We start from the raw sequence: 144,179 nt of genomic DNA, 5'->3' as shown, positions 1-144,179 counted from the left end.
GACATGACCACATCTTCTGTGCCAGATGCAGGGTCTTTCCCAGAGTAGATCAGGAGTTGGCATACTATAGCTGGTAGACCAAATCTGGCCCACATGCTGGTTTTTTATGGCCCTGAAGATGAGTGTTTTTTTTTTGTTTTGTTTTGTTTTTTCATTTTTAAAGGATTGTAAAAAAAAAAAAAAAGGAGAAGTGGAAGGAAGAGGAGGAGCAGACAGGAAAAAGGATGAGGAGAAGAACAAGAGCAAGAAGAAGACACAGAGGCTATATGTGGCCCACAACATCTAAAATATTTACTATTTTGTCTTTAACAGGAAACGTTTGCTGACCCCTGGATTTAGCAAATGCATTCTTTTCTATCCAATTTGGAAAAAAAGGATCAGGAAGAGTTTACATTCATTTGGACAGACAACAGGAAACATTTACAGTTTTGTCCCAGGGCTATGTTAGGTCTCCTGCCTTCTGTCATAATCCAAGAGGGCTAGAACATCTGGCATTCCCCAGACCATCACACTGATCCATTCCATCAATGATATTGTGTTGATCAGGTCAGGTTGGCAGGCTAGAGGCCTTGGTGAACCACATGTACTTCTGAGGATGGGCGATATGCCATGTGAAGATTCGATGGCCAGCCATAGCCATAAAATGTTTAGGGGTTTAAATTGTCAGGGACATGCCAGGATATCCCCTAAAAAGTAGTCAAATTACTGCATCATGCTCCTCCTTCCATGAAAAAAAAGCATGTCTGCTGGGCCTCTTCAGGTTTTTGGAGGCAGCTTATTCCATACATAAGAAATTGTTCCAGCCTATGTGCCAGGGAACACAAAGCCTGAGAGTTTTGAGTGGGATTCAGAGTAGAGAATGGCTCTGCAGCAGGTGGTGGAAGCAGCCCCACTTGGACAATATAACCTGGCAGATCTATGGAGATGGAAGTCTCAAAGGTCAGAAAAGCTGCCATATGGCATTCATAGCAAGTTCCAGTGATAAAATCACAGCTCAGTCCCTGGGTTCTGAAGCAAGGCCGTAGTCATCTGAAGCAGAGACATTGAAAACAACTCCTGGCAGGCTACTGAGCCCGGGAAGAAATGAAACACCCGACCATAGCTCAGACACCAGGGTACCATGTTGCATGAAAAGCCTATCATGAGCCAAGTCCTGTCATGCCCAACAAATCATAAGGTCAAGCAGGCCCAGCAATAATCCAACAAAGATAAACATATCATCATAGAAATGCAAATTAAAACCACAATGAGATACCTCCGTATATCCACAAGCATGACCAGAATAAAAAATATTGAATATACCAAGTCTTAGCAAGGATGTAGAAAAACTGAAACCTTCATATATTGCTGGTGGGTATATATAGTATACAGCAATATATAGCATATAGTAAATGTTATAGTCACTCCATAAAATAGTTTAGCAATTTCATAAAAGTAAATATATATATACATATATACACCCCCATATGACCCATTTATCATTATGAAATGTTCCTCTTTATCTGTAGTGATATTCCTTGCCTGAAGTCTACTATGGCTGGTTTTTTTTTTTTTTAATTCTACTTACAGAAACTCCAAATACACCAAACATGGACTTCTCCTTCCCTCCATGATCCCGAAACTCTAATTTACTTTCTGTGTCTCTGGATTTTCTATCTCTAGACATCTCTTGTAGGTGACAGCATACAATATTTGCCCTTATGTTTCTTTCTTATTTCACTGAACATAATGTTTTCAAGGTTCTACCATGTCGCAGCATGTCCCAGAACTGCCTTCGTTTTTATGGCCAAAAAATATTCTGTTGTGTTTATGTACCACATTTGTTTACCCATTCATTTGCTGATGGACTCTTGTGTTGTTTCTACCTTTAGGGTATTGTGAATAATGCTGCTATAAACATTGGTGTACAAGTATTTGTTTGAGATCCTGTTTCACTTTCTTTGGGTATATACCAAGAAGTAGAATTTCCAGATCATATGGTAATTCTAGATTTAATGTTTAGAGGAACTGCCATATTCCTTTCCACAGTGGCTACACCCTTTTACATGGATGTGAAGTGGTATCTCGTTGCAGTTTTGATGTATTTCCCTAACTGCTAATGATGTTAAGCATCTATTTGTATACTTAATGGCCATTTGTGTATCTTCTTTAGAAATATACCTACTCAAGTGCTTTGCCCATTTTTTAATTGGGTTGTTTGTCTCTTTTTGTTGCACTGTAAAAGTTCTTTTTACATGCTGGATAGTAAGCCATTATCTAATATATGGCTTGCAATTATGATCTCCCATTCTGTAAATTGTGTTTTCACTTTCTTGATAATGCCCTTTGATACACAAAAGATTTTAACTTTGATGAAGTCCAATTTATCTTTTGCTTCTTTTTTTACTTGTGCTTTTGGTTTCATATATAAGAATCTACTACCAAATCCCAGGTTTTGAAGATTTTCCCTTACTTTATCTTCTAGGATTTTTATAGTTTTAGCTCTTATATTTAGGTCCTTGATCCATTTCTGGTTAATTTTTGTAGATGTGTGAGATAAGTGTCTAAATTCACTGACTATCCAGTTTTTCTAACATCATTTGTTGAAGAGACTATTCTTTCCCCATTGCATGTACTTAGCACCCTTGTTGAAAATCAATTGCCATAAGATGTATGTGTCTATTTCTATATTTTCAATCTGTTCCATTGTTCTATATGTCTATCTTTATGCAAATACCACACTATTTTGATTACTATAGCTTTTTAGTACAATTTGAAATCAGGGTTGTGAGTCCTCCAAATTTGTTTGCTTTTTAAACATTGTTTTGACCTATTTGGGGCCACTTGAAGGTCCATATGAATTTGAGGATTGGGTTTTCCATTACTGCAAAAGATGCTTCTGCAATTTTGATAGGGATTGCATTGAATTTGTAAAAAACTGTTCTGATTTGCTAATGCTGCCAAAATGCAAAACATCAGAAACAGATTGGCTTTTATAAAGGAGGGTTTCTTTAGTTACACAGTTACAGTCTTAAGGCCATAAAGGGCCCAAGATAACACACCAACAATTGGGTACCTTCACTGGAGGATGGGCAATGGCATTCAGAAAACCTCTGTTAGCTGAAGAAGGCACGTGGATGGCATCTGCTTGCTCCCAGGTTGTGTTTCAAAATGGCGTTCTCCAAAATGTCAGTGTCAGCTTCCAACAGCCATCTTCAAAATGTGTCTCTCAGCTTCAGCTACTCTCTCAGCTCCTGTGCAATCTTCAACGTGTCCTTCTTGGCTGTAGCAAGCTTGCTCCTTCTGTCTGCACTTCTATAGTGCTCTAGTAAACCAATCAAGGGCCATGCTGAATGGGCAGGGCCACACCTCCATAGAAACCATCCAACCAGAGTTATCACCCACAGTTGGCTGGGGTGCATCTCCATGGAAACAACCCAATCCAAACATTCCAACCTAATCAACACCAGTACATCTGCTCCCACAAGACTGCACCAAAGAATATGGATTTTTCTGGGGGGCACAATACATACAAACCGGCACACTTTGGATGATATCGATATCTTAACAAAAAGTTTTCCAATCCATGAATATGGGATGTCTTGCCATTTATTTAAATCTTCTTTAATTTCTTTACACAATGTTTGGCAGTTTTCAGTGTGCAAGTCTTTTACATCCTTGGTTAAATTTATTTCTAGGTATTTTATTTTTTTAGATCCTATAGTAAATGGAATTGTTTCCTTAACTTACTCTTGCTCATTGCTAGGGTATAGAAAAACAACTGAATTCTGTGTGTCAATCATGTATCCCACCACTTTGCTGAAATCATTTATTAGTTCTAGTAATTTTCTTGTGGATTCCTTTGGACTTTCTATATATATATATGATCATGCGTGAGGCTTGGCAATCATTTAGCTCAAAGCTCCCTGTTTACTCTGTGTATTACTTTGTGGAGCTCCACCCTATACCAGTTCATCAAAGCATTAAACAAAGACAAGGAAATCCCATGCAAATTTGGGATTTATTTTTATGCATAGTTACCTTCTCTCTGGAACCCAGCCCCTACAACTTCTAACTGCCTTGGCCTCTGTCTTCTCTGATCTCTGTCTCTGGAATTCAGAAAAATCACTGTGGTCTGCTTAGGATCAACACATCATAACCCCACAGCTCCATGATATGGAAAGTGACCCAGGCACAAAGCTGGAGTTATCATAGAGCTCACCTCATGTGTTTCCCTTCTCTTAAGAATCATAGTCCCGCATCACCTGTTATCTAATGTCTGAAAACAGATATTTTGTATACTTTGTCCAATTTCCTAATTGTTTATGGTGGGAGGAAATAAATCCAGTCCCTGTTTTTCCATTATGGTCAGAAGAGGAAGGCTATGAATGCATTTTGAAAAATTATAACCTCCATATATGATAGCAAAATTTCCCTATTCTTCTATTATACATCAGTTATAACCAACATTTACAATATAATGCACCATGAAGGACACGGAGATTAATAAGAAAGAGCCCTACTCTCAGTCCCCAGTCTCCTGGGAGAAATTTACCTGTACACTGCTGAGTAAGCAAAACATGTTAAGAATTATAATTGAAGAGTTAAAGCAGTTTAGTGAAGGCAGTGAGGAGTAATATGATTTGAGATGATCTCAAAGAGGAGGTGGCATGTGGTTTGGCCCTGAAAATGAGTATGATTTTGATAAGAGGGCAATTCAACAGGCTGTACAGTGTAACCAGTGTCCAGTGCACAATGGGAGGGTTCTGGAGGGAAGAGGAAGAACATACTGGGAGATGAGTCTGGAGACCTAAAGGTAAGTTCACCTCTTAAAGCCTTCAATAGCATTCCAAAGAACTTGAAAATGATAGTTCAGTCTAAAGAAGTCCATTGAATAATTTTTATCACAGAATAACAAGATCACACCTGGCTTGTAAAATTCTAAATCTGGAGGCAATGCAGAAGAAAGATTGAAGAGGAAACAGATTGTAGAAGATATAGTTACAACCTACTGCAGTAGTCTGAGTAGGTGAAAACAAGCCCAAGATGGATGAAAAATGTTAGTGGTAGTAGATATTGTAAAGAAAGTTAATAGATTTAAGAGAGTTATTGGACGTATCTCTAATTTGACAAAGCTTGGATTAAAAGGATTGCATGGAGTAGTGAGACTCAAAAAAGTGTTAAAGGACTTATGAAGTTAATGGCGGTGATGAGATTTCTAGCCCAATCTACTGGGAAAATGTTTGATATGATTTTTCCAGACTAGTTTGTCTTTTTTACATTACTAGCCTAACCATGCCTATTGTATATAAAGGATGTTAAGAATTTGGGTATTTGACCCTAAACCCTGATATTACCCACTGTGCACTTAAACTCTTCACTCCTTCCTCTTGGGGAGTTCAGCTACTCAACTGCTGTCTACCCTTGCATTCAAGCATTTAGTTTCTGTTAATCAATCTAATCTGCTCCCTCAGAGGCAGAAATGAGAAAGGACTCAAAATGGTACACTACAAAAGATTAAATAAATACAAAAGTAGTGATGGAAGGATTAAACAACAGAAATGGTATAAGACTTACGAAAAGCCAGCAACATGGCACAAGAAACTCCTACATTATCAGTAGTCACATTAAATGTAAATGTATAAAACTCTGCAGTAAAAAAGCACAGATTGGCAAAATGGATTTTTTTTTAAAGGATAAGCCAAATATATGTTGTTTACAAGAGAGTCACCTTAAATTCAAAGACAAAATGAGGTGACAAATGAAAGATAGGGGAAAAACGTTCCACGCATATAGTAAACAAAACAGAGCTTGAGTGGCTATACTAATACCAGATAAAATAGACTTTAAGTCATAAACACAAGGGACAAAAAAGGACACTATATACTGATAAAGGGGTAAATTCAACAAGAAGACATAACAATTATGAATATATATACACCTAATGGCAGAGCTCCAAAATATATGAAGCAAATATTGACAGATTTGAAGAGAGAAATAGATGGTTGTACATCAAGTAGGAGATCACAATAAACTACTTTCAGTAATGGATAGAGGGGGAAGTGGCAAGAAGGCAGCATAGAGAGGTGTGAAATTTAGTTAGTCCTCTAGAGCAACTAGTAAATAGCCAGGAACAACTAGTAAATATTCTGGAACAACTGTTGGGGGACAACCATGACAGTTCATATATCATACACCAGCCTGGAATGTGTGGAATGGCTGAGATCACAGCATAAAAGCTATAAGTAAAAACTGCAGAAATGGTGCCCCTCCCCCACCGGCATGGCAGGTGGAGCTGCAAAACTTCACTGTGGGAGAAACAAGCAGTCCCTTCTGGGAGCGAGGGAGTGTAGCTCAGCCAAGCTCCAACTGTAGTTTTAATTAACAAATGTAGAATGCTAAATACAAGCCACAAGCACAGATAAACCCTTAACAAGCAGCAAAGTAACCTGACATCACTCCCATTGGAGAGGAGGTAGGGCTGATGGAAAAAAATACAGAGGCTTTTGGAGACGGCTGAGCTTAGAATATGGGAAAATAGCTGTGTCCCAAGAAAAGGAGCATAGAGGACTAGGTATTATCTCTGGCTGACAGGCGAAACTGGGGGGCCAGGAACTGGCTCTGAAAAGGGGATTTCTCTCTTCCTCCTTTTTCCTCTCTCAATCTGAATGGCTCAATGGAGAAAGCCTCAGGCATTTTCAGTTCTCAGAGCGCTGACCCAGGCAGAGGTCAAGTTAACAGAGTCAGAGAGACAAAGGAGTAATTCAAGTGCAGAAGATAACTATGTATCTTCCCTAGGAGGAGGCAGGGGGAGTGGGGCCCAGCTCATGTGGCTGCCCTCCCTTCAGAACTCAGACCCCAGGGCCTGGGGGAAAACAATCAAACCAGAAACAACTTAAGGTTGGCTTCTGACACCCTCAGTCTCTGGCCAGGACAGAGTCTGCTGAGAATTAAAGGCATCACACCTCTTTACACCAGTGGGGAGCAACAGGATGACAGGTGCCACTGCTGGGCAGGTTAGGAAAAGCACAGCATCTGGAGGCCTCACAGGAAAGTCTGTCTATCTTCTAGGACACACCCTCAGGGAAACCTGATACTGAATATAGCCCCTTCCTGAGACCTGAGCCCATTCTGGTCTGAGAAAATCTGATTGGGGTAATCAAGGAAACCAGATGCCTAGACAACAGAAAACTACAAATCATACTAGGAAAAACAAAGATATGGCCCAGTGAAAGGAAGAAACTTACAGTTGAACTGAGATACAGGAATTGAAACAACTAACTTAAGATCTTCAAATAAATATGCTAAATCAATTCAAAAACCAATTCAAAGAGTTGAGGGAAGATATGGCAAAAGGGATGAAGGATTTAAAGAAGACATTGGGCAAACATAAGAAAGAACTTGAAAGTTTTAAAAAACAATTGGCAGAACCTATGGAAATGAAAGGCACAACACAAGAGATAAAAAATACAATGGAGACATTCAACAGCAGATCTCAAGAGGCAGAAGAAAACATTCACAAACAGAATAGTTCCAAATAGACCTATGCCAAGATACTTAATAATCAGATTATCAAACATCAAAGACAAAGAGAGAATCCTGAAAGCAGCAAGAGAAAAGTGATCCATTATATACAAGGGAAGCTCGATAAGACCATATGCAGATTTCTCAGTAGAAACCATGGAGGCAAGAAGGAAATGGGGTGATATATTTAAGACACTGAAAACAAAAAACCACCAACCAAGAATTTTGTATCCAGCAAAACTGTCCTTCAAATATGAGAGTTTAAAATATTCTCTGGAAAACAGGAATGAGAAGGTTTGTGAACAAGAGATCTGCTCCACAGGAAATACTAAAGGGAGTGCTACAGACAGATAGGAAAAGACAGGAGTGAGAGGTGTGGAACACAATTTTGAGTGATGGTAGCACAATAATGTAAGTACAAGAAACAAAGATGACTGTGAGTATGGTTGAAAGAGGAGGGTTAGGGGCATGTGGGACACCAGAAGGAAAGAAGGGAGATAGACACTGGACAGTATAACTTAGTGAAACCTAGAGCAGTCAATGATTGTGATAAAATGTACAAATATGTTTTTACATGAGGGAGAACAAATGAATGTCAGCCTTGCAAGGTGTTAAAAATGGGGTGGTATTGGAGGAAATATACAATCAATGCAAACTAAAGTCTATAGTTAACAGAAACATTGTACTATGTTTCCTTTAATGTAACAAAGGCAATATATCAAAGCTAAATGCCTGTAAGAGGGGGATATAAGGGAGGGGGATGGGATTCTTGGCATTGGTGATGTTGTCTGACTTTTATTGTACTTTATTTTAATTTTGTCTTTTCTTTTGTTGCTTTTTAGCTGTCATTCTTTTTTCTTTCTTTTTCTTTTTGTTCTGTCTTTCTACTTTTTTTTACTCTTCCTCTTTTTTTTGTGGAAGAAATGGAAATGTCCTTATATAGCTAGTGGTGGTGGTGGTGAATTCATAACTACCTGATTATACAGGGAGCCATTGATTGTGTACTTAGGATGGAATGTATGGTGCATGAATAAAACCATCCTAAAAAAAAAAAACGGGTTGATGGATGAACTTGAGGACATTAAGTTGAGTGAAATCAGTCAGACACAAAAGAACAAATATTGTATGATCTCACCGATATGAACTAATTATAATATGTAAACTCATAGACTTGAAGTATAGGTTACCAGGATATAGAATAAGGCTAAAGAATGTGGAGCGGTTGCTTATTATGAGCAGAATGTTTAACTAGGTTGAACTTAAGAGTTTGGAAATGGACAGAGGTGACAGTAGCACGTTATCGTGAGAATAACTACCAGTGCTGAATGGTGTGTGAATGTGGTAGAAAGGGGAAGTTTAGAGTCGTGTACGTCACCAGAAGGAAAGCTGGAGGTTAAAACTTGGGAATGTATAACACAGTGAATCTTGTGGTGGACAATGTCCACAATTAACTGTACAAATATTAGAAATGTCTTTCATGAACTAGAACAAATATATGACACTATTACTAGAAGTTAATAATAGAGGGGCATGTGCAGAAAAAATGTACCTATTGTAAACTACATACTACAGTTAGCAATATTTTAATAGCCTTTCATCAACAGTAACAAATGTACTATACCAATACTACAAGTCAAAAATGGAGGGGGGTGGTTAGGAGTATGGGAGGATTTGAGTTTTCTTTCTAATTTTTATTTCTTTTCTGGAGTAATGAAAATGATCTAAAATTGAAAAAAAAATTAATTGTGGTGATGAATGAACAACTATATAATGGTTCCGTGAACAATTCATTGTACACTTTGGATGATTGTATGGTATGTGAATAATCTCAATAAAATTGAATTTAAAAAATGATGGATAGAACATCTAGACATGAGATCAGTAAGGAAATGGAAGACTTGAATGATACTATAAGCCAAATATAGTTAACAAATCTATAGAACCCCTATAACAAACATATCACACTAATGCAAAATGTTAATAATAAAGAAAAGTGTAGGAGGGTTAGCATATGGAGACTCTGTACTTTTTGCATGATTTTTCTCTAAACTTACAAATGCTCTAATAATTTTTTTAATAAAAGGAGTGCTCTTCAAAATTAAGATCTGGCCAATGCCTACTCTCCCTCATCACCCCACCCACCACCCATCACCCACCGCCGCGGTCCCAGACTGTCCCAAGAGCTAACACACAAAATAAATTCTTTCTTCCCAAAATATCACATCTCCCGACAACCATAACTAGTTTTCTCAGAACTACTGCTGATTTTATTGACACCCAGTTGCTTTGCTCAACTTCTAGCTCAGCTGATATGATGACTTTCTTGTGATCATTAATACAGCCTTATTGTTTAAAAGAGAAAATTTTTAACAATACAGTACAGTTAACATCTGAATCTGTAGGATCTTTCCTTAGGAAATTTCAGTGTTACCAAATGGGGTCTGTAATTTTACACTCATGGGCAACTTGAACTTCCAAATACTACCTGCTTCCATTTTACATGGATTTATACAAGAAGAAATGAAGGGAAGGAGAGAAGAAAGGAGGAAGGGAGAGAAGAAGAGAGGGATAGAGAGGAACAGAGGGTGAGAGGGAGGGCGGGAGGGAGCCAAGAGGGACATTTATAGTGCATGAATTACAGTTGCCTTTGCTCCGTAAATTTATCAGAAAGAAAGTCAAGTTTCAGTTCTCTTTCCCTATCACCCCTAAAGCAATTTTGTCTAACTGGACAAAGAGGTTCTTAGGAGAAAGGAAGGCCTCCCTTTAAGCCAGGAAAGTTCTCTCTGGGTATTGGTACATTTCAGAATGGCAGCATCTTCTGAATCAGGAAGCTATTAAATGCAATGCACCATGGAGTGTAATTATAAAGCGACCCTCAGGAAATCATCCAGCAGCAAGTGGCAGAATATGGGGAAAGAAGTAGGAAGACATCCAGGACCTAGCGCCAGGCTTACCTGAGTGTATCTGGGAGATGGGTCACTTTAAAAGTTAACACTTATGTCCCGTTACAGAACCACACTTCTGGGAATGCACAATTTTTTTCAATTTTATTTATTAAATTGGTAAGTCAGGCTCCTGATATAAAAATCCAAAAGGGTTCTGGGGTAATGAAAATATTCTAAAATTGATCATGGTGATGAATACACGACTATGTGATGATACTGTGAGCCATTGATTGTATACTTCAGACGGATTGTATGGTGTGTGAATATATCTCAATAAAGTTGCATTAAAATAAAATCCAAAAGATTCAAAGGCAACAAAGTGAAAAATATATCTAATCCTGTCTCTGGCTCCCAGTCACCTCATTACTCCTCCAGAAGATTCCATTTATAAACTTCCAGGGATACTCTATACATCTGCAGGCAAATATGTGTACATGTGTGTGTATACATGTGTATATTATATGTGTAATATTTTTTAAATAGTAGCATGCTATACAAACTGTTCTGTACCTTGTTTGTTTTTTATTTTTCCATAACAACATATTTGGAAGCTCATTCCATATCCGTATATAAAGATCAACTTCATTTATTTAATGGCCGTGTAATGCTCCACTCTACACACGTGTGATATCTTGGTAGTTGGTTAAGCGGTTTCAACCTTGTACACGTGCCTCAATGAATGCCCTCACACATCTGATGTTTTATATTCTTGTGAGTGTATCTGTAGGATGAAGTCCTTAAGGTAGCAATGCCAGGCCAAAAGGCATGTGCATTTGAAATATATATCAATGTTTCCAAATCGGTCTCCAGGGGGATTTTACTGCCACTATCAAACCATAAGAGGCTCTATTTCCCACACCCTTCTCGGCAGATCATCGTGATGAATGCACAACTATGTGATGATACCATGAGCCAACTTTTTAATATATTCCAATTTAATATGTGAAAAATGATATCCAAGTGTTGTTTAATTTGCATTCTCTTATTAGGAGTAAGGTTGGACATCTGTTTATATGTTTAAGAGCCATTTCCACTTCTTTCACCATAAACTGTTGGTTCATATCTTCTGCCTATTTTTCTATTGGTCTTTTATTCAATTATAAGAGCTCTTCACATTTTAGCGAAAACAAAACTTAGTCTGTGATATGAGTTGCAGATGTTTTTTTCTCATTTGCTTGTCTTTTGATTTTGATTATGAAGGATTTTGCCTTGCAGAAATTTTGTATTTTCATTTATTTGAATATATCAACAATTTCTTCTCTGCTTCTGGGTTTTTGTCATAAATATTTTGAAAAGTCTTTCCCACTGAGAAATTTGTTAATTCTTCCCCAGCTTTTTCCAGAACTTTTATGAATTCATTGTTCAATTTTAAATATTTGCTCCATTGTGAATTTGTATTTGGTATAATGTTGCATCCCGACATCATTTGTTGAATCATCTATCTTTTCTCCACTGTTTGAAGCACTACCTTTTTCATATAATAAAAGCCAGTGATTATGGTTTTATTGATTCTATAATTATTGGAGGACCAGAACAACCATATTTATCTATGTTACATGGTACTAAAACATGTATGCTTACATATATTACATGTGTTAAAATATTTCCTTATTAAATCTAAATATGTAAACTATACTACAAATTATAATATCCTGTCTTGCCATTTCTTCACTTTACCAGGAACCTCAAATAAGAAACTGGTCCTGCCTTCTCTTGGCTACTTGCTACTTCGCAGCCCCACCTGTAGCTAGATTTCCCTAAATTCTCCGCCCCCTTCTCCACCCTCCAACTAGGATATAAGCAGCCAATTCAAGGAAGCCCACTATGGGGTGGGGGATTGAGAGAGGGAGAGGGACGGATGAGGGGACTTATTTTTGTTTGATTGATCGGCTGGTTGTGGTTTGATGCAGATATTCTGCTATTGGCTTTGGTGTTGGTTTCTGCTGTTTGTTCCATGAAGTTGAGGCTGTACCTGAAAGTCTTTAATGTTGCCCAACTCAGGGATCCCGATATCCCAAGATCACTGGATCCTGAGATCACCAGATCCTGAGATCACTGGGCCCTGAGATGCTTTCCACAAGAGATGTTTTGGGAGGGAGCTAGGATTATTTAAATTGGACCTAGCTCTCCTGATTATTAAATGAAAGAGAAAGGAATCATATAGGATTGCTTTTTTTCCCCCTTGAACCTGAAACAAGAATGGATGCAGATGAAAATACATTCAAATCACACTTAGAAGAACCCACAGAAAATGTTCTATGTAATGCCAAAAAGCAAAACAAGAAGGGTATTTGTATGTTTAATCAGCGTTCAGATAAACTATTTCCATTCCCCCATGGGGGCTGGGAGATGGGGGCCATGGGGGCAGAAGCTAACATAAAGATACTGGTGGGCAAAACCAGACAATGCCCTGACCTCCAAGAGTTTACAGTCTAGGGGATATTAGGACAGAGGCAAATAGAAGAAAGGTCTTTCATATCTCATAATATAATAGCCAGAAACAGCATTAAAGAGTATGCATCTGAATGTCCCTGTTTTTACAGAGGAGAAAAACGAAAACCATTCCAAAACATTTAGTAAGTGCTGAGTTCTAAGCAGTCTCCAGCTGAGTGCATTCTACGACGTGTTCCTTTAATCCTCACCCCATCCACATGCAGAAAGTTTCACTTGCCGGGTTCTCAATAAGTTATTCATGAGGGACTGAATGAAGGACTGAATGATGAACAGTTCTAACGCACTGTATTCTGTTGTTACAGGGGAGGTTCTCTCTGCAGGAATTCTCTCTCTCTCTCTTGATTTTTTATTGAAGTATAATTTTACATTAATAAAATGCATGTTTCTGAAGTGTTCAGTTCAATGAGGTTTTTTTCTTTATTGGAGAAGTCGTTGGATTATAGAGCAATCATGCAAAAAAATACCAGAGACCCATACACCACCACATGACCAACTCCTCACACTAGTGGGGAATATTTGTTATACCTGACAATGGCACATCTTTATAATTGTACTATTAATTAAGGTCTATGGTTTAACTTAGGGTTCACTGTTCATGTTGTACAGTCTCCAGGCGCTCTCTTGACAAGTCATCATTTCCCCCATGGAACCTGGTCCCCTTCTGGAGTTCCCTGTCACAGTGAACCCCCACTACTCATCCTCAGCCTTCCTTCTCTGGCACCCACCTAGAGAAGTCTTCACCAATACCTGATGGGTTTACCTCCTAAAAATCCCCTGACTCCCTTGACAGCCCTTTGTGTCCACCTTCTTTGCCCTCATCCCAATAGCTATTGTCTCCCACCTGGTGATGGCAGCTCAATTCTGGTCTCCCCTCAATCTGCCTTCCACAGGGCAGAAAGGGTGGCCTTGAAAAAAGACAAATCCCTCTTCATCTCCCTCTTCCTTTTCCTTTCCTTTCCGTTCTCAAACAATTCAAGCCCAAAGCAGCGCAGGCATCTGGGCCCAAGATCTAAGCAGTTGCCAAAAAAAGGTCCTCCAGGACTGCCACACATCCTAAGGCAGGTAGATAGGAACTGTGCCTGTTTGAATGTATTATGTCCCCCAGGAAAAGCCATATTCTTTGATGCAATCTTGCGGGGGCAGACGTGTTAGTGTTGATTAGATTGGAATCCTTTGAATGTTTCCAGGGAGTTGTGACCCACCCAACTGTAGGTGATAACTCTGATTAGATAATTTCCATGGAGGCATGGTTCCACCCATTGAATGTGGGTCTTGATTAGTTTACTGGAGCATAATATAAACTCAGACAGAAGGAGCAAGCTTGCTACAGCTAAGAGGGACACTCTGAAGAACACACAGGAGCTGAGAGAGGAGCTGCAGCTTACAGAGACATTTTGGAGACAGCCTTTGAAAGCAGACTTTTGCTCCAGAGAAGCTAAAAGAGGACAAATGCCCCAAGAGCAACATTTCAGAGAGTGCCACTGTGAAACATAACCTGGGAGCAAGCAGACGTCAGCCAAATGCCTTCCAAGCTAACAGAGGTTTTCTGGACACCAATGGCCATTCTTCAGTGAAGGCACCCCCTTACCTTGGACACTTTATGGCTTTAAGATTGTAACTTTGTAACCAAATAAACCCTGTTTTATAAAAGCCAATCCATTTCTGATGTTTTGCATCCCTGCAGCATTAGCAAATTGGGACAGGACCCAAACCCACCCTACTCTGATCTCTAACCCACTCGGACTAGGGGGTTAAACACCAAGAATGTCAGCAGTAATAGGACCTGCTGGCAAGGCTCTGGTGGGAGAAGAGACGGCAGAACACAGCAACAAAGCAAAGTCTCTCCAGATGCCTGTTTTTACAACCTCTTGGCTCCAGCTTTGTACATAGCGCCCCATCTTGTTTTTCACACCTCACCTCTTCCTATGGCACATTTTGCAGAAAGCCTCACATCACCTCTTAATTAATCAGCCAGTAGACAAAGCCCCACTTTCGGTAGCTACACCTGTTTCCTGCCTGGCCGGAAGCGCAGATATCAGAAAATTAGTGAGTTAACACTTACGGCCCATGGTTGGCCTTCTCCAGTTCTAGGTGAGGGCTAGTGACCAAGATGATAATGTATCTTCAACATTTTCAAAATTAAAGGGTTATCTGGAAGGATACCCAAAAAACTGATAGCAATGGCTGCCCCTGATGTGTGGAAGTGCTTGGCTGGGGGAGAGGACCGTGTGGAAAACTGTGTCAGTCTGGGTTTGCTCTGCAAGCAACAAAACCCACCTCTGGTTGCATTAAGCAGAAAGGAAGTTTATTAGAAGGATACTGGCTGATTTACAGACAGCCAAGCAGGCCAGAGAATCAGGCTTAGGGAACTAAGCAGCCAGGGACACCACCTCACACCAGTTTCACCTTCTGCAGAGACCGACTTTGCCTCAGCAGGAAGGGAGAATCCTCTAACACAGGAAGGGAGCCCAGAAGCTGCGTGGCCAAAAAGAATGACAAATGCCCACTACTGACAGTCACTTTCCACTGTCTATGCTTTTGTGCATGTACACCAGGGGTGTGTATTGCCTATTTAGAGCAGATTTTTCACATCAAGGGATTTAACTGTATACATTTATAGGATGCCCTTTCAACTATGTAAAAGTGGATTTACTGTATATTAGAGATTCTAAATTGTTGAGCAGAAACAGCAAAAGCCAAAAGCTCTATCTGATAGTGTGTAAATATATTCATCAATGTAAATAGGTTCATCAATTATTTTTGTTCCCCCACAGGAGAAGAGAGTACAGACTCTTCCTTTCTTTCTTCTCCTCATAACTCAACCCTATCTTCCCGTCACACATGTGGAGAATTTCATAATTCTAGCAATCTCCCAGCCAAAAACAAAACCAAAAAAAAAGATTCCTGGCACAAGATTTATCACTCCGCAAAAATCATAATGCAAATTACGTTTTAATGCCTGGCCTATTAATTTGAGCATGTGAGCACTATTTGCAGGACTGTCACAAAAAGATTTTTAGTCTTTATTCTTTTTTTTCTAAAATAGAGGGCAGCAGAGTGTGGTGAAGCAGGGGCTAATGTTGAGAGTGTAGACACCCAAATGGATTTCCAGTAGCATTGTCAGAACACTATTGTATGAAGGAATAGGTCAGTTAGCCTGTATTTTTCAGCTGATGCTTTGTACCACAGCATTCATGCAAAGCTATTAGAAATATACAAGCCAAATCAACCTATCAACAAATCTTTAACAGCCTAGAATGTACCCTCCACTGGGACTTCAATCTCTACTCTATCCAATCTATGACATCAAATGGAAAAAGGGAAATGTTCCAGGCCCACCATACCCCACGTTGGACTCCTCAAGAACAAGCAGTGTGCTGTGTTCATTGCCTGATGCAGGATTAGACAAGATGTTTCAAATGAAGAGAAACTGAAGAAATGAAGGGAAGATCCAGGGAGCTTACTTCATAAGCCTACAAGGCAATAATCAGTGATCTCTTCTTCAATACTCAGGCTGACAGCAGGTGCCAACCAGCCCAAGCCAAGCAGTGACCGCACTGAGTGGAACCAGGAAATTAGGGATTTCTCTCTTCCCAAAAGCATGTATTGACCACTACCATGCTCCAGACCCCATCCTGGACTCTGAGGGTACGAAGGAAAAGAGATGCCATACTTGCTCTTTAGTTGCTATGGTCTAAGAGGGGAGACAAACATGTCACCCTATAATTACAGTGCAGGATGAGAGGAGCAACAAAGGAGGGGAAAGCAGAGGACCGTGGGGGAAGGCGGAGCAGCTAATGTGGGCTCCACTCAGGAAGCTGGATGTCAAACAGGGACAGCCAACCTGCAGTAGAGTAAGAAATGGAGGGAAAGTACTCTCGAGTGGCCCGGAGGGGGCATGATGGTGAAGGGGAGCTGGCCAGGAAGGAGCCAGGATGAGGCCTCTAGATATTTGGAGAAAAAGAAGTAAACATTAAGGTGTGTGTGTTGGGGGCTGGGGTGGGGCAGCTAAAACCAATTTAACTTTCCTAGCCCTTCTCCCACCCCATGAGGACCCTAAAATGAGATTGGGTTGGTGGGTTTGTCGTTGAGGGAGAGAATCCAAACAGTGAGAGAAGGCTGAGGGTTGGAGAGATAGCACCTGGAGCAGGGTGGAGCACTCTTTGTGAAGATGAGGTGGGACCGTTACCCTCCTGCCTGAGGACAATCTGAATGACTGCTCTCCATCCCCACAGGGGGCACAGTCTGAACCCATCCTGCTAAAAAACATTGGGGCTGTGGAGGAAGGAAGTTGGAGTTTGGCTGTAGTCCAAGCCCTAGATTTTTTTTTTTTAATTCAGATTTTTAAAATGCAAAAATTAAAGAGCTTCAGATCCTCTTCTTGAATTTGGTTTCCTCGTTTGTAAAGCAAGAGGGGAGGTCGAGGAATCTGAAGTCTGTTCTGGTCCTAATTGTCTAAGGTTCTTTGACTTAGGATACAATCCAGGCACAGAGATATCTGGTAACTGACAAAATGTTAAAAGTTTAAATTGCCCAATAAAAGAACTTACCCAACACAAGGTCATGAAACCTCTTTGGATGTTCAACCAGTTTGCCTAGGGCTCCGTGCCAAGACTAATATGACTCAAAATGATCTAACAAATATTGATCGAAAGCCAGTCACAATGAGAGGCGTTGGCAACATACATCTAACTCTCCAAGGTCATGGGGACTGAGAGAGGCAGGAGAAAGGACAGATCCATCAAAATTCTAATTTAGCCAAAAAGCCAAAATCACTTCCTCCTACTTACGTGAACTGAGTCTCAACCAGTCAAAGTAACAAGTGAATTCCCCTCACTCAGGGTTACCCCAGTCTCTCCTATGGGAGCTGTGCCAGTTTGAATGTGTTGCGTCCCCCAAATGCCATTCTCTTTGTAGTTTTGTGGGGCAGAAGTTTTGGTGCTGGTTAGATTTGCTTGGAGTGTGCCCCACCCAGCTGTGGGTGATGATTTTGATGAGATGTTCCCATGGAGGCGTGGCCCTGCCCATTCGGGGTGGGCCTTGATCAGTGGAGCTATATAAATGAGCTGACTCAGAGAGAGGGAACGGAATGCAGCTGGAAGTGATGTTTTGAAGAGGAGCAAGCTTGCTAGAGAGGAACGTCCTGGGAGAAAGCCGTTTTGAGGCCGGAGCTTTGGAGCAGACGCCAGCTGCCTTCCCAGCCAACAGAGGTTTTCCGGACACCATTGGCCATCCTCCGGTGAAGGTACCCGATTGCTGAGGTGTTACCTTGGACGCTTTGTGGCCTTAAGACTGTAACTGTGTAATGAAATAAACCCCCGTTTTATAAAAGCCTATCCATCTCTGGTGTTTTGCATTCTGCAGCATTAGCAAACTAGAACAGGAGCTAATCAACCACAAATAAGCATGAGAAGAAAGAAGAGTAGAGGATCAGAATCCACAAACATGGATTTGCCATCCTGATTGGGAGAAGCTGGGACTACTCCCTTGAGGGATTCCCCAACTCAACAGGGACACAGGACATGTATTTGCCTTTCTTCTCTGAAGAGACCATCAAAGAGAGCAAAGGAACTACAAAAATGTCCTAGAGTTTGTCATCTGAGCTGCTTCCTTCATTAGGGCTATAATCAGCTGAACTGAAAAGGACAGACTATTTAAATAATTATCTTGCAATGCCCAGAAAATTGTGGAGATGGGAGAAATCTCAAATCTGAGCTCTTTCTTAAAGTAAAAATATGCCAAAACAAGGCAATGAGGAGGACTGGAAAATGGCTAAAGGGAAAGAAAGCTCTGGGATTTGTTTTATTGTTATAATTAATGGCCTGTCAGAGATAAACATCTTTAGAAGCCATCCCATTATCACAAATCTTTAAGCCATCAACAATATTAAAATGAAAAAGCAGAAATTAAATATTCTCTCTCAACACCATAAAACATGAAAGCTCCACAAATCCCCCGAAACACTTCCAACACACCCACCAGGGAAGGTAACCCTTCCTCAAGGAGAACCCAGAGCCCTCCTTTTTCAAGTGACAAAAGATCTAAGGTCTATTCTAGGAGCATGGGCCTATCAGGATAGCTTAGCAGAGTGATATTTTTTACCTATATGTTCTTTTGAAATTCTCTCTCTTTATTCATATCCTTCACCAACTGAGGAAGTCAGCCCTTTATCCTTCCTAAGTCCTCTCTCCTTCTTTCTCACAAAAGCTGGCAGTTGCTTCCAGGAACTGGCTCAGCACTTCCCACCATTCACCTGTGCCCCACAGCAAAGAACAGGACCTTTGGTCAAATGCTCAGAATATTTTCAGTCTCAGGCCAAACTGCCACCTGCCAACCATCATCATCTGTAACCCAAGGCAGAAGGCTTCATCTGCGTCAGGCAGTGGCAAGTGGGTGTTGGGAAGCTCTATGGACAAACTTTTTAGAGAATCAGAAACCAGGTCTGGGATTTGTTCAAGTGTGAATCTGGTGTTTAGACTTGAAAGAAACCACATTGTTAAAGGAACTTATAACAGAGGCACTGTGTTCTGGAGGGAAGAGGACTGGACTTGGGGTCTCTGGGCTCTAGCTCCATCTTTGCTGTGTGTCCTTAGACAAGCCACATAACTTCTCTGGACTTCTGTTTACTCACTGGTAGAAAGAAAGTATCAGATCAATCTCTAAGGTTCTGTATTAGTTAGGGTTCTCTAGGGACACAGAACCAACAAGAGATATCTGTAAATATACAATTTTATAAAAGTATCTCATGCAACTGTGGGGATGCATGAGTCCAAATTCCATACGGCAGGCAGCAAACTGGCAACTACAAAGAAGGTGTCTGATGAACTCCTCAGGAAATGCTTCACTGGCTAGCCAAAGAAGACGTGAAGGTTCTCTTTCTTTCTCCCTTTAAAGTCCTCAACTGATCGGATTAAATCCAGCTGATTGAATTCCCTCATTGTGGAAGACATGCCCTTTGTTGATATAATCAGTCACAGGTGCAAATAATTGACTGATGATTTAATAAACCAGCCTTCTGGTTTATTAACCATCCTCAAATGCCCTTGCAGTAACGGTTAGGCCAGTGCTTGCTTGACCAGACACCTGGACACCATCACCTGGCCAAATTGACACATGAACCTAACCATAACAGGTTCTTTCCAGCTCTAAAACTTTCAAGACTTCAGTTACTTCAGTTCATTCCGGTTAAGACTCCTAGAAAACACTCCTTAGTGCATGTAAGAACATGACCCTGGTAACAACAGCTATTCAAGTGTCACAGATTGGAAAACTATTTTCTGAATTAGTTTTATCACAGATAGTTGTCGTTCTTTTTGGCTGCTCTCCTGTGTTTGAGGAGTCTTCCCACATTAGGAAGCAGAACCCACTTCTCCCTGAAAAAGCTGAAAAGTTCAGCACCTCACTTTCCCAGGATTCCCTGGCATGGGGAGGGGGGGGGGCGCGGTGAGCGAGTGAGGGCACATGACCCAGCTCTGCCAATCAGACGTCCCGGAAAAGCAGGAAGTGCGCAAACCCGCTCAGACAACACGTGGAGGCGGGGCCGCCCCTGCATCCAGCTCCCAGAGGAGGCTACGAGCCAAGTTTCCTTGACGTCCTCTGTGCCAATCATCAGAGGTGCCCTGACACTAAGGGCAGGGCACCTCCACAGGACTAGTTCTGCAGCCTTATCTTGGGGGAATCCTCAGGGCTAGGCTCTTCTGGAGACTTCGAGAGCTACCCAAACCTTTCTCATAAATTTCCTTTCTGCTAAAATGAACCAGAGTAGGTTTCTGTTGCTTGCCCAGAACTGTTGCTGGCACACGGTATGTCCTCAATATTGTCAATGTTGAATAAATCCTAAATGGTGTGAGGTGTGCTACCTAAATCACACAAGTTTCCAAAACAATTCAATTGATAAACATAAATTTTGTGAATATCAAAAGAGCAATTATTAGCATTTAATGAACACATACCCTGTGCCAGTCCCAAGCAAAGCTCATTACTTGGTACCTCAGCACAAAAGCACCTCACGGCAAGCCTTCTGGGTATCCCGACTTTCACAGATGGGAAAACCGATGTTTGGAGACTTGCCCAAAGTACAGAGCTAGCAGATGGCACAGCTAGGATTTGAACTCTGGCAGTCTGAATCTAATATATATGAACAGAACTCTGGAACAACACTAAAAAGAAAATTTTCTAAAATGATACTTTGGACTCTAAACTAGAGAAGCATTTTAAGTTGGTCTTGTCCATTTGTCTGGAAGAGAATACATACCTTTTTTCCTAAAGGAAAAGAAATTGACAAGGAATCCTCTCCTTTTCTGGTAATAACCCAAAGGAAATTGATGTAAATAGCTAAATAATTTAAGACAACAGTGGTTCTAGCAATAGCAAGGCTGAGGGGTTAATTTATCTGAGAAATTATGTTGTTAGTTTGTCTTATAAAACCAAATTCATTTTTAAGAGTGTTAGTTAGCTACTACAAATTCTGAGACACTTTGTAGAGTTTCTATATGGCAAACGAGAACAGTTGGGAAAATAAATATGTGCAGTGAAAAGAGCTAAAATATCCTGTTCAAAAAAGAAACTTTAAGTATGAAAACTAAATATCAGAACAAATACCCATTTGCAAGTTTGGCCAAGATGTCACCCAGAATCAAAGAATCATTTTTGAAAAAAAAAAAAAAAAATGTTGGAAGATGCCCCTGGCAGAGGTGACAGTAACAAATTTTCAATTGGAGTTTCTAAAATGAGAATCAGCCAGGTCAGCTGGAAGCTGCCTTCCCAATCTCAGGTAGGAATCCTCTTTTGCAGGAATTACTGCTGAAACTGTATGTCCCTGCATGTTTATCCAGAATTATATCAAGTTCTGTTGACTCATCACCTCCACAGTGAGCTTGGAATTAAGCTGTAGAAGCGCTTTCCTGGCCTGTCTTGGATGGGATATGTCATTTCTCTGGGCCTTGGCTTTCTTGCTAGGTGCAGGAACTTGACACCTGAACTTGACAGCTGTCTCTAGAGGCTGGAGATGCTCCTGAAATCGTGGCCAGTTCTTACATCACTGTTCCCACAGACCTTCCTGCTAAGCTGCCATTTAGCAAATAGTTAATTTGCTTCCTTTCTTCTCCGCAATCCCTGAGCTTGGAAGTATTGCAAGGGAGCTGAGGCATCTAAGACACAGGCTTAGAGCTCCAGGTTCAAATGAGGCTCAGGAAACCATCTGGTCCAATCTACTAAAGTTGAATCTATATGTACCCCATGACTTGCCAATTCTATTGCAAGGTACATATCCAAGAGAAATGAGTTCATGTCTCTTCCGGAAGACGTGTTCCCAATTGGCAAAAACTGGACACAATCCCATGGGTGACAACAATATGATAAACTGTGACATAGTCATAGATTATTAAACAGCCATAAAAAGAACAAACCACTTTTATAGTCAACAATATGGATAGCCATAATATTGAGTAAAAGTAGCTAGACACCAACAGTACATACTGTATGATTCCATTGATGTGAAGTTCAAGAACAGGAAATACAAATCTGTGGTGAAAGAGGGCAGAACAGCAGTTTCTTCTGGGGCTGAGGGTGGCTATTCATTGGGAGGGACATAAAGGAACGTTCTGGGAGGCTGGAAATGTTCTAGGTCTTCGTCCTGCTGGTGATTGCATGAGCATAAACGTAGGTGAACATCCATGAGATTTGTGTATTTCTGTATGTATACTGTACCTTAATATGTTTTTAAGGTAGGGCAGGGGATGGTGAGGCTCAGGGCTTTAGTCTAAAAATGTGAGGAATGAGGGAGACTCCAGCCAGAGGTGCTTAGGTCAGAACCCTGGAGCCTCAGTGCTCGTCATTCAAGACAGCTCAGCATTCAGAGGCCATAACCGAATTGCTGAATACTGTTAAGCAAATACTAGTAATCACTACCATTTGTTAAGCACTCTCCATGTGCCAGTAGGCAAAGCATGTTACAAACACAACTTCACTTAAAGCTTCCAATATTATAAGGTAGTGTTCTACTTTGTTAATGCTGCTGGAATGCAAAACACCAGGAATGGATTGGCTTTTATAAAAGGGGGTTTATTTGGTTACAGAGTTACAGTCTTAAGGCCATAAAGTGTCCAAGGTAAGGCATCAACAATTGGGTACCTTCACTGGAGGATGGCAAATGGTGTTTGGAAAACCTCTGTTAGCTGGGAAGGCATGTGGCTGGCGTCTGCTCCAAAATTCTGGTTTCAAAATGGCTTTCTCCCAGAATGTTCCTCTCTAGGCTGCAGCTCCTCAAAAATGTCACTCTTAGTTGCTCTTGGGGTGTTTGTCCTCTCTTAGCTTCTCTGGAGCAAGAGTCTGCTTTCAACAGCTGTCTTCAAATTGTGTCTCATCTGCAGCTCCTCTCTCAGCATCTGTACATTCTTCAAAGTGTCCCTCTTGGCTATAGCAAGCTCTCTCCTTCTGTCTGAGCTTGTATAGTGCTCCAGTAAACTAATCAAGGCCCATGCTGAATGGGCAGGGCCACACCTCCATAGAAATTATCCAGTGAAAGACCTCACCCACAGTTGAGTGGTCACATCTCCACAGAAATGCTCAATCAAAAAATTACAATCTAATCAACACTTTGATTGCATCAAAGATAACGGCATTCTGGGGGACATAAACACATCCAAACTGGCACAGGTAGGTTCTCATCTCCATTTTACACAAGAATTAAATATGTGGCTCAAGGTCATGCTGCCAGTGTATGACAAAGTCAGGATTCTAAAATTGATCTGTCTAGGATGAAGGGATGGAGTGGTATCGAGAACAGGGAAAAAAATGGCTTTTCTGGGTTCCTTAGCCCAGGACATTTATATTTCTTGGGAAGAAATTAATCAAAACTTCAGAACAGTAACTCCTCACTAACCAACCAATCAATAAATTGAAGCAAGGGATATTTTATGAGAAAAAACCAAGTCCAGGTATAGAGTGGCTTCTGCTTTTGTCAGTCAGCACATTTCCTCCATTTCTGCTGGAACAGATCCCATGTCCTGGTCCCAGGGATGGAGAGAGACCCAGCAGGGGCCTAGCAAGGTCTCTTCCTTGGGAACATGGAGTTTGAGTGCTATCACATGGATGTGGTAGGGGCTATAGCTGAATCATTTCAGAGGGTCCAATGCTCCTATGTCTGTGGTCCCTGTCTTTCTGACACTTTTCCCTCTTTTTGTGAGCTGACCCACCATCTTTTCAACAAATCCAGTGTTATGAAGTTAGAAGCTGTTGGTTACAGTAAAGGGAGCCCAATTTGAATGAGCTTAAGTGAAAAGAGGAATTCCTTGGAAAGATCTGGGGTGTGTCTCAGACTCTAAAGATGGGGATGCAACCCCAGTAATGAAGCCACAGCCTGGAACACAGTATGGAACCTGGAGGCCCCTCTCTCCATCACTCACCTCTGTTTCTCCCTGTGCTTCAATCTTCCCCATTATCACAGACCAGCTTCCTCTGCTCCTCAATCCACATCGTGGGATGTGGCCACCACTTGTTCAAGGATTTACATATTTCAACGCAGCAGCCCCAATAAGAAACCCACTGTCCCAGCTTGGATTTAGTGACCTCAACCAAACAAATGTGGCAGGAGTCAGGGTCACATAGAAACATGGCAACTCCTACACATTCACATGGATGGACCAAAGGAAGAGGAAACTAGTGGAAAGGAATGGTGTGCAGCCAGTGGATGGGTATCCACCACTTCGCCTAACTTAGTGAACCAATCTTGGACAATGGGGAAAGCATCTACTTTGGAGTTCTGGGGACACTTAAGTACTGCTCCATCCATCACTTAACAGCTGTGGGATCTTGGATATCCTACTTCACTTTCCCGTGCCTCTGCTTCCTCATCTGAAAAGTTTGGATAGTCATACTGTGGTGGTTTGGAGCTATATGTACCCCAGAAAAGCATGTACTTAAATTTAATCCATTCCGGTAGGTGTGAACCCACTGTAAGTAGGACCTTTTGATGAGGCTACTTCAGTTACAGTGTGTCCTGCCTCATTCAAGATGCGTCTTAATCCTTTTCCTGGACCCCTTTATAAGAGAATGAAATTCAAACAAAGAGAGAGAAACTCATGGGAAGCAAGAAGCTGAACTCAGCAGAACCTAAAAGAGAAGGAAGAGATCAGCAGATGCCGCCGTGTGCCTTGCCGTGTGGCAGAAGAGCCAAGGACCGTTGGCAGCCAGTCTTTGGCAAGAAAGCATCGCCTTGATGACACCTTGATTTGGATATTCTCACACCTTCAAACTAAGCTAATAAATTCCCATTGCTTAAAGCTAACCCATTTCATGGTATCTGCTTTAAGCAGCTTAGGAAACTAAAACACATACCTAGCGATGTCATTGAGAGAATTAAGCAAAAAAAGCATATGTAAAGCACTTAGTGCATGGCCTGGCATTCAGTAAGTGCTGAGTCATTCTAATCTTATTTTGAACATCAATCACAAGAGGACCATGTGTGCTGGGATAATGAATTGCTTTGCTAAAGTGGAGGTTCTCCTATGCTGTGCAGCTTGCCAGCTTATGGAATTTCACTAGGGCATCTCATGCTTTCAAAAATGTGTTCTCTTAAAAGTTAGCTTAAAAAGTTAACAAATAAATACATACATGCATATACATATATATGTGTGTGTGTGTGTATATATATATATACACACACACACAAATGTAAGTTATCTTAGTGCATTTTGCAAACAAGAGGCCAAGAGGATAACTAGTCCCTTCCTATGAAGGTAAACTTTGTCCTTAGGATGTTAGGATTTGTTAAAAGCTGAGCAGTAACTGTGGACAATTATCAGTGATAAATTATAAATAAGAGAATCCTGAAGAAGCCAGAAAAACTTGTCAGACTATAGGAACTTTCCAGTTGTCAGGGAAGATGGGTGGGCAGTTCATCTTTTTTGTTTGTTTGTTTCTCCTCTCTTTTCAGAGAGCAAAGAGAAATTTTCTTGTTTCAGGATGTCCTAGGACTATCTTGAATACACATCTTTCTTGGACTGAGTGAACACCTTGAAAGCGTTGGCTTCACATGCAGTTATCCATATCAAGATGGTATTTTCAGAAAGCAAAGACAAGTATTGACTTTGAACCAGCATTGTCAGGGCTTTGAGAAGGCGTCTTATTAAAAGAAAAGCCAGTCTCTTGAAGTTTATCAATTTGACAAATCTTGGCTTTGGCTTCCCAGTACAGTCAATAGCTGCCCTTCTCTCTTACGTCAGCATCTGTGATAACTCCCATTCTCTGTGGCTGAATGAAGAAGGCCAGAGAAATTGCTCCATCTACAGCACTTGCTGGAAGTTAGTGCATGTGTGTCCATAATATTCAGATTTAGAGTAGCATTCTGTTTATAAATGTTTGTAAGAACAATCCAGGTATAACTAACTTGGTATATTGAAAAATTGTTCCTCAGGTAGACAAGGAATTTATCTGCAACCCAAAATTTTAGCCCACATTTTATGGTGTGGAAGGACTCAAGACTTTTTCTTTAAAGTAAATCATTTTAAATTGACAAAGGAGGGATTTCCTCTTTAGCATCATGAAACACAAAAAAGTGTGCTTACATGAGAATCACAGAAGCTTGCCCAACACTAGAGTCCCCTTTACTACCGACCTTCCTGCAAATGATTATCTGGCCTCGCTTCTTCAGTACTTTAGGTGAAGGGTATTATGGGCTGTCCTTGCTGCCATTTGCCTCTGTTTCAGTTTGCTAAAGCTGATGAAATGCAATATTCCGGAAATGAGTTGGCTTTTACAATGGGGATTTATTAACTTACAATTTACAGTTCTTAGGCCATGAAAATGTCCAACTCAAGGCATCAACAGGACGATATCTGGACTCTGAAGACAGGCTGCTGGCATCTGGGACACCTCTGTCACATGGGAAAGCACATGGCTGGAGTCTGCTGGTCCTTCTCTCCCAGGTTTTGTTGCTTCCAGGTTCTGGCTTCAGTGGCTTCCTCTCTCAGCTTCTCTGTAACTTTTTCTGTGATCTCTTAATTTCATCTCTCTAGCTTTTCTGGGCTTTTATCCTCTCACCAAGGACTCCAGTAAAGGATCAAGACCCACCTTGAATGGGCTGGGTCACATCTCAATTGAAATAACCTAAACAAAATGTCCCACCCACCATGGGTCTACACCCACAGGAATGGATTAACAGAACATGGCCTTTTCTGGGGTACATAACAGCTTCAAGCAACCACAACCTTGTTTCAGTTTCTACCTGCTGGAACTTATTATGCTTCTAAGGCAAAACACAACAAAGCTGCCATTCATAACAAAATACCCCTTCAAAGATATGATGATAGCCATCGTATCTGCCCTTGGTTTCTTTTACACAAAACTAAACGCTTGCAATACTGTCAACAGGATATGGTTTCCAGGCCTCCTAACATCTTGAATATTTTCCACTAATTTTTAAACATCTGTCTTGATGCTCCCATCGAGACCTGAAATGACTAATCCAGGACAAGCAATGGAGAGACTCTCCTGTCGTGTGATGTGGCCATCTGCTCCCAAGGTGGTGTTGGCTTTTTCAGAAACCACATCACACCACTGGCTACTGCTTTAAAAACAGCAGAAAATGAATTGCTTTCTCTCAGAGGTGGTAGTTCACTTGCAGAATTATACACTATTTCCATTTTTCTTCAAAGCTACACTTGCTTCTTATAAGTAGTCATGTTATCGGCCAGCACTGACCTTAGAGTGAATCGATTGTAAAGGAATTGACTGCTGGTGCAGGTCAGGAAATGGTTCTTTTGCTGGCAAGAAGAAAGGTCAATAGAGGGCTTTTATAGAAGTAAACTAAGGAAATGTCTTTCAAATTGGACATTTTCTTTGCGAAAGAGGGAAAATAAGCAATGATGAGGACAGCAATTTCCTACGCTGGAGGAAAAAATAATGAGCCATGAAAAGATGGCAAGTCACATAAAATTACATTTGTCGCATTAATTAGGTGACATGCTGTGCCAAAGACTGAATAAAATAAAAGGGAGGAAAAAGCATCCAATTTCTGGTACTAATCCCCCAATTTAAAGGAGGGGGACAACACAATCACCTGCTCACCCCAAGGATTTGCTTCAAGGAAAAATGCAGTTAGAGACATTGGTTTTGCAATCAACCTCTTGACAACATGAGGCATGTAGTCATGCAAAAGATTTATATTAGGAAGCATGTGCCTGGGAACAGGTCTCTAATTTTTTTTTTTTAATTCAAAACATTCATGTTCTTTTATTTTTCCTTGAACACATCTCAACTACAATGGATGAAACTGTACATAAAAAGGACAAGGACTATTCTTCAAAGGATAGCTGAAAAACCTGAGTGTGTGGCATGAAAACTAGAATGGCTTTTGCTACTTTTTGGTCAGATAGAATGTATTTTCCAATGATAATAACCTACTGGGCTGTGGGGTTGTTCCAGGAGAGAACACTTAGGCATGTATTTTCACCACAATCATAAAAGTAATTCCAAGCTAGCGTAACTTTATGTGAATTCCCTCATGTTGTTATTTGGAGAAATACATTTGCCCTCTTTCTCTCTCTCTCTCTCTCTCTCTCACACACACACACACACACACACACACACACACACACACAAAACCACTTTTTTTAATAATAAATTTTATTTCGAAATAAATTCAATCTTACAGGAACAGTTGTAAAAACAGTACAAACCCCATACATAGAACTCCATCATACCCCGACCCCCCTCCCCCAATACCCTGATCCACCACCTTTAAGATCCTGTCACACCACTGTCTCTTTCTTTCCCTCCTTACCTCCCTCCCTCCCTAACACTATCATCTATTGCTCTGTCTTCTGAACATATGAGAGCAAGCTGCACATATCTTTGAACAAACAATATAATTCACATATACCTTTCCCATGGATAAGAACATTCTTTTATACAATCTCATTAAATGCAGCTAAGAAGTTCAAGAAATTCAACATTGATACAAAGCCTACATTCTATATTTCCTTTTTTTTTCCTTATGTCCCATCTGTGTCCCTTTGAGCCTCCTCTCCTCCGACCTCAGATCCCATCCAGGATCATCCTTGGCATTTAATTGTCATCTATTTAGACTGTCTTTTTTTTTTTTTTTCAATTGTGGAAACATATATACAGCCTAAATCTTCCCATTCCACCCCCTCCCTAGCATTCCATTAGTGGGATTAATCACATTTAGAATGTTGCAATGCTATCACCTTCCAACCATCCATTTCTAGAAGTTTCCCTTCACCCCAAAACAAAACCCCTACTCTCATTTCTTAACTCCCCATTGCCCCTTCCCCCACTTCTTGGAACCCCTACTCTACTTTTCATCTCTTTGGTCATATTCTCTGATACTTTCTTTGTGTTTACCATGGGGCTTAAATTTAACATCTTAAATCTATAACAATCTTGTTTTTCTTTGATACCAACTTAACTTGAATAGGACACATAAACTATGTTCCTTTACTCCTTCATTCCCCCACCTTCATGTAGTTCTTGTCAAGAATTACATATTTTACACTGAGTCCAAAACCACTGATTTATCATTACAGTTTATGTATTTTAGATCCTGTAGGAAGTAAATAGTGGAGTTACAAATCAAAAATGCAGTAGTATTGGTATTTATATTTACCATGTGATCTTTACTGGAAATCTTTATTTCTTCATGTGGTTTCAGTCAATTGTTTAGTGTCCCTTCCTTTCAGCCTGCTTAGGACTGATCTACTGGTGATGAAGTCCCTCAGCTTTTGATTATCCGGGAATGTTTTCATCTACCCCTCATTTTTATCTTTCAGGTGTTTGTGATTTCTCCAAGTCTCTGATGGTTATTGACTTCTATTTGTATTCCATTGTGGTCAGAGAATGTGCTTTGAACAAATTCATTTTTTTATTTTTTATTTTATTGAGGCTTGTTTTTATGTCCCCGCGTACAGTCCATTCTGGAGAGAGATCCGTGATCACTAGTGAAGAACTTGTGTCCCAGTGACCTGGGATGTAATATTCTATATATGACTGTTAAAAGTCTCTATATCTCTCTTTCATTTCTTTGTTTCTCTGTCGGTAGGGCTCGCTTTAGTATCTGAAGTAGGGCAGGTCTTTTATTAGCAAACTCTCTCAGCATTTGTTTGTCTGTGAATAATTTAAGCTCTCCCTCAAATTTGAAGGAGAGTTTTGCTGGATGAAGTATTCTTGGTTGGAAATTTTCCTTTCTCAGAATTTTAAATATGTCATGCCACTGCCTTCTCACCTCCATGGTGGCTGCTGAGTAGTCATTACTTAGTCTTATGCTGTTTCCTTTGTATGTGGTGAATTGCTTTTCTCTTGCTGTTTTCAGAACTTGCTCCTTCTCTTCAGTATTTGACAGTCTGATCAGAATATGTCTTGGAATGGGTTTATTTGGATTTATTCTATTTGGAGTTCACTGGGCATTTATGCTTTGTGTATTTATATTGTGTAGAAGGTTTGGGAAGTTTTTCCCAACAATTTCTTTGAATACTCTTTCTAGACCTTTACCCTTCTCTTCCCCTTCTGGGACACCAATGAGTCTTAAAAGGGACACCAATGAGTCTTAAATTTGGACTTTTTATTTTATCTTTCACATCCCTGAGATCCATTTCAATTTTTTCAGTTTTTTCCCCATTCTTTCTTTTGTTCTTTCGTTTCCTGTTCTGTGCTCCTCAAGGAGGCTGAGTTGTTGTTCAGCTTCCTCTAATCTTGTATTATGAGTATCCAGAGTCTTTTTAATTTGGCCTACAGTTTCTTTAATTTCCATAAGATCTTCTATTTTTTTATTTACTCTTGCAATATCTTCTTTATGCTCTTCTAGGGTCTTCTTTATGTCTTTTATATTCTGTGCCATGCTCTTCTTCAAGTCTTTTATATCCCGTGCCATGCTCTCATTGTCTGTCTGTATTTCTTTGATTAATTCTGCCAGGAACTGTGTGTCTTTGGATCTTTTGATTTGAGTGTTTGGGTTCAGGTTCTCCATGTCATCTGGTTTTATCATATGCTTTAAGATTTTCTGTTGTTTTTGGCCTCTTGGCATTTGCTTTACTTGATCCTTAATTTGTTAGAATTGCAGCTTGGTGACATACACTTTCTGTAACTAACCAGCAGATGGCATCCGTGAGTCTCACCTTTGTTTCCCTGGACCCAAGACAATCAGCAGTGGGTGTGGGAAGGGGTATCCTCCACCCCAGACACCAAGGCGTTAGTCCAGACCGCTCCCGTCTTATCTGCAGCTGTTCCTGGGCTTCTTTTTAAAAAAAAAAAAAATGCCAACCCACCATTTCCCCACACCGCAGCGTGGCCGAGGGATTCAGCCGACTCACTCACTCATTCAGAATGCAGACTCCTGGTTTCGCCAAACGCACATTCCCTGTGGCTTTAGCAGAACTTGTCTGGCTGGTGCTACTCTGGAAGTGGTGTTCTGGGTCCTTTCTGGTTTTTTATCTAGTGTTTTCTATGGAGGTGTTTTTTTCTCTGTCTCACCTAGTCACCATCTTAGGTTCCTCTCCTCACAAAACCACTTCTTAAAGCACCCCAGGGAATATTTGAAGTTTGAGAAAAATGCTTGTACCCTGAGTGATTTCAGGAAGTGTGGCTGATGGAGTGCACCACTGGATATGGATACTAAGCATGGGATGGCTGCTCCATGTCTGCTCTGGGAATTCTTGGGCCACCCTTGCCATCACCATATTCTCTCTTTTTTTTTCTAATTTTTCCCTCCAAAATATCTCCATTCTACCATTTTTCCTGTGCTCCCAAGTGTCCTCTAGGACCAATCTTTCTAGCTGTGTGCCTGGAGCATACATAGCCCATTACATGAAATTCCTGTGCCCCTTGGAATCCAACCCCATAAAGCTAAACAAGAAGAATCCTGGTTACATCTCTGATGTGTGGATTCCAACCCCGGCTGCATAGTAGAATAATTCAAAAAGTTTTTGCCTCACCTTCAGAGATTCTAATTTAATCCTGGACCCTTGCATCAGCAATTCCTAAAAGCTTTTAAAGTGATTCTGATGTGCAAGCAAGGTTCAGAGTCTTTGTTCCAATGCCCCAAAATACCTGGAAGATACCACCAGTAACAGGCTCTCATTGCCACAGTTATATTCGTGGGGTAGAGGGAGGGAGATTTCTGGAGAAACACAGCTTCTAATGAGTCTCTGAATGTCCTTAGACATAAACGGAGTCAAGAATAAATATCTGATAAGAGGCGATAACGGAGTCAAGAATAAATATCTGATAAGAGGTGATTCTGAAGTTCACATGGAAAATTAAACACACAAGAACGGCTAAGAAAACACTAACAGGAAGAGCTGGAGGGGCTAGCCCAGCCTGATAGTAAAACATACTAAAAAGTCCCTAAAATTAAAACAGTGTGGTACTGGTGCATGAACAGACAAACAAGCAAAGAGATAGAATGGAAAATAGACCCAACTACATATAAAAGTCAAACCTGTGATGAAGTGGTATCTCAAATCACTGGGCAAAGACAGTCATTGTAATAAATGGTGTTGGGACAACCGGACAGCCATTTGGAAAACTATAAAATTAGATACATTCCTCAAACCAGAGAAAAAAATAAGCTTCAAATTGACCAGGGATCTAAGTATAAAAAATGAAGTGATGCAAGCATGAAAAGAAAACATAGTGAATGTCTCTTTAAGTTTGGAAAAGAAAAAGACTTTCCAATTATGACTCAAAATTCAAAGGCAAAAACTCGGCAGGTGAACTTACTGTCCTCCCCTCTACATAGGATCTGACTCCCAGAGGTGTAAATCTCCCTGACAACATGAGATGTGACTCCCGGGGATGAATCTGGACCTGACATTGTGGGATGGAGAACATCTTCCTGACCCAAAGGGGGATGCGAAATGAAACAAAAGTTTCAGTGGCTGAGAAATTCCAAATGGAGTTGAGAGGTCACTCTGGTGGGCACTCTTATGCACTATATAGATAACCCTTTTTAGGTTTTAATGTATTGGAATAGCTAGAAGTGAATACCTGAAACTATCAAACTGCAACCCAGTAGCCTTGACTCTTAAAGATGATTGTAAACAGTGTAGCTTACAAGGGGTAACAGCGTGATTGTGAAAACCTTGTGGCTCACACTCTTTATCCAGTGTATGGATGAATGTAGAAAAATGGGAGCAAAAAACTAAATGAAAGATAGGGTGGGAGGCGGGGATGTTTCAGGTGTTCTTCTTTACTTTGATTTTTTTTCTTATCTTCACTTTTTCTGGTACAAAGAAAATGTTCCAAAAATAGGTTGGGGTTATGAATGCTCAACTATATGATGGTACTGTGAACAACTGATTGTACACTTTGGATGACTGCATGGTATCTGAATTTATCTCAATAAAATTGAATTAAAAAAAATTCAAGGGCAATAAAAGAAAAGACTGAAAAACTTGACTACACTGGAGTCAACTTAAAGGGGCTCCTATCAGTCAAATCTGGGACAGTTTGAGCACCAAAATAATTAACAATGAATTATAAACCATTAGAAGATGGGAATTAATGAGACCAAGCAAAGGAGTAGAGGGCCTTGCTTGCAGGAGGATGCTGAGGCCTGGCTAGTAAACATGGGGGAGGTGAAAATATCATTTTTAAATCATCATGGTAAAGATAAGGAGAGAAGCATCAATGCATAAATCTAGGGGGAAATTTTAATGAGGAACAGGATATTTGCATAGTCTTAAAGGATCTCTCCAAAGACTGAATATTAGTTATGAGGACAAAAGAAAACAGTGATCATACAGTGGACCAATTGAGGAAAATTTGGAATGATCAAAATGAATCACTGATGAGGGCAGATGGATATTGTGTGCCTCCAGATGTGATACCCTAAGAAGGACGCGACATTGCCTGTATGGTATTGCAAACGAGAATGCAACATTTCAATCCAATCACAAGAAAAAGCTAGATAAACACAAAATGAAAAATGCTTTCTTTTTTTTAAGTGAGGAGGCTGTATGTGCAAAAATGTCAATGTCTGTATGTGCAAAAATGTCAATGTCACAAAAGACCAAAAAGAGGTGGAAATGTTACAGGTTCAGGAAGCTAAAGAGACATAACAACTAGATGCAATATCTGACTCTAGACGGGATCCTCATTAGAGGGGAAAATGCTATTAAAGACATTATTAGGTCAAAAAACAGAAATGGAATATAAATGGTAGATTAGAATGTTTTGTATCAATTTTCATTTATAAAGTTGACAAGCACTAAAGTTAGGTAAGAGAATATTCCTATTGTTAAGAAATACTCATTGAGGTATTTAGGGGTAAAGGGCCATATATATGCATCTTAAGTTCAAATGCTTCGGGAAAAAAAGAATTATGGAAAAGGAAAGAGAGACAGTAGAAGCTTAAGCAAAAGGGGTAAAGCCGTTAACAGTAAGCAAATCTAGGTCAAGAGTACTCCAGTGTTCTTTGTAGTGTTTTTAATTTAGCAACTTCTTGTATGTTTGAAATTATTCCCAAATAAAAAAGTTTTTTGTTTAAGTATTTTAATATTAATATTCCAGGACTCAAAAAGAGGGTTCAGCCTGGGAAATGCTCACCAATAATTCCTTTCAGCCGTCAGCTTGAAGATGTACAGTTTGGGGACCACTGGCACTTTCTCGTGGGTCATTTTACATCCATTCACCACCCACTGGCTTTATTTGCCACCATTAGACCAAGAAAATCTAAAGTGCCTTTAAAAGGCAAGGCTGAGGCTCAGAAGCAATGACAAACACCCCAGGTCCTACAACAAGTGACTACCAAAAAAAAAAATTAAATTGATTTAAAAAAAATTTTTTAATGAAGCTTTATAGGTGTGACTGGCAGAAGGGGCTGTCCTTTCGGTCCACTGGGGCTGAAGACCCACCAGAAGATCCTGTGAGCCTGGGGCCCTGCTGGTCGCCAAGAGGCTCAGAGACAAACAAGGTCACCTGCTTTTTCCTGCCTGCCTCCACCGCAATTTTCTTTTTCTAAACTAATTAGCATCGCTGCGTGTGGTATCCCGCGCACACCCCACGGGGCTCACCTCTCTCGAGATGCGCAGGCCACGCCCTGCCGCCCACCTGTGCCGAGCTGACCGCCTCCCGCCCCTTTCAGGACCTGGATGCAAAAACCTTCTCTGATCGCCACAGGTCGGCGAAGCGCCGCCCTCCTCTCTCCGCGCCCTCCCTTCTCCCCCGACGCCCTGAATATACCTTTGTCATTGTGGAAACTACAATCCAGTGAAAGTAGCGGCTGTTTCCCCATCTCAGTTCCCAAAGGGCAGAGATCTTGCCTTAGTCATCTTTGTATCCCCAGTTCCTCCTCAATGCCTTGCAATTCGCAAATGTGTTCAATTGAACTGAATTGCAGGTTGTAAGCCACCTAAAGTCCTGTGGTGGAAAGAAGAGTATAAAATAATCTGAAACCGGGAATGTGGTGGGTAGTAGGCAGCAGCTCTACCTCTCAGAAAAAGGAACAAGCCTGCCTGCAAATGCCCTTTTGCTGAATGTGAGGCATGAGAGGAGAAAATAAAAGGAATGTCAACCGATAATGAACTACCCGGTTTGACTTGTGGGAAATAAACGTCTGGTGCTGTCTTTCAGGGTGACTGAGATTTTCTTGTAAGAAAAAGGGGCTAATTATTGGGTGCTTAATTATAGCACTATCTTGTCTAGCAATGGAAAAAGTGGGATATTGCACTGTGTTGACCTAAGGTGGCATTAGTAACATTAAAGAATATTTTAAGCTCAAATCATATTCCACATAAGTTAATCACTACCCAGACACGTGTTCTTTGCTGATTAAAGGTATTAGCAGCAGTGAACTACTTGAGTTACTTTTAGCCAGAAACAGAAGAGATTTCTTATCCTTGCAAATTAAGGCATAAGATGTTCATTTTGATTTTGCCACCTCTAGGAGTTCACGTCTCATTCCTTCTCATGTGGCCTGGTTTTCTTCCTACTGCTCTGCAGTGTTAACAGCTTTTGGGGAATGTGATTAAAAAGCACCATCCCAGCATTACATTCCATATCTGTGTCCTTACCTGAGATGCCCTCCAGCTTTGCTGTACTTTACCAAGTAGCATACTTTCCTTGGCATGATTTTTTCTCACCACCTCCTGACTTGGGGGCATAAAACCTGTTAGAGCAACTTCCTCTAAATATGTTTCAATTTGATGTTTTACAGCATATGTTAATCACCGCACAACCTCTGTAGATTCAGAGGCTCTTAGTCGGCCAATGACAGAGAATGCTTTAGATCCAACATCACCAACCTCCCCAGCCTCGGCGGAAGAGAAGAGCAAAAGAAATATAAGGGGTGATGTCATCAACAGGGTGATGTGGGACGTCCCCTGGAAAAGTCTCCCATCAGAATAAACTAATAAAAGGACAAATCCCACTTGCTTGGAATGCTCAAGGATGATAGACACTGGAGAAGGACTCCATAAAGCTGAATCGAAGAAAAAGAAGACAAAGCACCAAAAACAGTCTGGACCCCTGCCCATCACTCGGGCCCATGCACTTGAGTACCGGGTCCCTCCTGCCACAGATGCAAACCACAGTGCCACTCACAGCAGCAAATAAGAACTGCATGTGTATCCAAGCACAGGGACACAAGTCTGCAGAGACCCCTGGGGTGGAACACAAGCCACTGATGAGCACCACATACAAAGGACCCCCAGGGGAAAAAAAAGAGAGACCATGGCAGAACTATTGGCAAGAGGTGCACACACACACTCAATCCAGTCTCTCCTTGCTAGACCACCTAAACATAAGATGGACCTTTCTAGATGAACCCCATTTGGATACTCAGGGTGAGATAACCTAACAGGGAGGAAACTGGAGGCAGAAAATCCACAAAGGAAAAAAGAGGGGAGAACTGAACTGCTAGAAGACAGGAAATAATGAAAGGGGAGCACTGAGTTAGGGAGAGAATTTAAACAAATCACAGGAGCTGCACAAAAATAGAACAAATCAAGATTCCCAGAGAAGAAGAGGAAAGGAAGCTTTCTCCTGGAAGTGAAACAATTGTACATAAAAGATGGAAACAATCCAAGTATCCATCAACTTATGAATGGATAAACAAAATGTGATATATACATACAATGGACATTCCATGCTCATGGACTGGAAGACTAAATATTGTTAAGATGTCAATTCTACCCAAAATGATTTACAGATTCAACACAATCCCAGTCAAAATTCCAACAGCCTTCTTGGCGGAAATGGAAAAGCCAATCATCAAATTCATATGAAAGGGTAAGTGCCCCCAAATAGTCAAAACTATTTTGAAAAAGAACAAAGTTGGAGGACTCACACATCTCAATTTCAAAACTTATTACAAAGTTATGGTAATCAAAACAGTGTGGTACCCACACAAGGACAGACATATAGACCAATGAAACCGAATTGAGAACTCAGAAATAAACCCTCACATCTATGGCCAATTGATTTTTGACAAGGGTACCAAGTGTACTCAATTGGGAAAGAATAGTCCCTTCAACAAATGGTGCTTGGAGAACTTGATAGTCATATGCAAAAGTATGAGGGAGGATCCTTATCTCTTACCATATATAAAAATTAACTCAAAATGGATCAAAGATCTTAATATGAGAACAAGGATCATAAACTCCTAAAAGAAAACATAGGGAAGCAACTTCAGGATCTTGTGTTAGCCAATGGTTCAGTAGACTTTACACCCAAAGCACAAGCAACAACAACAAAAAATAGATAAATGGAACCTCATCAAAATTAAAAACTTTTGTGCATCAAAGGACTTTATCACAAAAGTGAAAAGACAACCTATTCAATAGGAGAAAATATTTGGAAACCACATATCAGATAGGGGCTTAATATCTAGAATATATAAAGAATATCCTACAACTCAACAATCAAAAGATAGACAACCCAATTTAAAAGTGGGCAAAAGACTAGAATAGATATTTGTCCAAAGAAGATATACCAATGACTAAAAAGCACATGAAAAGATGCTCAACATCGTTAGCTATTAGGGAAATGCAAACCAAAACTATCATGAGATACCATTTGACACCCACCAAAATGGCTACTATTAAAAAACATACAGAAAATTACAAGTGTGGTAGAGGATGTGGAAAAATACAAACACTTATTCATTGCTAGAGGGAATATGAAATGGTGCAGCCGCTGTGGAAGATAGTTGGGCAGTTCCTCAGAAAGCTAAGTCTAGAATTACCATTTCACCCTGCAATCCCACTTACTAGGGCAATCCAACTACTCAGATCAAAAGAATTGAAAGTAGGGATATGAGCAGACATTTGCACACTGATGTTCATAGCGGCATTATTCACAATTTCCAAAAGATGGAAGCAACCCAAGTGTCCGTCAACTGATGATCCCTGTTCCAGTTTGCTAATGCTGCCATTTTGCAAAACACCAGAATGGATTGGCTTTTATAAAGGGGGTTTATTTGGTTACACAGTTACAGTCTTAAAGCCATAAAGTGTCCAAGGTAAGGCATCAACAATAGGGTACCTTCACTGAAGGATGGCCATTGGCATCCGGAAAAACTCTGTTAGCTGGGAAGGCAGGTGGCTGGCATCTGCTTGCTCGCAGGTTGCCTTTCAAAATGGTGTTCTCCAAAATGTTGCTCTTGGGGCATTTTGTCCTCTCTTAGCTGCAGCTCCTCTTCAAAATGTCACTATCAGTTGTTCTCCAAAATGTCACTCACAGCTGCTCTGAATTCCTTCTGTTTGTGAGCCCCTTTATAAGACTCCAGTAAACTAATCATGGCCCATGCTGAATGGATGGGGCCACACTTCCATGGAAATTATCTAATCAGAGTTATCACCTAGAATTGGGTGGGTCACATCTCCATGGAAACAACCTAATCCAAAGGTTCCAACTTAATCAACACTAATACATCTGCCTACACAAGATTGCATCAAAGAACATGGAGTTTTGGGGGACAAAATACATCCAAACTGACACAAACAGAGAAACAAAATGTGATTGTTCTGGTTTGCTAATGCTGCTATTACGCAAAATACCAGAAATGGATTGGCTTTTATAAAGGGGATTTATTTGGTTACAAAGTTAGTCTTAAGGCCATAAAGTGTTCAAGGTAGGGCATTAACAAGAGGGTACCTTCACTGAAGGATGGCCAGTGGCACCTGGAACATCTCTGTTGTCAGGGAAGGCACGTGGCTGGCATCTTCTTTCTTTGCTCCCAGGTTATGTTTCAAAATGGCATTCTCCAAAATGTCTCTTAGCTGCGGCACTGAGTTTCTGGGCCTGTGTAGCTCTTTTTAAGGTACTCTAGTAAACCAGTCAAGACCCACCCTGAATGGGCAGGGCCAAATCTCCATGGAAACATTAAATCAGCGTTATCACCTACATTTGGGTAGGGTCACATCTCCATGGAAACACTCAATCAGAGGATTCCAACCTAATCAACACTAATATGTCTGCCCCCACAAGATTGTGTTGAAGAACATGGAGTTTTGGGGGACATAATACATCCAAACCAGCACAGTAGTATATACCCACAATGGAATATTATTTAGCATTAAAAAGGAATGAAGTTTTGATTCATGAGACAACATGGATGAACCATGTAGACATCATATTGAGTGAAACAAGCCAGACACAAAAGGACAAATATTGTATGGTCTCATTGATGTGAAATAATTTGAATAAGCAAACTCATAGAGCCAGAATCTAGAGTCTAGTTTACCAGGGGCTGGGTTGGGGGTAGGAAATGGGAAGTTAATGCTTACATTGTACAGAGTTTCTATTTGGGTTGATTATAAAGTTTTGGTAATGGATGGTGGTGATGGTAGCACAATATTATGAACATAATTAACAGCACTGAAATAAATGTGAATGTGGATAAAAGAGTAAATTGTAGGTCATACATATGTTACTAGAATAAAATTTTTAACAAGACTGTACAACACAGTGAACCCTATTGTAAATGATGTTAATAGTAACTATAGTTAATAGTATAATTATACAAATGTTCTTTCATGAATTTTAACAAATGTACCTCACTAGTGTTAATAATAAGTTTGTATATGGGAATTCTACAATATGTATTTATGTATGACATTTCTGTAAACCTACAACTTCTCTTTTAAAAAAAAGTTAATTTAAAAAAGGGAAACATAGGGAATAGAGACGAAAGGGAATCAAATGGAATGGAAGAGAGAAGAGGAAGAGCTGAAATAAAGCAACAAGAATGGTAAGGAATAGTGGAGTGCTCCTGGCGACTGCCCCCCAGTTCTTCTCATAGAATGGGTACACCTCTAAACTGAGTTCAGAATTCTTGCAGCAACTACTGACAATGAGCAATTATTTTAAAGCCTAACATGGCTTCCATGTTAAAACCAGCAAGCTATGGAGGAGGTGTATGGTATTGCCGTATGAAAAACATGGCATTTACTTTCAGAAGAACCCTTGGTTAAGTCACTTAACCTCTTTTGCATCTCAGTGATCTCATCTGTTAAATGGGGAGAGTAGCACCTGCCATAAAGGAATGTCTTTGCACGTGAAAGAATTCTGGAAATAAACACACTGAGCAAGTGTTTTAGTTTGCTAATGCTGCCATTTTGCAAAACACCAGAGATGGATTGGCTTTTATAAAAGGGGGGCTATTTGGTTACACAGTTACAGTTTTAAGAACATAAAGTGTCCAAGGTAACACATCAGCAATCGGGTACCTTCACTGGAGGATGGCCAATGGTGTCCGGAAAACCTCTGTTAGCTGGGAAGGCACGTGGCTGGCATCTGCTCCAAAGTTCTGCTTTCAAAATGGCTTTCTCCCAGGACGTTCCTCTCCAGGCTGCAGTTCCTCAAAAATGTCATTCTTAGTTGCAGTTGAGGTATTTGTCCTCTCTCAGCTTCTCCGAAGCAAGGGTCTACTTTCAACAGCTATCTTCAAACTGCAGTTCCTCTCTCTGCTTCTGGGCGTTCTTCAGAGTGTCCCTCTTGGCTGTAGCTCCTCTTCAAAACGTCACTCACAGCTGCACTGAGTTCCTTCTGTTTGTCAGCCCATTTATATGGCTCCACTGATCAAGGCCCACCCTGAATGGGTGGGGCCACTCCTCCATGGAAATATCTCATCAGAGTTATCACCCACAGTTGGGTGGGTCACATTCCATGGAAACACTCAAAGAATTATAATCTAATCAACACTGATAGGTCTGCCCACACAAGATTACATCAAAGATAATGGCATTTGGGGGACATAATACATTCAAACTGGCACAGCAAGCTAAGTCTTTATTTCAACCATGAGTGAGAGATGGTTTAATATGACTGTACAAGAAGATTCAATGCCTGAACTTTAGGGATTCAGAGAACTAAAGAACAAACATGCCCAGTATGTAAAATTAAGGTACAATTGATTTATATTATTAAATTACTTTCATGTCCTCAAGCAGGTTTCTAAGCACAATTCCACATATCAAAGAACAAAATAGTGAGCCTTAAAAAGAACACAAGTATTTCTCAAATATTTGAAGGGCTGCCTGTGAAAGTGGGATTAGATATATCCAGTGTTGTTCAAAGATAGAACCTAAGACTACTGGGCAAAAGCTAACGGGAAACCTTTTTGGGATCATCTAATGGAGATCTTTCAAATGTTTAGAGCTGTTTGAAAATGGGATGGCTCCCAGTGAGGGAATGAGCTCTGTTTTCATTCCTAGGCTATTCACTCAACTACCGTGAAATGGGTTGGGTTTAACAATGGGAATTTAAGTGCTCACGGTTTTGAGGCTGAAAGTCCAAATCAAGGTGTCATCAAGACAATGTTTTCTCCCTGATGACTGTGGTGTTCTGGAGCTGGCTGCTGGTGATGGTCCTTAGCTTGACACAGGGTGGTCTCTCCCTTTCTTCCAGGTTCCGGTGATGTTCAGCTTCTTGCTTCCCACTGCTATCTCTCTGTGTGTCTGAATTTAATTCTGCTTATAAAGGTCTCCAGTAATAGGATTACAATCCATCCTGATTGAGGTGGCCACACTGTAACCAAAGGACCCTCATCAAAATGTTCTGCTTACAATGTGTCCACGCCCACAGGAATGGATTAGATTTAAGAACGTTTTTCTGGAATACATACAGCTTCAAGCCACCACTAGCTCCCTGACATTGAAAATGTTTTAAGTTGAAAAGGACCACCTGTTGGAAGATGTTTAGATGTTGCATCAGAATGCAAATTTTCTGAGGGTAGGGATCTGGGTCTGCTTTGTTCACTGATGTACAACCTGTGCCCAGAACTGTGTGTGGCACATAGAAGGCACTTGAATACCTGTTGAATAAAGGAATGAACACACCCTGTGCCATTCTGAATCTAAGACCACCGTTTTATGATAGATGTTCAACAATAATTCTCAGTCCTGCTGAGTCTGTGTCAGTTCAGCAGCTCAGTTGGTTGGGGTCTTAAAGACCATAATCTTTGGGTCAAATTCGCATATACAAGTTACCAGGAAGCTCCACCTCACTGTTAAACTAGGAGTGGGGCAATGGACAGCAGGTCAAATAGTCAAATTTACACAGCAAGTCAACAACAAAATCAAATGGGAACTGAGGAGAAGGGTGTGGCATGATTTTAAGGTACAATTACAAATAGATCTGCAGGCAGGGATGTTCTCCTATTTAACTCTGTATCTCACATACTTACCTAAGACTTAGCCCTATGCCTGGTACAAAGCCAACACACAAAAACTATTAGTTAAATTCAATTGAACTAAAATTTCTATGACATTCATTAACCTATTTGCCTTCACTTTTCTCATTAGGTTCACAATTCATAGTTAAATATTTACTTATGTGCTTATTTTGATTATTTGCTAATGTCTATCTCCCCTACTAGATTATAAACTCCATGAGGGATCATGTCTTATTTATCCTATATACCCAGCACTTGGTACACTGTGTGGCAAAGAGAAGATGCTCGGTTACTATTTGTGGAATTTATTGAATGAATACTGGGAGTGGATTGCTAAAAGGATTATGTGCATGAAAGAATTCTAGAATCATATAATCCTTCAGCTAGAAGGGACCTTAACAATCTTTTGTTATTATTTATTATCAAATCTGCCCATTTAGATTGAACAATGTAAAAACTGAAGCAATTTAATCTATATAAAGTAACAGTAGATGGGACAGTAGTATCAAGGATATTTCATCTAAACTGGAATTCAAAAGTGCTCAGGAGAGTTCCAGGAAACACTCAGCTTCAAGTTCTTTGAGGGAAGCATTTCACCAACTGTGCATCTTCAAACAACACATCTCACAGTCAATCCAGGGGCTGTTTAACTAAATTAGTCCTCTCGTTCAGGCAAAATAACTGGATTTCTCTTCATACTGTCACCTCTACTAGAGGAAAAGCTAAAAAGGGAAGAGAAACCATGTGAATTTATGAGCATGAATTTGGGCAGCATTTATAGTGGGCATTTGGTGGCTCCAATGTTGTCTTTCTGGACCTTTTCCACCCAGAGTCTCCTCTCCATCCCTCCACTCAAAGCAGCTCTCAGGGGTGGGATCTGATCTCTTCATACCCATGGAGGCTCAAATGTCATTCTAAGGTAGTGCTATTCAAAGTGTGATCCCTGAACCCATTTGTTACCAGTCTACAAAGAAAAAATCTTGCACCAGAACATAAATGAAAGTCCTGAAACTGCCTTCACTGGAAGAGTCTTGCTAAAAGGCAAAAACATAAATAGGATAAACTGAACATAATTTGTATGTTTGTGACAAAATTGATTTACATTCTGGCACAAGATCCTTATCTGGTTGCAAGTCAGTAAGAAATAGTTACAGAAACTGGCACTTTAAGTAACATTGTGCAAAGGCATAAAATAACGTTTCCTTCAGGGTATCTGCATTGTGAAGGACAATAAGAAGATTCAAACCAAAAGAACTGTGGTAGTTGAATTATGCAATCCAGGGGGTCGGGGGGAGCATGTTCTTAATCTTAATCCATTCCTGTGGTGTGAACCCATTGTAAATAGGACTTTTTGAAGATGTTACCTTTAGTTAAGTTGTGGCCATCTGAATAAGGTTGGGCCTTAATCCTATCACTGAAGATTTTATGAAGAGAAAGCTACACGGAGGAACAAGAAGCTAGAAGTCAGTGGAACCCAGAAGAGAAAGGAGAGGATGGCACCATGAGATGGGAAAGCCAAGAAACCCAAGGACTGCTGGCCAGCCACAACGCTGCCCACCCTGGAAGGAAGCAAGTCTTCTAGCTTCCAAAACCGTGAGCCAATAAATTCCTGTTGTTAAACCAACCCACTGTGCAGTATTGGTCATAGCAGCCAGGATACTGAGGCAGGAACCTACCGCCTAAGTATGGGTTCTCACATACAAAAACATTACTTCCAGAGATGGTGGACACAGTATTTGAGCTTTGAGAGGAAATCACTGAAATAATATATCCTGGAATGACCAGATCTGGCACACAGTAGGTAAATAAAACAATATTAGTTCATTTCCCCTACCTACTTCCCCAATCCAGTGTTTTTTCAAAGGTAAGAGCATCATCTGAGGAGTTTATTCAAATGCATGTCGCCAAGTCAACTGCATCAGAATCTCCAAGTCTGGAACCTGGTAAACCACATGGTTAACAGGCATCCAAAAGAATGTTCTAGGTACACTGAAATCTGGGAACTACTATATGACGTCAGTTGAGACCATAGAAAAAATCTAATTACTACACAATTTTGAAGCTGCAAATAAAAATTAAAAGTGGGCAGAGTTTCTCCTGTACCCATCTTCATGGCAGCCAGTAAGAACTTGTCTTGAGTGCAATGTAGCTGATCAACTGAGGCAAACACACTTAGGCTAGGCTTTGCATTATAGCATGTCCCTTTACCATTTACCATTTAAGCAAACTAAATGGCTGGTAATTTCCTGGCCCACATTGCACTGCCATTAACCTCACAGGATTCTTGACAATGGGTAACCCATTACTCATTGAGATACAGGATATTTGATTACATTGAATTGAGAAAAAATGAAAAATGGAAACTTTGGTTTTCTTTTTTTTTAGTGGCATTTCCTCACCTCAAACACAGCCTGGAAATCAGTTACCCAGTTTTCCACTGAGGAAATTTACATTTCTTTCAGGTGGCATGTCCCATACATGATCAGTCCCATACATGACTGGCTTGCCACACTCTGCTTGAGTAAGCAGGCTGGTGACACTACCAGAAGTTTAATCATCTGGCACTGCAGTGACAATGTAAAAGGGGGTGTAGGTTTTTTAAATCCTCTCACTACCCTCTATAAGAAGTGCATTAGGCCAAGTCCTATATCAAAAGTAACCTTTGCCTGTGTGGCATTAATGCTCAGCCAAGCAACTGATTCAGTATAGTCAAGGTGCATGGAACAGGCATCTCAACCACACAGGAGAACACCACAGAAATGAGCCATTTGACAGGAACACTGGGTCTATTGGGAGAGGAGTCAAATATGGTCACCACAGGGGTCAGCAAAGGCCCAGGGTTTCACACTGACTTATAATACAGAACACACGAAAACCAAAGGCCTGTGTAAATTAATTCTATGATACTTTAAAAATTGACCCATAATGAAAAGGTTCTCACAAGCTAAAAATGATCCACATCAATTGAATCACAATTTTTAAGAAAGCCCATGGCCAATTTGCTTAAACCTGCTCCTTTAGCTGTACCTGTTCAGTATCCCTCCCAGAGTAAGAAAAAGCACTAGATGAAAAGATTCACATCTACACTTTCCCCCTTCACAAGACTTATGGTGCACCAGATGCAAAGTAGTAAATCATCAGTCAAACCAATGTTTCCATGTCTGCCTTCTGAACTCACACTGTATCATAAATCTGGTGTCAAATATCATAGCATATTTTTCCTCTGCAGAATCTGAATCATCACAAAGAGAAAAGTTCTGTTTTCCACAAATAAACAGTGAGAATTTTGATAGCTAAATGACTAAAGGGGTAAACAATGCTTTGTTTAAGACCCCACCTGTCCTGGTTTCTACAGCTCAATCGATTTCCTACCTCTCACCCCAAGTAAAATTTAAATGAAGAGCTTCCCTCTAAATGCTAGGTTCATATACACGCAAAAGTGTATATGAATTTAGTGTATGATCTAGATGGCATTTCAAAATTGGTGGGGAATGAATAAAACAGTAAATAGATGGTGTTTGGGAAACTGGCTAGCCATTTGTGAAAAAAAATAAATTTGAATTCGTACCTCAGATCAAAATAAACTGCAGATGGAGTACAAGTTTAAGTGTTAAAAAAAAAAAAAAACAAAACTATAAAGGTACCAGAATATATGGGTAGTTAAAGCAGCAACCACAAAGACTGATGCATTTGATTATATTAAAATGGAATCATGGGAAAACATAAGCATATGATAGACAAATGGTTAATCTCAAATATAAAGAAAGTTTTTATACATCAGTAAGAGTAAAAAATCAATAGGAAAAAAAGTCAAATAACAAAAAGTGACACTATTCCCCACAAATGACCAAAAAACAGACAAAAGCCTAATCAAAACAGTAAGGATCTGTTTTGCCCATTAGAATGGCCATACAGTGCTGTCAAAGGGTTGGGGAAACTGTTATGTACTGCGGGTGGGAGCACAAATGGGTACAGACTTTCTGGAAGGCAGTTCAGCAACTAGCCAGGACATAAAAAGGGGCAAAATACTTGCTGCAGATGCCTGAGGAGTGGGTGGCTGGGATAAGTGAAACACCCCTCAAGAAGTGAGTGAAACTCAGGTGTGCTGGTTTGTATATATTATGTCCCCCAGAAAAAGCCATTCTTTGATGCAATCTTGTAGGGGCAGATGTATTAGTGTTGATTAGGTTAGAACCTATTGGTTCAGTGTTTCCATGGAGATGTGACCCAATCAACTGTGGGCGAGACCTTTCATTGGATCATTTCTATGGAGGTGTTGCCCCACCCATTCAGGGTGGGTCTTTATTGGATCACTAGAGTACTTTAAAAGAGCCACATGGGCCCAGACACAGAGCAGAGAGCAACTGAAAGTGACATTTTGGAAGAGCTGCAGCTAAGAGAGGACAAAACGCCCAAGAGCAACATTTGGAGAGTGCCATTTTGAAATGCAACCTGGGAGCAAACGTATGCCAGCCACATGCCTTCCCAGCTAACAGAGGTTTTCCGGACACCAGTGGCCTTTCTCCAGTGAAGGTACCTGTTGCTAATGCCCTACCTTGGACACTTTACAGTCTTAAGACTTTATGGCCCTTTATAAAAGCCAATCCATTTCTGGCATTTTGCATGACGGCAACATTAGCAAACCAGAACATCAGGGAAACAGCAGTTCAGGATTAACAGAAGCAGGAAAGGAAACACATTAACAGATAAACACATAAACAGAGGAAAGACTTGCAGACTCCAGAGGAAGGGCCCATTGCTGTGTCATGTCAGGATGACCTGGTCCCTGGTAGGCACCTGGTCTGAGTCCCTCAGAAATACTGAGGGCATTGGTCAAGGATCTTTCTGTTCCAACCTCCCAAACCCCCACTCTAACAGCCTTAAGCATAATAATTAATACATTGGCTCACGTAACTGAAAAAGCCAAGAGGTTGTGAAAGCTGGGCTTCTAAGAGCCCTCCCTGGGACTTTTTATTTTTAACCGTGATATAAGTTACACAACATTAAAAAAAATAAGGGATAATAGAGCTTTCAATTAGCCACATGCAAACCAGACCATGAGGCTCAGAAGTGCCTCTATTCCTTTCAATGCATCTCCAAGCTTTCTAAACTCGCTGATTTCTATATTAGCGTTGACTAGACTCTATAGAGCACATAGCAGTCAGGTGTTTTTTGTTTTGTTTTGTTTTGTTTTGAATTAATGGCAATTGCTTCAGATCCCCATTGCTATGGATACTATAATGCTGACTAAAAACTATTCAATCCACAAACAGTTTACAAATCCCCAAGAAATAAAGATAGTTAAAAGTAAGCACCCAGTGGCAACGTGGAATATGACTCCCGGGGAGGAATGTAGACCTGGCATCGTGGGACGGAGAACATCTTCTTGACCAAAAGGGGGATGTGAAAGGAAATGAAATAAGCTTCAGTGGCAGAGAGATTCCAAAAGGAGCCAAGAGGTCACTCTGGTGGGCACTCTTACGCACACTTTAGACAACCCTTTTTAGGTTCTAAAGAATTGGGGTAGCTGGGGGTGGATACCTGAAACTATCAAACTACAACCCAGAACCCATGAATCTCGAAGACAGTTGTATAAAAATGTAGCTTATGAGGGGTGACAATGGGATTGGGAAAGCCATAAGGACCACACTCCACTTTGTCTAGTTTATGGATGGAGGAGTAGAAAAATAGGGGAAGGAAACAAACAGACAAAGGTACCCAGTGTTCTTTTTTACTTCAATTGCTCTTTTTCACTCTAATTATTATTCTTGTTATTTTTGTGTGTGTGCTAATGAAGGTGTCAGGGATTGATTTGGGTGATGAATGTACCACTATGTAATGGTACTGTAAACAATCGAAAGTACGATTTGTTTTGTATGACTGCGTGGTATGTGAATATATCTCAATAAAATGAAGATTAAAAAAAAAAAACATAATTGAGAATGCACATTTTTCAATGGTCTCAAAAAGTATAAGAATATTCCTTTGGATTTGCAAAAGAAGTCTATATTTTCAGACTTTAATAGTTTTTAATTATTCTTAGTCTAATTCCTGCTTTATCAATTAGGAAACTGAGTCATCTTACAAGTTAAGTGAGATGACCATATTTAAAATCAGCAAGTCAGAAAAGTGAGGCAAATATCTTCATCTTCTGACTTCTAGTGTTTCAGAAAGAATGCCATACCATAAACCTGAGTTATCCATTTGATATAGGGTGAAAAAAATGGTAGCATGGAATAGGATGTGATACAAAGTATGTTTTCTCCTTCATAATGTCACCATTCTGCAATGTCTGTTTATTCCTCTATGAAATATGGAATAAAAATAATGTAATATAGGGTTTTGTCTTATGATGACTATGATGATAATAAAGCTAAAGTTATATTCAAAAAAAAAAAGTAAGCACCCAAAAACTTTGTTAACAATTTGAAAGAGTAATTTCCCGCTGTTGCATAAAATAATAGAATTAGGACTTATATTTTGTATGCTTCTTAAATTTTATTTTTCTAGTAATTGTTTTTATTGTATTTTATAAAAGTATGAGTCCACAACAGATTGGAAATTTAGAAAACTGGTTCTTTACTTCAGTATGGATACTATATTTGTTCCCTGGTGTTGCCATAAAAAATTACCATCAATTTAGCAACTTAAAACACAAATCAATTATCTCACAGGTCAGAAATCTGGGTGGGCTTGGCTGGTTTCTGCTCTCAGTTCCACAAAGCCAAAATCAAGATATCAGCTGGCCATGCTCCTAATGGGAGGCTCTGGGAAGAATCCACTTCCAAATCCATTCAAACTGTTAGCAGAATCCAGTTCCGTTTTCTTCTGGCTGTCAAATGAAGGCCATTTTTGGCCCCTCAGGTTCTCGCACGCAGATCCTGCCTCTGAGCCAGCATTGTGCATTCAGTCCTTCTCTTACTTGGAATCTCTTCTTTCCCTAAAGATGTAACTCTCTTGCCTCCAGCGGAGAATGTTCTCTGCTTTTAGACTCATGTAATTAGACGGGGCCTAAGTGAATAATCCAGGATCTTCTCCCTATCTTAAGGTCCACAGCCTCAATTATGTCTGCAACGTCCCTTTGCCATGTGACAACTTATGCAGAGGTTCTGGGATTGGGGCACAGATATCTCTTAAAGAGCCATTATTCTGCCAACCACATAAAGGATAAGATAAAGCCCATAAATCCTCATGCATTTGCTTCTTCATAAAGGGAAACTGAAGGCTAAAGCCAAAGAAATAAAGGTGATAATGATGGAAATTTCCAGCAGCTTTAGCAAACTAGAACAGTAGGCTTTTTTCATCTGAAGCACGTAGGGATGCAGGAAAGAAGGTACCAGCCCTACGTAAAGAATACTCGAGAGTATGTGTGTTTAGAAGAGGAGGTAGGAGAATGCGTAAGTAGCTACCAGCGAATTGTTTCAACTCTCCATTCTCCACATCAGTCTCACTTCCTTCCCCACCATTCCATTGTAATCATTCTTGCCAAGTGCTCCAGTTTGCTAATGCTGCCCGTTATGCAAAATACCAGAAATAGATTGGCTTTTATAAAGGGGGTTTATTTGGTTACAAAGTTACAGTCTTAAGGCCATAAAAGTGTCCAAGCTATGGCGTCAACAAGTATACCTTCACTGAAGTAGGCCAGTGGTGTCTGAAAAATCTCTGTTAACTGGGAAGGCACATGGCTGGTGTCTGCTGATCCCAGATTGTGTTCTAGCTTCTCTCTCAGCTCCTATGCATTCTTCAAAGTGTCCCTCTTGGCTGCAGCACCTCCTTCTGTCTGTGAAAACTTTTATATAGCTCCAGTGATTTAATTCAGACCCACCCTGAATGGGTGGGGTAACCCTCCATGGAAATTATCCAATCAGAGTTGTTGCCCACAGTTGACTGAATCACATCTCCATGGAGACACTCAATTAATAGGTTCCAACCTAATCAACACCAATACATCTGCCACAACAAGACTGCATCAAAGAACATGGAGATTTGGGGGACATAATACATCCAAACCGGCACACCAAGATTAGTTACACCCTGTTTCAATTCTGCTTGATACTCTTTAGTCCTTATCGTACTTCTCAGCAGTATTTGACACATGACCACTCCATCCTAAAAACATTCTTTCCTTACCTTCCCTAAATTATATTCTCATAGTTGTCCCAACCCCACCACTTAAGAAGGGTTAAGCAAGGTATTTTCTCTCAATGGTCCAAGCATCAAAGGTCTTCCAAACTCCTAGGTTCCACTTATCACCACTGGAACTGGCAGTCACTAATCTCTCAGTTAACTCAGCATCCACTGTTGTTCTTCAGCTTCCTAATACCAGTTGGGGTGGTTTTAAAACATGTTCACAAATTCTTTGGTACTTCTCCCTTCAAGAGGTGGGCTTAAGTTCCTTCCTTGTGGGCTGGACTACGTGATTCATTTTTAATGAACAGCATGTGGCAGAAGGGAAGACGTGTTCCGCTCTGCCAATGCTGCCATTATGCAAAATACCAGAAATGGATTGGGTTTTACAAAGGGTATTTATTAAGTTACAAATTTACAGTCCTAAGGCCATAAAGTGTCCAAGGTAAGGCATCAGCAATAGGGTACCTTCACTGGAGGATGGCCGATGGCATCCAGAAAACCTCTTCAAGCTGGGAAGGCACATAGCTGGTGTGTGCTGATCCTAGGTTGTGTTCCAGCTTCTCTCTCAGCTCCTGCGCACTCTTAGTTCTTTCTCCCAGGACATTTTTAAGTGCATGGGGGCCCCATCTTAGCATGTCCCAGGGCAAACTTTGGGCTTCATCTCTCTTAGCTTCTCCAGAGCAAACTCTGGGTTAGCAAAAGTCTGCTTTCAATGGCCATCTCCAAAATGTCTCTCTCAGTTGCAGCACTGAGCAACTTGGCTGAGTTCTTATAGGGCTCTGGTAAACTAACCAAGACCCATGCTGAATAGGGAGACTCACACCTCCATGGAAATAATCTAATCAAAGGTATTACCCACTGCTGGGTCACATCTCCATGGATACAACCTAATCCAAAGATTCTAACCTAATCAACACTAATACATCTGCCCCCACAAGATTACATTAAACATGGTGTTTGGGGGGACATAATACATCCAAACAGGCACAACATGAAATCTGCAATTAGGACACAAAAGGCACAGTGTCTTCCTCTTTGCTCCGTTGGATCACGTGCTCCGGGGGAAGCCAGCTGCCATGTTGCAAGAACACTCAAGCAGCCATATGGACAGGCCCACATGGTAAAGAAATGAGCCTTCTGCCAACAGGTATGTGAGCTATCTTGAGTCAAGCCTTCAGATGATTGTAACATCAAAGCCACCCAGTTGGACTGCATCCAAATTTCTGACCCACAAAAACTCTGTGATAATGTTGTTTAAAATCACTAAGTTTGGGGGCAATTGTTTGTTATGCAACAGAGATGACTAAAACACCATTATCGCCATTTGCCTGTGTCCTGTCTGAAATACCAAGCACCGTTACTTAATTCTAACTTGACCACAATTTTAAATCGTTTATGACTCTGATTTGGTCTCTTAATGTAGATAGCCTGCTTACTCGATCTGTGCTATGCCCTTGAATTCTTTCTCATGGCATAGCCAAGAACCTAGGAATTCAGTGCCAGCATCATATATATATTATATATATATAATATATATAAAATGTTCATCTGTATATATATATATATATAAATTCTATCTATCTTGCTAAATAATTTTAGTAAGGAAGAAAAAGGAGCTAAGGAGATTGAGGTACACTGAAATTAAGAAACTTGCTCAAACTCATATAGCAAGTAAGTAGCAGAGCAAAGAGTCAAACCAGGTAGTCTAACTCCAAACTATTTGCTCATGATCAGTATGACAAGCTGCTTCTCATAGGCTAGATAGCTGGTCACACTTTAAGAACATCATAATAGATACAAGTTCTTAAATTCACCAGTATGGTTAAGGTGTCCACAGACTGATATTTCCTTCCAAGGTATTAGTTAAAGAGCAGCACTTTTCTATGCAGAGAACAAAAGATACACACACACACACACACACACACACATACACACACACACACATGTACACAAAGGAGGATGCCTTTTCTTTAGAGAATGTACTGGATGGCACCCCCATAAAGAACAGAATTCCAGTGAAATAGCTGTAAGTAGTTTTAGAACATGCACTGTCCTGCCCAGGTATATGATCTACCAACCATCTACCATTGGTTTACTGCAATGATGAGCACTTCAATGTCTACCATGTTTACTTAAAAAAAAAAAACAAAAAACACACAACTGAAATCGTATTGAGAGATTTTTATTAATTTAAATTGACATCCTTTATTTTATCTGCCAAGTCCTTAGTAAATATAATATGCCTTTATTTGATACAAACCTACAGGTGCTTTTCAGTAATACCACAGATCATGAAGACTTGCAGTTATCAGTATTTTGTAGTGATTAAAACAATGTTCAAATAATTAACAACTTACTTCACTGAAATACTTAAAAAACTATTCTGGGGAGTGTTTGAAAGCTCTGTTTATAAATAATGATCAATATATTTAGAACGTTTTTGGTGTTGAAGATAAACCCTTCTTATATAAAACATTGTTTTAATACATTGCTCTACTAACAAGTCTAGTTGTTAGGTGTTTTTCTAAGACTAAAGAATAAAGCTTTCTCTTCATATTTATTTTATTCGTAGAACTTTTATCAATGAAGAACTCTGTACCCAACAATAAGAAACAGGCATATTGTGAGTGACATTCTGCAGGAAAAGCAAAAAAAGCTTCAACAAAAGAAACTAGATAACTGCATTATACGTTCTTTACACAAACAGCCCATTCTAAACAGTAGAATCAAATGCAGACCAAATGTTTTTAAGAGTTTGTGTGCCTAGATGGCAATCTTCACACACTAAAAAGAAAAGGAACAATAATACAGAACACAGTATTTTTAACAATTGTAACACATTTAACACCTTCAGCCATCCACTGAGTTCTCAGATCAGATTGGCAATTGAAATTTCACATCCACCTGGGCTTGCTTAGCTAAGGTCACTATTTCAGACAGCTTTACAACCTGAAAGGAAAAAACAAAGATTTCTGTCTCTATTTTCACAAAAACGTAAAATCAGAACTACTGCTCAATAGGAAATTAATGTACACTCAATCGTTCTCATTTAAAACATCTGGGCTATTTCGACATTGTTTTATATCACATCATATTCTTACATGCGACTGCCACTCACAAAAGATAGTTCAGTCAGACCCTCTTCATACCCCACACTTCAATTCAATGCCTCAAGCTACAGTTTAGGTAGCAACGCAAGCAGCTAGGTAGGTGTGCAGGTAGCGAGGCAGAGAGAGAGGAAGGGAGATCTATACATTCAGTACTGAGTTTAAATTCCTCTGTCTCTAAGCTGCAGCTGATTTTATTTGCTAGCAGGTACTTTCCCAAAGAACATAAGATCTTTACTATTCTTGTGAAATGCATCCTATTATCTCAGCAAATCTCATAAGCCTTTTATTGATTAAACCACATAGCCCCCCAAAAGTATTCCATTAAATATCTGCAGACATAGAGTAAAAGACAAGCAAAAGTTCTCATTTAGTAACATCTCTGTACATGCTGTGGCATGTGCACTAGGATATATCATTAAGTAAACAAAGTGAGGCAAAGTATGCGCTCCCATTCATCTAAAGTCGGAAGGAGAAAGGGATACATACACACACACACACGTGCATACATATAATTATTTGCTTATTTTTTTTAAAAAAAGGAGGAATAAAGTAAAGATTTCTTTAAAAAAAAAAAACCTGGTTACCTATGGGGAAGGAAGAAACAGGAATAGGTATAATAGATTCTCTGAAGATATCTTGTTTTATAGTTTTGACTTTGGAGCCATGAAAATATTTATGTAATATAAAATTTAAAAAAATAATCTTTATTTTTGTTTTTTAAAAAAGCAATCTCTTAAAATAAACCAAACTAATGAAACTGTTTATCAAGCTGGGGTAAAACACTCAGAACTATCTCACATTGACTTTAAACTCGAGAAAGTTGTAGGAAAATACCTTCAAGGACAGAAAGAATTGCACACACAAATCTTAAACTACTTTCAGCACCCATATTGTCAGAATTATCATTATAAAACGGTCATAACTGACTGAGGGACAAAGCAAATGAGTATGTATGTCAGTGTGGCATGGGAGAAAGGAGAAACAGATGCAACACAAGAAAAAACCTGTACTTCTGAATTTGCATTAGAGGTTATCAGGGTGATTTATCTCTTAAAGAAATACGTACGTTCCTAGATTTGTCCCTGAAAAAAGCCCAGAAATAATGACCAACCCAGCGGCCATGAATACCCTTAAAACCTTAGATACCATTTGACCCCAGGACTGGGGCAGCAAGTAAAAAGATAAGCCTGGCCCATCCCATCACACCAGAGCAGACGAGAGGGCATGTCAGAAAGAGTCAACTTGAAGCGGCTCTCACTGACCAAACATGGGACTATTTGAACATCAATAAGAATAACTGAAATGGACTGAACCACATCAAATATGTTTAAATCCACAAGTTCAAAATAGTGCATGAATGCACAGAGACCTGAAAACAAAAAATAAGAAATAAAAATAAAAAAATACAAGAAAGCCCTGGTCACTTTTGTTAAGACATAAGGAACAAACTCACGTGTTTGAAAACTGGCTTAAAAAAGACAAAGAATCAAGTAATTATCCTGCTTTTGCCTATCTTACACAAAATGTACTTCATGGTACCAAACAGTTGATATGGGCTGGTTTCACTTTTTAGTAATGAAGAATGACAGTAAATTGAAGAATGACGAACTAGAATATCACCACTTTGCAACCATAAACGAAATAATGGATATAACCTATGATCATCAATGACTGCTAATACCAGAAAAAGAGAAAATACTCTGACATTGCACACCTCCTTGTGGAAGTATGCAGCACCAACCCTAAAAAACCCTAAAACAGTCCTGCTCACAGATTCCCAAAATCAAATATGAATATGATCAAGCCTCTACATCAAACCATCAGTTTATAGGAAATACCAGGGGCAGACGTGATTGATATTGCACCACAGAGATTCAGTCATTAAAATCCAGACCACAGGAAACTCTATGGCACCATCCACCCATGATTATCCAACAAATTGCAGAAAAAATGAAAGCAAGAGGGAATCTACAGATTAAGAGAGACATATTAAGTACAGCAATGTATAGACTTATTGTGATCCTAATTCTAACAAACAACGTGGACAAAAAATATTTGAATGAGGGAAAGTTCAACACTGACTAGAATCTTTTCCTAAAATCTAACTATCATACCATTATAAAGCCTAAAACAATTGACAATAATTACTTTATATCATCAATGTTTACCTTTTAGAGATATGATAACCTGTACAAAATGATATGTTTGGGATTTGCTTCAAAATCCCAAACTAAGGAAGTAGTTAATAATACAGATGAAACAAGATTTGGCATAAGTTGTTAATTGTTTAAGATAGGGGATAGATACAGGGGAATATTTAGCAGAGGCACTAATTATTAGCAATATTAGCTGGTTCATTGTAGAATTTTAGTTTTTTATAAATCCTTTATACACTTTGCAAATTCACCCTAAAGTTAACATAGCCTGATTACCATTTTAGCAGCTTCATCCAAGTCATCACAAGCAAGAATTTTAAGTCCACTGTCCATTATCAAGGCCTTAGCGTCGTCAACTCGTGTACCTGGAAGTGATTTATGCAAAAATAAAAATGCTTTAAATATATAAACAAAATTGTTTAAAATGCTTGCCACAGCATGCTTTAAGTATGAAACTTCAACCTAGGAGTTCTTCCATCATTTAGTATAAATTCTTCGAAACCAAAGAAAATACTGTAAAAGCCCTGAGTTACCTCGCAAAATGCCTTGGCTTACAATATCCACAGTAATTCAGACAAGTCAGAGATTGAGACAAACCACAACAAATAAAGGATGCATCGAATTTTATCAAGCAAAATGATGAACATTTCTGTCCCAATGTTAGAAAAATTTTAAAAACCCATGGTTTTAAAATTTCCTATTGTACGATACTTTTATTTAAAAAATACAGCTGCTTAAAAACTGCATTTTAAATGAACTGATCTCCTTGGCATTATAAACTTTTAAGCAATTAAGAGTTCATGGGACAAACGCAAACCAAATTGCACTGTGGTACACTGTTTATCTTTACCTGAAGCAGAGAAGGTCTCGGATTTGTAACAGACTAGCACTCTTCGCACTCACCTTGTAACCGTACCACAATAGGTATTTTAATTTCCAGGTCCTTTACTGCCATGACTATGCCCTGTGCAATGACATCACACCGCATGATTCCTCCAAAAATGTTGACCAAAATAGCCTGTACCTGTCAATAAAGTGTTTGGAGTACATTATAATTTAAAGAAATGAGTATTTGTCCCACCTTCCCAACAAAATAGTAGTACCTATGCCTTATGATAAAAATTAATTCCATGGAAACATTTTCAGACCAATCTGACATGCCCTCTTTAGTGCCCATCACTGAATTTTGCGCAGTCCACCACCCACCAAAACTTCTGCCTCCTTGGGTCATTTCAGCTCCTAGCTCACATTCTCTTCTCTATTATCCCATTTGCTATCAAGACCTCCCTGATTCCATTTACTTGTAGCTTATTAAACATACATTCACCAACATGACTCTATCCTAGATCAGTATATGTTCTCAGACAGTGTCACATGCAAGACCTCCAATTTAGGATTCATTAACTGTCATCTCTTCATTTACCCCCATCAACTCAACCAACCTTCCACACAAACCAGGTCCTCAAAATCACTCAACTTTTTCTCTATGCCCACCCCTGGCAACACTTCACATCCAAACCTCACGGTTGTTTGAATCAGCATTCTTTTACTATCATACTGATAATTCTGAATCACTGTTTTTCTATCCTTTCTAAAAAATAACTGTTGTTTTCAGAGGCTTAGTTCATTCAGTTATACCAGAGCTTCTCAACCAATGAGATACCAGTGGGTTACAGATACACCAAGAATATTGTTCCCCTCAATACTTGGAACAACTAGGAAGGGTCTGGAACAGATGGAGCCCCTGGGTTAGTGGACTCTGACTACAATCAACCACCAGTGCCCCATTCAAACAATATTTTCTGTGAAAAGCACAACATGTAGCAGATTGAGAAACAGTGAGCTACACTGCACACTCCTTGTCTTTACCTGAAGAAATGAAAGCCTATTATTCATAATGGATTAGAATTCATATGGACTTTGGCACTCTTATCTTCTTCTCTCCCTTCCTCCTTCCAATCTCATTCTGGTTGGCTTCAAAATTTACCATAAAGCATTACCAACATTCCAGCCTTAAAGTTCTTGGATCTCTACAATGCCACTTCTCCTTCTCGCCCATTTCAACTAATTACTACCAAGGACAAATCCTTGACTTGACCACAATGAATGTCTACAGAATATTAAATATCTAAACCTTACTCTCTGCTCAACCTTCTCTCCTTTTCCCTCTAACTCAATTCATCCCTAAGTCCACCAAACCCAATCTTTTCCTCCTAAAGGCCTCTAGTCCCTCAACCCCTTTCTAACCTCCCAGTCTTTCAGCTCCCAACTGATCTGACTTTCTTCTTTATAGAGCCTGGAATCTATGACTGAGCAATTCAACAACCCTGTCACTTGCAGGCTCAATTCTCTCATCCCCATCTAATGTATCCTTGGATGATTCCAACCCATTATGTTATCCATTCCAACTTCATAAAAAAGGAATAAAGAAACAAACAACCAACAACAAAACCTAAAACATAGCACAATCTGCAAAGCAGTACAATAAGGATTCATCGGTAACCCTTTCCTTAGTAGTTTGCCGTTTGCCTCAGGCCTTGAGCTCTATTCCTCAGCGTCCTATCCTACTTCAAGCTCTCTAACTTTCAGCATATGACCTGGCCTCACATTTTACCAAAAAAAAAAAAAAAAGAATGCTAAGGCCAGACGGATCTCCAGCTACCTATCTTCCTTCCCATCTTGAAATATATTTATCATACACTATCTCTTCTCCTCTCCAATAATAACTCAAGGAAAGAGTGAAGTCCTACCAAAACTAACATCCCTACCTAATTACTATATTGTATCTCCTCCAGTTATTCACTCTATTAACTATTCTCATTTTTCTTCTTTATCTTCAAATCTCTTTTTCTCCTCTAGCTAGAATTAGCTCATCTTCTCAGTCTTCTAACCAACAAGCAAGCAAACACACACCACACGGTTCTTCTAGACCCTGCCTCCCTTCAAATGATAGCATTCTGTCCTTCCTTTCCCTCAGGAAAAAAACATCCTAAAACAGCAGACTCTCCTGGGTGGCTCTACTCCTTCAGTTCCCACTAGACTATCAATCCATGACAATCTGGCCTCTCCTCTACTGTTCTCATCAAGGCTCCCAATCATCTCTTTCAGCCCTTAGTCTACATGACCTTTCCTATAGCATCCTATAGCATTTGACACTCTTGCCCATCCCATACTTTTCAAAACTCTTCCCCCTGGGCTTCTACATCACCACTTTCTCCTGATCTGCTCCTATCTCTGTCCATTTGTTCCCCCTTATCTATTTAACCCTTCAAAGCATTCTTGGTTTCTTCAGTTCATTCCCATGGGTCATCTCATCAACTCCTAATTCTCTCAACATGTTTAGGACTCTCAAGTCTACCTCCAACCATTATAGGCAGTAAAATATCTTCATAATCAACCATCTACTAGATATAGTCACCACAACCCTACCTTACATATTTATTCAGAAATATCTATTCCTCTACTTTCCCACAGTCCTCTACAACATGAAATGCATCACCACCCAACAACTTTCCCCAGCCAAAAGCCTTAATGTTAGCCTGACCAACTTCTCTCTAGGCATCCCCCCAAAAAAAGGTGAATTTAAAGATTCTATCTGAGAAATGTCTCTAATTGCAATTCTTTACTTTACTCTTACTGATAATGCCTTTGTCAGGGCCTCTTTCATGTTCTTTTTGGATAAGCAAGCATAATAACCAAATTGGTCTCTGCTGCCAGTACCTCACTACTCTCCATTTAATCCTCAACTTGCAGAGTTACCGCCCTTAAAAAAAGAAATAAATAAAATTAGGGAGTATTCTTTTTATCACTCCAGACAAACTATAAGCCCTTGAGGGAAGGGCTTTGCTTCCCAAATCCAAACACAGTGTCCAATACAAAGAGACATAATACATACATAGCTACCTCAGTGATACCCATTATCATTCTAGACTTCTGTTTCCAACTATGTCAGTCCCCATCACTGGAATTCTTCATATGTTTTTCTCCATTCTTGGACCTGGGCCCTAAAATCATGCTTAGAAAACTAAATAACTGTAGAATTCTACTGCATCTCAGTTCAGTTATTAAAACTTTGCTTTTAGTGTTTATGCCAAAAAGAAGCTATAGAATTATAGTTCCAATATAATTTACTTTTTTCTGAATAAATACCAAACAAGAAAAATAAAGCACATTTGATATCTCAATGTAGTTGAATCCTCTGTAAAATTAATAAATATTACAAATATGCCTATAGGTTCCAATAGAAACACCAGTGAAATAAATTTATTCTTTAAACAATTCAAGAGTATACTACAAATAAAACTGTACACTGTCATCATCAATAATAAATATTTATTAATAATCTATTACACTCTGAAATTATGCCAGCCACTGGGAGAAGTAATGATGAGTAAAATATGATCCCTACCAATGATGAAGTCCCATTTAAATTAAATAAGACTAGTTCCACGTAGGCCATGATCTTACATTTCTGTAAGTCCAGCAAAACTCAGATTGACCACACAGTAAATATACTCCTGAACAAATATCTAGTGATTGATAATATGCCTTTTGGACATAACCTTGTATTTTGATGATCATTTATAAATTCATAGTTCTAAATTACAGCATATCTATGTATGACAGATTACGCAAACATTAAAATAAAAGTTTTTATCTATGTATGACAGATTATGCAAACATTAAAATAAGAGTTTTAAAAGAATATCTTAACTGCAAAAAGTGTTCAAGATATTAGCAAAAAAAGCTCAAAAACACATATTAAAAGATATATACATTATTGTATATATGGTAACAGAATAAAAAATTTTTTTTAATCCACGGATCGACACTACACAGACTGAACTCTAAGTTAAACCATGGACTACAGCTAATAGTACAATTATAAAAATGTGCTATCACCAATTGTAACAAATGTTCCACACCAATGCAAGTTGTTAATAACAGGATAGTACATGGGAATCCAGTATTTCATGCATGATTGTTCTATAAATCCACAACTTCTCTATTAAAGAAAAAAAAGATATAGAAATGAATGGTGATCTATACAGTATGTGAATTATATCTCAATAAAGCTGTTCCTAAAAAGACCTAAATGATATGATATGAAAAAAATGTGTACGTATTTAAAAGTCTAGAAGACAATAAATCAAATAAATAGAACAAAAGTTATCTCTGGATAAAATAAAAAGGTATTATTTTCTCCTTTGTAGCTTTATATATTTTCCAAATTCCTGGCTTTTGTGGTCAATACCTCACGGAACTTTTTCCCATAGGAATGGCTCCCATATCAGATCACTACCATCTAATACTTGTTTCCTAAATCACAATGTGGAACTTTTCCTCCAGTTAAATGCTATGGCAAACTAGAGGTCTTTTGAATTTTGATGCTCAAGTAACACAAGAATCACATCAAGTTACTTCTTGATATTCAAATCCTAACAAGCCCTGCCCTTACCTCTTTGTTTTAATTTAATTTCATTGAGATTATTCACATACCATACAGTTATCCAAAGTGTACAATCAATTGTTCACAGTACCATTATACAGTTGTGCATTCGTCACCACAATTATTTTTTTTTTTTCAATTTTAGAACATTTTCATTACTCCAGGAAAGAAATAAAAATAAAAAAGAAAACTCAAATCCTCCCTTACCTCTAACCCCTCCTCCATTACTGACTCATAGTATTGGTACAGTACATTTGTTACTGCTGATAAAAGAATATTAAAATATTACTAACCGTAGTACACAGTGCCCTTACCTTTTTATCTGAAGTGATAAGCTTAAATGCTTCTGTTACTTGTTCAACTGTGGCACCACCACCAACATCAAGAAAGTTGGCTGGAGTCCCTCCATGAAGTTTTATTATATCCATTGTGGCCATAGCCAAACCAGCACCGTTTACTACCAAGAGGGGAAAATGATTTGTATGAGTAACAGAGAAAATAAATTATGCTTGGCCAGTCCAACTCAAACATAAAAGCGCACGGTACCTAGACACCCTATATTTCCATCTAGGCCAATGTAGTTGAGATTTGCCTTAGCTGCATCTTGATCCCTTTTATCTTCCTGGGTCCAGTCACGTAGGTCAAAGATTTTCTTCTGGCGATAGGCTGAATTTGAGTCAAAATTGATCTTTGCATCCATACACAGCACTTCGAAGGAAAAAAAAAAGTGATCTTAATTTCAAGACAGATACAACAAACTATCCAATAATCAGACATTTATTTTAGTTTAGGGAAAAACACATTTTAATTTTGTCACTTACTGAAAGCATTTCAATTGATGTTCACAATGAATTAAAACTTTTTTGGAAAAGAACATTTGGGGATTAAAACTGCCCCATCAAAGTAACTGATCCTGCATCCATCCTAGGCAACAGGTAAACAAAACAAAGCAAAAAAAAAAAAAACCTCAAAAACATTTTTTAAAATGTTTTAATTACCAAGAATTTACTGTCCATGCACCCATGTATGGTCTAGCCCCTTCACTTGTGCCCTAGATCCCATCCTCTCTCACCTACTCATGGACATTGTTCTAGCCAAGTCTGTCTTTTCTGTATTATAAATTTCCCCTTCTCTATTGGCCAAATCCCACTGGCTTGCAAAAATGCTATTTTCCCATCTTGGGGAAAAAAAAAAGAAACCTCTTAGCTCCACTTCTCTCTCATTCTCATCTTCCCAAACTCCATGAAAACTCCTTGAAAGAGTAGTCTGTGTAAACCAGAGGTCAGCAAACCACAGCCCATGGACTAAATTTGGCCTGTGTCTGTTTTCATATGGCCTGGAAGCTTAGTCTTTAGGTCTGGTCTCTTTTCTATTTGTACCCATTCTGTTGGTGTCTTACCCTCCAGGTTGCTGGCTTTAAATCTATCCCTATACTAATGATGGCCAGATATATATTCCCAATTGCGAACTTTCCCCACTACTCCAGATTTACATATCCCCTTTGCCTTTTCAGCACTTGACATCTAACAGGCATCTCAAAGCTCTAAGTCAAAAGCTGAGTACCTAATATTCTTTTCCCCTCACCAGCTTCCCCATTTCAGTAAATACAGACCTATTCTTCTAATAGATCAGGCTTAAAAACTTAGATTCATCCTTGGCTTCCCTCCTTTCACACCCAACATCCAATATATCGGCAAATCCTATTAAATCTTCCTTCCTATTAATTCTTTAATAGGATTTAATATTTAAATCCTATTAAATATATATCCAGAATCAAACCATTTCTAATTATTTGCCCTACTACCCCATTCCAAGCCACCATCATCTCACTAGAATTTTAACAACATCCTAAGTAGTCTCCCTGCTTCCTCCTTTGACTCTTCTCAGCCTATTCTCAATACAACAACCAAGGTGATCCTGTTAGAAACTAAATCCAATCATAACACATTGCTGCTCAAAATTCTGTCTTCTCTACCCATTTAGAGAGACTCAAGTTCATACCAAGACCTACAAAGTATACAATCCCACAACCCTATTACTTGTCTGACTTCATTATTCAGTACTCGACCCCTCCCGACCCCCATCCAGCCTCACTAGTCTCCTTGCTGTTCCTAAACAGCTAGAAGGCTAAAAAAAATCTAAGCAGTTTCAGCTGCTGCCCAATACAGAATAAAATTTGGAGTCTAGCTAAGTTAACTACAAAACTGTCCAAAACACAGTTAAAAATTACTATATATGTGGGAAATCAGGAAAATGTGATCTAAAGAGAAAAAGCAGTCAAGGGAAGCCAAACCCAAGATGATCCAGATTTAGAATTACCAGAAAAAGACTCTGAAAGACCTATTATAAATATGTTCAAGGTCTTAAAGGAAAATATAATCATAATAAATGAACAGATGAGTAATCTCAGCAGAAAATAAAAATATAAAGAGAAACCAAATGAAAAATCTGGAACTAAAAGGTACTATAATTGAAATGAAAAATTTACTCTTTGGGATTAACACCAATCAGAAATGGTTCAGTGAACTTGAGAAAAGATAAACAGAAATTACCCAATCTGAAGAAGACAGGAAAAAAAAAAAAAAAAAGAAAAACAGCACTTCAGTGACCTGTTGAACAACATCAAAAAGTCGAATGTTAAGTGTAATTGGAAGGAGAATACAAAGAGACTGGGACAGAAAAAAATACCTGAAGAGATAATGACTGAAAATGTTTCCAAATTTCATAAAAATAATTATCTACCAATCCAAGAAGCTCAGTGAATCACAAATAGGATAAACACAAAAAAAATTACACCTGGATAATAACAAAACTTCTAAAAGGCAAAGATTAAAAACAACAAAGGGGGGGAGAGAAGATGGCGGCTAGCTGAGACAGGGCGAAAAAAATGCCTCCGTGAAAAACACTAGCTAAAAACCAGAAAGTGACCTAGAATACCGGTTACACCGATGCACCAACTGGATGAGGGCTCCTAGCTCCAGAGGGGCCGTATACTTGGTGAAACCAGGAGTTGGCATTCTGAAACAAGTGAGTAAGCTGGCTGGAAGACCCGCAGCCACGCGGTGGGCTGGGGAAGCCAGGGTTCAGCGTATGGAGACCAGCTGGCTGTTTTAAAAAAAGAAAAAAAAGGAGCGGCTCCAGTAGCAATTGTGGGAACCACGCAGTAAAACACAGCAAGAGGGGGCTGGGCTGGCCTCTTGCTGTCTGGCCAGGAAGATAGCCCGCAGCAGATACCCTTGGGTTCGGGGGAACGGAGGGGAGAGCCGGAAGCAGAAAGAAACCCCGCGGCTAGCAGCTGGTCCCCCGGAAGGCTGGATAAACTCCTGCCCGGGGCCGTGCCCACAGCCCAAAGCCCCACCAGTTGTCCCGGAGCTGGGAAGGAGGAACAGTGCGAAGAGGAGGGGGCAGAGAAGCCCCGCTCGGCCATTTTTGCTTCAGGCTAAGAGTGCGCCGCCACATGGCCTGGCGGCCCAGGGCTTCCCTTGTGGGACGGCGCACACTGGTGACGTAGCACAGCCTTCCCTTGGCTGAGCTACTGGAGGAGTGCGACTTGGAGGGGGGATCCGCTCGGAGAACCCAGGGACGCTACGCCAAGTCTGGTGGTTTATGGATCAGCGAGAGAGAGAGGCTGGGGCTGAACTGAAATGAAGGCTTTGACTTTTGCAGTGGCCTTGAATCTCCGGGATCCTGGGGGATTTGAACATTAGAACTGCCCTTCCTCCCTGGCTACCCGTACACACGCCCCACATTCAGGGTGGACAGCTCCAGCAACACACCCAAACTGAGTTTTCCAACTGAACCCACAAGAATCATTTCCCCACACAAAGCGGAAAAAAGGTTGAGAACTGACTCGAGGGATATAGGTGACTCACAGACGCCATCTGCTGGTTAGTTAGAGAAAGTGTACATCACCAAACTGTTCCTGAAAAATTAGATCAATATCCCTTTTTCTTTACAACATGAAAGAGCCCTATCAAGCAAAACAAATGCCAAGAGGCCAAAAACAACAGAAAATCTTAATGCATATGATAAAACCAGATGATATGGAGAATCCAACTCCAAGATACAGTATACCTCACAAAGTTAATCAAAGATCTACAATCGAGGAATGAAAACATGGCAAAAGATTCAAAGGACTTCAAGAAGACCATGGCCCAGGATATAAGCTACATAAAGAAGACCCTAGAAGAGCATAAAGAAGACACAGCAAGAGTAAATAAAAAAATAGAAGATCTTATGGAAATAAAAGAAACTGTTGGCCAAATTAAAAAGACTCTGGATATTCACAATACAAGACTAGAGGAAGCTGAACAACATCTCAGTGTCCTAGAAGCCCACAGAACAGAAAATGAAAGAACAAAAGAAAGAATGGAGGAAAAAATCAAAAAACTCAAAATGGATTTCAGGGATACGATAGATAAAATAAAACATCCAAACTTAAGACTCATTGGTGTCGCAGAAGGGGAAGAGAAGGGTAAAGGTCTAGAAAGGGTATTCAAAGAAATTGTTGGGGAAAACTTCCCCAACCTTCTACACAATATAAATACACAAAGCATAAATGCCCAGCGAACTCCAAATAGAATAAATCCAAATAAACCCACTCCAAGACATATTCTGATCAGACTGTCAAATACTGAAGACAAGGAGCAAGTTCTGAAAGCAGCAAGAGAAAAGCAATTCACCACATACAAAGGAAACAACATAAGATGAAGTAGTGACTACACAGCAGCAACCATGGAGGTGAGAAGGCAGTGGCATAACATATTTAAAACTCTGAGAGAGAAAAATTTCCAACCAAGAATACTTTACCCAGCAAAACTCTCCTTCAAATTTGAGGGAGAGCTTAAATTTTTCACAGACAAACAAATGCTGAGAGACTTCGCCGATGAAAGACCTGCCCTACTTCAGATTCTGAGGGGAGCCCTGCTGGAGGGGAGACAGGGAAAGGAGAAAGTGATACAGAGAATTTTAACAGACATATATAGTACCTTACATCCCAAATCAGCAGGACACTCACTTTTCTCTAGTGATCACAGATCTTTCTCGAGAAGGAACCATAAGCTGGGACATAAAACAAGCCTCAAGAAATTAAAAAAAAAACATTGAATATACTCAAAGCACATTCTCCAACCACAATGGAATACAAATAGAAGTCAATAATTTTTGAACTGTAATTCCACTAGTCACTTCCTACATGATATAAAATACACAAACTGTAAGGACAAATCAGTGGTTTTGAACTCAATGTAAAATATGTAATTTTAGACAACTATATAAAGGTGGGGGAATGAAGGAGTATAGGAACATAGTTTATGTGTCCTATTGAAGTGAAAGTGGTATCAAAGAAAAACAAGATTGATATGGATTTAAGAGGTTAATTTTAAGCCCCACAGTAAACACAAAGAAATTATCAGAGAATATAACCATAGGATGAAAAGTAGAGTTTGGGTTAAGAGAAATGGGGGAAGGGGCAATGGGGAGTTAAGAAATGAGTGTAGGGTTGCTGTTTGAGGTGAAGGGAAATTTTCTAGTAATGGATGGTGGGAAATAGCATTACAACATTCTAAACGTGATTAATCCCACTAATGAAAGGCTAGGGAGGGAGTGGAATGGGAAGATTTAGGTTGTATATATGTTTCCACAACTGAAAAAAAAAAAAAAGTCAGTCTAACTAGATGACAATTGAATACTAAGGATGAACTTGGATGGGATAGGAGGATAGAGGACAGGTGGCTCAAAGGGACACAATTGAGACATAAGGAAAAGGAAATATAAAATGCAAGCTTTTTATCATTGTTGAATCTATTGTACCTCTTAGTTGCGCTTAATGGGATTGCATGAAAGAATGTTCTTGTTCATGGGAAGTGTATACGTGAATTATAGTGAATGCTCAAGAATGTGTGCAGCTAACTCTCATATGTTCAGATGACAGAGCAATAGATGATGGATGATAGGGAGGGAGGGAGGGAAAGAAATAGCAACGTGACAGCAAGTTAAAGTTGGTGGATTGAGCTACCGGGGGAGGGGGGGTCAGGGTATGATGGAATTCTGTGTATGGGGCTAGTATTGTTTTTGCAACTGTTCATATAACTTTGAATTTATTTCAAAATAAAAAAAAAAATTAAGTTAGAAAAAAAAAACAATAAAAAAACTTTCAAGTGACAAAAGAAAAAAAAAGAAAAAATTCAAGCCAGAATTCTGTATTTATTGCAAATATTCTCCAAAAATAAAGACAAGTGACCCTGGCATCGAGGGATTGAGAATGTCTTTTTGACCAAAACTGTGGAAAGAAAGGCAATGAAATAAGGTTTTATGCACTAAGAGAATTCAAACAGACTCAAGAGGCTCTCCTGGAGGTTATCCCTATGCAAGTTTCACCCAGACATGCCAAATGACCACAATATGACAAGCCCAAGTCAACAGCAGTCCCCAAAACCTTGAAGAATACCCGGATCCCTATCTGAGACTCTATAAGAGTTTCACTCACTAAGTCTATTCTTCACAAACTTAAATTCTCCAGAGAACCCCTATGCCAGCTAAGTCTCAAAACCCAGAGGCAACAGCCTCTTCAAGAACATCAACCAGATGTGTCCCCTTTGCTCATAAAGTTCACACCCCTTTTCAACATGAACAGGTTAGGGTGGTCACTGCCTAGACATCCCTGAAGATCGGGAAAATGACTGAACTAGAGGAAGGGGTAGCAACAGACAAGATGAAATTTAACAAAAGATTATGAATACTGAATTTTTATATAATCTTCTTTTTCTTAGTTGGTAGGATATTCGAATAGCTAGAAGGAAAGAATTGAAATGGTGGAACTGTAATGCATAACATCCTTTGAAATTTGTTCTATAGTTACCTGTTAAATTGTAATTTGAAAGCTATACTTTTTGTATTATGTTATATTTCACAGTATGGAAATAACTGAAACTATGGTATTATAACTCATAACAACTTTGGAAATTTCCTATATATCTACTTGTTAAATCATACTTTGAAAGATATTACCTTCTTGTATATATGTTACATTTCATAATAAGGAAATAACAGAAACTGTGGAGCTGTAACCTGTAATATTCTTTGAAATTTTCTAACTGCTTATTAAATCACACTTGGAAAGTTATCACTTCTATGTATATATGTTATATTCTACAATAAAAAATATGATTTAAAAAAATGAAGGCAAAGATTGGGAATGGCTTCTTGACCAAAAGGGGAAGAAAAATGAAACAAAATAAAATTTCAGTGGCTAAGAGATTATTCAAATAGAGTCAAAAGGTCATTCTGGAGGTTACTCTGATGCAAGCTTCACCCACATATTGCAAATTGTCACAGTATGCAAAGCCCCAACCAACAGTATTTCTGAAAATGCTAAGGAATACCCTGGGCTCTATCTAAGCTCTCTGAATGTTTTACCTAGTAAGTTTATGTTTTCAGAAACTTAAGGCCTCCAGATTGTTCCTATGCCAGATTAAGTCTTGAAACCCAGAGCTACAAGTCTCTCCAAGAATATGAATCAGTTTCATTCCTCTACCCCATAAGGTCAACACCCCTTCCCAGCATGAAGAAGTTAAAATGCTCATTGAGCAGATACCCCTGAAGACTGAGAGAAAGATCAAATGAGAGGGAGGGGGTGTAACAATTAGGATTAGGATTTAACAAATGATTATGACTACTGACTCATTATACAGACATTTCTTTTTAGTTTCTATTGTGTTAGAATGGCTAGAAGGAAATACCAGAAATTGTTGAGCTGTAATTCAGTAGCCCTGATCTTTGATAATAATTGTACAGCTATATAGCAAAAAAAAAAAAAAGAGAGAGAGAGAGAGAAGGTCAGTTGCCTGTTTCTATGGCTCTACTGCTGAATGTTTTATTCTGTTCCACAAATCAATATATCTATCTCTGACAATATTACACCGTCTTAGTTAACCTACCTTTACTGTCAGTCTTAAAATTGGGTGGAGTGTAATACTAAGGGCCAATAAGGAGGGAATAAGGGGTTTGGGATGTTTGGGTTTTCTTTTTTCTTTTTATTTCTTTTTCTGGAGTAATGTAAATGTTCTAAAACTGATCATGGTGATGAATGCATAACTATGTGATGATACTGTGAACCACTGATTGTATACTTTGGATGAATTCTATGGTCCGTGAATGTATCTCAATAACATCATATTTTTAAAAAATGAAGCCAAAACAAAGTTATATTCAGACAAATGGAACCAAAACTCAGTGTAGCAGAGCTACATTAAGAGAAATGCTAAAAGAAATTCTTCAAGCTCGGGGATATAACATGGAAACTTGGATGTATAGCAGTGGTTGTCAACTGGGGGCAATTTACTCCCTAAGGGGACATTTGGCAATATCTGGAGACATTTGTGGTTGTCATAATTGAGGATGTAGGAGACATGCTCCTGGCATCTGGTGCTACAGGTAAATTTACAATGCACAGGACAACCCCTCACAACAAAATATTCTCTGACACAAAATGTCAATATTACCAAGGTTGAGAAGCCATGATCTATAGGAAGGAAAGAAGAGCACCAAAAATATATGAGCAAATGAATAAATATATTGAGGATAATGGAAGCCAGGTTTTGAAATGTTGGATAAGAGAATTATAAATATTAAAAGGAGTAAAACTAGAATGAACCCTGAAGTGTCAGAGTGAAATTGGAGGCATCAGTATAAATTCAGAGATTTTTTGTTAACATACATAGACATAGATATATATAAGTGTATTTATAGGAATTGTATACAAATGCACACACATTTCCTGGCTCTGTTTGCTGAAAAAGCCTAGAAGCAATGGTATAGCACTACCAATAAGTGCATGGGATCTCCACATCTCAGTTTCTAAATACCATTTTCCAATACAAAGAACTAGGGCTCCTTGGATAAAAGGCCAACGGAAGAATGGTGGGAAGTATAAGATGACCCAGAACACCTTGTTGCATGAAAAGGAAGGAAGTGCTCAAAGAATAAGGAGGACATTTCAAAAGAACAAAGGGAAAACTTATGTTCACACAAAAATCTGTACATAAGTTTTCAGTGCAGCTTTATTTCTAACAACAAAATACTGGGAAAACCCAAATGCCTTCAAAGAGGAAGCAGATAAACAAATTCTGGTACATATATATAGTGGAATACAACTCAGCAAAAAAAAGGAATGAACTATTGGCACATGCAACAACCCAAGTGGATCTCAAGGATATTACATGCAGTGAAAAAGTTTATCTCAAAAGGCTACATACTATATGATTCCATTCACATAAATTCAAAAACTGACAAAATTATAGAGATGAAGAATAGACCAGTAGTTGCCAGAGGACAGGTACAGTGTAGAGGGGATTATGGTAGAGAATGTGAATACAAAGGGGTTGCACAAATTCTTTTGAAGTGATGCAACATACTGCATCTTGATTTTAGTGGTGGTTACAAGAGTATACATAATCTAAAACAGCCTAGAATTATAAGCACACACACCAGAACTATACGTACACACACACAATTGCAGGTATGAAAAATGGTGAAAACTGAAAAAGGTCTATAGTCTGGTTACCAATAATGTACCAACGTCAATTAACTGATTTGCATATTGTACTACAGATATGATATCACCATTGGGTGAAGATAGCAAAGGGTACTTGAGACAGTTTTAAACTATGTTGTCCTATAATTAATTTAAAATAAAAAAGTTCAAGAAAAAAAAGGAGACAGGAAACAGCTTGAAAGGCCCCCTAATGGCCAAACTGGGATAATTTGAGCAACAAAATAGTGATAGAAATGGATGATAACTCACTGAATAAAATAAGAATCCATCAGCCCATTCTGACACAAACAAATTAATGACTAAATAAATGGAAAAGAAGGGAAAGCTCTTTTTACAGTATAATGTTAGAAAATCATCAATGGATGCCAAAACTAGTGGGTAAAAGTTTGAAGAGGAACATAATCTCAAAATACTTCCCCACAAATTTTCTAATATTAAAGTGGGGAAAACAGTAACTTTATAATGGAGAAACCGTGTGGACACTACTTTATCCAAATGATACAGGTTAACATTACCGATATTGAAACAATACTGATGCTTCCTTATGATGAGCACTAGATGCCTCCAAGTTTGTTCATTTCAAATTTTTTTCTCATTTCAATTATGATTTCTTCATTAACACATGAATTATTAAGGTCTTTTCTTTAGATTTTAAAAAAAATGACTTTTGAGCAGACACCAGCCACGTGCCTTCGCAGCTAACAGAGGTTTTCTGGACGCCATTGGCCATCCTCCAGTGAAGGCACCTGATTGTTGATGTCTTATCTTGGACACTTTATGGCCTTAAGACTGTAACTCTATAACCAAATAAAACCCCTTTATAAAAGCCAATCTATTTCTGGTGATTTGTGAAAAGGCAGCATTAGCTGTTCCAACATGTTTGGTATTTGCAAACTCAGCAGCACTCCACTCCTGGTACCAAAATCTGTTCTAGTTTGCTAATGCTGCCATCTGCTCCAAGTTCTGGTTTCAAAATGGCTTTCTCCCAGGACATTCCTCTCTAGGCTGCAGCTCCTCTTCAAAATGTCACTCTCAGTTGCTCTTGGGGCATTTGTCCTCTCTTAGCTTCTCCAGAGCAAAAGTCTGCTTTCAAAGGTCATCTCCAAAATGTTGCTCTGTAAGCTGCAGCTCCTCTCTCAGCTCCTGCTTGTTCTTCAAAGTATCCCTCTTGGCTGTAGCAAGTTCCCTACTTCTGTCTGAGCTTATAAAGTGCTCTACTAAACTAATCAAGGCCCATGCTGAATAGGCAGGGCCACACCTCCAAGGAAATTATCCAATCAGTTATCACCTATAGTTGGTTGGGTCGCATCTCCATGGAAACAATCAAAGAATTACAATCTAATCAACACTAATACGTCCACCCACACAAGATTGTATCAAAGATAATGGCGTTTTGGGGGACATAATACATTCAAACTGACACAACTGACTTCTAATTTTTTTTGCTTTGTGTTTAAAGAACATTACTTGACTTTAAATTCCAGGAAGATTTCATTTATTATTAGCATGACTTTATGCATTTACCATTAGAGTATCTTAATGCCATAATTTAATCTCACTGCAGAACCTCTGATATCTCATTAGACAAAATGACTAGGCATAATCTGGTGTTAGAAACAGAAAACAATAATTTTCAGAATTGAGCATAATAGTTCCTTACAACTGATATTAATGGACTATTTTGACCCACCTCAGAAACTTTAGGGAGAAAAACTAAATTACCTATAGGTGCTCCCAGGAGAACACACAAAGCAACCATGGTTGGTATTGGGATAGTGGCCTCAAAGTCAGAGAACTGACCAAACAAATAGCTAATTTCACCTCCCTCAAGACATCTATCTCTACCCTGATAGATCACAGGTTTCATTGTTAAGCTCAACGGTTCAAGAAAACACTGAGGCATGTCAGGGAGAATCGAGTCTTCCCCACCCCTGATGTTTCCTTTAAAATTTAAAGAACTCACTTAGAACAACATCTAGCCTCTCACTGGCTCTTTACTCACATCTCCCCAGAGGGGAAGAGGCAAAATATCTGACTGGTAATTCTGGAAATGATAAAACCAAGCATGCATAATTCAACTCAAACTTTCTTCTTCTTGGGAGGAGCTGCCCACAGGGAGCAAGCATTCCCAACTGCTCTGAGATGAAGGAGAACCACCTGGTCCAGCCAAGCATGTGAGTAGGTAGGTTAAGTTGCCTCATTGTGTAATTCAGTTATCAGATCCATTCTGATTAGAACTCTGGCAAGGAAGAGGGGTAATCATTAGAAGGCCTCTCAGAAACTCCAATGGTAACAATGGTATAACAAGCTATTTAAGCAATTCCACTCAAATAATATAATTATATCACCATATATTTTCAGAACATTGCTGGGAAAATAAGTCTGGAGCCTATAGGCCTTCATCTGTAGAATTATTCAAACTAGTCAGTACACATTAAGAGGTATACTTCATTCTATGCAGCAGATATGCACACCTAAAACATTATGCATAAAGGAAATAATTCCAAATTTAGTTATTCTAAGGAGACAAATACCTATATTTTTAAGTATTACTTTTGAGACTAAAAGTAATAAATGAAATCTATTAATCTGCAAACGTTTGCAACTACAGAGTCTACATTGGTCTAAAGCCCCCATCCAAAACATGTAAAGGAGGTACTGCAAGGAATGTAGATTTGCCAACAGAGCTTGAGCTTGGACTCATCTACAGAATAAAGGTCTCTCCCTTCCATTCTCACCGCCTTTGTTAGCATCTGCTTGGACTACTGCTCCAGCTTCCTAAAAGACTAACCTACCTCCAATCTCTTCCTACTCTAATATAGTCTTTGTTCTAGTTTGCTAATGCTGCTGGGATGCAAAACACCAGAGATGGATTGGCTTTTATAAAAAGGGGGTTTATTTGGCTACACAGTTACAGTTTTAAGGCCATAAAGTGTCCAAGGTAACACATCAGTAATCGGGTACCTTCACTGGAGGATGGCCAATGGTGTCCGGAAAACCTCTGTCAGCTGGGAAGGCATGTGGCTGGAGTCTGCTCCAAAGTTCTGGTTTCAAAATGGCTTTCTCCCAGGACGTTCCTCTCCAGCAAGCTTGCTTCTCTTCAAAACATCACTCACAGCTGCACTGAGCTCCTTCTCTTTGAGTTAGCTCATTTATATGGCTCCACTGATCAAGGCCCACCCTGAACGGGTGGGGCCCCGCCTCCACGGGAATATCTCATCAGAGTCATCACCCACAGCTCAGTGGGGCACACTCCAAGCAAATCTAATCAGCACCAAAACGTATGCCTCACAAGACTACATCAAAGATAATGGTGTTTGGGGGACACAATACATTCAAACTGGCACACTGCCAAAATGCAACACGCCAGAAATGGATTGGCTTTTATAAAGGGGGTTTATTTGGTTACAAAGTTACAGTCTTAAAGCCATAAAGTGGCCAAGGTAAGTCATCAACAATCAGGTACCTTCACTGGAGGATGGCCAATGGTTTCCAGAAAACCTCTGTTAGCTGGGAGGCAAGTGGCTGGTGTCTGCTCCGGAGTTCTGGTTTCGAAATGGCTTTCTCCCAGGACGTTCCTCTCTAGGCTTTAGCTTCTCTCCAAAATGTCACACTCAGTTGCTCTTGGGGCGTTTGTCTTCTCTTAGCTTCTCTGGAGCAAAAGTCTGCTTTCAAAGGCTGTCTCCAAAATGTCTCTGTAAACTGCAGTTCCTCTCTCAGCTCTCAGCTCTTGTGCATTCTTCACCCTCTTAGCTGTAACAAGCTCACGCCTTGTGTCTGAGCTTATATAGCGCTCCAGTGAACTAATCAAGACCCATGCTGAATGGGTGGGGCCACACCTCCATGGAAACTATCCAATCAGAGTCATCATCCACAGTTTTGTGGGTCGTATCTCCATGGAAACACTCAAAGAATTACAATCTAATTAACACCAATACATCTGCCCACACAAGATTACATCAAAGATAATGGCGTTTTGGGGGACATAACACATTCAAACCGGCACAGTCTTCATACCATTTTCTACCAAAATTATCCCTGATATACACAACTGGATTATGGCTAAGAGCACAAGGTCTAGAGGTGACTGCTGGGTCCATCTCCACCATTAGCCACATGGCCCTGGGCAAGCCACTTACCCTTTTGGTAACTGAGTTTCCAAATCTACAAAATTAGGGTAATAATAGAATCTACCTCATAGGACTGTTATAAATATTAAGGAACTAAACAAGTTCATATTTGCAAAGGATTTACAACAGTGCCTGGTACACAGCAATTGCTATGTTTTTGTTAAATACTCGGGGAAAAACATACTTTGAAAAAATTTTTACTACAAACAACTGAAGTACAAACTCAGAATGCCTCTTTTGCATGGTAAAAATCCAAAACTATGAACTACAAAGAAGAAACTGAAGATAAAAAATAAATAAATAAATATATGAGAGGCGAGGTGAAATACAGGTAGAGATATATTTTTAAAAACTAAGGAAGGGGGGAGGAGGGATATGGGATGTTTTGGGTGTTCTTTTTATTTTTATTTTTATTCTTATTTTTATTTTTTGGAGTAAGGAAAATGTTCAAAAACTGATGTGATGAATTTCACAACTAGATGTTGATACTGTGAACTGTTTTATACTTTGAAGATTGTATGGTATGTGAATATATTTCAATTAAAAAATGGTTAAAAAAAAAAAAAACACTAAGGAAAACAAATAACAACAACAGAATTAAAATCTGTAAAAAGAACAACAAAAAGTCAAGTCTCTTTTTACCAGCAATAAAAAGTGAGGAAATATGATGGGGAAAAAAAATCCCATTTAAAATGACAAACAAAAATATACCTCTACAAACAAATCTAAGAGGAAACAGGCACATATATAAAAAAAAGCAGAAAGTTTTACTGAAAAAGATATAAACGAAAAGGTAATGTGTTCCTAGTTGGAAAAACTGACTAGCAGGAAGATGTTAATTTTTTCCAACTAATGTATACATTTAATGCAATTCAAAAAAACAAAAAAATCCAGAATGATTTGTTTAGAAATCTGACCACAGGATTTAAAAATTTACCTAGCATGGATGAGTAGAAACCTGGGGACAAAAACTAAATGAAAAATAGGGTGGGATGGGGGGGATGATTTGGATGTTCTTTTATACTTTTATTTTTTATTCTGATTCTGATTCTTTCTGATGTAAGGAAAATGTTCAGAAATAGATTGTGGTGATGAATGCATAACTATATGATCGTACTGTGAACAGTTGATTGTACATGATGGATGACTATATGGTATGTGAATATATTTCAATTAAAACTGAATTTAATAAAAAAAAATTTACCTAGTAATAGGAGTTAGTAATTTAGCACCAAGTACAAATAACAGGACCAAAGACTTCAGGTAGTTTGTGAACCTCTTGAGATTCGCACATGAGAACAATTATGTATTTTCTGTGGGAGATGGTTATTTACTTTCCCCAATTCTTCAAAAGGATCCTTGATAAGGAAAGGTTAAAGTAACACAAATCTAAAAGAATAAATGGAGTAAGAACTGCCTCCCCAAAAAAGGTATGTTTTTAAATAAGCATTATGAGGAAGGACTTACCTCAACCTCATCCATTTGCTAAAGCTTATAAGAAGAAACAATCAGATCTACCAAATAAGCTGCTTGAATATGATAAGGGGTGTATCAAAAATCAGCAGGGAAGGAACACCTTATTTAATGATATTAGGAAAACTAGTTATTGGAAAAAAAAGAAATAAAGCTAAAATAAAATCCAGATTGATTAAAGACAAACATGAAATCTAAAAAATAGAATACACTGCAGATGAATGTTAACTGATCATGGATGGGGGATTATCTCTCAACATATAATCAATGGTAGGCAGAAGGAGATCTGACTATATACAAAAGCAAAAAGATTCAGTATGTCCAAAAAAATCAAACAAAATTACATGACAAAGGACAAACTTGGAAAAGTATTCATATCAAATGTCAGACAGGAGATTATCATCCTTAACGTATAAAGAACTCGTTATGGATTGAATCACGTCCCCCACAAAGTCACGTACGAGTCCTAACCTGGGGTCCTGTGAATGCAAACTCATCTGTAAACAGGATCTTCAAAGATCTTATTAACATGAGGCCAAACTGAATCAGGGTGGGCCTTGATCCAATATGACTGGAATCGTCAGAAGTAGAGGAGTAGGAGTGAGAAGGAGACAAATGGCCACGTGATGGAGGCAGAGACTGAGGTATGGAATACCGGCAACCCACCAGCAGAAAGCTACAGACTTTCAGGGACAGCATGGTTGCCAACACCTAGACTCTGGATGTCTAGCCTCCAAAACTTGGCAACAATAAATTCCTGTTATTTAAGCAAAACAATGTATGGTATTTGTTATAGCAGCCCAGCAAATTAAGACAGAACCCATGTACATGGGGATATCACCAGAATATATTATTATATGTTATGTTAGCAACTATTAGTATATAAAACATAAATATAATAAGTACATTAATTATAGTATACTTATATATTAATATATTATTAAGTGATAAAAGCAAAATACAGAACAATATTGTATGTATAGACTACAAAACAAGGAGAGGAGAAATGGGATAGCGGACCGGGGGAGTAAGATTGGTAGAAATATACTTTGTTATATTGTTTTGATTTCTGAACCATGTAAATATATTAATATTCAAAATAAAGTCTCATATAAATTCCTAAGAAAAACTCTATCAATGTTTCCTTTGGGTAAGGCAGCAAGTGGAATAACGGCCACCCAAAGATATCAGTTCCTAATCCCCGGAATCTGTGAATGTTACCTTATATGGTAAAGCTTTTACCAATCTGTGAATGTTACCTTATATGGTAAAGCTTTTACATTAAGGCTCTTCAGGTGAGGGGATTATCCCCGGTTATTCCAATGGGCCCTAAATGCCATCACAAGTATCCTTATAAGAGAGGGGGCAGAGGCAGATCACACACACATACACACACACACACACACACACACACACACATGCACACACACATGCACACGAGGAGGAGGCAATGTGACCACAGAGGCAGAGATTGGAGTGATACAGCAGCTCCTAGAAGCTGGAAGAGGCAAGGAACAGATTCTCCCCGAGGGCCCCTGGAGGGAGTGTAGCCCTGTCCAATACCTTGATTTTAGCCTAGTGATACTCATTTTGGACTTTTGGCCTCCAGAACTGAGAGAGAATAAATTTCTGTTATTTTAAGCCACCTAGTTTGCGGTAATTTGTTACAACAGCCCATAGAAAACTAATACAGGTAATACAGGACATCAACAGAAAATTCCCAGTCAGAGGAAAGCATACGCCCAATAAACATGGAAAATGTTCACCATCACCAGTAATCAAATAATTGAAAAATAAAAAAGTCACCATTTCCTAATTACCAATTTGTTAAAGATTAAACCAAGTAATAACCCTCAATTCTGGCAAGTATGCAATGAAATGGACACACTGAATGTGTATTAGAGCAACCTTTCTAGAAAACAATCTCGCAAAACATATCTGAAAATGTTATTACTCTCACCCAACAAACAAAATGTATCTCAAAAATATCATTACTCTTTGACCCAAAAATCCCACTTCTAGGAAACTATGTGAAAGATAATCAGGGTTGCAGTCAAAGATTCATACACAAATAAAATGCAGGCCAGCCTTTAAAGGTTGTGCCTGAAAATACTTAACATGAAAATAGTCTACAATATGGTTTTAAGTTTAAAAATGGAAGGAGACTTCCAGGAAAATGGCAGAATAGGCGAGGCAGAGCTAACTTCTCCCCCATGGAATAACTAGAGAAAAAGCAGAAAACGACCAGCATAGTGTATCCAAGGTACAAGTTGGATACAAGTCCCCCAGAGAGGGACTTCTACATTATATAGGGAGAACCTGGATGAAAAGCAGGGAAATTACAACTGAAAGGATGGGGTGAGTTTGTTTAATCATGACAGCCTCTAGGGGTGGCTGCTACGTGCCAGCTGGGACAAGTGAGCGGAGCTACACACTCCCACACTCCCATCTCCACAACCAGCTCAGGAGATCACCCTTCTCAGTCTGCAGCCAGGAGTTCCCAGCAGGGAACTCAGGAACCAACAGACCTGTTTTGGCCACACACAGAGCCTTGTTGAGGTGCACAGTGCCTACCAACCAACGTGAGGCAGGATACTGTGGTGCCTCATTTTGGGGAAGATTGAGGGACACTCCCCTCAGGAGGAGAGGGGATGCAGAGCAAAGTAGAGCTTATCCAACAATTAGCATGCAAGAGGAGACACTCTGTGTTCTGCTCCCTGTATCCCTTTTCCATGGAGACCTACAGTGTTCACAGCATGCACAGATAGAGAGGAGGGGACAAGGAAGAGAGCCACACAGAAGCACCAAGAGCTCCTCCCCCACCCCAGAGGCCTGAGGCTGCATGGCAGGCAGGGATCTTGCAGGCCGAGGAATAGCAGAGCACTTCCAAGCTGACTGAGGGCTGGGAAAAGTGAAACTCTCCCTCCCACAGCCCAAGATTATTCCACTCAGAAGCCTGAAAATCACCAGACGCATCATATCTTCAAGTGGACTCTCCACCAAGGTGCACAGTGCCCACCACCCACCTGTGGAGCTGGTGATCTCCAGCAAGCACAGAGACCTGCTGCACTGACTGGATTTTCACCTGATTTGGACCATGCTGCCAGTCAGGAGAAAGCAGATTTGAGGGGGAGAGATGGCACAAGAGCAGCACCTGCTGGAAAGACAGGGAAAGTGTACTCTGGCAAACTGCTGTTCTGCCAAATCTTCTACGGATGTCCAAATAGATTTGCATCTCCTGTGGGAGGTCTTGGCCTTGGTCTGGCAGGGAATTACAGATACACCAGTGCCAAAGGAGACCTTCAATGCAAACCCAAGCAACTATAAAATCTTAGGCAAGCAAGGGGACTCAACGTTCAAAATAATCTTATCAAGATTATTTCTGCCAAGAAAGCAGAAGAAAATCAAATCTCATGAAGACGCAAGAAGATATGGCCAAGCCAAACGGTCATCTTAAAAAGCTGGAGAAGACACAGAATTTGGAACAACTAATCAAAGAAATACATACAAATCTCCAAAATAACTTCAATGGGTTGGCTAAAGACATAAAAGATAGCAAGAAGACATCAGAGCATAAAGAAGAATTTGAAAGAGTAAATAGAAAAATACTAGATCTTATGGGAATGAAAAATACTGTATATTAAATTGAAAATATACTAGAGACACACAACAGCAGATTTAAAGAGTCAAGAAAGAATAGGTGAACTAGAGGACACACAGCAATTGAATATGAATGCACAAAAGAACAAATGGTGAAAAAGATGGAAAAATTTGAATTGGATCTCAGGGAAATGATGGACAACATGAAGCACACAAACCTAAGAACCACTGGTGTCCCAGAAGAAGAGAAGAGTAAAGGGCCAGGAAGAGTATTTGAGGACATAATTTTGGAAAACTTATAAATGACATAAATACACAAATCAAAGAAGTCAAACGAACACCAAATAGAATAAATCCAAAGGGACTCACTCCAAAACACAAACTATTCAGACTGTCAAATGCTGAAGAGAAGGAAAAAGTCCTGAAAGCAACAAGAAAAAAGCTATTTACCACATACAACAGAAGCCACATAAAACTAAGTACCAAAGACTCAACAGTCACCATGGAGGCAAGAAGACAGGGGTATGATACATTTAAGATTCGAAAAGAGAAAAATTGCCAGTCAAGAATTCTCTATCCAGCAAAGCTGTCCTTCAGAAGTGAGGGAGAGTTTAAAATTTTCATACACAAACAAATGCTGAGAGAATTTATTAACAAGAGACCTGCCCTTCAAGAAATACTAAAGAGAGTTCTCATGGCTGGAAAAAAAAAAAAAAGGAGAGAGAGGTCCAGAGAAGGGCACAGAACTGAAGAGTATTAATAAGAGTACCTTAAAGGATAAAAAGAGAGATGGAAAATAGACCTGACAAATAAAAATCAAAGGATAAGATGGTTGGTTCAAGTTCTGCCTTCACCATTAACATCATTGAATGTTAACTGACTAAACTCCCCAATTAAAAAATACAGAGTGGGGGGGGGGGGCGGGGCAAGATGGTGGAGTGGTACGGTGTAGGTTTTAGTTACTTTTCAAGGGCAGTAGGTAGAAAGCCAGGAACTGCATGGACCAGACACCGGAGAGCAATCTGACTTCAGGCATACTTCATACAACACTCATGAATGCGTGGAACAGCTGAGATCAGCGAAATCTGTAAGTTCTCGGGGCTAGGGGACCCATGCCCCCCACTGCCAGGCTCAGTCCCGTGGGAGGAGGGGCCATCAGTGCTGGGAAGGAGGAGGCAGAACTGCAGTTGTGGCTCTTATTGAAACCTCAGGCTGCTGATCCAAACTCCAAACATAGATAGACTGAGACTACACACCGGAGAATCCGGAAACAGTCAGCACGTCGCAGAGGAGACAGGGCTAGCAAAAACAGCAAAAAAAAACCCAAAAATAAAAACAGACTTTTTGGAGTTCTGGTGAACGGAGAAGGGCAGGGCTCAAACAGAGTCAGGCTCATATGCAAATCCAGAAGGCAAGTTTCCTTGTCTGAGGAGCCCATTTCTCCACTTTCTTGATTGTTCCTTAATGGCCCTAATCTCCTTGTCTCTTACCATTCCAACAGCCCATTAAATCTGCAAAGAGGGCCCTTCTTTTTTTCTTTTTTTTTTTTTTCTCTTTTTCTCTTTTTCTAAAACAACTACTGTTAAGAAGCCCATTACAGAAAGCCTCAAAGACTTGCAATTTGGGCCCAGACAAGAGCAGAGCTAAGAGAGCTCTGAGACACAAAGCAGTAAGTCCAGTGGCTGAGAAAATTTGCGGAACACCACAACTTCCTAAGAAAAGGGGGGTGTCCCCTTACAGCCATGTTCCCGGTGGGCTGGGAATGCTCCTGCCCGGCGCCAGCACAACAGCCCAGAGCTGCCCCAAACAACCCAGTGTGATGGGAAGTGTTTCCAACAACACACGCATACACAATACCGGGCGTGGACAATAGCCTTTCCTGTACCCTCAGTTAATTGTCCTGGAGCTGGGAAAGTGGAGCTGTGTGAAAAGGGGAAAATTAACACACCCCATTCAGCCATCCCATCGACAGACTGCGAATGCCCCTATGCAGCCCTGCAGCCCAGAACCTCCCTTGGGTGACAGTGCTCACCTGTAACGTAGCACAGTCGTCCGTCAGCAGAGGACCTAGGAATGCACAGCTTGGAAGTGGGACCCACTCACAAGTCCCAGGGACCATACGCCAATATCAAGGACTTGGGCATCAGCGGCAGAGACAAACCATGGCAAGACTGAACTGAAGGATTAGACAATTGCAACAGCTTTAAATCTACAGGAACACCTGGGAGATTTGATTATTACAGTTGCCCCCCTTCCCTAACTGCTCAGACACACGCCCCATATGCAGGGAACCCAACACCAACTACACACACAAGCTTGGTGCACCAATTGGATCCCACAAGACTCACAACCCCACTCACCACAAAGACAAAGCAAGGGAGAACTGGCTTGAGAGGAATAGGTGGCACGCGGACAACACCTGCTGGTTAGTTAGAGAAAGTGTATTCCACGAAGCTGCAGATCTGACAAATTAAGAGATAAGGGTGTGAATCGGTCTACACATCCTATAAGAACCCTATGAAGTTAAGCAAATGCTAAGAGGCCAAAAACAACAGAAAATTTTAAAGCATATGAGAAAACCAATGATATGGATAACCCAAGCCCAAACACCCAAATCAAAAGATCAGAGGAGACACAGTACTTAAAGCAATTAATCAAAGATCTAAAGACGAACAACGAAAGCATGGCACAGGATATAAAGGACATGAAGAAGACCCAAGAAGAGCATAAAGAAGAAATTGCAAGAGTAAATTAAAAAAACAGACAATCTTCTGGAAACAAAAGAAACTGCTGACCAAATTAAAAAGATTCTGGATACTCATAGTACAAGACTAGAGGAAGGTGAACAGCGAATCAGTGACCTGGAGGATGACAGAATAGAAAATGAAAGAACAAAAGAAAGAATGGGGAAAAAATTACCTCAGGGATGTCACAGACGACATAAAACATCCAAATATAAGACTCATTGGTGTCCCAGAAGGGGAAGAGAAGGGTAAAGGTCTAGTAAGAGTATTCAAAGAAATTGCTGGGGAAAACTTCCCAAATCTTCTAAACACCATAAATACACAAATCATAAATGCCCAGCAAACTCCAAATAGAATAAAGCCAAATAAACCCACTCCGAGACATATTCTGATCAGACTGCCAAATACTGAAGAGAAGGAGCAAGTTCTGAAAGCAGCAAGATAAAAGTAATTCACCACATATAAAGGAAACAGCGTAAGACTAAGTAGTGACTACTCAGCGGCCAACATGGAGGTGAGAAGGCAGTGGCATGACATACTTAAAATTCTGAGAGAGAAAAATTGCCAACCAAGAATTCTTTATCCAGCAAAGCTCTCCTTCAAATTTTTTTTTTATTAAATTCAGTTTTATTGAAAAACATTCACACACCATACAATCATCCATGGTATACAATCCACTGTCCACAGTATGATAACAGTTATGCATTCATCACCACAATCTATCTCTGAACATTTTCCTTACATCAGAAAGAACCAGAACAAGAATAAAAAATAAAAGTGAAAAAAGAACACCCAAATTATCCCCCCATCCCACCCCATTTCTCCTTTAGTTTTTATCCCCATTTTTCTACTCATCCATACACTAGATAAAGGGGGTGTGATCCACAAGGTCTTTACAATCACACTGTCACCCCTTGTAGTCTACATTATTATACAATTGTCTTCAGGAGTCCAGACTACTGGGTTGGAGTTTGGTAGTTTCAGGTATTTACTTCTAGCTATTCTAATACATTAAAACCTAAGAGGTGTTATCTATATAGTGCATAAGAATGTCCACCAGAGTGACCTCTCGACTCCATTTGAAATCTCTCAGCCACTGAGATGATTTCGTCTCATTTTGCATCCCCCTTTTGGTCAAGAAGATACTCTCAGTCCCACGATGCCGGGTCCACATTCATCCCCGGGAGTCATATTCTGCATTGCCAGGGAGATTTACAACCCTGGGAGTCGGGTCCCACATAGGCAGGAAAGCAGCGAGTTCACCTGTCTAGATGGCTCAGTTAGAGAGAGAGAGGGCCACATCTGAGCAACAAAGAGGTACTCAGGGGGAGACTCTTAGGCACAATTATATGCAAGTTTAGACTCTCCTTTGCAGCAATGTGCTTCATAAGGGCAAGTCCCATGATCAAGGGCGCAGCACATCAAACCGCCAGTCCCAATGTTTGTGACAACATCAACACCAGTCCAGGTGAGGATGTCCAACACATCCGCACCTTCCCTCAGATCCTCGGGGCTGTGGACGGGGAGGCTGTAAATATATTTTTTATTATCTGCCCAAATTACTCTGGGATGTGTCACTATTTCACTCCAGCCTATACTAACCTACCGTATCTCACTTCCTATTTAAAGTTCCATGCAATTGTGGTGTTCGAACAAATCGACTGTAGAGTTGCACCATTTAGGAAATATAGATCCTGTACCAAATAGATATCTCTTCCCTTGGTCTCATATGGAAGTTGAAGTTTTAAAACACAGTTTCAACCTTTACCCTTTGGCCTGGCTTGCCCTGGTCTTAACCAGACCTGCTTCATTCGTATCACTAATTGAAGTCTGGGCTCTTTTTCAGCTTTTTTTTTTTTTTTTTTGACAGTGGCTGTATGCACTACTACTGACATTCATATCTGCCGAGCTCTAGCTCTGAGTTTCAGGTGTCTCAGAGATATGCACTGTTCCAGAGACCAAGCAGGTTATATGCTAGGGGATCAGACCTCAAAGTTTAGAGATAGGCATTACAATTCAGAGACAGAGTTAACTGCTGTAAGAGCTTACAATCTAGGGACTATTACAATTATTATGTCCACGTTAGGCTATGTTCTAAGATTCAATTCTGAGTTTACACATTGTAGTTAGTCCATATTGGTGAGGCATTAAAGTGTTTGCCTTTATTTCTGGTGTACGTCACTCAAATACTGTGTACAGGATCCATTCACCTCATTGTGTGTCTCATAGCTTCACTCCTTCTTGTAGTTGCTCAATGTTCCACTGTATGCATACACCACAGTACACCATTCCATTCTTCAGTCAATGTACCCTTAGGTCATCTGCACCCTTTGCAAATCATGATTACTGCCTCCATGAACACCAGTTTGCAAATGTTCATTCATGTCTCTGTTCTCAGATCTTCAAATGACATACCCCATAATGAGGTTGCAGGACCTTTTGGTCCCCACATACTTAACTTTTTGTGGAACAACCACACGGACCTTCAGAAAGGCTATACCATTCTACCTGATCCTCAACAGGTAGACAGGTACATCCCTCTCACCATGTCTTCTCCAACACTTTTACTCCTATATATATATATATATTTTCCTACAGTTTCATAGAGTTATATTCAGATACCATACATTTATCCACAATGTACAATCAGTTGTTCATGGTATCATGATAAAGTTGTACATTTATCACCACAATCAGCACTTCAACATATTGCTTACTACAAGAAAAATTATTTTTTTTTTAGCAATAAGAAAAAAAAATGGTAAAAAGAAAAATAACATGTCATACAATACAATATACTAGTAAGGACAGCAAATAACACCACTACCAAGAATCCCATATTCCTCCCCTACATCCCCCTCTCATATACATTTAGCATTGGTATATTGACTTTGTTACATTTAATGGAGGTATATTACAATGTTACTGTTGACCATAGACTCCAGTTTGCTTTGATTATGTTTTTTCCTGAATACCATCCCTTTTTCAACTTTCTACATGGTTGACATTCATTTGCTTTCCCACATGCAAAAACATTTTTATATTTGTATATTTAGTAACAGTCATTGGCCACTCCAGTTTTTGCCACATTATACAGTCCCAGTCTTTATCATCTATCTTTACCTCTGGTGTCATACATTCTCCTATCCTACCTCTTTCAGCTTTATTCACAGACATCTTTGTTCAGTGTACTTACAATACTGTGCTACCATCACACAGTATTATGCTATCTATTTCTGGATCTATGCAATCAATCCTAAACATTCTGTAGTCCTTCAGCATCAAATGGCTGGTCTCTGCCCTCTTTCTATCTCTTGGTCGCCTGTGTTGTCAGCTTTTAACTCCCAAAGTTTGTTCATTAATGTCTGTTCATATTAGTGAGACCATACAGAATCTGTCCTTTTGTTTCTGGCTAACTTCACTCAACATAATGTCCTCAAGGTTCATCCACATTATTACATGATCCATGTCTTTGTTCTGTCTTCTGCATAATATTCCATCATGTGTATATACCACAGTTTGTTTATCCACTCGTCCTTTCATGGACATTTGGGCCGTTTCCATCTCTTGGCAATTGTGAATAATGCTGCAATAAACATCGGTTTACAAATGTCTGTTTGTGTCTTAAGTTTCAGTTCCTCTGAGTATATACCTAGTAATGGAATAGCTGGGTCATAGGGCAAATCTATATTTAGCTTCCTGAGGAAGGTCCACACTGTCTTCCAGAGTGGTTGCTACATTCTACATTCCCACCAACAATGAATAACTGTGCCTCTTTCTCCACATCCTCTCCAGCACTTGTCATTTTCTGTTTTTTGGATAATGGCCATTCTGGTAGGTGTGAAATGATATCTCATTGTGGTTTTGATTTGCATTTCCTTAATAGCCAGTGAAGTTGAGCATTTTTTCATGTTTTTGAGCCATCTGTATTTCCTCTTCAGAAAAATGTCTGTTCATGTCTTTTGCCCATTTTTTAATTGGATTGTTTGCCTTTCTGTTATTGAGATGAAGGATTCCTTTATATATTAGGGATATTAAACCCTTATCTGATATGTGGTTTCCAAATATCATCTCCCATTGTGTAGGTTGCCTTTTTACTTTTCTTACAAAGTCCTTTGATGTACAAAAGCGTTTAATTTTGAGGAGATCCCATTTGTCTATTTGTTCTCTGGTTGCTCGCACCTTGGGTGTGAAGTCTAAGAAACCACCTCCTATCACAAGATCTTTAAGATATTGCCCTACATTTTCTTCTAAGAGTTTTATGGTCTTGGTGCTAATGTTTAGGTCTTTGATCCACTTTGAGTTAATTTTGGTATAAGGTGTGAAATGGACATCCTCTTTCATTCTTTTGGAAACGGATATCCAGTTCTCCAAACACCATTTATTGAACAGGCTGCTCTTTCCCAGTTGCTTCAGCTTCACTGCCTTATCAAAGATCAGTTGTCCGTAGATGCAAGGGTCTACTTCTGAACACTCAATTTGATTCCATTGATCAGTATATCTGTCCTTATGCCAGTACCACGCTGTTTTGAGCACTGTAGCTTTGTAATATGCTTCAAAGTCAGGTAGTGTGAGACCTCCCACTTCATTCCTCTTTCTCAAGATATTTTTGGCTATTCGGGGCACCTTACCCTTCCAAATAAATTTAGTTATCGGTTTTTCTATTTCTGTAAAGTAAGTTGTTGGGATTTGAATTGGTATTGCATTGAATCTGTAAATCAGTTTAGGTAAAATTGCCATCTTAACTATATTTAGTCTTCCAATCCATGAACATGGTATGTTCTTTCATTTTTTTAGGTCTTGTTCAATTTGAAGGATGCTAAAGGGAGCATTACCGACCGAGAAACAAAGAAAGGAGAGAGAGATGGAGAAAGGTTCAGCACTAAAGAGATTCAGTATGGGTATGATAAAGGACACTAAGAGAGAAAGGGGAAAAATATATTGGACAACATAAACCAAAAGATAAGACAGCTGATTCAAGAAATGCCTTCACAGTAATAACGTTGAATGTAAACAGATTCAATCCCCAATCAAAAGATATAGATTGGCAGAATGGATCAAAAAAAAATGAACCATCAACATGTTGCATACCAGGGACTCATCTTAAACATGGGGACATAAAGAAATTGAAAGTGAAAGGATGGAAAAAAATACTTCATACAAGCTACAGCCAAAAGAAATCAGGAATAGCAATATTAATCTCAGATAAAATAGACTTTAAATGCACGGATGTTAGGAGAGACAAAGGCCACTACATACCAATAAAAGGGGCAATTCAACAAGAAGAAATAACAATCATAAATGTTTATGCACCCAGTCAAGGTGCCATAAAATACATGAGAGAAACACTGGCAAAACTAAAGGAAGGAATGGATGTTTCCAAAATAACTGTGGGAGACTTCAACACATCATTCTCTCCTATAGATAGATCAGCCAGACAGAAGATCAATAAGGAAACTGAAAACCTAAACAATCGGATAAATGAACTGGATTTAACAGACATATATAGAACATTACATCCCAAATCACCAGGATACACATTTTTCTCTAGTGCTCACAGAACTTTCTCCAGAATAGTTCATATGCTGGGACGTAAAACAAGCCTCAATAAATTTAAAAAAATTGAAATTTTTCACAGCACATTCTCTGATCACAATGGAATACAATTAGTAGTCAATAACCATCAGAGACTTAGAAAATTCACAAATATCTGGAGGTTAAACAACATGTTCCTAAACAGTCAGTGGGTTAAAGAACGAATAGCAAGAGAAATTGCTAAATATATAGAGACAAATGAAAATGAAAACACAACATACCAAAACCTATGGGATGCAGCAAAAGTGGTACTGAGAGGGAAATTTATTGCACTAAATGCATACATCAAAAAGGAAGAAAGAGCTATAAAATCACACAACTAATGGAGCAACTGAAGAAGCTAGAAAATGAACAGCAAACTTATCATAAACCAAGTAGAAGAAAAGAAATGACAAGGATTAAAGCAGAAATAAATGACATAGAGAAAAAAAAAATAGAGAGAATAAATAATACCAAAAGTTGGTGCTTTGAGAAGATCAACAAGATTGACAAGCCCCTAGCTAGACTGACAAAATCAAAAAGAGAGAAGACCCATATAAACAAAATAATGAATGAAAAAGATGACATTACTGCGGATCCCTAAGATATTAAAAAAATTATAAGAGGATACTATGAACAACTGTATGCCAACAAACTAGATAATACAGAGGAAACGAACAACTTCCTGGAAACATATGAACAACATACTGACCAGAGAAGAAATAGAAGACCTCAACCAACCAATCACAAACAAAGAGATCCAATCAGTCATCAAAAAGCTTCCCACAAATAAATGCCCAGGGCCAGATGGCTTCACGGGGAATTCTACCAAACTTCCAAAAAAAAAAACTGACACCAATTTTACTTAAACTCTTTCAAAACATCGAAGAAAATGGAACACTACCTAACATATTTTATGAAGCTAACATCAATCTAATACCAAAACCAGGCAAAGATACTACAAAAAGGAAAACTACAGGCCTATTTCCCTAATGAATATAGATGCAAAAATTCTCAACAAAATACTTGCAAATTGAATCCAAAAACACATTAAAAAAATCATCCACCATGACCAAGTGGGGTTCATTCCAGGCATGCAAGGATGGTTCAACATAAGAAAATCAATCAATGTATTACAGCACATTAACAAATCAAAAGAGAAAAATAAAATGATCATCTCAATAGATGCTGAAACAGCATTTGACAAAATCCAACATCCCTTTTTGATAAAAATACTTCAAAAGGTAGGAATTGAAGGAAAGTTCCTCAATATGATAAAGGGCATATATGAAAAACCCACAGCCAGCATACTACTCAATGGTGAGTGACTGAAAGCCTTCCCTCTAAGATCAGGAACAAGACAAGGATGCCCGCTGTCACCACTGTTATTCAACACTGTGCTGGAAGTACTAGCCAGGGCAATCCAGCAAGACAAAGAAATAAAAGGCATCCAAATTGGAAAAGAAGAAGTAAAACTGTAATTGTTTGCAGATGATATGATCTTATATCTGGAAAACCCTGAAAAATTGACAGTACAGCTGCTAGAGCTAATAAACAAATTTAGCAAAGTAGCAGGATACCAAATTAATGCACATAAGTTAGTAATGTTTCTACATGCTAGAAATGAACAAACTGAAGAGAGACTCAAGAAAAAACTGAAGAGAGACTCAAGAAAAAGATACATTTTCAATAGCAACTAAAAAAATTAAGTACCTAGGAATAACTTAACCAAAGATGTTAAGTTTACAAAGAAAACTACATAACTCTACTAAAAGAAATAGAAGGGGACCTTAAAAGATGGAAAATACTCCACGTTCATGGATAGGAAGGCTAAATGTCATTAAGATGTCAATTCTACCCAAACTCATCTACACATTCAACGCAATCCCAATCAAAATTCCAACAACCTACTTTGCAGACTTGGAAAAACTAGTTATCAAATTTATTTGGAACCGGAAGATGCCTCAAATTGCTAAAAACACTCTAGAAAAGAAAAACGAAGTGGGAGCACTTACACTCCCTGACTTTCAAGCTTATTAAAAAGCCACAGTTGTCAAAACAGCATGGTACTGGCACAAAAATAGACATATTGATCAATGGAATTGAATTGAGAATTTGGAGATAGACCCCCAGATCTATGGCCGACTGATCTTTCATAAGGTCCCCAAAGCCAATGAACTGGGACATAACAGTCTTTTCAACAAATGGGACTGGGAGAGTTGGATATCCATATCCAAAAGAATGAAAGAGGACCCCTACCTCACACCCTACACAAAAACTAACTCAAAGTGGATGAAAGATCTCAATATAAAAGACAGTACCATAAAACTCCTAGAAGATAATGTAGGGAAACATCTTCAAGACCTTGTATTAGGCAGCTACTTCCTAGACTTTACACCCCAAGCAGAAGCAGCAAAATAAAAAATAGATAAATGGGGACTGCTTAAACTTAGAAGTTTCTGTACCACAAAGGAATTTGTCAAAAAAAGGGGAAGAGGCAGCCAACTCAATGGGAAAAAAATTTTGGAAACCATGTACCTGACAAAAGACTGATATCTTGCATATATAAAGAAATCCTACAACTCAATGACAATAGTACAGACAGCCCAATTACAAAATGGGCAAAAGATATGAAAAGACAGCTCTCTGAAGAGGAAATACAAATGGCCAAGAAACACATGAAAAAATGTTCAGCTTCACTAGCTATTAGAGAGTTGGAAATTAAGACCACAATGAGATACCATCTCACACCAATTAGAATGGCTGCCATTAAACAAACAGGGAACTACAAATGCTGGAGAGGATGTGGAGAAATTGAAACTCTTATTCATTGTTGGTGGGACTGTATAATGGTTCAGCCACTCTGGAAGCCATCCTAGCACTTCCTTAGAAAACTAGATATAGAGTTACTCTTCAATCCAGGGATTGCACTTCTTGGTATATACCTGCAAGATCTGAAAGCAGTGACACAAACAGATATCTGCGTGCCAATGTTCAGAGCAGCATTATTCACAATTGCCAAGAGATGGAAACAACTCAGATGTCCTTCAACAGATGAGTGGATAAATAAAATGTGGTATATACACAAGGTGGAATACTATGCGGCTGGAAGAAGGAACGATGTCGTGAAACATATGACAACATGGATGAATCTGGAAGACATAATGCTGAGCAAAATAAGCCAGGCACAAAAAGAAATATTATATGCTACCACTAATGTGAATATTTAAAAATGTAAAACAAATGGTTTATAATATAGAATGCAGGGGAACTAACGATAGAGAGCAATTAAGGAAGGGGGAATGATAACCCAACAAGAACAGATAAGCTATTGTGGGTAAATTTAACATTCTGGGAATGCCCAGGAATGACTATAACCTGTTAATTTCTGATGGGTATGGTAGGAACAAGTTCACAGAAATGTTGCTATATTAGGTTATTATCTTGAGGTAGAGTAGGAACGTGTTGGAAGCAAAGTAGTTATCTTAGGTTAGTTGTCTTTTTCTTACTTCCTTGTTATGGTTTGTTTGCAATGTTTTTTTATTGTATGTTTTTTTTTTATTTTTTTTGATATAGTTGATTTAAAACAAACAAACAAAAAAACAATGAAAAATAAATGCAGAGCCCCCCTGAGGAGCTGGTGGAGAATGCAGGGGTGTTGGGCTTCCCTACCTCAATGGTTACTGATGTGCTCACAGACATAGGGGACTGGTGGTTTCATGGGCTGAGCCCTCTACCACAGGACTTGCCCTTGGGAAGACTGTTGCTGCAAAGGAGAGGCTAGGCCTCCCTATAATTATGCGTAAGAGCCTCCTCCCGAATGCCTCTTTGTTGCTCAGATGTGGCCCTCTCTTTCTAGCTAAGCCAATATGGCAGATGAAATCACTGACTCCCCGCTACGTGGGATCTGACACCCAGGGGAGTGAATCTCCCTGGCAACGTAGAATATGACTCCCAGGGAGGAATCCAGACCCGGCATTGTGGGATGGAGAACATCTTCTTGACCAAAAGAGGGATGTGAAAGGAAATGAAATAAGCTTCAGCAGCAGAGAGATTCCAAATGGAGCTGAGGTCACTCTGGTGGGCACTCTTATGCACAATATAGAAACCATTTTTAGGGTTTAATGAATGGGAATAGCTAGCAGTAAATACCTGAAACTATCAAACTACAACCCAGAACCCATGAATCTTGAAGACAATTGTATAAAAATGTAGCTTATGACGGGTGACAATGTGATTGGGAAAGCCACATGGACCACACTCCCCTTTGTCTAGTTTATGGATGAATGAGTAGAAAAATGGGGGAAGGAAAAAAAAAAAAGGCACCTAGTGTTCTTTTTTACTTTAATTGTTCTTTTCACTTTAATTTTTATTCTTATTATTTTTGTGTATGTGGTAATGAAAATGTCAAGAATTAATTTTGGTGATGAATGCACAACTATATAATGATACTGTAAACAACTGAATGTATGCTTTGTTTTGTATGACTGCATGGTATGTGAATATATCTCAATAAAATGAATAATTTAAAAAAATACAGATTGGCAGAATGAATTTAAAAAGTATGATCCATCTACATGCTGTTTCCAAGAGACTAATCTTAGATCCAAGGATACAAATCAATTGAAAATGAAAGGATGGCAAAAAATATTCCATGCATGCCATAACCAAAACAAAGCAGGTGTAGCTACACTAATATCAGACAAAATAGACTTTATATGCAGAGATGTCATAAGAGACAAGGAAAGGCATTATATATTAATAAAAGGGACAATTCACCAAGAAGAAATAACAATCATAAATATTTATGCACCCAATCAAGGAGCTCCAAAGTTCCTGAGGCAAACAATGGCAAAACTGAAGGAAGCAACAGATATTTCTACAATAATAATGGGAGACTTCAATACACCACTCTCCTCTATAGATAGAACAACCAGACAGGATCAGTACGGAAATAGAGAACTTAAACAACATAATAAATGAATTAGACCTATAGATATATACAAATTGTTGCATCCCCAAACACCAGGGTATACATTCATCCCTAGTGCTTATGCAACATTCTCTAAGATAGATCAAAGTCTGGGCCACAAAGCATGTCTCAATAAATTTAAAAAGACTGAAATTATTCAAAGCACTTTCTCTGACCATAACAGAATGAAATCAGAAATCAATAACCACCAAAGAACCAGAACTTCCACAAATATATGGAGGTTAAACAACACACCCTTAAACAATCAGTGGGTCAAAGAAGAAATTGCAAGAGAAATTGGTAAATATTTGGAGACAAAAGAAAATGAAAATACAACATACCAAAACCCATAGGATGTAGGGAAGGCAGTGCTGAGAAGGAATTTTATAGTTTTAAATGCATACACTAAAAAGTAAAGAATTAAAACCAAAGACCTAACTGAATAACTGATGAAGCTAGAGAAAGAACAGCAAACAAACCCTAAAACAACTAGATGAAAAGAAATAATAAAGATTAAAGCAGAAAGAAATGAATTTAAAAAAAAAAGAGAGAAAATAAATAAAACCAAAAGTTGGTTCTTTGAGAAGATCAGTAAAATTGACAGATTCTTAGCTAGAATGACAAAGAAAAAAAAAAGGGAGAAGACACAAATAAAATCAGGAATTAGAGGGGTGTCATTACTGTGGTTCTCAAAGAAATTAAAAAAAAAAAATTAGAGGATAGTACGAACAACCATATGCAACAAACTAGACAATTAAGAGGAAATGGACAATTTCCTGGAAACACATGAACAACCTAGCCTGAGTCAAGAAGAAACAGAAGATCTCAACAATCCAATCACAAGTAAAGAGATTCAAGCCAGATGGCTTCACAGGAATTTTACCAAACATTCCAAAAAGAACTAACACCATTCCTGCTAAAACCTTTCCAAAAAACTGAAGAGAAAGGAACACTACCTAACTCATTTTATGAAACTAACATCACTCTAATACCAAAACCAGATTAAGATACTACAAAAAGGGAAAACTACAGGCCAATCTCCAGAATGAATATAGATGCAAAAACTCTCAACAAATTATTTGCAAATCAAATCCAAAGGCACATTAAAAGAATTACACACCACGAGCAAGTGGGGCTCATTCCAGGCATGCAAGGGTGGTCCAACATAAGAAAATCAATCAATGTAGTACACCACAGTAACAAATCGAAAAGGAAAAAAAATCACATGATCATCTTGACTGATGGTGAAAAAGCATTCGACAAAATTCAGCATCTTTTTCTGATAAAAACATTTCAAAAGGTCGGAATTGAAGGAAACTTCCTCACTATGATAAAGGGCATATATGAAAACCCACAGCCAGCATCATACTCAATGGTGAGCTACTGAAAGCCTTCCCCCTAAAATCAGGAATGACACAAATATGCCCACTGTCACCACTATTATTCAATATTGTACTAGAAGTTCTAGTTAGGCAATTAGGCAAGAAAAAGAAATAAAAGGCACCCAAATAGGAAACGAAGAAGTAAAACTGTCATTATTTGCAGATGACATGATCTTATATTTGGAAAATCCTGAGAATCTACAAGAAAGCTACTTGAGCTAATAAAAAAAATTCAGCAAAGTGGCAGGATATAAGATTAATGTGCAAATATCAGTAATGTTTCTATACACTAGTAATGACCTGAGGAGGCAATTAAGAAAAAAAAACTCCATTCACAAAACCAACTAAAAGAATCAAGTACCTAGGAATAAACTTAACCAAGAATGTAAAGGACCTCTACACAGAAAACTACAAAACTTTGCTAAAAGAAATGAAAGACCTAAACAGGTGGGAAGATATTCCATGTTCATGGATAGGAAGACTAAACATCATTAAGATGTCAATTCTACCCAAATTGATCTACAGATTCAACACAATAACAATCAAAATTCCAACAATCACTTTGCAGACTTGGAAAAGCTAGTTATCAAATTTATATGGAAGGGAAAGGGGCCTTGAATTGCCAAAAACATCCTAAAAAAGAAAAACAATGTGGGAAGACTTACACTTCTCAGACTTCAAAGTTATTATAAAGCCACAGTGGGCAAAACAGCAGGGTACTGAAACAAAGATAGGCATATTGATCAATGGAATCGAATTGAGAGTTTGGAAATAGACCCCAGATCTAAGATCAATTGATTTTTGACAACGCCCCCCAAATCCACTGAACTGGGACCGCCTTCCTATGGGGCTCAGAAAACTGGATATCCATATCCAAAAGAATGAAAGAAGACTCCTACCTCACACCCTATGCAAAAATTAACTTAAAGTATAGATCAAAGACCTAAATTTAAGAGCCAATACAATAAAACTCTTAAAAGAAAACACAGGGAAACATCTTCAAGACCTAGTAATAGGAGGTCGCTTCTTAGACTTTACACCTAAAGCACAAGCAAATGAAATAAAAAGTAGATAAATGGCAACTCCTCAAAATCAAGTGTTTCCATGCCTCAATAGACTGTCAAAAAGATGAAGCAGCAGCCAACTCAACTGGGAGAAAATATCTGATATGGGTTTGATATCCAGTAAATACAAAGGAATCCTACAACTCAACATCAAAAGAACGAACAACTCAATTATAAAATGGGAAAAAGATATGAAGTCATTTTTCCAAAGAGTAAATACAAATGGCTAAAAAGCACATGAAAAGATGTTCGTTCATCTTCATTAGCTGTTAGGGAAATGCAAATCAAAACCACAGCGAGATACCATCTCATACCTATAAGAATGGCTGCCATTAAACAAACAGGAACTACAAATGCTGGAGAGAATGTGGAGAATATGGAGAATTTGGAACGGCCAGTAAGAATGTACAGTCACTGTGGAAGACAGTTTGGCAGTTCCTCAGAAAACTAAATACAGAGTTGCCCTTCGATCTGGCAGCTCCACTACTCAACGTATACCCAGAAGATCTGAAAGCAGTGACACAAACAAACATTTGCACATCAATGTTCACAGCAGCATTATTCAAAATTTCCAGAGGATGGAAACAAGTGTCCATCAACAGACAAGTGGATCAACAAAATGTGGTATATACACACAATGGAATATTATGCAGCAATAAGAAGGAATGAGGTCCTGAAGCATGTGAGAACATGGATGAATCCTGAGGACAGAACAGTGAGTGAAATAAGACAGAAACAAAAGGACAGATATTGTATTATTTCACTAATATGAACCCCCTAAAAAATGTAAACTCAGAGTCTTAAAATGTAGAATATAGGGGACCTAGAGATAGACAGAAGCTAGAGAAGGGGAAGAGGTTACCTATTAGGTACAGACTTCATTAACGAGGTTGAACTTAAATGTATGGGAGTGGATAGAGGTGATGGTAATTTATTAGTGGGATTGTAAATGCTATTTTGAAGGTGAATTCATATGAAGGTTAGCATGATTGAAAGGGGTTGCTTAAAGTCATGTACCTCACTGATTAGCACTACAAATATAAATAAGTTCTTGCATGAACTACTTCAAAGGTATGACACTTGTACAAAGAGTTGATATTAGAGTAGTATAAGGGAAAATCTACCTATTGCATTCTATGGACAACATTTAACAGGAATAACTCATTAGTAAGTACCACACCAATACTAGGGGAAAATAATTGGGATGGATACGAGTTATGGGACGCTTTGGGTTTTCTCTTTGCTGTGGGTGTGTCTATCTGTTATTTTTCTCTTTGGGGTAAAGAAAATTGTCTAAAATTGAGATGATGATTGTACAACTAAGTGAGGATTCTGTGAGATACTGATTGTTTATTTTGGATAGAATATATACTATGTGAATACATTTCAACAAAATCTGTGGTCAAAATAAATAATAACTGGAAAAAATGGAAGGATACAAACTAAATAGAAGTATGATCCTAATTACAGAGAACACTGAAATTAATTATACAAAGCATCAAAAGGGTACTGGGCACGAGGCCATAGGAGTTCTTTTATCCTACCAGTTCATATTTCTTGGCACTTTGCAAATTTTCTATACTGAGTATACAATGTCCTTAATCAAAAAAAAAAAAAAAAAAAAAAAAACTACCTTAAGACATATAAATGTACACAAAGAAAAGAAAAATTAATTATTAAATTATGAGAACTACGATGTTCCCTTAGGGAGAGAATATAGCTATAGAATTTCACAGCTGGAATGAATTCATTAGTCTAACTTTCAATGTTACTATTCTCACTTAAGTTATATAATCAGAAAAATAATAAAAGAAATATATCTTTTCGACAGATAATTCTCCTTTATTGAACAGCTCACTTTTAAAATATGCAACAGCCCTCAGTGTTAAAAAAATTTAAAAAATTTTCATTTTCAATTTTATAAACTACCTTTAACATCAAAGAGAATTTTTTGTATGGTATGTAAATACATCTCAATAAAACTGAATTTTTAAAAAAAGAATTTATTCATTCTTTATATTACCATATCAATGATCATCCAATAACTTATTTCTATGATAAAGAATATAACTAATTAGAAGTATAAAAGTAAAAGATGGAGTCTCGGGCAAGATGGCGGCATAGAGAGGAGTGGAAGCTAAGTAGTCCCCCTGGAACAACTACAAAAAAACAGAAACAACTAGTAAATAATCCAGAATAACTGCGGGGGGACAAACAAGACCATCCACTCATCATACACCAACCTGAATTGGGAGGAATGCCCGAGAACACAGCATAAAATCTGTAAGTAAAACCTGCGGAACCAAGTTGTGAGACCCCCCCTCCCCCATAGCCTGAGCTGCAAAGCCTCGTGGTGCCAGAGAGAAGCTCTCTCCTAGCAAGCGAATATAGCTCAGCTGAGCTCCAACTGGGGTTTTAAGTAGTGAGTGTGAACTGCTCACTACAGGTACGCAGCCCCAAAAAACAGACAGAGGCTTTGGGTGACGACTGACCTGGGAGAGCCGGAGGGTCACCTTGGACTGGGTCTGAAGGGAACTATCTGTTTCTTTTTTGGCTCAGTGGAGAAAGCCCCAGTCATTTTCAGTTTCCAGGGCTGTGACTTGGGGAAGGGCGGAGACAGCACAAGCAGAGAGCGAGACCATTGAAATGCTAATGATCTCCACCTGAGGGGTCTGTCTTCTCTAGGAGGAAAGGGGTGGGGCCCTTTCCATTCAGAACCAGACCCCAGAGCCTGGAGGAACACGGCCATAACTCCTCACACCAATCAAGAATTCTAGGCTGACAGGCGCCACATGCTGGGCAGAAAAGCACAGTGACCTGAGGCATCAAAGGGTGGAGCAATTTTCTAAGACACACCAGCAGGGAAACCAGATACTGAATATCTCTTCCCTCTGGGACCTGAGCCTGTTCTGGTCTGGGAAAACCTGATTTGGATAACCAAGGAAACCATGTCTAGACAAGAGAAATTTACAACCTACACTAAGAAAAACAAAGTTATGGCCCAGTCAAAGGAACAAACGTACACTTCAACTGAGATACAGGAATTTAAACAACTAATGCTAAATCAGTTCAAAAAGTTTAGAGAAGATATTGCAAAAGAGATACAGGCTGTAAAGGAAGCACTGGACATATATACGGCAGAAATCAAAAGTTCAAAAAAACAACTAGAAGAATCTATGGAAATGAAAGGCACAACACAAGAGATTAAAGACACAATGGAAACATACAACAGCAGATCTCAAGAGGCAGAAGAAAACACCCAGGAACTGGAGAACAAAACACCTGAAAGCCTACACGCAAAGGAGCAGATGGAGAAAAGAATGAAAAAATATGAGCAACGTCTCCGGGAACTCAAGGATGAAACAAAGTACAATAATGTACGTATCATTGGTGTCCCAGAAGGAGAAGAGAAGGGAAAGGGGGCAGAAGCAATAATAGAGGAAATAATTAATGAAAATTTCCCATCTCTTATGAAAGATATAAAATTACAGATCCAAGAAGCGCAGCGTACTCCAAACAGAAGAGATATGAATAGGCCTATGCCAAGACACTTAATAATCAGATTATCAAATGTCAAAGACAAAGAGAGAATCCTGAAAGCAGCAAGAGAAAAGCGATCCATTACATACAAAGGAAGCTTCATAAGACTATGTGCAGATCTCCCAGCAGAAACCATGGAGGCAAGAAGGAAGTGGTGTGATATATTTAAGGTACTGAAAGAGAAAAACCGCCAACCAAGAATCCTGTATCCAGCAAAGCTGTCCTTCAAATATGAGGGAGATCTCAAAATATCTTCTGACAAACAGACAATGAGAGACTTTGTGAACAAGACACCTGCCCTACAGGAAATACTAAAGGGAGCACTACAGGGTGACAAAAGACGAGTGCGTGGTTTGGAACACAATTTTGGGAGATGGTAGCACAACAATGTAAGTACACTGAACAAAGGTAACTATGAACATGGTTGAGAGAGGAAGGTGGGGAGCATGTGAGACACCACAAGAAAGGAGGAAAGATAAAGACTGGGACTGTGTAACTTGGTGAAATCTAGAGTATTCAACAATTGTGATAAAATGTACAAATATGTTCTTTTACAAGGGAGAACAAGCAAATGTCAGCCTTGCAAGGTGTTAAAAATGGGGAGGCATTGGGGGAGGGATGCAATCAGCATAAACTAGAGACTGTATCTAATAGAATCATTGTATCATGCTTCCTTTAATGTAACAAAGGTGATATACCAAGGTGAATGCAGAAAAGGGGGGGGGATAGGGGAGGCATGTTAGACACTTGACTTTGGTGGTATTGTCTGATTCTTTATTCTACTTTGATTTAAGTAAAATGCTGCTTCCTAGCTGTCATTTTTTTTTCCCTCTTTCTTTTGCCTCTCTACCTTCTTTGACTCCCTCCTGCCTTGTGGAAGAAATGTAGATGCCCTTATATAGATAGTGGTGAAGGTGGTGAACACATAAATGTATGACCATGCAGAAAACCATCGATTATTTACTTGGGATGGAATGTATGGTGAGTGAACAAAACCATATTAAAAAAAAAAAATGGGTTGATGACAATACCTTGAGGGCAATATACTGAGTGAAATAAGCCAGACACATTAGGACAATTATTACAGGGTCTCACTGACAGGAACTAATTATAATATGTAAACTCATAGACATGAAATATAAGGTACCAAGATATAGGACGAGGCTTAAGAATGGGGAGTGGTTGCTTAATATGAGGAGAATGTTGAATTAGGATGAACTCAAATGTTTGGAAATGAACAGGGGTGTTGGTAGCAAGATGTGAGAATAACTAACAGTGCCAAATGGTGTGTGAATGAGGTGGAAAGGGGAAGCTCAGAGTCATATGTGTCACCAGAAGGAAAGTTGGAGGTCAAAAGATGGAAATGTATAAAACTGAATCCTATGGTGGGCAATGTCCATGATCAGCTGTACAAATACTAGAAATCACTTCCATGAACCAGAACAAATGTATGACAATACAATTAGAAGTTAATAATAGAGGGGCATACAGGGAAGAACTATATACCTATTACAAACTATATACTACAGTTAGTAGTATTTCAACATTTTTTCATAAACAGTAACAAATGTACTATATCAATACTACGAGTCAACAATTGAGGGGGGTTGGTTAGGGATAGGGGAGGATTAGAGTTTCCTTTTCTTTTTTTCTTTTTTCATCTTTCACTTTATTTCTTGTCTGGAGTAATGAAAAGTTTCTAAAAATTGAACAAAAATTAAGTGTGATGGATGCACAGCTGTATGAGGGTACCCAGGGGCAAGTGATTGTACACTTTGGATCTTTGTAGTGATATATATTTTATGTTTATGCAATGCCTGTGCTAATCTTTGTGCTGAGCTTTGAATTATTTGTATGTTTCAATGTGACTTTTTTTAAAAAGAAATGGAACAAGTGTCCAAAACTTAAGGTTATGGAAAATAGATGTTTTAAAATTCAAAAAAAAAAAAAAAAAAAAAAAAAAGAATTTATTCCCCAGTGGAAATGTAAGCATTCTAGAATTTCTTCTTGGCTCTTACTGTGTTGTTGTTTTGGATTTTATGAAAAGTGATCTTTAAAAAATGGAAAAAAAAAAAAAAAAGTAAAAGATGATCTACAAATTTAAGAAGATTAGAACTGGAAACCCAAAGAGACTTGAAACCAAAATCAAATAAATTACAACAATGGAAGCAGTTAATACAAAATCTCAAAAAAATCTTAAGCTAGGATAAAGCAACTTACATAAAACAACACTACTACATGTGGAAGGCATGAGGATTCAGAATCTGATTTACCTTTAAGCATACACAAAAGAAGAGCCATCAAACTGATATGCTAATCTTATCTCATGATTAAAAATATTCAAAGGACTCTAGTATCAGAATATACCCCTTTGCACAATAAAGATCCATGAGGTCTCTAAACCCTGAAACTCGTGGAGAGCAAGATGGTGAATTCCCCATAACAAACAACTATTTCCTCACCACCATACTAGATACTCTAGTCCAGAGCTGTCCAATGGAACTTTCTGCAATGATGGACTGGCCTATATCTACACTATCCAATAGCATAGCCACTAGCCACAGGTGCCTTATTCAACTTTAAATAATCTAAATAGCTACATGTAGTTGATGGCTGCTGCATTGTAGCACACAGCTCTAACCCCTCCATGTGCACATAAATATATATTTAAGGTGTTGATTTTAATGAGTCACTTTAATATTTCTACAAATTCATTTTATTTATTAAAAATAAGCCCCTACAAAGGACCTATATGAGTTCAACTTCCTTATGAAGCTTATGAAAGGTAGATAAATGCATAATGAATGTTTGAGGGAAGAAGATACTTTACCAGCTCCATCTGCATCTTCCACCATTGGATTTATTTCTACCATGGTTGCATCATATTTCAGAAAAAGGTTGTAAAGCTTGATCATGTTTTCTGCTGCAGAATCCACAATATTTGGTGGAAATCCCATCTTCTGTGCAAGCTGAAAGCAATTCATCTTTTTATTATAGGTATTTTTGTGTGTCTAATTAACATTAAATTACTTTAAATAAAAACCTTGTAGTTTATCACTTAAATAATAAGTATGAATCATTTGCAGTTAAACATTAATCACTGAAGTGGTAGCTACCATTATTCAATGGTACTTTTTAATCAAAATCCTCACAAGGTAGGTATTATGCCCATTTTACAGACAAGAACAAGATCAGCAGTCCAGTGACTTGCCACTCTCCTAAGATTCCAATTCTAGTGTTTTTGCCATAGCCTCCATTCTGCTTCTAAGCCTTAAACTGAAAGAGGCTTATATTTTATTAAAACTAGATACTGAGAGCCTAAAATATTAAATCACTCTATTTTACCTTTTAGGTAAGTTATAAAGAGTGGGAGGACACATACAGTCAAATGGGTAATATTCCACTCATTAAAAATCTACTGTACACCTGAGTACACATCACACACTACACTAGGCCTGAAGGATACCTAAGTGACCAATCTAGTAGAGGAGTTTACAGTCTGAAGCAGAAATTCCTAACCACAGGTACCTGCAGAACTTTTAGAAAAACTACATATACCAAGGGACCAACCCAGAAGTCCTGGTTCAGAAGCTTGGTGGTAGGCCCAAGCAGCTATAACTTCAAAAGTCCCATAAGCAATTCTGAACCACTGATATAAAGGCTACATGTCTGCATGTTTATTCCACCAGTGCTGCCCCTGCTCAGAAAGCTACAGAGGAATCCCTGCCTCGTTCTCCATTGCCATCTACGGCTGTAACGCATCCTTGTGATTCTCAGTAACAGAACATCTTAAATTCTTTGAAGGTATGGTTTTTGCAAGTCAAATGCCAATAAATAAAGTGAACGATCAAGCTAAGGAATATAACTTTTGGCTAAGACATATTTCAAATACAGAATAATAAGAGATAAAGCACCATTAAGAACACGCTCACTAGGTTATAGTCTACTCCTTATAGACAAGCATTTGAGAATTGCAACATAATTCTGACCAATCCAGCTTGACATAAATTTGTCAAGCACCATGCTGGGCACTATTTCTGCTCAGCACTCAAAATGTTATCATCTTAGTAGATCACTCCTTCAAGTCTTCTTATAAATCAAGTTACTTACGTAAATTTAACTCTCCAGTCAAACTCTTTTGTACAAAGAACTACCTAGCAAATCAAATATCTGCCCCTTTCAAACATTAATGTCACTCACTCACCTAAATGACTAACTTCAAGATTCATTGGGGAATTTTCTCTATCTGCTTTTAAACCTTCATGCCAGTCAAATTTCTTACTCTTATACTTCAATGCCATAAGCTTATTTTGACATAACGTTTTTCAATAACAGATGGTTAATTTCAAAGTTTATCCAAACTTTTCTTCTAAAACAGGTCACCCAAACTGAACAATTTAATTTAACAGCAGTATCCCAAACATTTACTAACCAACTGTCACAAACCATATGAGACTGCATAGAAGGGTTTTGGAGGAGGGGGGAGAAACACACAGGAAAAGAATAGTACAGTAAACCAGTGAAACTGCAGGCAAAATTTATTGCTTATGTGCCTACATTAAGAGAAGTCCACAGCTTTCATCAGATTCTTAGAGTCCATACCCCCACCCCCACCCCCACTAAAACCACTGATCTATCATAGAGATATATAAGATGGTGTTCCTACTAAAAAAAAATCTCCTGAGTCAGAGGCATAAAAAATGAATACAGTGTGATGAATTCAACCAAACAAAGGATACAGAGGCATAAAAAAAGGGCATAATTTGTTATCAGGGAGAGCTAAGGAAGATTTTCCCCCAAGGAAGCGATATCTGAGGCAACAGGATTTGCAATATAAGGGAAGGGGTGAGCATTCTGGGCAGAAGGCATGCACAAACATTGGGATATAAAAGGGCAAAAAATTCTGAGGTTATAAGTAACTATATCAGTGAAGTGTTGGAGGAGGTAGGGGAGGGAGGCAGAAAATGAGGCTGGAGAAGTAAGCAAAGAGCAAAACCAGGTTATAAAGTATCTTATAATTGAGCCTAAGGAGTTGGTTGCATCTTTCTAAATCAGTGATCCTCAATGCTGCCTGCACATTAGAATCACCTGGGGAGATTTTTTTCATACTCGCAGTACCCCAACCCTGCCCCCAGAAGGACTGTGACAAGGAAATAATCTAAGCAAACTGCTCTGATGACAACGGGGAAGTAGGTGCCAGGTGGGAGTGGACACAGGCACACACATTAGGGAGTCACTGCCGACATCTAGGCAAGAGACAATAAGAACCATACAGGGCAAGGGCAGAAAAGAAGGAAAGGAAATTCCAAGGGACCGCCACAGCCACTGGGCACAAGGCTGACCACCTGACCTTGAAGGTACTTCTGCGTATCTCCTGCCAAGATTACCCCTTCTGCACCTCTGTCATCCACACCGAATTATCAGTCTCACTGCTTTACGGTCACATCACATGAACAGGAAACAATACTGTCTATATGTCCTAAGCTCCAATATAATTCTTATATATTAATTGCTTTCCCCCTCAAAAATTCCATTCCACACAATTTATAGGAAACAGGAGGGACATAGGAACATGATATATGCCACCATGGGGATGCAATCAGCAAATTCAGACCATCAGAAATGATACAGGATAAACACACCACTTTCTTGAACAAATAAACTGAAAGGAAAAAAGGGGCTACAACAAGGGAGGGGGAACCTATAAATTAGAAAAAGGCATATGAGACACATTAACCAACAGTGAATGGACCTTACATGAATCTTGATTCAAACTATAAAAGAAAAAATAATTTCAAACAGGGAAATTTGAGCAACTGGGTAGGTGATGATATTAAAGAATTACTGTTACTATTACTAGGTGTGGTAATGGTAATGAGACTATTTTAAAAGCATCCTTACCTTTTAAAGATATTTACTGAAATATGAAGAATATGAAAAAAAAATAATTGTAGATATTTAAAAAAATTTTTATACTAAATAGTATATTAATCTGTGTTGATGTTCTTAATAGCCTCCAATCACAGGCTAGAAATTCTTGGAATACAGCTTACCATCACAGCTTGTTCCTTTCTGATGCCTTCTACAATATCAATAGGTTCTTTAACGATCGCCTCAGGAGTCTCAGCAGCAACATCTTCAATGTTAACACCACCTTGAGAACTTCCTATTAAGACAGGACCCTGGCAGGAGAAAAAGCAGTCAAAATATCTAGATTTTATTTTGGTCTGGTCAAGAAATTTTTAAAGCCTTTCTGTCTGCACTATCAGATTTATGCACCTATCACTCCCCAACCCTATTTAAAAATTTCCTTGAAAATTTATCTTTGTAATTCCAGCACACCCTTTATAAACATTCAACTGAAACAATGGAAAAGAAGTTTAAAAAAGGAAAAGGAAGACAATGGCTCACCTGAGAGGGAAAAAAACAATTAAAAATACACCCAAAAACTTATATTAACTAAATATAATATATAAATATAAAATATAAAATATAAAAAATATAACCTATGCATTTTTCATTAAGAACTGAAAGGACATTAAAGTATTGTTTAAAACATAAAAGTTGGAAAATCATGAAAACAGATTACTGATATTTGAAAGGGAAAGTCTAAGGAAAAAGCTCCAGATTTTCTAAGCCCTGGCCCTATTGCAAGTCAGTAAAAAAGCAAGTTAACTACTGTGGTGATTTGAAACTGTATCTACTCCAGAAAAACACATTCTTAAATTTAATCCATTCCAATGGTATAAACCCTTTGTAAGTAGGACCTTTTTGTGAGGCTACTGCAGTTAAGGTGTAACCCACCTCAATCAGGATGGGTCTTAATCCTATTACTGGAGTCCTTTATAAGAAAATGAAATTCAGACAGAAAGAGAGAAAGCCACAGGAAGCAAGAAGCTGAAATGAATGAAATCTGGAAAAGAAGAGAGAGATCAGAAGATGCCATCATGTGCCTTGCTATGTGTCAGAGGAGCCAAGGATTGCCAGCAGCCAGTCTTTAGGAAGAAAGCATCGCCCTGATGAGGAATTGATTTGGATATTTTTCTGGACTCTAACCATAAGCAAATAAATTCCTATTGTTTAACCCATCCCATTTCATGGTATTTGCTTTGAGCAGGACAGGAAACTAAAACACCTACCTTCAAAGAATAGCTCTGGCTATTATCATGAACAATATAGGAAGGTAAGATATAAATGCTAAATAATTAAGTCATTAACTTTGAGTCCTCCAAAATCAATCAGGAAAAAAATTTTAAAGCAAATTACCTAATAGACTTGCAAATTTATGCACAAAACTGGAAATAATCTTAACATGCAAAAATAGGGAAATGATAAAGATACTGAGGCATCCATAAAATCCATACAACTAATAAAATCGTATTACTAAATATTAATTAACAACAACAAAAAAGATCTCAGTAGTGTTTGTGGGGGAAAAAAATGATACAAACCTAGATGTAAAAAATATAACAGAATTTAGAGTAAACTCAAAATATGTTTAACTGTGGACTCACCCACTATTCACACCCAAAGTGGGAAATAAAACATTAAATGATATGATTTTTATTATTTTATGTTACTATTTTCTAAAAAAGTTTACAACTAACATATTACCCAGGGAAAAAGTGACTTCTATTTAAAAGAAAAAAAAATCAAAAGACTAATTTTACTTTTCTATCCTAGCACCTGGTATTTCAGTAACAAACTCATTCCAAGGTATAATTAAAGGAATACTGTTGTATTCATCACTGTATAACAAAATAGTCCTTCAAATACCTAAAACAAAGCAATACGCAAAGGGAAAAAAAAAATCTATTACTTTTTAAAAGAATTAAGTGTTTTGTTTTGTTTTTTTTTCTAAACAATTAATTAAAAAGTACCTGCCTCCAAGGAGAAAAACTGGCTGGCCAAGGAAAAGGTTAAAAGGGAGATTTATATTTCTCTGTATATCACTGACTATTCTTATTTTATACCATATTATTAGTAGTCTTTACAAAATATATATATATATATCTATACACACATACACATACATAAAATAAAAGAGAGACCAACAAACCTTTAAAGCATTTGTATCTTCTGAGACTAAAGGAGAAAACTCTAGCAAGCCTGAGTAAAGAGAAATGTTTGAAATTATAGTCTAATTTTAAGTTCCTCTAGAAATTTCAAATGAAGAGGTATTCTTCATTTCCTCTTTAGCAAGGCAGTTCATAATTATAAGCTTTTATGAACATCTAAGGAGCAGGAGAAAAAATCAGATAAGAAGAGCCTGTTCAACTTTTACCATTCTATTGAAGTAAAATACAGATTACATCTATAGATAACCACAAAATATAATTTTAGCGAACAGAAAGCAAGACCAACAAACCTTAAAGCATTTGGACATTTTATTTTAGCTTTACTTTCCTTTTCTTCTTATACCTACTGATAAGAGAAATGAGCTACAGAGAAGGCAGCCAAAGAATGGCAGAAGGGGGAAGAAAAGATAATATTAAATTCTCACTAAAGTAATAGTAAGTCTCCAACATATGGCCATAAGTTAGGGAAAATGTTATAAATGTAATACATATAAAATAATAACAACTAAAAGAAAGTGAAGAGCCTCTAATTCTACTAATTCCATGACCAGTCAGAAAGGAACCAACTTAAATGGGGTAAATGGAGGTCAATTAAAACAATGACTGTAGTTTTATATTTGATCATCACTGCAGAGTGTTTCCTGTTCAAATGATTTGGTTTAACTTGTAATCTTGGTAATAAACTTTCAAGACAATTTCTAACAAATAACTGGAATTTCAAATAAATTAATAATGCTATTTTAGCTTTCTTAAACTAAATCCCTCTTCTTTTTCTTGGTCTTGCAAAAGGTTTTGCCTTAAAATAGGTTTGAAATTAAAATTATAAGACAAAGCAGCCACTTTACTAAAATAAATATCTCCTTGAAAAATACAAGTAATGGAAAATAAAATTTGGAATTCTTGCAGCACATTTTATATCTATTCCAGGTAAAGTTAAAAATGGCATGGTTAAAGGTAGCACTCATTTTCAGCAGGCTGCAATGTTTTACTAGAAAAATAAAGCAGCAAATGTGATTTGTTAAATTTGATTTTTCTCAGCCTAAAAGTACACAACAGGCACTTGGGTAAATGTTAAGAAATCTGATTAACAAAAGTCCCAAACAGAGAGTAGGTACTTAAATTGATTTTTTTGGCACACCAAGTCACAATGATAGATATTTGCCAAGGCAGTGTGATGTGGTAAGTACTAAAGAAAACTGGTAGAGCCTTTATTGCTTGTGCCGGTTTGAATGTATTGTCCCCCAAACGCCATTATCTTTGATGTTATCTTTTATGGGCAGACGTTATCAGTGTTGATTAGACTATAATTCTTTGAGTGCTTCCATGGAATGCACCCCACCCAGCTGTGGGTGATGACTCTGATTGGATAATTTCCATGGAGGTGTTGCTCCACCCATCCAGGGTGGGTTTAAGTTGATCAGTGGAGCCATATAAATGAGCTGACATAACAGAAGGAACTGAGTGCAGCTGTGAGTGATGTTTTGAAGAGGAGCAAGCTTGCTAGAGAGGAACGTCCTGGGAGAAAGCCATTTTGAAACCAGAACTTTGGAGCAGTCACCAGCCACGTGCCTTCCCAGCTAACAGAGGTGTTCCGGACGCCATTGGCCATCCTCCAGTGAAGGTACCCGATTACTGATGTGTTACCTTGGACACTTTATGGCCTTAAGACTGTAACTGTGTAGCCAAATAAACCCCCTTTTTATAAAAGCCAATCCATCTCTGGTGTTTTGCATTCCGCAGCATTAGTAAACTAGAACATCGCCTAAAAACATATAAATAACAAAAGCAATTTTTAACGACCAGTCAACTCCTATGCATAGGACTTTAATTCAATGTAAAATACTCCTTTCATTTTAGTATAAATATCAAAGATATTTACTTAATTTTTTGTTTGTTTGAACAGGAAGGCCTTACCTGTTCATAAGGATTCCCATAAAAGTTGCCCATACCTCACAAAAAGTAATACCAACCAACTCCGCATTGGTCTAAAGTGACAACCTCAACAAATATAATGTTTTCGACCAAATGTTTTTACTAGTATTGTAGTCTTTTTAGTCTGAATCATTATAACTATGCATTACTTCTGCAATTATAAAAAAATTTCCCTAAACAGGACTGAAACAGTTCTCTGAAAATTCAAGTTCTTAAAATGAACTCAAATTTCATCCTTTTCCCTAATGCTTTAACATATCTTTAATATTACATATTCAGTTTGCTCCATTTACTCCAATTAAAATGAGCTATTCCAGCTGGGCAACATTATAAACTCATATGTCAGTTTGACCAGGTATATAATCTTATTTCTAGTTATACCAAAAAGTAAAAACATAACTATAAAACCACTGAATTGTGCACTTGAAAGTGGTTAAAATGGGAATCTCTGAGTTGTATGTATGTTACTGCAACAAAAAGTTTTTAAAAAAATTATATAAGCTAACATTTAATACCAACTAAAAGGAAAAGAAAATATATTAAAAATAAATGTCTACTAATATAATTCTGCAAATAATAAGGTTATTTTCCTGGGGGGTTAAAATAACTTACAAAACTAAATTCTACCATACAGAAAAATCTATAGAGATAAAGACATCACTTAAAAATAAAATAATGCTTCTTATCTTATATTCTGAGTGGGTTTATACTACCATCTAGTGTTATACCTTAAGAAATACTTGATTATAAAAAGTAAAAGTTTTAACAGGCATTCTGTACCACTCAAACACTGTTAGAGATTTAATTAATTGTATGAAAAAAAAAAAACTGCAATACAGAAAACAGCTATTTTTTAAATAAGCTGTTCTACATGAGAGCTATTTTCATGACCCTTAACATTTTTGTTACTCTAAATTCTACACAATTAATAACGTTCTACATCAAATCCTTATTAGGGCTTCCAAATAGGTAACCAGCTTGCTTCAAAATATAGATTCAGCTCCCAATACCTAACTAATGCCCTGAATAAGCCAGATTAATATAGTATAAAAAGGTTATCAATGCTCCATCCTAGCACCATATCTATGAAAGGATTTTCTCTTCACTTGCTGTCTATGCATTTGAGAGTCCATAAAGAGAGCAGAGCAGAGCTATACTGTCTGCCATTGAATGTACCTTTCAACTTAGCAAGTACCAAATTACCTAGCAAAACAAACCCCAAACTATAAATAGTACCAGGAGTTTGAAAAAGAAAAAGATGAAGCAATTGACAGACATTCTCTTAGTGGGTTCAGGGACTTTCTCTTTGGTTAGAATACTATACCATGCTAGAAATTATTGTCACATTCTATGGAATCTTTAGGTGAAGCAGAGAGGATTCCAGCTGCTGTTAGCAAAATAAGTTTGGAAATTCTGTGGAATTTATTACAACATGGTTTTGCCTGTAGCTTTTTTTTTTCCCCCACTATATTTAAAATCAAACTTTAAGTCATTAATCATGCAGTTTTTTTAAAAAATGATAAAAAAACATTGTGCCCATGACATATACAAATAAATTATTGATATTTATTTTTCCCCTACAAATAGCAACAATCAACTTTTGAATTTGAATGCAATAAATTCATTCTAAATGTATCATACCTACAAATACTCACTTGAAATGACCTTTCCATTGTTATTGCAAAGTAGTATTCTCTCCTGGGATATCTTCTCTCACAGACCAATACTTGATTGCATATTCTGCCCTTTTCTCCTGTTTGTTTGGTAATCAACTTTTTCCCAATCATTTGTGAGGAAACAGCTTTTGCTTCTTCTGGACTGAAATAAGAAAAAAAAAACTTAGAACTCTTCTCCTCCAAGGGAAAAAATTTTATCTCATCTAATATTTAAATCTCAGTATTTTCATTAATTTAATAATAAAGGGCAACTTTTACAAGATCTGTGTTTTTCTTTAATACTGACAATGTTTCTTTAAAAAATATAACTTACGAGAAAACTATCTTCACTCCTCCTTTGAGGCCACTTTCAAATGTCCCTTTACCTCTACCACCAGCTAAGATCTGCGCCTTTATCACAACATCTCTTGAACCTAAAAGAAAAACACTTCTATTATAAATGAAGCATGGAGCAGCATCCAAGACACATTTGTTTATTCCGTATAAATGGTAAGAGGTTATTAAATACGTTAAGCTTCGTTTATCCAGTCAGAAAATGGGGCACTCCACTTGGTAGACTTTCTAGCAGACTGGACCATTTACCATCTAAAAAGTCACAGTTTAAAAAAACTAACTCATATTAAACCCTTTCTTAAAGTATGACTATAACCTTTCCTTGACCTTAAATATCTAGTAATTTGGAAGGAACTAAAAATACAAAATTGAGATTCAAATGTCTTTCTAACACTTCCCTCCCTTTCTATTGCCATGTAAACTTGCTATCCTGTGAAATTTCGAGCTACAATTGCTACTTTGAGCAGAAATATCCCATGATTTGGGGAGAAGGTTCTGGCCTTGATTCCAATTTGTCCTACTTAAAAGAGAACCTTCTTAATGTCAATTATTGAAGACCAGTCCTACAAGGAGTTATTAAAGTATGTTTACCAAAAGACTTCAGAGTGCTCTGCTGTGATAGCCTATTTTTATAATAAACAGTCTGAATTATTCTTCTTTGATAGGTCAGTTGATCACTACCTCCTATCCCCCCTTTTATAATTTACTAGAGAAAACGAGCAACTAGCTTTTTAGCCTAGATACTACTCATTGTTCACAATTCAGGTCAAGCCACATCTCCCCAACTCCCCTGAAAGAATTTCAGAGCCCCCTCAATTTGGCTCTCATAGCATTTTGCCCCTACTGGCACTGCAGCACCAATATTAATTATGGTAAATTAATCAATCTTTGATGTCCAGGTTAAGGGCTTTATCTTACTGTTAGATCCCTAGCACAAAGCAGTCCCAGGCAGATATCAACTACCCTGTAAACGTACATTTACTTGGACAGGCTGAAGGGACGAGTACTCTGCCACTGAAGAAAAGTCACCTCCTAATACATGTATCAAGCAGAAAGAAAGGGGTCTCCCACCTAATCAGATAAACCAACAACCACATCAGTGAGGTAAACAAATGCAGTTTGCAAACAAATAAGAAATGACCTCGTTTATACTTAAACAAGTTATCACAAAAGAATGTTTAGGAAATTAATGTTGTAAACGAGACTGCATGGGAAATGTTCACCACTTAAATCAGAAGATGGCCCAACATTCATTCATTCAGGAGAGCATACTTGTCCTACCTTCAAAATGTATCTAGAATCTGACTACTCCCCACCTCCAGTTTGGATCCTGCTCCCAGCCACCATTACCTCTCACCTAGGTTACCCTTGTCCCCAACAGAATATTCTCAACACAGCATCACCTCTCTAATTGACACCCTGCACTGAAGGCCCACTTCATTCACAGTAAAAGCCCAAGTCCTTGCAAAGACCCCTGAGGCCCTATTGAAATGCCCAGTGCCCTCCCTCCTGCTCATTTCACTCAGCTACATGAATGCTTGCAGGCCCTGGCACTGAGGCTCCCTCTGCCTGGAGGACTTTCCTCGCAGGTGCCCTTTGGGAAAGACCCTCACCTCTTTCAAGCTTCTCTTTAAATCTCACATTTCCAATAAGCTTATCCTGATCATCCCACTTCCCAAACCCACATCATACTGCAGCCCACCCACCTGTCACACCTGCAACCCATCACCTTTACCCTGTTCGACTTTTTCTTTTTCCCACAGAATTAACCTTCTAATATAACAAAAAATACATAATACATAATTGTCTTATGTTTACAGGTTGTTACCCACCCCCAATAGAATACAAGCTCCAGGAAGGCAGAATCTTTATTGTGTTTACTGAGGTTTTCAAGCTCTCAGAAGAGTTCCTAACTCACATTCTGCTGCATGTTGAATAAAGGAACATTAAAAAATTTAGAGAATTCTTATAAATCTAGATTTTCTATTGCTTTTGAAAAAACTCAGAATTAGAAATACTGGGTTCACAGTCCAGCAACTAGCCTTGATTACGAGTTTAGATAAGTTTAGACAAAGTACACCCTTTGCAATTTGTCACAGTCCCCACCATTCCCAAGTGTAGCAACTAATATTAATTGCAAATTAGAGAAAACTTAGAAGTTTCTCCTTCTTAAAACCAACAGTAATTTTCTCATTGAGAAGATAATAGGTAGCCCCAAAGACCATGGAAAATTAAGAGTTCATGTCAACGTAAAAGGATGTCCTATTCATCCTTCTTGTTTCTGCTTACCTACCATGTCCTGGTAAAAATTTGAGTCTGCAACTCCCAACTTAAACAAAATCCCTTTTCCAGTATTTTAGAAATATTCATTTATATTCAAAGAAGATAAGCATAATTCAAACAGTATAAATGTAATGTAAAAATGGTCAATAGTTAAATTAGCGCTTCATGGGCTAAATTCAAGAATTCCTAGTCATTAAACTTGGAACTTAACACATCAACTTATTAAGGAAGGGTAAAGGAAGCTCTATCTATTCAAAAATATTTTTACAAACAAAAAGCTCTTCCCCCAAAGTGTCAATTTCCTTTCTTTGAAAACATAAACTTCTTAAGGGTATAGATAATATGCCTTCAAAAGTTCCTTCTAAAAAAGCCCTTCACAACAAAAGACACACACACAAAATATTAATGACATATAGTCTCATCAACTATCAAGAAGGGGAGGAGTAGAAGATAAGTCTGAGGACAACTGATTGAATCAAATGTTTTATTCAATTACATTAATTCATTCACCAGATATGACTACATACCAGACACAGCAGTGGAGCTGTAAATACAACCATGAGCAAAAAAGACCTACCCTGCCCTTACAGAGCTTACAGTCTTCTTAGAGTTGGCCCTTGGTTCTCGTCATACAAGATCTTTTTGGATCCCAACAGTTTTTAAAACATATTCACTATCCCTCCCAATTTAGTCATTCACAAATGTTTTCAGCATCCCTCCTTATATAGTCATTTAGTTAATAAAACATTGGAAAGAAGAAAAAAGAAAACAAATTCCTATTAGACATCATTTAGAACTCTCCCCGCAGGCTGACATTCATTAATCAGTGCCCTTTGCATATGTTTTTTCAACCAGCTAGAGATTCCACGTTAAATATACTAAATCCAAACCATATTTCTATAATCAATAGGGAAACTATTAAAAATTCTGTCAAATGCCTTATTAAAACCATATTTCTCTGACCTAGTAACTTAAAAAAAGAGACGATAATCCACTCTTAGAACTGATCCAAAAATATAACTACTTCATTTCTCTTGTCCTTACCAACCATTCCTTTCATAAGTCATTCTAGAATCTTCCCAGTAATCATGAAGTTTACCAATCTTCATTTTGCGGACTCTCGTATGCTTTACACGTCTTTAAAAATATTAGAATTAGATTTCTTTCCTAACATTCCTCCATTTCTAACCTCAATTATTCACAATAGGTAAAACTCACCTCTACCACAGTGCTTTGCAACTTTTTTCACGTCATGACATACACAGAGAATGATAAAATCTGTCGAGAATACTGGGGAAAATGGCCAGGGATATTTCGGGGTTCAGTGGCCCAGACCCCATGCTATCTCACCATCTCCTGAGAGGAATCAATAGCTTGGCCCAACCATAACACATTCTTGCCCTAATATGGAGGTTGGTGGCAGAGCTTTTGGTAAGAAGTTTTTAAACAAATGAGAATTAGTATTTTGTGAATTTTGCAATAGTTCAAGAAGCTAAAATCACCATGAGGTAACCAAAAATCGGCATTGGGAATTGCTAGTTAAATGGATAAAACCAGGTGTATTTCTAAGGTACCTTGCGCAATTAGATCTCATAATCAGTATTTTCTGAAATTAATGATGACTCATAGCAAAATATAAAAGTGCCCTCAATGTCTTCATAGTAGTTACTAAATAAATATTTTTAAAAGTAGCATTTCTGCTCCTCTAGAATGAAAATTCCTCATTGGTCAATCATCCCCATACCATACTATAATCACTTGCAGTATTTTCTGACAAGGTGAACGAGATGTCTTCACTCCAAGGGGTTCAAGATAAAAGCTGCCTACCAGATCCTTAATACTTGTCCTCTGAGAAGAAGCAGCCCTGGTTCCAAAGAATGTGCCAGAAATACTCATAGTTATAGTATATTCCGCTGTTCTTTCCTCCATAGCTAAGAATCATTACAGGTTTTTACAAGGAACTAAAAAACACAAGAGATTAACATCCAAATAAATACTACTAGGTTAAGAAAAAATTTCTACAAAAATTATTTTTTCCCACAAAACACTAAAATTTGACTGAATGAAAAAATATATGGAAAACTAGCTAAAGAAAACCAATTATAATAATTTGGGAACAGAAAAAGAAATAGCTGTTACAAATGTTATAAATGAGGACCTGCTAACATTAGTATGGAAAACACTGCATATCTTCAGTATTACTATGAGGGAAAGAACTGTTAAGTAAAGCACCAATCAAGAGATTAGACTAACAAAAATGAAAGTATGTGATTTCACATGATATATTTCATATCTTCATATTGAAATATAAATCCTCCTACCTAAACAGAAGCAAATATGCTATATAAATTCATTGTTTGATTTTTCCACAATAAAAAATGCATTTCTTTTTCTTTTATAATAAAAAAAATAGTATTTTGTATATACTATAAAACAAATTTGCTACTTAAATCACATATAATAATCTTTGTAAAGTCAAAAGTTCAAAACAGCTATGTCAAGACTAATCACACACAGGAAGGGTTTTTAGAGTTCTAGAAAGTTTATATAAATTATGAGCTCACAATGGCACAATTTTCAAAATTCCTTAGTCTCATATTTTTATTAACAGTCCTCACATTATCTCTGAGGGTTTCATTTGGAAACTCTGGCCCCCAGATCCTTTCCTTATGAAAACATTTCACTATTTTTCTGCTATAACATGACTCACAATACAGACAAAAAAAGTTAAAGGGTCTGAAGTTCATCACTAAGAATAAAAGAGTAGAATAAGAAAACTTTCAACATTTCCAAGTTTTCCTTACTATTTTGCTGGGACATCTTTAGAAATTAACTTTTAGGTCACAGATATAAGACTGAATCTCCAAGAGTAAGTTATTAAAAAGTAGCCTTTGTAAGAAATACTTCAGGAATACAAAGTACAATCATGAGTTTTCTTAAAAACTTAACATGTAAGAGCCTCTGATACATAGTGTTTCAAAGGAAAAATGAGGTACATACTGTATGATATGCTCAAGTTCAAACTACAGGTCACCATTAATTAACAAAAATTTCACAGAAATTAGTATGAACTACCCAAGACTTTTGCTGAATAAAAATAAATTTTCTTGTAATCTGACTTAAGATAATTTTTTCTGTTAACAGAAAAATAATTATAAATGAAAAATCATGCTTCCAAGTCAAAAACATAGCTAATAATATACAATTTTCTGAACTTGTATATGCCCTCACTTTTGAAAGAAAAACCCATTCTAGAAAAAAGATAACTTTTGGGAATAGAAGTCCAAATTAGTTATCAAGATGAAAACTTTCAAATTTCTAAGCAGGTTTTAAATTGTTCCATATCTTTCTTGAAAAACCAATAAAAGCAAGTCTTTACCAAAGCATAATTAAAACCGTATTAGTCAAATGTACATAAGAGAGATGAATTGCGAGCATTATACTGCTAAAAAGAAAATGCAGTGTATAGCTAGTACCTTACATTATCATTACTAAGTTCTCCTATTAAATCCTTTAAAATGTAAACCTAAGCACATTTTCTAAAATCAAGAATTGATTTTTATTTGAGATATTAATATAAATGCAATCTAACAAAAGACTAAGGATTCTGTCATCAAAAAAAAAATCTAATAATAATGTGGGCAACTACTTAATTCATTTATCAATATTAATATTTACTGGTCACCTAAGTCTCAGGTACTTCTCTAGGAGTTTGGAATCCGTCAGTGAACAAAGTAAGACAGAGAGACCCTGCTCTCACGGAGCTTACATTCTAGAGCTCAACTTCTTTTTTCCCTTGAATTCCATATTTTTTCACACCATAAAAAAGGGGGGAAAAGTCTTAGAGCTCTCTTTACAATCACATAAACAGCTAAAATTTTTCTTCACCATTTCCCTAAGAAATCACTACATCTCCATCATTTTAAGCTGTCAAGTGGTAAATAAAATTTCCTTCCTCATATATATTCCAACTAAAACCAGAACTTCAGCTTCCTAATACCAATGTAAGTGACTTTTAAGTTAAGTAACCACTATCTCATATGTATTTTAGAATTTCAACACGCAACGTTCCAGCTTCTCTTTTATATAAATAAAATTTATTTTTTTTAACATGAAGTAATGACCAAAGTTGTCAAAACCAAAAATAAAGTTTACATTTTATCAGCGCTCCCATGTCAAAGTGGCATAATTTTTTGTCAATTTAGTACCTAATTTTTTGGCAATTGCATAAGCTTCATCTGGTGACCTTGCCACTTGTCCGCTGGGAATGGCAACACCAGCTTCTTGCAACAATTCCATGCTCAGGTATTCATGCAGCGAGAGGCTCCTTTGCTGTTGCTGCTGTACTTGGAGTCCATGGTTGTTTAACAATCCAGAACCTCCCAGAACCTAGGGAAATTGGGAACATATTTATATATGATGGTGACTTGGCAGTTATTCTTCAATAAATAATGAAGGTGTATCAAAAACACCTTCTCAAAATACTTTATATATAGAGTACCTGGCTCTTCATAACTCTAACAGAACAATTATATTAAATCACCAAAATATAATATAATATTCAGAGTACCTGAATTACAATATAAAGGCTAACTTACCAGCTAAATATCAAATGTTACCCTTGTAGTTTTAAATATTTCTTTGTCATCTGTGCCAGTTTGAATGTATTATGTCCCCCAAATGCTATTACCTTTGATTTAATCTTGTGTGGGCAGATGTATCAGTGTTAATTAGATTGTAATTCTTTGAGTGTTTCCATGGAAATGCGCCCCACCCAACTGTAGGTGATAACTCTGATGAGATATTCCCATGGAGGCGTGGCCCCGCCCATTCAGGGTGGGCCTTGATCAGTGGAGCCATATAAATGAGCTGACAAACAGAAGGAACTCAGTGCAGCTGAGAGTAACACTTTGAAGAGGAGCTACAGCCAAGACGGACACTTTGAGGAAAACACAGGAGCTGTAGATGGGAGACAGTTTGAAGACAGCTGTTGAAAGCAGACTTTTGCTCCAGAAAAGCTGAGAGAGGACAAATATCCCAAGTGCAGCTGGGAGTGACATTTTGGGGGAGCTGCAGCCTAGAGAGGAATGTCCTGGGAAAGAGCCATTTTGAAGCCAGAACTTTGGAGCAGACGCCAGCTGCATGCCTTCCCAGCCAACAGGGGTTTTCCAGACACCACTGGCCATTCTCCAGTGAAGGTACCTGATTGCTGATGTGTTACCTTGGACATTTTATGGCCTTAAGACTGTAACTGTGTGACCAAATAAAACCCCTTTTATAAAAGCCAACCCATCTCTGGTGTTTTGCATTCTGGCAGCTTTAGCAAACTAGAACATCATCTCTAGTCTTTGTCTTTCTTTCATTTGTGCTTTTTTCATTTATCTCCAATAATCTACAGCATGTTTCAATCTCAATGTCAAATTCAACAGACCCAAAACAAATCTCATCACTGCAACAAACAAAAATCCTTCCCTATTTCTTCTATCATTCCTCCTGCAGCTAACAAATTGCCTGGCACTAGATTAGTGATAATTGAATGACTTGGTACCATGACTCTTACATACACTTAAAACTCAAAACCTGGCATCCTCTCGAGCGGACAGAGGTGTGACATTTGTATTCCCAGATGCTGCAAATGTTGGCTGCTGACAGCCTTTGGCTGAGTCCTCTCAAGGGAGCCTCCTTGCCCAAAGTCAATGACCCTTCTCGTTGGCGGCCTGCACCCAAAGAACGGCCAATAGTTGGGGAAGGGAGATAAAGGTTACGCACTTCACCCCAATTTGGGACAATTTGGAAGAGCCATACTAGCTCCAGAACTTTCATGTGATCAGCTGAGGTCACAATTGCAACGGCACCACAGTTCTACTTCTCCCTCTACTCAATTCTCCTTCTTTCCCACTCCCACTGGTATGGATCCAGATAGTACTTTCCAGAAAACTTCCTCCAGGCAAATCTCCATCTCAAAGAGTCTGCTTCCTAGAACTGACCTGCAAAATCATCTTTAAAACATTCCTTCTAAATGATTCCCTTTATCTGGCACCTCCTTTACAAATACAGTTCAGGTGTTTGTCCTTCACAGTTGGACCACAATAGCATCCAAAAAGTATCACCAACTACACACTCTTCCCCGCTTTCAATTCATATAGAATGTATGACTAATTTTTCTGACATACTACTTCTGTAACATCATTTCCCTTCTGAAGGAACTATATCAATTAGGATAGAGCTTCAAAAAAACAGGCTTTTGTGACTGTGTGGGTTAAAATTCCAGCTCTATGGCTTACCAGTTACAAGACCTCGGCAAATTATATAATCTAAGCCTCAATTTCCCATCTATAAGGTGAAAGTAATAATAATAGCTACTCATAGAACTACTGTGAGGATTAATGAATTAATATGTAAAGACAGCATAGAACGCAGCACGATAAATTTCAGCTAATTATTATCATCATCATCATCATCAAGTGTAAACTCCTCTACCTAGCTCTCAATGCTCCCCCCAATCTGACCCTTTCCAAACTACCTGAACTTTCCCATAACTATTCATTCTAGATTCTCAATTCCATACCCACCTCTAGGCTTTAGCTCTTTAGCAATCCCAACCATCTTTCCTCAAAACCCTATCCCCCTCCAACCCTGAAGTCACAACTAACTTTTAGTTGTATTTATAACTAATGAGGGGAACCATTGCTTTCTCCCATCACTGAACTCTCTCTATGCCACAGCATGTAATATATACTGTCTTATACTGATTTAAATGTTTCATGTGGACTTTCCTCTCATGAGATTTTAAACTTCCAAGGGCAAATATCCCATTATAAATCTTTCTTAATCCACAGAGTTCACAGCACAGGGCTGGGTCCAGAGCAGGTATGCATTCATCACTTGTTGACTCCTTTAATTAATGTAATTGAAAAATGAGAACAAAATGTTGTTTATAGGTGCTTCACTATTTAAGACCACCCCTCTTAAATTAATTTAAGAAGAAAACTCCCAATAATCCCCAGATAGATCTTCCATGAAGTACACCATCTTACCTCCTTATGGGGTTAAAAAATTACTAGGATAGAAGCAAGTCTGATGCTAGGCTAAAGGGCAATTAAATGGGAAGGTATCTGAGACATTTTATGTATCCTTCTTTTTATTCATTCACTCAAATATTTACTGATCACCTAGATACTGGAAATAGAGCAGTGAACCCAACATAATCCCTACCCCTGGAAGCTTGCATTCTAGTCAGACAATAAACAAACCTAAAATGCCAGAAGGTGGCAAGATGAGTACGGAAACAGAAACAGTGATAGAGTTTTCTCCCACTAAAATGTCCCTCAGTAGAGCCGAATCAGTATTATTCTTTCAAAAAGAAGAAAGTAGGAAACAAAAAGGATGCCCCTCCACGAGTTTATAACTCACTGCTGAAAGAGAAATAAGCATAAGGGCTATTCTTTCAGCTTCCTGTGGCAGGGCTACAAGAAGTATTGAAGGAAGAGGACACATAAGAAAGATCTTTAGCAACTACTGGTCCCAAACCTCCACTAATTTAGAGACTAAGACTTAACCCATCATAGCCACACTAGAAATCCGTGCCTCCCTATTTCCCAAATTCCTCAATCCTATCAACCTTACGTAGCACTATGCAGAACAAATTAAGTGCTATGAAAGCCTTGGAAACTGCACCAGAATCACATTTTAAGCATTACCCATACATTTCCATTACCTCCCCACAGACACATTATACTGAAAATACAAAATACAGCAACAAGAATTGAATTTAAAGGAGTCAGATAAAAACAGTCTGTGTCGTAAAGTGGGTTCATGAGCAACTGCATCAAAAACACCACAGATGCTTCTAAAACTGAGGATTCCTGAGCCCACTCTAGTCTAGAATCTCTAGTTTAGGCCCCAGGAATCTACATTCTTAAATCACTATTGATTCTTAAGCACCCTACAGTTTAAGAACCACTAGTCTAACAAGTCAATCACATATAACAACAACTTATTTCTGATTCACTTGGTAAGCTAAAATCCTGGGTAACATTTCACCTTGGGAGAGCATTTGTATGATTTACTGTCACTTCAATATTAAACCCAGCAAACTCCCCAGCTGTTCAGTATCTACCTTCTTAGAATTCCATCCCAGGGTATATATCCAATAGAAATGAGAGCTTATGTCTACCAAAAGGCATATATAAGAATGTTCACTGTAGGCTTATTCATAACGAAAACTGGAAATTATCCCATTGCCCACCACCAGGAGAATGGATAAATTGTAGTATATTCATATAATAAGATATTTCAAGGCAATAAGAAAATAACTACTGCTCACACAACAATGGATGAATCTCACAAACATAACGTTGAGGGAGGAACCCAAACACAAGAGTATATATTATATGATTCCTTTTTATATAGTTCAAAACCACTTAAAATTAGCCGATGGTGACAGAAGTCAAAAACAGTGGTTATCTGCACTGGGGAAAGTTTTGATAGAGAGGGCACATGGGAGCCTTCTGAGAGCTGGATACATTTTCTATCTTGAACTAGAGAATGACTACACATATCAATCTAGCTATCCACTTGAGTTGTATAATTGTACATAAATTGCACCACAAAATAATAATTAAAATAACAAGAGAGGAGGAAGCACCAGGAACAATCCTGGCAAAAACAGTCATTCAGACAAACAAGGCAGACCTGGTCCCAGCCACAAAATTCACAGACATGTCAATAAATAAGTGAATTCAGAGTCATTAGGTGGAACCTATTTAGCTGGATGGATCAGAAAAGATTCCATAGAGGCCTGATTCTGGATATTAAAAAAAAAAAAAAAAATTCAACAGCTCTAAAAGACACTTTGGGAACAACTGGGGAAATCGGAATCTGAACTATACATTAGATATAAGTGTTTTATCAATGTTAAATTTTATAAGTATGATCATTGCATTGTGGTTATTTGGGAAAATTTCCCTGTTCTTAAGAAATACATGCTGAAATATGTAGGGGTACAGTGTTATGATACCAGCAACTTACTCTCAAATAGTTCTGCAAAAATAAACGAATGTGTCTGATTTGATACATATGTACATATAGGCATATATATGTTTTAAAATAAAGCAAATGTGACAAAATGTTAACATATTTAGGTGAAGGTGATATGATAGCAGTGTAAACTGTACTACTGCTGGAACATTTCTATCAAAATTTCTATCAGGAAAAAAATTCCATCAAAATTTTTCAGGAAAAAAGCTGAGGGTAAACCCATGACACAAAACTCTAAGTACACTGTTATGCTCTCCTTTCAAATACCTATATTTATAAAGAATAAGTACTCATAAGGTATTGCCAATAGCTTTTATGCCAATTTAAAGGTTTTTTTAAAATATCTTAAGCATTTTGATAATCCTTTCCCAGTGCCACCGAAGCTGTAATTAGAAATATCATCAGCTTTGAATTATGTTAGTAATACAAACTCCTACAGGGATGCCCACATTTAAATATTTATCTTTAAATATTTATCGCTATTATCACTAAGGGAAGGGGGAAATCCTCCCTGACTCGCCCCAGAAAAGGCAAATCAGCAGGCAACGCTAGTCCTCTAAAGTCGTTTCTATGACAGTTCCCAAGTGGCACAAAAGTGCATCTGAAGGGCACTCCCCCTCCCCAAAGAGGAGCCCCGGAAGCCTCCGCCCAAGGCGTCAACTCCACTCAGAGCCTTCCCTCGCTATCCCCCTCCGAAATCGGGTGACGGGCCGCGGTCGAGTCGCAGAAGCAGGAGGGCCAGAACGGCGCAAAATGGGCCCGCTCCTGGCAGGCGACACTTTAGGGCAAAACGCCCATGGACCCAACAGGACACCCAGGAAATGTCACCACGAGCCAAGCGTCCACGACCAGAGGTTTGGATCTTCTCGTACCGCGCTCACAGTCCCCAGCTCTCCCACCTCGCCCTTTCTCCTGACGACCCTCCAAGGGAGAGCGGGCTGGACCGCAATACCTGGGCGGCAGCCCGCAGCGCCGTCCGGGGACCGTGGCTCCTCTGGGCGGCGGCGGCCAAGAGTCGGCTGTAGATCATGGAGGCCGCCATTTCTGCGACCGACCCCGTCCCCTCGGCGCCGCGCGCAGGCGCAGAGACGCGGGACCGCCGGCGGCGCTTCTGGTCCCCACGCTCCGAGGGGCCTTGGCGTCGGGGGCGGGGCTTCCCTTTAACTCTGCCGTTGCCGGAGGCCCTGCCCAGTCCCCAGGCAGGAGTTGCCCTCCTGACGCCAAGCTAGGCTTGGCGGGTGCGGAGCAGACGTTGACCTTTCTGACTGAGCACCGCACCTCAATATCCGACCTACGGCCAAGAAGCAACCTGAACACCTCTTAGCGAAATGTAAAGACAACCAGGCTGCTAACTGTGGATCTGATCCTCCTCTGTAAAATGGGATTCATTCAAGAAACAATTGCTGAATGTCTGTTTTATGTCATGCCATGCGCTGCGCTAAGCCCTTCGGATGCAGCAGTGAATAAAACAGATAACTTCCTGTGCTCCAAGAGAGGACGGTCGCCAGTGTTTACCAATCCTAACTGCACAGTGGAGTGCCCTGGGAAGGTTTATTTTAAACACCATCCCCGGGCCCCAGTTGACGCGGAACGGGGCGTGGGGGCGGGCGGGGGGGTCAGGATTCTGAAATTCTTGAAGTCCTCCAGGACTTTTCTATGCATTGAGCATAAAAAAAGGTTGAGATGACAGGTGTCCCATCTGGACAAGTTCGTAGGCGCCTCTTGTGCTCCGGGCATCCGAAGCGAATTCAGTCGGCAGGATCTCTACCTGGAGATAAGCGGGCGTGGCTGGGAGCCTCCCGGTGCACGGTAGCCCGTGCACAGAACAGCTCTGCATAAAGAGAAAGCGGATCTAAGACCAGCAGACTATTGACTTAGGGAAGGGAACGGGGCTTTTTGAGGCCCTTAAAATTTCTGGGTTCAATTTCTTCAAGTCAGGACCTTTTTAAAGACTTTTAAGTTAAGTAACATTGGCACAAACGGAGGCCGGACCTCAAAGACTGCTTTCATTACTAACACATACTCTGTGCAATTAGGAAAAAGGAGAATAGGAAACATGTTCAGATGTCTCTTGCCCCACCCTTCCATTACCCATTATAGACAATCAAATAAGATCGGGTATCCTGTCACATATGAAGAGGATGTACTCTATTGTCAAGGCAACTGTTTTTTTAATTGATGATAAAGACAGTAGTTGGGACAGGTACAAACAGCCATCACAGTCCAAGACCAGTCATTTAAAAGACAAGAAGATTAACCCACAATAAGCCATGTACTAAAATAAGATGTAAAGCTAAAGTCCTCTGAAGACAATTACTGGGTTAACTTTGATTCAGTCCAAGTCCTGGTCACATGTCATCCAGAAAACAACTCCACTGCTGGGTCCCCTGCGGTACTAGTTTAAAACTAGGAACAACAGTAGCAGCAGAAATATGGACAGAAAGGAACAGAGGCACAAGTGATAAAGAGAACTGACAGCTCCTTGGTCCCAGCTCTTTGGGGAGCCTAAGCAAGGGGTGGGGGCAATCCGTGATTCTTTCAGAGTTCCAAACACTTGGTAACCCCATTAAAAGAATTCGGTAAGGTAAAATGATGTTGGGCGTCCTACCTGCTCCTTATTATGTCATTACACGATCAGCCTAAAAGAATGAAATAGCTTTACTCAGAAATTATTCTCTCACAGCGAAAACTTTTGCAATCCGTAGCTACAAGCAGCTTAGAAACTAGTAGTGGGCATTCAAGGATAGCAGAAAATAATAACAGAATAGATGCTGAGGTTGTAGCCTCGAGGAAGTGGGGGGAGTTGGATGAGGGGAAATAATTGTTCTCCAAATATATTGGGACTCCTGTCCTTAACCTTTGGTCTCCCTCTCTTTTCTTCTCTGCCTTCAGCTGAAAGAGTAAAGGTGGAGTGGTGTGCAGAAAAAAATAGAGGAAAAAGAAATTTCCTTAAGGGGAAGATTTCAATTTTTTTCACAGTCCTTTGAAATCACTAACGTGTTTACAGCCTGAACATTTTGACGCCCAGAGACAAAGCCTTAGCTGAACTGTCCTGTTGTTGACTGCAGAATTTAATAGAAGTACAAAGGGCCATAGAAACAATTTCAATAGACCCACTTACTCCCCAGTTGATACCTATTAAAAGCCATGGGTTCTCCCCCCAATACCCCTAACAGCCAATCCATGACACCTGGGTTTCAAAGAGAGTTTATTGCTAAGTACGAAGCAGGAGATCAGATAGCCTATTGGCCTAAAAATCTGTCTCCCCAAACTGCAGTAACTCTGATAATTTTATAGTATCAAAAGATGGGCAGGTTTTAGGATAATGAGCACAATTGCTCCAGATGTTGTAGTTCGAGGTGATTTAATTATGGAGCATGCGCAGATTGATTATATGCTTAGTCACAGAATGTATGAAAAAAAATGGCAGCCCTAATACAATGATAGGCATGATGGGTATGATTTTTAGTATTATAATGAGGTATAGGTCACTTATAGGTTAAAGTTGAAACATGTGCATGACAGCAGGCCCGTTTTGGTTAGATCTAGCTTCAGTTATCAAGATAACTTTGGAATTGGGGTGGGTTAGTTCTAGGCTGTCATATGGCCCTTCATTAATAAACATTATGGGCTGCCTTTACTGATCACAAGACTCTAAAGTCAAAAAAAAATAGATAAAATGTGTACAAGTGAGGGTGGGTCACAAGGTTTTTACAATCACAAGGGCACAAGATAAAGGATATACAATATTGCAGTATCAGAGATCAAGGCAGCTGGATCACAGTTCAGAGATTTCAGGTATTTCCCTCTGTCTAATATACCAGAAAGTAAAAAAGGAATATCTATATAATGATTCAGTAATCATAATCATCCCTTGTATCCTAACTTCTCGGTTACACAATTTCTACTGAGGACTGAGATGAATAATAGCTATTTCTTAAACCTTTAGTTTAGTGCCAGATTCTTACATTTTCTTATCAATCTTCAAAGCAATTCTGCATCTTATAGAAAACAAAACTGAGGCTCAGAAACATTAAGTAACTTGCCCCATGTAACAGCTTTTACTAGGTTGCCCAAGTACAGTATTTGAACCCAGTTCTGGATGGCAAGATGAGATACCTCTCTCATTTTCTTGAACCCTCTGCCTTTCACTCAATTTAGTTACTATTAACTAAGAGAATACCATTATTTCTCACCTGGTGGAAAGCAGACTTGCAGAGGACAGGTTGTTTTGTTTTGTTTTTGCAATTTTATTGAGATATATTCACACACCATACAAATCATCCAAAGTACACAATCGCTGCCTCACAGCTTCATCACATGGTTGTGCATACATCACCATGATCAATTTTAGAACATTTTCATTACTCCAGAAAAGAAATAAAAATAAAAAAGAAAACCCAAATCCTCCCATACCTGTATTTTTGACTCTGTGAGGACCCAGGGCCTGGGGCCTGCCCGCTCTTGAGACACATGAAGTGTCCTACGTGACCAGGTTACTGTTAATAACCAAATCTCATGAGAAACTCCTTTGTCACAAACCTTTATAAGCCCTACCCCCTTGGCAGTTTTTCTCTCTCTCTGCAGAATGGCAGATAGCTGATTTCACTCTCCCAACCTGCCACCATCGTGGAAAAATCTTTGTAAGTCCCTAATTAAACTCATGGGTAACTCTGTGCCAGGCATGTTCTTTCATATTGGGGCTAATCTGGATTGGAACAACCCATAGTGTTGGTATGGTACATTTTTACTGTTGATGAAAGAAATATTAAAATATTACTGTTAGCTATGGTCCATAGTTTGTAATAGGTACATTTTTCCTTTGTACCCCTCTATTATTAATTGCTTGTAATAGTGTCATGTATTTGTTCTAGTTCATGAAATCATACTCCCAGTGTTTACACCAGGCCCTCAGCAGAGCAGGGGAGTCTAGAAGGGTTTCTAGTGCTCTTTTGAGCTGTGTAGACAAGTACAGAGAGCCAGCAGGGGGAATGAAGAAAGACAGGTCTGTAAGGAGTCTGTAGGAATGTAGATAGGAAGAAGGATGTGTCAATAGAAGCCAGCTTACCTAGATGAGCACGCCAAGGACCAGATGTTCTTTGATGATCTGTCACTGCATATGTCTCTTGGAACTAAGGGGAAAGAGAGGGCAGAGCCTTAGATCCTGATTTGACCAAGGTTAAGTTTCTGGTGCCTGGTATAATAAAGGGTTAACATTAGAATTAAAGTTCAGATGTAAAAAAATGTTATTTTTCATATACATGAATATATAGACTAAACTTTGTATTGCCACACCAATGGTTCTCCTTCCTGGCTGGACCCTAGAATCACCTGGAGAGCTTTATAAAGTACCTTTGCTTGAGCCCCCAAAGAGTCTAACCTAGAGTAGAGTTTTGTGAAGATTCCCCAAGTATTTCTAATGAAAACTCAGAGGTAAGAATCACTCATGTCTTACTCTTTACATTACCCTCTCTGACTCATTGGAGGGAAGGGGTTGAGTAATGCAGGAGAAAGCCACCATGCATGAGCTTTGAAGTTAATAGGCTTAGATTCAAATCCTGGCTCTGACACATGCTAGCTGTGTGGCCTTGAGCAAATTCTTAACCTCTCTGAGTTTTAGGTTTCACATTTGTAAAAAGAGGGCTAATAATGGATGCCCTGACAACCTCACAGCGTCATAGTAAGGAACAAACAAAGTAAGTATGTGAAAGCATCTTAAAATCTTATGCAAATGCAAGATATAACCATTAATATTTGCTGTTCTGGTTTGCTAATGCTGCTGTTATGCAAAATACCAGAAATGGATTGGCTTTTATAAAGGGGGTTTATTTGTTTACAAAGTTATAGTCCTAAGGCCATAAAAGTGTACAAACAAAAGCAGCAACAATAGGCTACCTTCACTGAAGAACACCGATGGTATCTGGAAAACCTCTGTCAGCTGGGAAGGCACATGGCACGTGGCTGGGGTCTGCACTGGGGTTTTTGTTTCAAATGGCTTTCTCCCAGGACATGTCTCTCTAAGCATCTGGGGTGTTCTCTTAGTTTCTCCCAGAAAAACTCTGGGCTAGCAAAAGTCTACATTCAACAGCCATCTCCAAAATATCCCTCTAAGTTGCAGCACTGAACTGTTTCTGTCTGAACTCTTATGGGGCTCCAGTAAACTAATCAAGATCCATGCTGAGTGGGTGGAGCCAAATCTCCGTGGAAACATTCAATCAAGTGGCCACACCCTAATCAAAAAGATTAATCAATCTACCCCACAAGATTGCATCAAAAAAACATGGCTTTTTCTGGGGACAAACCAGCACAACTGCTTTCCATGATTCAGCTTTTAAAAGTCCCAATGTCATGTGCTGTTTCATTGGGAGTCCCAGCAGCTTCCCATCTGTTCTCACAGAATGTCTTCCCTGGGACACTCCCAGGGCCATCCCCAAGTCTCTATAGTCCCTTGTAGGAATTAAAAGGGAGAAAGGGCCACTTCCTCAAGACACTTTACTTCCATCTGTTGGAAAATTGTCAACATAGATTCTACCATCTTTCAAAAATTTTTGTAAGAGAATTAAGAAATATATTACAGATAGTGTGAGTCAGGTTTCTCTCTGTCAGAGAAGGGAGTCACAAGTATAGAGAGAGAGGAAGTTAGAATGAACACAGGGGTGTTAGATTGGAGTTATAAGTATTGGTGTGGCTCTCTCTCTACCTAAGCCAACTTGAAAGGTGAAATCACTGCCCTCCCCCCTACCTGGGATCAGACACCCAAGGGAGTGAATCTCCCTGGCAACGTGGAATATGACTCCCAGGGAGGAATATAGACCCGGGATCGTGGGATGGAGAACATCTTCTTGACCAAAAGGGGGATGTGAAAGGAAATGAAATAAGCTTCAGTGGCAGAGAGATTCCAAAAGGAGCCGAGAGGTCACTCTGGTGGGCACTCTTACGCACAATTTAGACAACCATTTTTAGGTTCCAAAGAATTGGGGTAGCTGGTGGTGGATACCTGAAACTATCAGTCCAGAACCCATGAATCTCAAAGACAATTGTATAAAATGTAGCTTATGAGGGGTGACAATGGGATTGGGAAAGCCATAAGGCCCACACTCCCCTTTGTCTAGTTTATGGATGGATGAGTAGAAAAATAGGGGAAGGAAACAAACAAACAAACAAACAGACAAAGTTACCCAGTGTTCTTTTTTACTTTAATTGCTCTTTTTCACTTTAATTATTATTCTTGTTATTTGTGTGTGTGTGCTAATGAAGGTGTCATGGATTGATTTAGGTGATGAATGTACAACTATGTAATAGTATTGTAAACAATCAAATGTACGATTTGTTTTGTATGACTGTGTGGTATGTGAATATATCTCAATAAAATGAAGATTTAAAAAAAAAAGTATTGGTGTGGACTTGTGGTTTTCAATATGCAGACTTGGAAACAGAAATAAGTACAGAAACGTGTGTATATGTGTGTGCTGTGTCCATGAAGAGGGTCTGAGAATGGCAATGTTTAGTAGCAAGAAGCATAGCCAGTGCCCAGGACTTGACTTCTAAATACCACTCTTCATTTAAAGGAACCAGAACTCCTTGGAGAAATAGCTGATCCCAGGATTGGACAAGGAAGGTACAAGATGAGCCTGGAACATTTTCTTTAGCCAAAAGGTAAGGACATGCTCAAAGAATGAAGGAGATGCTTCAAAAGGATATAGAAGCCAATGTGAAGAAATTCCCAGTGGTCAAGCATAGGACACTTTGAGCATTACAATGAATGATAGTGAGGAAGGTGGTAGATGTATTTCTAGCTATTCCTCCTAAGTACAACCGAAAGCCATAGATAAACAAAACATAAGAAGATCCTGATAGGAGGAGAGAAGAAGCACATCAGCTAGGAATACCAGCTCCTGAGGAACTACATGGCGGTGAGTTCCCTGGGTTTTCTTTTTCCCTCATACCTCCTAGACTTGGAGCTGAAGAAGCCAGCAGCAAGCCAAAAGCATGAACGGGCACAGAAAGAGGCGGCCTTCAACAAAAGCCTTCTCTCTATGGCCAAAGGACTAGAAAAAGGATCACCTGTCAAGCAGAAAACTTTCAGACAATAAGAACTCTACTCCAATCAAAAACCCAGAAAAAAACTGTGGCTCTACCTCTACACAAGTCAGGAAAGGCCAAGTGGGGAAACAAGACTTCCACCCTTGAGAAGCTATAATAAGGCACCCTGAACACGCACTAGCATTGTCTCGGAGAAGGCAGTACGGAGCTGCCTGGACTTCCACCCCGATCTGGCTGTGATGAGGTGCTCCTTGCCCTCTCTACTGGGGGTGTGTGAGAGAAGGCGTAGCGGAAAGGAAGGACTGAGACCACCATCCAGCGGTATGTGGTCACCCTCACTACTGTGTCAGTAGTGGGCCAGAACTCCCACCCCACTCAGCATTTAATTAGGAGACCCTATTTTGAATACTAGGGCTTCAAAAGAAGCTGATAATCTAGACTTCTGCTTCCAGCTGGCAGTAATAAGGAAGTGCCAGAGTAGTGTCAGGAAAAAGGCTAAAACTCAGGGTTTAAATAAGATCCAAAGTCTCATAATGAAATACAAAAATGTTCAGACTTCAATAAAAAATCGGTCATCATACCATGAAACAGGAAGCTCTCAAACTGAATGAAAAAAAGACAATTGATAGATGTCAACACCTATATAAAAAAGATGTTAGAATTAGCTGAAAAAGATGTTAAAACAACTATCATGAAAGTGTTTCAATGAGCAATTATAAACATGTTGAAACAAATTAAAAATTAAGAACACTGAGTACAGAAATAGAAATGTAAAGAAGACTTAAATAGTAATTTTCCAACTGCAAAAATACAAACACCAAATAAAAAGATCTGTGGATGGGCTCAACAGCAGAACAAGGAGAATGGGTAAAGAATCAGTGACCTGAAGGAGACAACAAGAGAAAATACATAATCTGAACATCAGAGAGAAAACAGACTGGAAAAAAAAATGAACTGAGGCAAAATAAGGAAACACAACATACCAAAACTTATGGGATGCAGCAAAGTCAGTGCTGAGAGAGAAGTTTCTAGCTCTAAATATTTAAATTAAAAAGGAAGAAAAATCTCCAATCATTGACCTAAGATCAGAACTGGAGAATTTAGAAAAAAAAGGGGAACAAACTAAACCCAAAGTGAGCAGGAGGACAGAGATAACAAATGCGACAGCAGAGATAAATGAAATAGAGAAGAAAAAAGCAAAAAAGAATCAACAAAATCAAAACTTGTTTCTTTGAAAAATCAGTAAAATTGACAAACCTTTAGCTAGACTTACAAAGAAAATAAGAGAAGATACAAATAATGAAAATCAGAAATGAAAAGGAGGACATTACTACTGACTTCACAGAAATGAAAAGGACTATAAGAGGATACTATGATGTTTACCAACATGTGCACATCATGCTGGTACTTTATGGGGGGTCACTTTCATTACTTACTTTTCACATTAGCTGTCTCTGCTTCTCCCCATACATTGCTAATGATGATAAGTCTTCCTGTTTTTTCCTTTCATCATTTTCCAGTTCAACTACTTAGAAGAGGTTAACAAAACTCTCTGACTTACAATTCTAAATTTGCAAAAGAGAAATGAAGCTGTCCAGTCTTAAGTCAGTGTGTACCCCCCTTCAATCAATTATGACCAGAGACGGGAAGGATTTTACGGGATGAAAATAATTTTGATGGCTCACTCCTATAGGTGACTGCTCAGGGCCACATTCAGAGAAAGTTGGCTATGACTAGACTGGCATCCTAAAATATTTCTAACATTTTTTTTCAGTTGGAAGCAAAATTAATATATACACTTTATTATATAAGAATTCTAAATTCATTGGGACAACTGTCATTTCAGTCCAAAATCAGCAAATCAACTCAAGTGGTTTTGCATTAGTGAATAGAGAAGACCTATAATCTGAGCTATTAGGGTACAAACTTGAATCAAGATTATCTCTAACTATTTAGTTTTGACAGACAATTTTTTCCATTTCTTTTTTTAATGCTACTTTGAATAAAACATCCATCTCCATCTAGAGACTTTATCTCACTTAAATAGTATAAAAACATTCTAGACATGGAATCATTAACTCATATAGCTGCTAAAGAATCTCTATAGAAAGTCACTGATTTTATTCATAGTAATATTCAAAACACTGGACTTAAAAATCATATGAATTCATTGGGACTGGCGGTTTGATGTGCTGAGCCCTCGAGCATGGGACTTGCCCTTATGAAGCTCATTACCACAAAGGAGAGTCTAAACTTGCATGTAATGGTGCCTAAGAGTCTCCCCCTGAGTACCTCTTTGTTGCTCAGATGTGGCCCTCTCTCTCTCTAACTGAGCCATCTCGACAGGTGAACTCGCTGCCCTCCCCCCTACGTGGGACCCGACTCCCAGGGGTGTAAATCTCCCTGGCAATACAGAGTATGACTCCCGGGGATGAATGCGGACCCGACATCGTGGGACTGAGAGTATCTTCTTGACCAAAAGGGGGATGCAAAATGAGACTAAATAGTTTCAGTGGCTGAGGATTCCAAATGGAGTCGAGAGGTCACTCTGGTGGACATTCTTATGCACTATATAGATAACACCTCTTAGGCTTTAATGTATTGGAATAGCTAGAAGTAAATACCTGAAACTACCAAACTCCAACCCAGCAATATGGACTCCTGAAGACAATTATATAATAATGTAGATTACAAGGGGTGGCAGTGTGATTGTGAAGACCTTGTGGATCACACCCCCTTTATCTAGTGTATGGATGAGTGGAGGAATGGGGATAAAAACTAAAGGAGAAATGGGGTGGGATGGGGGGATGATTTGGGTGTTCTTTTTTCACTTTTATTTTTTATTCTTGTTCTGGTTCTTTCTGATGTAAGGAAAATGTTCAGAGATAGATTGTGGTGATGAACGCATAACTATGTTATCATACTATGGACAGTGGATTGTATATCATGGATGACTGTATGGTGTGTGAATGTATTTCAATAAAACTGAATTTAATAAAAAAAATCATATGAATTCGTATACAAAATAATGAGACAGGTATTTATATGGGTACCATAAGCTAGCTGTCAGGAAGAAATGTTCTGAAGAGGAAGCAGTGGAGAGTGAGTCCGACAGTACTCAACATCTTTTCTTATTCAAGTTTCTGTCAATAGAAATCTCTCTGTAAATACTTACAGAAACTTCTGAAATTTAGAAAGAAATCAAGAGTTGAATCCCATAAACTTCATACTGAATGAAGAAATGAACAACAATAACCACAAAGATTCAAAAATAGCCTTCTTTTCCCATGCATTTTATCTATTCTTTCTCTTCTCTTTCCCAATCTCTCCATCTCTGCCTCTTTCTGCCCCTCTCTCCCCGACCCTCCCCTCAAAAGTACAAGTACAAGCCAAAATCATCATCATTCACCACCACTACCACCACCACCACTGGAGGTAGCTAGGGCACCAAATTTTTACTCTGAAAACTGGCAATAAAAGGGAAAGAATTAAGGAACATTCTGTTTGAGATCCTGTATGAAATTAATATCTCAGTAATTAAAGATTCATAGTTGACAGGAAGCAGTTATACTTTTCTAAACATTTCCAGCCAATAAATAAAGAAAGATAGAATTAGAGAATCACCATTTTGCAAACTTTAATGAGATAACTGGTTAAGAGAATAATCATCAGTGGATTCTAGAACCGTTTGGAAAGATGGGAAGTTGAGGCACTCTCCATTGAACCCACTGATCAGACTTAGCATCGCTCAAAGTAGGATGGCCAGATGCACCTTCTGCTAGGTTGAAATATGTAACATAGAGTACCATGTAACATAGAGTACCATAAAATATTCTTGTGAAGCTGTTGAACCTTTGTATAATGAAGTCTTTTGCTCTAACTTAAAGTTTATAAGAACTACTGAATATATGAATAAGGTATGGAAGACAGATCTTGAGGACCCGCTTTGAAATTCTAACAGGAAGGAAAAATAAACTTGGTTTTGTTAAAAGCACTGGGATATTGGTGTTGGTTGTTAAAGCATAACCCAGCCTAGCTTGACTAATGAATTGCCAAGCTTATAAAATTTGGTACTTATTTGGAGCAAAAATTAAAATGTGGGTCTATTGCCTCCCCAAGCTATGTTTTACTATAACATCTATTTTTTAGATGCAAAGCCCTATCAGAGTACATGCAAAGTTTGAATTAATAATGACACCTCTGCCAGTTCTCTAGCAATATTATTGATGTGGTGCCCCTTTTTATAGCTTTGTTTGCATCTAATCTCTTTGTGAGTTTCTATTAAGGTACCACCTAGAAAATTGATTATCATTATAATGAAAATTAATTATTATACTTGTTTCCCATGTCTCTCTTTCATTATGTTTTTCAACATTAAACATAAAAAATTTAGATGTTATCTTCAAAGAATATATTATATCCTCAAAAAGGATTATTTCTTTGAGCTAGTTACCAGAACTCACCTCACTAAGTCTCCAATTGACTTTCAAACCAAAGGTAAATGTCATTTCATTTCTAGGTTCTATGAATTAACTAACTTAAAAGGCTGTTTCCACATAAATGGTTGTGAAAATTCCATGGTTCCTGAATGTTACAAATACATTATTCATGTACACTGAAAATAAATGTGATCATGGATTTTTAGGTTCTTTTTCTCACAGGCTTATGTATATGTACGTGCAGTTTATTGATAACCAACAATAAAACATATGTTATATTGCAGAAAAGAAAAGAGGATACTATGAACAAACATGTACCAATGAATTGGTGAACCTATATACAATACACAAATTCCTAGAAACTATGTATAAACCACCTACTCTGACTCAAGAAGTTATCGAAGATCTCAACAAATCAATAACTAGTAAAGAGACTGAATCAGTATTCAAAAGCCTCCCAACAAAGAAAAGTCCAGGATCAGATGAATTCACAGGTAAATTCGACCAAACATTATTATCCTGCTTAAACTCTTCCAAAAATTTGAAGAGGGGAGAACACTCCCAAACTAATTCTATGAGGCCAAATCACCCGCATACAAGAGCCAGATAAAAATACCACAAGAAAGTAAAACTTTAGACATTCCTTATGAATATAGAGGCAAAAATCCTCAACAAAATGCTGACAAACTGAATCCAACAAGAGATTAAAAAATTATATACCATGATCAAGTCAGATTTATCCCAGGTATGCAAAGGTGGAGCCACATAAGAAAATCAATTAGTGTAATACACCACATTTACAGAATTAACAGAAAAAACATATGATCATCTCAATTGATGTGCAAAAGGCATTCAACAAAACCCAGCAAACTTTCTTGATGAAAACCCTTAGAAAACTAGGAGTAGAAGGAAATGTCCTTAACATGACAGTGGGCATATATGAAAAACCCACAGCTAACATCATACTCAGTGGTGAAAGACTAAAATCTTTCTCTGTAAGATCAGGAGCAAGACAAAGATGCCCACTGTCACTTAACAATGTTCTGCAAGTTCTAGTTAGAAGAATTAGGCAAGAGAAAGAAATAAAAGCATCCAAATTTCAAAGGAAGAAGTGAAACTTAACCTATTTGCAGATGACATGGTCCAATATACAGAAAACCCTGAAAAAAAAACACAACAGAGCTACTGGAACTAGTAAATAAATTCAGCAAGCTGCTGAGGCACAATATAAACACCCCCAAATCAGTAGTGTTTCTATACAGTAGTAATGAACAATATGAAGAAGAAATCAAGAAAAAATTCCATTTACAATAGAAACTAAAAGAATCAAATATCTAGGAATAAATTTAACCAGAACTTATGGTATAAGTATACACAGAAAACTACAAAACATTGTCAAAAGAAATTAAAGAAGACCTAAATAAATGGAAGAACATTCCATGCTTATGGATTGGAAGACCAATATTGTTAAGATGCAAATTTTACCCAAAGCAATTTACAGATTCAACACAATCCCAATCAAAGTACCAAAATTCTATTTTGCAGAAATGAAAAAGCCAATCAACATACTTATATGGAAGTTTAAGAGGCCCCAACTAGTCAAAAACATCTTGAAAAAGAAGAACACAGTTGGAGGACTCACATTTCCCTATTTTAAAATGTACTACAAAGCCACAATAATCAAAACAGCATGGTACTGGCACAAGGACAGACAAGTAGACCAATGGAATTGAATTGAGAGTTTAGAAACCAAATTCATATTTATGGCCAACTGATTTTTAAAAAGTCCAATAAATTTGGAAAGAATAATCTGTTCAGCAAACGGTGCTGGAAAACTGGATCTCCACAAGCAAAAGTATGAAAGTGGACTGCTACCTCACACCATGTTAAAAAATCAACTCATAATGGATCAAAGACCTAAATAAAAGAACCAGAACTATGAAACTCCTAGAAGAAAACATGAGAAAGCATCTTTGAGACCTTATGTTAGACAATAGTTTCTTAGACTTTACACCAAAAGTGCAAGCAGCAAAAGAAAAAAAAAATAGACCTTCTCAAAATTAAAAATTTTCATGCCTCAAAGTCCTTTTTCATGAAAGTGAAGACAACCTACTCAATGGGAGAAAATATGTGGAAACCACATATCCAATAAGGGTTTAATATCCACAATATATAAAGAATCACTACAACTCAACAATAAAAAGACAAACAACCCAATGGATAAACAAAATGTGGTATATACATAAAGTGGAATATTACTCAGCCATAAAAAGGACTGAAGTTCTGATAAATGTGACCACATGGATGAACCTTGAAGATGCATGTTGAGTGAAATACAGCAGATAAAAAAGACAAATACTGTATGACTCCACTTATGAAATTTCTAGCTTGAATAAGCAAATTCATAGAGATAGAAGGTAGATGATAGTTGACCAGCATTGAGAGCATAGGGGAAAGGGGAGTTAATGCTTAATGGGTGTAAAGTTTCTGTTTGGGGTGATGAAAAAGTCTTGATAATAGATGGCAGTGATGTAGCACAACATTGTAAATGTAATTAATACCACTGAACTGTATACTTAAAATAGTTATGACAAATATTACGTTATATATGTTACCACAATAAAATAAAAATTAAAACTATAAAATAAGGCAAAAAAAAAAAAAGAGAAGCAACCCAATTTAAAAATGGGCAAAAGACTTGAGCAAACATTTCTCCAAAGAGGACATCCAAATGGCTTAAAAGCACCTGAAAACATGCTCAACATCACTAGCTGTTAGGGAAATGCATATTGAAACCACAATAAGATATCATTCACACCAACTAGAATGGCTACTATTAAAAAAAAAAAAACAGAAAACTACAAGTATTGGAGAAGATGTGGAGAAATAGGAACACTCATTCACTGCTGGTGGGAATGTAAAATGGTTCAGCTGCTATGGAAGAGAGTTTGGCAGTTCCTCAGGAAGCTATGTACAGAATTACCATATGACCCAGCAATCCCACTACTAAGTATATACCCAGAAGAACTGAAAACAGAGATTTGAACAGATATTTGCACACTGATGTTCATAGTGGCATTATTCACAATTGCCAAAAGATGGAAGCAACCCAAGTGTCCAGCAACTGATGAATGGATAAACAAAATGTGGTATATACATATGGGATACTATTCAGCTGTAAAAAAGGAGTGAAGTCCTGATCCATGCAACAACATGGATGAAACTTGGGGACATTATACTGATTGAAATAAGCCAGACACAAAAGGACAAATATTCTATGATCTCAGTGATATGAACTAATTATAATAAGCACACTCATACAGTTAGAATCTAGAATATAGGTTATCAGGGGATAGATTGGAGTTAGAGGATGGGGAGTTGATGCTTAACTTGTACAGAATTTCTATTTAGGTTGATTGTAAAGGATTGGAAATGGATGGAGGTGATTGTAGCACATAATTGTGAGTGTAATTAACAGCACTGAGTTATACAGGTGAATATGGTTAAAAAGGGAAACTTTAGGTTGTGTATGTTATGAGAATAAAAACTAAAAGATAAAACATAGGACTGTATAACACAGTGAAACCTATTGTAAATGATGGACTATAGTATAAGAATGCTCCTTCATGAATTATAACAAATGTACAATATTTATACAAAGTGTTAATAATAGAGTGGTATATGGGGAAAAATACACCTAATGTAACCTATGGATGATAGTTAATAGTACTATTTTTATAATCTTCCATGAATTGTAACAAAGGTAACTACTGTTTAAAAAATAGTACATGGTATATGAATATATCTCATTAAAATTGTACTTAAAAATAGTACAAATATTAAAAAGTGCTATCAATTGTAATAAATGTTCCACAGCAATTCAAGGCATTGATGGTGGGATGGCATATGGCAATCCTGTATTTTATGCATGATTATTCCATAAACCCACAATTTCTCTAATAAAAAATACAATAAAATATGATTTCAAATCCACTAGAATGGTTACTAGTAAACAAACAAACAAACAAAAAAGGAAATTCACACTGTTGGAGAGGATGTGGAGTAATAGGAACACTCTTTCATTGTTGACGGGAATGCAAAACGGTGCACACACCACTGTGGAAGACAGTTTGGCAGTTTCTCAGAAAATTAAGTGTAGGATTACTGTATGATCCAGCAATCACAATTTTAGGTATGCATTAGTTAGGGTTCTCTAGGGAAACAGAATCAACAAGAGATATCTATAAATGTAAGATTTTATAAAAGTGTCTTATGCAGCTGAGGGGATGCATGAGTCCAAATTCCATAAAGCAGGATGTATGTGTCGAAATTCCATAGAGCAGGATGCACAAGTCCAAATTCCATAGGGCAGGCAGTGAAATGTCAACTCCTATGAAGGTGTTCAATGAACTCCTCAGGAAATACTTTACTGGTTAGCTGAAGGAGATGTAAAGGTCCTCCATCTTTCTTGCTTAAAAGTCTTCAACTGATTGGATTAAATCCAGATGATTGAATTCTCTCATTGCAGAAGACATGCCCTTCATTGATGTAATCAGTCACAGTTGCAGCCTTCTTGTTTATTAATGAGCCACAAATATCCTTGCAGTAAGGGTTAGGCCAGTGCTTGCTTGACCAGATACCTGGACACCATCACCTGGCCAAGTTGACACATGACACTAACTGCCACAGTCCACCCCTTGTCAACTTGGCAGTTATGCACCTCACTGTAAACCATACTTTATCTCTAAGTAGAGAACAATAACAGACATATATTTCACCTAGCAATACTCACTAAATCTCTCCAGAATAGGGTGCAAGTTCTTGGGTGATATTGACTCTTAAACTTGATTTCCTTTAACTTAATTAAGGCAAAATGAACTATACAGCTTATGTCATATGATGAGGGGGTAAGATAGAGAAGAAATCAAATATATTTGCTTTACAGACAAATACAAACAAACTCATAACAAGATGAGGAAATATTCATGCCATCATAGTCCTCATTTGTGTATTGTTCTCTATTTAGAGATAAAGTATGGTTTACAATGAGGTGCATAACTGCCAAGTTATGGTTTAAGGTGAGGTGCCAAGTTGACACGGGGAGAACTGTGATGGTTAACGTAGTTCATATTTATCACTACCTTCTTCCACTACCCATTCCATGTTTCCTCTTCCCTCAACAAGCACTTCAGCTGGCCATGGATCTTTGCCTGGTGGGGTGACCCAAGCCTTCATTCCTGAAGTTTCTGGGCCATTGGTAGTCCTACCTGGATTTGGGTTGTTGCAGTTTTCCATGACTTTAATCACAAGGTATGGTAGCACTAAGAGACGCCCTAGGGGATCTCCTGTATTCCAAGAAAACTCTTCTTTACTTCCACTGAATAGTTGCAGTGTTATTTTGCCTTGATAGTCAGGATCAATCACCCCAGCCAATACAGTATTCCCCTTCCTTGCCTGTTGATTTAGAGGCATAAGAAGCTCAAAGTGACAAGGTGGCAGTCTTAACTTCCAGTTCAATGGAATTATTGTTGTGTTTCCTGGTGGAAACACTCCTCCTTTTGGAACTAAGACTTGTAGACCAGCAGAGCTTAAGCTTGCAGGGACAGGAAGCAAAAATTTTCCTAGTGGATCACTAGGAGTGATAGTGAGTGGTGCTACTCCTGTTTCCACCCCTTGATTCCTAGACCCATGAATCCTGGCTATGGGAGAAACAGCACCATAGAGTGGATGCTGATTCAGAGCACACACAGCCTCCTGGAGAACACTGCCCCAGCCCTGCAAGGTATTGCCACCTAGTTAGCACCATAATTGAGTCTTCAACAGGTCATTCGACTGTTCTATCAACCCAGCTGCCTCTCAATGATGGGGAACATGGTAAGACCAGAGAATTCCATGAGCATATGCCGATTTCCTCATTTTGTGTGCTGTGAAGTGAGTTCCTTGGTCAGAGGCAATGCTGTGTGGAATACCATGATGGTGGATAAGGCATTCCATAAGTCCACAGAAGGTAGTTTTGGTAGAAGCATTTCATGCAGGGAAGGCAAACCTATATCCAGAGTATGTGTCTATTCCAGCAAGAACAAATAGCTGCCCCTTCCATGATGGAAGTTGTCCAATATAATCAGCCTGCCACCAGGTAGCAGGTGGATCATCTTGGGGAATGGTGCCATATCGGGGACTCAGTGTGGGTCTCTGCTGCTGGCAGATTGGGCATTCAGCAGTGACTGTGGCCAGGTCAGCCTTGATATGTGGAAGTCCATGTTGCTTAGCCCATGCATAATCTCCATCCCTACCACCATGACCACTTTGTTCATGAACCCATTGGGCAATGACAGGAGCAGCTGGGGAAAGGCACTGATTGATATCCACAAAATGGGTCATCATATCCACTTGATTATTAAAATCTGCCTTTGCTGAAGTCACCCTCTGGTAAGCATTCACATGGGACACAAATATATTCATGGTTTTTGCTCACTCAGAAAGGTCTCTCCACATACCTCTTCCCCAGACTTCTTTGTCATCAGTTTTCCAATCATGTTCCTTCGAAGTCCATGACCATTAGCAACAGCCCATGAATCGGTATACAACACACCTCTGGCTGGTTCTCCTTCCAAGAAAAATGAACAAACAGGTGCACTCCTAGAAGTTCTGCTCACCGAGAGGATTTCCCCTCACCACTGTCATTCAGGGGCATCCCAGAAAGGGGCTGCAGTGCTGCAGCTGTCCACTTTCAGGTGGTGCCTGCATATTGTGCAGAACCATCTGCAAACCAGGCCCAAGTTTTCTCTTCCTCAGTCAACTGATTATAAGGAGCTCCCCAAGATGCCATAGCTGTGGGCTAGGAAAGAGAAGGTAAGATGGCAGGAGTGGGGCCTTGAGCATTTGGGCCACTTCCTCATGTAACTTACTTGTGCTCTCAGGACCCACTTGAGTTGTATTTCATATATACCATTTCCATTTTATGATGGAGTGCTGCTGTGCACACCGACTTTATGGCTTGGTGGGTCAGACAACACCCAGCTCACGATAGGTAACTCAGGTCTCATGGTAACTTGGTGGTCCATGCTTAAGCGTTCTGTCTCTAGTAAGGCCCAATAGCAGGCCAAAAGCTGTTTCTCAAATGGAGAGTAGTTATCTGCAGAGGATGGTAAGGGTTTACTCCAAAATCCTAAGGGCCTGCATTGTGATTTTCCTATAGGAGCCTTCCAAAGACTCCAGACAGCATCTCTATTTGCCACTGACACTTCCATCACCATTGGATCAGCTGGATCATATGGTCCAAGTGGCAGAGCAGCTTGCACAGCAGCCTGAACTTGTTGCAGAGCCTCATCTTTTTCCATTTCCCACTCAAAACTAGAAGATTTCTAGTCACTTGGTAAATGGGCTAGAGTAGCACACCCAAATGAGGAATATGTTGTCTCCAAAATCCAAAAAGGCCAACTAAGCATTGTGCCTCTTTTTTGGTCATAGGAGGGGCAAGATGCAGCAGCTTATCCTTCACCTTAGAAGGAATATCTCAACAGGCCCCACACCTCTGAACACCTAGAAATTTTACTGAGGTGGAAGGCTCCTGTATTTTTGTTGGATTTATCTCCCATCCTCTGACATGCAAATACTTTACTAACAAATCTAGAGTAGTTGCTACTTCTTGCTCACTAGATCCAATCAACATGACATCATCAATATAATGGACCAGTGTGATGTCTTGTGGGAGGGAGAAATTATCAAGATCCCTGTGGACAATATTATGACATAAGGCTGGAGAGTTGATATGTCCCTAAGGTAGCACAGTGAATGTAAACTGCTGGCCTTGGCAGCTAAATGCAAACTGTTGCTGGTAGTCCTTACTAAAAGCTACTGAGAAAAAAGCATTTGCTGATCTGGCTGCATACCATGTGCCAAGGGATGTGTTGATTTGCTCAAGCAATGATACCACATCTAGAACAGTGGCTGCAATTGGAGTCACCACCTAGTTAACCTTATGATAATCCACTGTCATCCTCCAGGACCCACCTGTTTTGAGCACAGGCCAAATAGGAGAGTTGAATGGGGATGTGGAGGGAATCACCACCCCTGCATACTTCAAGTCCTTAAGAGTGGTGTTAATCTCTGCAATCCCTCCAGGAATCTGGTATTGCTTCTGGTTTACTATTTTGCTAGGAAGTGGCAGTTTAGTGGCTTCCACTGTCTTTTCCTACCATAATAGCCCTCACTCCATGAGTCAGGGAACCAATGTGAAGATTCTGTGAGTTACTGAGTATGTCTATTCCAATTATGCCTGTTGGGACTTTAGTCTAGTTATTAGGTCTTGAAGCAAAGACTGGGGGTGGGCCATGAAAAGAATTAGAAGTATCCCTAAAGCCATTTACCTCAGGACATTCCACAGTGGTTTCATCTCGTGAAACAGGATTAACCTCTCCAGACAGAGAGCGAGGGCTGTTTCCTCAGTGGATATTACAGCTTTAGCAGGCACTGAAGGGTTAATCTCCTTAGGTGGAGGTTGGATGGCAGGCTCCTCAGGGCAGAGTGGAGGTGGGGGGGGGGGTGCTGTTTCCTCAGGACAGACAATTATAGATATATCTAAAAATGACTCAGCAGAATCCAGGGTACCAATGCCCTCACTGCCATTATTATCAATCCATATGTCCCCATCCCAAATTTCAGGATCCCATTCTTTTCCAATCAATGCCTTTACGTTAACAGCAGACACCCTGTGTGGTTGAGATTTTAGTTTATGTTGTAAATCTGCTACTCACACAATTAGACTCTGGGTCTGGTTTCCAGAAATCTTAAGTCTGCAGTCACAGGAAATAAGATTTTCTTTCAGGACACACATAGAAACCCTTACATCTGTCATACAGCACTTAAGTTTCAAATCTGAAGCCTTTAGCTCATCCCTTTCTCTTATAACTTTATCCAGTGTATCTAAGAGCAATCAGCCAACGTCA

The 144,179-nt window shown here is 38.7% G+C and overlaps 1 protein-coding gene across 1 annotated transcript; it reads right to left on the bottom strand.

The window, feature by feature from the left end:
* Positions 1-52,822: 52,822 nt before the first annotated feature.
* On the bottom strand, positions 52,823-123,818 carry SUCLA2 (succinate-CoA ligase ADP-forming subunit beta). Its single transcript, XM_037800347.1, has 11 exons — positions 123,702-123,818; positions 117,919-118,099; positions 111,408-111,507; positions 111,074-111,236; positions 105,462-105,590; positions 102,239-102,377; positions 61,923-62,084; positions 61,691-61,833; positions 56,831-56,951; positions 56,204-56,292; positions 52,823-53,610 (listed from the first exon to the last, which is right to left on the bottom strand). The coding sequence occupies exons 1-11, from the start codon at positions 123,789-123,791 to the stop codon at positions 53,536-53,538; spliced, it is 1,392 nt and encodes a 463-aa protein (XP_037656275.1). The 5' UTR covers positions 123,792-123,818; the 3' UTR covers positions 52,823-53,535.
* Positions 123,819-144,179: the final 20,361 nt, after the last annotated feature.

This window comes from Choloepus didactylus, chromosome 12, assembly GCF_015220235.1.
Source record: "Choloepus didactylus isolate mChoDid1 chromosome 12, mChoDid1.pri, whole genome shotgun sequence".
In the NCBI taxonomy this organism is placed as follows: Eukaryota; Metazoa; Chordata; class Mammalia; order Pilosa; family Megalonychidae; genus Choloepus; species Choloepus didactylus.
The sequence above is the reverse complement of the archived record's forward strand: the minus strand, read 5'-3'. Positions and strand labels throughout refer to the sequence as shown.

Excerpts from the sequence above, each read along its gene's own strand:
- SUCLA2 (XM_037800347.1), bottom strand. The coding sequence starts at position 123,791 with ATGGCGGCCTCCATGATCTACAGCCGACTCTTGGCCGCCGCCGCCCAG. Across the intron at positions 118,100-123,701 it reads CGCTGCGGGCTGCCGCCCAG|GTTCTGGGAGGTTCTGGATT; the intron begins GTATTGCGGTCC and ends CAATTTCCCTAG. Across the intron at positions 53,611-56,203 it reads TGGATGAAGCTGCTAAAATG|GTTGTAAAGCTGTCTGAAAT; the intron begins GTAATCAGGCTA and ends TTTTCCTTTCAG.